At 42.5% G+C, this 136,579-nt stretch overlaps 2 protein-coding genes and 2 non-coding genes across 5 annotated transcripts; all 4 read left to right on the forward strand.

Moving 5' to 3' along the window:
• The first annotated feature begins 39,716 nt into the window (after window positions 1-39,716).
• Window positions 39,717-60,022, forward strand: LOC139408311 (ST8 alpha-N-acetyl-neuraminide alpha-2,8-sialyltransferase 4). 2 transcript variants are annotated; one of them, XR_011634275.1, is made up of 6 exons: window positions 39,717-39,975; window positions 46,683-46,808; window positions 49,683-49,940; window positions 51,648-51,941; window positions 55,643-56,503; window positions 58,473-60,022. XR_011634275.1 is itself a non-coding variant. In XM_071152038.1 (5 exons), exons 1-5 carry the CDS (start codon window positions 39,863-39,865, stop codon window positions 55,920-55,922), a joined length of 1,071 nt encoding a protein of 356 aa, XP_071008139.1. In that variant the 5' UTR covers window positions 39,735-39,862; the 3' UTR covers window positions 55,923-58,347. The 2 variants fall into 2 exon arrangements, 1 of the variants encoding a protein (XP_071008139.1); XM_071152038.1 differs by lacking the exon at window positions 58,473-60,022 and having other exon boundaries at window positions 39,735-39,975; window positions 55,643-58,347.
• A 13,876-nt stretch (window positions 60,023-73,898) lies between these two features.
• Window positions 73,899-121,166, forward strand: LOC139408312 (chromodomain helicase DNA binding protein 1). Its single transcript, XM_071152039.1, has 37 exons — window positions 73,899-74,251; window positions 75,852-75,987; window positions 82,257-82,440; window positions 82,816-82,923; window positions 83,107-83,159; window positions 83,269-83,415; window positions 83,980-84,254; window positions 85,014-85,239; window positions 85,419-85,519; window positions 85,726-85,904; window positions 86,460-86,584; window positions 86,986-87,202; window positions 88,659-88,748; window positions 89,347-89,537; window positions 90,455-90,643; window positions 93,148-93,310; window positions 94,198-94,350; window positions 94,825-94,896; window positions 95,125-95,274; window positions 97,190-97,338; window positions 98,583-98,679; window positions 99,111-99,206; window positions 99,538-99,714; window positions 99,989-100,149; window positions 100,370-100,411; window positions 100,508-100,641; window positions 101,259-101,397; window positions 102,507-102,657; window positions 112,814-112,936; window positions 114,638-114,775; window positions 115,206-115,457; window positions 116,237-116,365; window positions 116,471-116,649; window positions 118,318-118,417; window positions 118,595-118,646; window positions 118,843-119,083; window positions 119,336-121,166. Exons 2-37 carry the CDS (start codon window positions 75,935-75,937, stop codon window positions 119,700-119,702), a joined length of 5,403 nt encoding a protein of 1,800 aa, XP_071008140.1. The 5' UTR covers window positions 73,899-74,251; window positions 75,852-75,934; the 3' UTR covers window positions 119,703-121,166.
• Window positions 92,477-92,694, forward strand: LOC139410336 (small nucleolar RNA SNORA53). Its single transcript, XR_011634498.1, has one exon. It is a non-coding gene; the product is annotated as a small nucleolar RNA SNORA53 (small nucleolar RNA).
• LOC139410343 (small nucleolar RNA ACA64) lies at window positions 115,003-115,130 on the forward strand. Its single transcript, XR_011634504.1, has one exon. It is a non-coding gene; the product is annotated as a small nucleolar RNA ACA64 (small nucleolar RNA).
• Window positions 121,167-136,579: the final 15,413 nt, after the last annotated feature.

A 136,579-nucleotide genomic window follows, 5' to 3' on the forward strand; every position in this document is an offset into this window, starting at 1 on the left:
CTTTAAACAACACTTTTTATGGATATCTTTAAGAAATGGCTTTCTTCTTGCCACTCTTCCATAAAGGCCAGATTTGTGCAATATATGACTGATTGTTGTCCTATGGACAGAGTCTCCCACCTCAGCTGTAGATCTCTGCAGTTCATCCAGAGTGATCATGGGCCTCTTGGCTGCATCTCTGATCAGTCTTCTCCTTGTATGAGCTGAAAGTTTAGAGGGACGGCCAGGTCTTGGTAGATTTGCAGTGGTCTGATACTCCTTCCATTTCAATATTATCGCTTGCACAGTGCTCCTTGGGATGTTTAAAGCTTGGGAAATCTTTTTGTATCCAAATCCGGCTTTAAACTTCTTCACAACAGTATCTCGGACCTGCCTGGTGTGTTCCTTGTTCTTCATGATGCTCCTCACTGAACTTCTGGAGAGAGTTTGCTGCACTGAAAGTAAAGGGGCTGAATAATTTTGCACGCCCAATTTTTCAGTTTTTGATTTGTTAAAAAAGTTTGAAATATCCAATAAATGTCGTTCCACTTCATGATTGTGTCCCAATTGTTGTTGATTCTTCACAAAAAAATACAGTTTTATATATTTATGTTTGAAGCCTGAAATGTGGCAAAAGGTCGCAAAGTTCAAGGGGGCCGAATACTTTCGCAAGGCACTGTATATGTATCTATTGTAGGTCCTAGGATACAACAATGAATAATGTGGAACAAATAAAAACCATCAAAAGATATGTTACAACTTACAATGAACACCTTGTGAAACAGCTGTGAAAACCCAACTAGCAATATTTAAGATTTGAATCTATACATTTTGATAGTTTTTGGTACAGTTGTGTCATTAATTTAATTTCACAGATTTTTGTTGTATACTCATATGGCAATCATAGAATTCTGGTGTGTGGAATATAGAGGAGGTGGTTGCTGTGTGGGTGGGAGGTTCTGCCTGTCACTTGTTCTCAACAGGAAGCAAGTCTCTGGAAGGGGGACTTGAAGAGCGAGACTGCAAATTCCAGGCACTGCTGCTCTCTTTGCAGTGCTAGTATTTTTAGTTAATTTGTGTATCTCACATATTATGTGCCCAGTATGATAGAGCAAGAAAACTTTCTTAGCAGATAATGACAACATGACAATAACAGTAGCTGTAGATGATGTAATGAAAAGTTGGAGGGTAGTTGGAAATGGAGGACATCAGGTGGATCCACATCTGGGTGTTGGGCAGAACCCCTAGGTCCTGGAGAACAGGATCAGAGTTAACAGGTCCTGGAGAACAGGATCAGAGGTAAATGGAATAGGGTAGGGAAAAGAGATGTTACACTTTACTGGGAGTAAATTTGATTGATTAGTGCAGTGTTATAAATGGGAGATATGTACTTCTCAACACTTTTAGAAGGTATAGCCTACCTCAAGCTGGTCCCCCTGAGACTCAGAGCACAGCGAATCAGACTGATCCGAACTCACTGGTTCTGGTGGATGGGATACCTCCTGAGGGCCTCGGACAGACGATGGTCCTAAAGTCAATTGGAGAGGTACATTTTTATAAGCTCAGCATAACTACCATTTCTTGCTTTCTCAAATGTCAACCAAATGCTTAACATATACTACCGGTCAAATGTTTTAGAACACCTACTCATTCAAGGGTTTTTCTTTATTTTTACTATTTTCTACATTGTAGAATAATAGTGAAGACATCAAAACTATGAAATAACACATATGGAATCATGTTGTAACCAAAAAAGTGTCAAACAAATCAAAATATATTTTAGATTTGAGATTCTTCAAAGTAGCCACCCTTTCCCTTGATGACAGCTTTTCACACTCTTGGCATTCTCTCAACCAGCTTCACCTGGAATGCTTTTCCAACAGTCTTGAAGGAGTTCCCACATATGCTGAGCACTTTTTTGCTGCTTTTTCTTCACTCTGCGGTCCGACTCATCCCAAACCATCTCAATTGGGTTGAGGTCGGGTGATTGTGGAGGACAAGTCATCTGACGCAGCACTCCATCCCTCTCCTTCTTGGTCAAATAGCCTTTACACAGCCTGGAGGTGTGTTGGGTTATTGTCCTGTTGAAAAACAAATGTTAGTCCCACTAAGCCCAAACCAGATGGGATGGCATATCGCTGCAGAATTCTGTGGTAGCCATGCTGGTTAAGTGTGCCTTGAAATCTAAATAAATCACACACAGTGTCACCAGCAAAGCACCCCCACACCATAACACCTCAACCTCCATGCTTTACGGTGGGAAATACACATGCAGAGATCATCCGTTCACCCACACTGTGTCTCACAAAGACAGCGGTTGGAACAAAAAATCTAATGTAATGGTCTAATGTTCATTGCTCGTGTTTCTGGGCCCAACCAAGTCTTTTCTTCTTATTGGTGTCTTTTAGTGGTGTTTTCTTTGCAGCAATTCAACCACGAAGGCCTGATTCATGCAGTCTACTCTGAATGTTTGAGTTTATTTTATTTTTACAGGGACAGTGCACATTAATCAACGTTTCAGTAAAAGTGCCGGTTTTAGCCAGCCGGCTAATTTTCAACCGCAGTCCCTGGGCAGGTTATTAAAAACAATTACAGTATAGACAGTCATTGAGCAGTGAGCACACACAATAGGACACGCAAGACACAGCATACAGATAGAGCAACATCGGACAAGCAAGACGTAGCATACAGACAGAGCAACAGAACAAAAAGCAGCAAGACAAAATTCATAAAAGCAAAAGTGTTTCCACACCTCACAAGCTACAGACAACAGACAACATGGAAAGCGGCAATGCACAGCTCAGGATTATGTTGACAAATCTGATTGACCTTTAGCCATGTCTTCATGCATTTTGTGAAAGTGTGATATGTGGTGCAGTTATGTGTGTCTGATGGCAGTGTATTCCAGACATGGGAAGCTCTCACTGTCACGCCCTGACCTTAGTTATCTTTGTTTTCTTTATTATTTGGTTAGGTCAGGGTGTGACAAGGGTGGTTTATTTAGTTTTTGTATTGTCTAGGGGGTTTTGTATGTCATGTGGTTTTCTAGTCTAGGGGTTTTATAGTCTAGGGGTATTATGTCTATGGTTGCCTAGATTGGTTCTCAATCAGAGGCAGCTGTTTATCGTTGTCTCTGATTGGAAACCATATTTTGGTAGCCATATTCCTTGTTTATTTTGTGGGTTGTTATTCTATGTTTAGTTGCCTGTTCTGCACTAGTCATATTGCTTCACGGTTGGTTTAGTGTTCTCTCCTTTATTAAAGAGTTATGTTCGCTTACCACACGGCGCCTTGGTTTCCTCTTTATGACGACCGTGACACTCACAGAGAAAGCTGATTTACTAAAGGTGCTTTCCCTTACAGTCACCTCTCATGGCAGACTCTCATTGTTTTCTCTTTACATGCACATATATCACTGTATCATCTGCATACATTTGAACTTCAGACCCAGTACAGACAGAAGGCAGATCATTAATATACAGGCTGAACAGGAGGGGCCCCAGTATTGACCCTTGGGGCACGCCCACATCATAGCTAAGAGTGGGTGACAGCTCATTGCTCACTCTGACACACTGAGTTCTGCCTTCAAGGTATGATTTCATCCATCTCAAGGCATCAGGGGAAAAATTGAAGTTGGAAAATTTTGTGATGAGAATCTCATGGTTATTAACAGTATCAAAAGCCTTCCTTAGGTCCATGTTGAGATGTGTCTGTTACTTGAACTCCATGAAGCATTTATTTGGGCTGCAATTTCTGAGGCTGGTAACTCCAATGAACTTATCCTAACTCAGGGTCTTCCATTTCTGTGGCGGTACTCACGAGAGTCAGTTTCATCATAGCGTTTTATGGTTTTTGTGACTGCACTTCAAGAAACTTTCAAAGTTCTTGACATTTTCCGTATTGACTGACATTCATGTCTTAAAGTAATGATGGACTGTCGTTTCTCTTTGCTTATTTGAGCTGTTCTTGCCATAATATGGACTTGGTCTTTTACCAAATAGGGCTATTTTCTGTATACCCCTCTAAATCAAATAAAAAAATGTTTTATTAGTCACATGTGCCGAATACAACAGGTGTAGACCTTAAAGTGAAATGCTTACTTACGAGCCCCTAACCAACAGTGCAGTTTAAAAAAAATACGGATAAGAATAAGAGATAAATGTAACAAGTAATTAAAGAGCAGCAGTAAAAAATAACAATATATTCATGGGGGTGCCAGTACAGAGTCAATGCGCGGGGGAACCAGTTAGTTGAGGTAGTATGTACATGTAGGTAGAGTTATTAAAGTGACTATGGATAGATGACAACAGAGAGTGGCAGTGGTCTGAAAAGGGTAGGGGGGGGGCAATCTACAGTTGAAGTCGGAAGTTTACATACACCTTAGCCAAATACATTTAAACTCAGTTTTTCACAATTTCTGATGGTTCGGGTCCACAGAGGCTTTGTCGACAGCTGGAGACCATTTGAACGGTGAGCGCCAAGAGGGGGGCCGCCAGGGTGCTGTAATCCCGAATGAGACGGCGGTAGAAGTTTGCAAACCCAAGAAACCTTCGCAACTGCACCCTGGACGTTGGTTGAAGCCAATCCACCACTGCTTTCACTTTTCCAGGATCCATCTGAACGTTGCCCTCAGCAATGACATATCCCAGAAAGGTGATAGAAGATTGGTGGAGCTCACACTTCTCGGCTTTCACGAACAATTGGTTCTCCAGGAGGCGCTGAAGTACCTGTCTGACATGGAGTACATGTTCTTGGACAGATCCGGGGAAAAAACAGGATGTCGTCCAGGTAGACGAACACAAACCGGTTTAGCATGTCCCTAAAACACATTATTGACCAAAGCCTGGAAGACAGTTGGTGAGTCCAAATGGCATGACCTGGTACTCATAATGTCCACTGGCAGTGTTGAAGGCTGTCTTCCACTCATCCCCCTCTCATATCCGAACCAGGTGGTAGGCATTCTGAAGGTCCAACTTGGAAAACATGGAAGCCCCCTGGAGAGATTCAAACGCCAAGAAGAGGTAGGGGTAACAATTTTTGACAGTGATATTGTTAAGTCCCCGGTAGTCAATGCACAGGTGCAGAGTCTTGTCCTTCTTCTCTACAAAGAAAAACCCTGCGCCGGCAGGAGATGCAGAAGGACGGATGGCCCCAGTGGCCAGAGACTCCTCTATGTACTCCTCCATAGCTTTGGTCTCTGGTCCGTACAGAGAATACAACCGACCCCGAGGTGGTATAGTGCCTGGGAGAAGGTCAATGGCACAATCATAAGGACGGTGCGGGGGAAGGGAAGTAGCACGTGCCTTACTGAACACTTCCAGGAGGTCATGGTATTCAGTAGGAATAGCAGAGACATCCACAGTCTTGCTAACATCCTGAGGAGGACGACTTGGGGAAAGCTGTGCTGCTTGAAGGCAGTGGGAATGGCAAAAAGGACTACAACCCAGGATGGAGCTTGTGGTCCAGTCAATCACATGACTGTGTTTTTGTAGCCAGGAAAATCCCAACACAACCGGAACATGGGGAGATCCCCCTCCTGAGTCAAGGATGTACAATGAATCTCTGTGGCTAGACATATGGTGTTACCGTCCCAGCCCAAGTTCAGAAGCCTTGTACTCCTCCACACCTCCCTGTCTTCTTATCAGTCAGGAGAAGCCTTGAGATTAGGAAGTGCGTATGCTTGCGGCCTGCTGCAGTCCACTAGATTCAGACAGGCCCCCCCTTTGGGCTCCCGAGTGGCGCAGGGGTCTAAAGCACTGCATCTCAGTGCAATAGGCCCTTGGTTAAATTCCAGACTGTATCACATCCGGCTGTGATTGGGAGTCCCATAAGGCGGCGCACAATTGGCCCAGCGTCGTCCAGGTTTTTCCCGTGTAAGCCATCATTGTAAATAAGATTTTGTTCTTAACTGACTTGCCTAGTTAAATAAAGGTTAAATGTAAAACAAAGCAAAAAATACATTTGTACTTTGCCTCAGGCCACAAATATATTTGTACATACTGTAAATCGTTTAATCTAACCCATAACACATTAACCACATATTGACTTGAGGAAGGAAGAGAGAAAATTTCACACCACCCTTGATGAGAATGAGATTGGGGCAAGGACCACCTAGCTCCTACTGTCAATGTCCCAATTATGGTTAGCCCAAGCTACAATCTAGTGGGTTTTCTGATAACCTCCCTCTCGGAAGACACGAAAAGATAAGGTTTCCCTGGAAGGAACCCTCCCTGGATTCACTGGATTCTTACAAATATTGAATTAGTTTTAGAAACCACCTGCAGGATGAGCAGTGCACCCTCCCCTCACGTTGTGCTCTCCTCAAAGTTTTGGGGCAGCTCTGTGTCTCTGCTTCTCGCCTTTCTGAATCATAATTTGACCTATTGATAAATTATACAACCAAAATTTAGAATGACAGTTCTTAGTGCTTCACGTTTCACAAGTCTTTCACTCAAATTTAAGAACCTCAACTTAGCACACACCGACACTGGCAGAATGTACATTTACAGACAGGGGGAAATATGTATGGTATGTACTACTAACACCGATATACATTATATTAATCTTATTCCCAGAACCGTTGATTCCCATCCTCTACCTTTGCGAATGGCATGTTAACGACAGATCGGTATCTCAATGCATTTTAAGTCATAACTACCATAAATTTTGCAGTGTGCAGACGTTAGCTAAATAAAACTGTCTGGCTAGCTAACTGGTTAACTAGGCAGGCTGAGGTAAATAAATACATTAGTTAGCAAAGTCAATCTAAAAGTATCTTAAATTATTTCTTCCTATTTAACAATATTTTCTTATATAAAGACTAATATATGGTAAAGAAAGAGCTCTTTTTCCAGTCTTTTTGGTCCTCTGAAGCAGAAGGTAGTCAGCAGGTGGTCACTGTCAAAAACACCGTCCTTGGAGAGCAATTCTGAGGTAATAATTTTGCACGGACTGAGCGAGCGCTTATAAAGTGAACTAGAACTAGAACTGCCCGAGTCCTCCTTCCTTCGCGACCGCTACGAGGTAAAAATAGAGCCAAGCAACCAGCATATCAACGCTTTGGTTCATGACGTAATCCGGTCAGACAGCCCTTTTCGGCAGGGGAACACTATTTGGCATGACAGACCCCCTATGGGGCTGGTCCAAAGTAGTGCACTATACAGTGCCATGCGAAAGTATTCGGCCCACTTGAACTTTGCGACCTTTTGCCACTTTTCAGGCTTCAAACATAAAGATATAAAACTGTATTTTTTTGTGAAGAATCAAAAACAAGTGGGACACAATCATTAAGTGGAATGACATTTATTGGATATTTCAAACTTTTTTAACAAATCAAAAACTGAAAAATTGGGCGTGCAAAATTATTCAGCCCCCTTAAGTTAATACTTTGCAGCGCCACCTTTTGCTGCGATTACAGCTGTAAGTCGCTTGGGGTATGTCTCTATCAGTTTTGCACATCGAGAGACTGACATTTTTTCCCATTCCTCCTTGCAAAACAGCTCGAGCTCAGTGAGGTTGGATGGAGAGCATTTGTGAACAGCAGTTTTCAGTTCTTTCCACAGATTCTCGATTGGATTCAGGTCTGGACTTTGACTTGGCCATTCTAACACCTGGATATGTTTATTTTTGAACCACTCCATTGTAGATTTTGCTTTATGTTTTGGATCATTGTCTTGTTGGAAGACAAATCTCCGTCCCAGTCTCAGGTCTTTTGCAGACTCCATCAGGTTTTCTTCCAGAATGGTCCTGTATTTGGCTCCATCCATCTTCCCATCAATTTTAACCATCTTCCCTGTCCCTGCTGAAGAAAAGCAGGCCCAAACCATGATGCTGCCACCACCATGTTTGACAGTGGGGATGGTGTGTTCAGCTGTGTTGCTTTTACGCCAAACATAACGTTTTGCATTGTGGCCAAAAAGTTCCATTTTGGTTTCATCTGACCAGAGCACCTTCTTCCACATGTTTGGTGTGTCTCCCAGGTGGCTTGTGGCAAACTTTAAACGACACTTTTTATGGATATCTTTAAGAAATGGCTTTCTTCTTGCCAATCTTCCATAAAGGCCAGATTTGTGCAATATACGACTGATTGTTGTCCTATGGACAGAGTCTCCCACCTCAGCTGTAGATCTCTGCAGTTCATCCAGAGTGATCATGGGCCTCTTGGCTGCATCTCTGATCAGTCTTCTCCTTGTATGAGCTGAAAGTTTAGAGGGACGGCCAGGTCTTGGTAGATTTGCAGTGGTCTGATACTCCTTCCATTTCAATATTATCGCTTGCACAGTGCTCCTTGGGATGTTTAAAGCTTGGGAAATCTTTTTGTATCCAAATCCGGCTTTAAACTTCTTCACAACAGTATCTCGGACCTGCCTGGTGTGTTCCTTGTTCTTCATGACGCTCTCTGCGCTTTTAACGGACCTCTGAGACTATCACAGTGCAGGTGCATTTATACGGAGACTTGATTACACACAGGTGGATTGTATTTATCATCATTAGTCATTTAGGTCAACATTGAATCATTCAGAGATCCTCACTGAACTTCTGGAGAGAGTTTGCTGCACTGAAAGTAAAGGGGCTGAATAATTTTGCACGCCCAATTTTTCAGTTTTTGATTTGTTAAAAAGGTTTGAAATATCCAATAAATGTCGTTCCACTTCATGATTGTGTCCCACTTGTTGTTGATTCTTCACAAAAAAATACAGTTTTATATCTTTATGTTTGAAGCCTGAAATGTGGCAAAAGGTCGCAAAGTTCAAGGGGGCCGAATACTTTCGCAAGGCACTGTATAGGGAATAGGGTACCATTTGGAACATAGATAATGATTTAGTTGATGGATGGTCCTCAGTCATGGATCTGAAGGGAATGGATCATTGTTACTTTTTTCTCCCCTCTGAAAAGAAAAAACAGACAATGCAATAACATAAACAACAGGTAAGTATTAACATACAACTGACTGTGTGTTGTCAGAAAGTAACCACACTTCTCAGCGATGTGAGAAGGTAAGAGGTGGAAGGCCAAGGTTTTTTTTTCTGGATTCTTTAGCAAGAACTATAACATTTCAAAGACATTTCTGTCAAATAAAATGTTGGGAACCGTTTTTATAACATATTAATACCACACTGAACACTCACTTCTGACGTCTGACTTGGGTTGTGTTACTGAGCTGTTGCATCTCATTGCATGTGCTCTTATATCCCCATGACAACCATAGGCCTACTCAAGCCCCTTGATTTGAAAGGAATGTTATTATTCATTTCACCCCATCGTTCCCATTCAGAACTGTTCATGTATAATTTATCAAAGAGACTATTAATGTATACAGTTTAATGGTGTGTAGATCAGTATGCAATGAAAAACACTTACTGTGAAGCATTACTTATTTGAAAATGCACGGAAAATTCTCTTTGATTTAATTAAATAGAGACATCAACATTGAAGTACAAATGTTTTTATATAATAATATTTGTTGGTATTACACTATCTGGGTAAGTTCTGACTTGATATTCACATCAAACAGTCAGTTGTTCAATATTCTTTGCTTTGGTTATCAAATTATCTATTTTTAATCCTTTATTTAAGTCAAATTGAAATATAAAAAAATGTCATGATGCCTTCTAAGACCTTCCCTTCAAAGTACATTTTCCTGTCTAGGGTTACTGCAGTGTAAAGATTAAACTATAGTACAATATCTTTGTTGTGCAACAAAACCCATCAGGCCTTGCCACCATAGAAAAGGAATATCGCAGTTCATTTCCCAACAACATCACAGTAAGATATACAAACTGAATAGCGCCATTCATTTCCCAACATAATCACAGTAAGGTATACACATGGAAAGGAATGGGCTCTGAAGGAGAAACAACATTTCTCTCTTCCTCATTTCTCCGTCCACCATCCTTTCCCCTACGTCTTCTCTTCCACAAGGCTGTGTGTTTCTTACCCATCATGCATGTATGGATGGTTATTTTCCAGGCATATGAGGCTCTCTGTTTTTATTGCCTTCTGCCAGTCATGTGATCCTGGGAGAGAGAGGGTCAATTCCTCACAGGCTGCAGTGGTGATCGATTGTGGACCTCCAAGGGTTCATTACTGGCTGGCCTACATGTTTGCGCTCTGCTCTCTCTACAAAGCCTTGGTAGAGACAAGCATGCACACACTGTATTCACACACAATGTGAAATGGCTAGCTAGTTAGCGGGGTGTGCGCTAATAGCGTTTCAATCGGTGACGTAACTCGCTCTGAGACCTTGAAGTAGTTGTTCCCCTTGCTCTGTTCCCCTTGCTTTTGTGGAGCGATGGGTAACGATGCTTTAAGGGTGGCTGTTGTCTATGTGTGCAGGGGTCCCTCGTTCGAGCCCAGGTACTGGCGAGGAGAGGGACGGAAGCTATAGTGTTACATTGATGTTGTTCACCCGGATCACCGGTTGCTGCGGAAAAGGAGCAGGTAAAAAGGGGGGTGAGTGTAACTGATGTGAAATGGCTAGCTAGTTAGCGGGGTGCGCGCTAATAGTGTTTTAATCTGTGACGTCACTCGCTCTGAGACCTTGAAGCAGTTGTTCCCCTTGATCGGCCGCGGCCGTGGCTTTTATGGGGCGATGGATAACGATGCTTCGTGGGAGGCAGTTGTTGATATGTGCAGAGGTTCCTTAGTTTGAGCCCAGGTAGGGGCGAGGAGAGGGGCGGAAGCTATACTGTTACACTCAGATCCTTAAAAGGTTCTACAGCTGCAACATCGAGAGCATCCTGACTGAATGCATCACTGCCTGGTATGGCAACTGCTCGGGCTCCGATCGCAAGGCACTACAGAGGGTAGTTCGTACGGCCCAGTACATTGCTGGGGCCAAGCTTCTCTCCATCCAGCACCTCTATACCAGGCGGTGTCAGAGGAAGGCCCTACAAATTATCAAAGACTCCAGCCACCCTAGTCATAGACTGTTCTCTCTGCTACCGCATGGCAAGCGGTACACCTCTGCTGTTTTCAGTCAAGATCTCAGCGATCACTGCCTCATTGCCTGCATCCGTAATGGGTCTGCGACCAAACGACCACCCCTCATCACTGTCAAACGCTCCCTGAAACACTTCTGCGAGCAGGCCTTTCTAATCGACCTGGCCGGGGTATCCTGGAATGACATTGACCTCATCCCGTCAGTAGATGATGCCTGGCTATTCTTTAAAAGTGCCTTCCTCACCATCTTAAATAAGCATGCCCCTCTCAGAAAATGTAGAACTAGGAATAGATATAGTCCTTGGTTCACGCCATTGACCAGCACAAAAACATCCTGTGGCGTTTGAAAAGTATGCAACTTTTCAGGGAAATTAGGAACAAATATACACAGGCAGTTAGAAAAGCCTAGGCAAGCTTTTTCAAACAGAAATTTGCATCCTGTAGTACTAACTCAAAAAAGTTCTGGGACACTGTAAAGTCCATGGAGAATAAGAGCACCTCCTCCCAGCTGCCCACTGCTCTGAGGCTAGGAAACACTGTCACCACCGATAAATCCACTATAATTGAGAATTTCAATAAGCATTTCTCTACGGCTGGCCATGCTTTCCACATGGCTACCCCTACCCCGGTCAACTGCCCGGCACCCTCCACAGCAACCCGCCAAAGCCCCCAACCACCACTCCTTCACCCAAATCCAGATAGCCAATGTTCTGATAGAGCTACAAAATCTGGACCCCTACAAATCAGCTGGGCTAGACAATCTGGACCCTCTCTTTCTAAAATGATCTGCCAAAATTGTTGCAACCCCTATTACTAGCCTGTTCAACCTCTCTTTCGTATCGTCTGAGATTCACAAAGATTGGAAAGCTGCCGCGGTCATCCCCCTCTTCAAAGGGGGTGACACTCTAGACCCAAACTGCTACAGACCTATATCTATCCTACCCTGTCTTTCTAAGGTCTTCGAAAGCCAAGTTAACAAGCAGATTACTGACCATTTCGAATCCCACCATACCTTCTCCGCTATGCAATCTGGTTTCAGAGCTGGTCATGGGTGCACCTCAGCCACGCTCCTAAACGACATCATAACCGCCATCGATAAGAGACATTACTGCGCAGCCGTATTCATCGACCTGGCCAAGGGTTTCGACTCTGTCAATCACCACATTCTTATTGGCAGACTCGACAGCCTTGGTTTCTCAAATAATTGCCTCGCCTGGTTTAAATCAAATCAAATCAAATCAAATTTTATTTGTCACATACACATGGTTAGCAGATGTTTATGCGACTGTAGCGAAATGCTTGTGCTTCTAGTTCCGACAATGCAGTAATAACCAACAAGTAATCTAGCTAACAATTCCAAAACTACTACCTTATAGACACAAGTGTAAGGGGATAAAGAATATGTACATAAAGATATATGAATGAGTGATGGTACAGAGCGGCATAGGCAAGATACAGTAGATGGTATTGAGTGCAGTATATACATATGAGATGAGTATGAAAACAAAGTGGCATAGTTAAAGTGGCTAGTGATACATGTATTACATAAAGATGCAGTAGATGATATAGAGTACAGTATATACGTATACATATGAGATGAATAATGTAGGGTATGTAAACATTATATTAGGTCGCATTGTTTAAAGTGGCTTGTGATATATTTTACATAATTTTCCATCAATTCCCATTATTAAAGTGGCTGAAGTTGAGTCTGTGTGTTGGCAGCAGCCACTCAATATTAGTGGTGGCTGTTTAACAGTCTGATGGCCTTGAGATAGAAGCAGTTTTTCAGTCTCTCGGTCCCAGCTTTGATGCACTTGTACTGACCTCGACTTCTGGATGATAGCGGGGTGAACAGGCAGTGGCTCGGGTGGTTGTTGTCCTTGATGATCTTTATGGCCTTCCTGTGACATCGGGTGGTGTAGGTGTCCTGGAGGGCAGGTAGTTTGCCCCTGGTGATGCGTTGTGCAGACCTCACTACCCTCTGGAGAGCCTTACGGTTGTGGGCGGAGCAGTTGCCGTACCAGGTGGTGATACAGCCCGACAGGATGCTCTCGATTGTGCATCTGTAGAAGTTTGTGAGTGCTTTTGGTGACAAGCCGAATTTCTTCAGCCTCCTGAGGTTGAAGAGGCGCTGCTGCGCCTTCTTCACGATGCTGTCTGTGTGGGTGGACCAATTCAGTTTGTCTGTGATGTGTACTACCCTCTCCACTACTGTTCCATCGATGTGGATAGGGGGGTGTTCCCTCTGCTGTTTCCTGAAGTCCACAATCATCTCCTTAGTTTTGTTGACGTTGAGTGTGAGGTTATTTTCCTGACACCACACTCCAAAGGCCCTCACCTCCTCCCTGTAGGCCGTCTCGTCGTTGTTGGTAATCAAGCCTACCACTGTTGTGTCGTCCGCAAACTTGATGATTGAGTTGGAGGCGTGCGTGGCCACGCAGTCGTGGGTGAACAGGGAGTACAGGAGAGGGCTCAGAACGCACCCTTGTGGTGCCCCAGTGTTGAGGATGAGCGGGGTGGAGATGTTGTTGCCTACCCTCACCACCTGGGGGCGGCCCGTCAGGAAGTCCAGTACCCAGTTGCACAGGGCGGGGTCGAGACCCAGGGTCTCGAGCTTGATGACGAGCTTGGAGGGCACTATGGTGTTAAATGCCGAGCTGTAGTCGATGAACAGCATTCTCACATAGGTATTCCTCTTGTCCAGATGGGTTAGGGCAGTGTGCAGTGTGGTTGAGATTGCATCGTCTGTGGACCTATTTGGGCGGTAAGCAAATTGGAGTGGGTCTAGGGTGTCAGGTAGGGTGGAGGTGATATGGTCCTTGACTAGTCTCTCAAAGCACTTCATGATGACGGAAGTGAGTGCTACGGGGCGGTAGTCGTTTAGCTCAGTTACCTTAGCTTTCTTGGGAACAGGAACAATGGTGGCCCTCTTGAAGCATGTGGAAACAACAGACTGGGATAGGGATTGATTGAATATGTCCGTAACCACACCAGCCAGCTGGTCTGCGCATGCTCTGAGGGCGCGGCTGGGGATGCCGTCTGGGCCTGCAGCCTTGCGAGGGTTGACACGTTTAAATGTTTTCCTCACGTCGGCTGCAGTGAAGGAGAGTCCGCATGTTTTAGTTGCGATTTTGCAATTCGTTCCAGTCATAGGCAGCAGAGAACTGGAAGGAAAGATGACCAAAGGAGGAATTGGCTTTGGGGGTGACCAGTGAGATATACCTTCTGGAGCGCGTGCTACGAGTGGGTGCTGCTATGGTGACCAGTGAGCTAAGATAAGGTTGGGCTTTACCTAGCAGAGACTTGTAGATAACCTGTAGCCAGTGGGTTTGGCGACGAGTATGAAGCGAGGGCCAACCAACGAGAGCGTACAGGTCACAATGATGGGTAATGTATGGGGCTTTGGTGACAAAACGGATGGCACTGTGATAGACTGCATCCAGTTTGTTGAGTAGAGTGTTGAAGGCTATTTTACGGATGACATCACTGAAGTCGAGGATCGGTAGGATGGCCAGTTTTACGAGGGTATGTTTGGCAGCATTAGTGAAGGATGCTTTGTTGCGATATAGGAAGCCGATTCTAGATTTAATTTTGGAATGGAGATGCTTAATGTGAGTCTGGAAGGAGAGTTTACAGTCTAACCAGACACCTAGGTATTTGTAGTTGTCCACGTATTCTAAGTCAGAGCTGTCCAGAGTAGTGATGCTGGACGGGCGGGCAGTGATCGGTTGAATAGCATGCATTTAGTTTTACTTGCGTTTAAGAGCAGTTGGAGGCCACGGAAGGAGAGTTGTATGGCATTTTTATTTATTTTTTTATTTAATCTTTATTTAACCAGATGGGCTAGTTGAGAACAAGTTCTCATTTACATCTGCGACCTGGCCAAGATAAAGCATAGCAGTGTGAACAGACAACAACACAGAGTTACACATGGAGTAAACAATAAACAAGTCAATAACACAGTAGAAAAAAAGAAAAAAAAGAGTCTATATACATTGTGTTCAAAAGGCATGAGGAGGTAGGCGAATAATTATAATTTTGCAAATTAACACTGGAGTGATAAATGATCAGATGGTCATGTGCAGGTACTGGTGTGATACTGGTGTGCAAAAGAGCAGAAAAGTAAATAAATATAAACAGTATGGGGATGAGGTAGGTAAATTGGGTGGGCTATTTACCGATGGACTATGTACAACTGCAGCGATCGGTTAGCTGCTCAGATAGCAGATGTTTAAAGTTGGTGAGGGAGATAAAAGTCTCCAACTACAGCGATTTTTGCAATTCGTTCCAGTCACAGGCAGCAGAGAACTGGAAGGAAAGGGGGCCAAATGAGGTGTTGGCTTTAGGGATGATCAGTGAGATACACCTGCTGGAGCGCGTGCTACGGGTGGGTGTTGCCATCGTGACCAGTGAACTGAGATAAGGCGGAGCTTTACCTAGCATGGACTTGTAGATGACCTGGAGCCAGTGGGTCTGGCGACGAATATGTAGCGAGGGCCAGCCGACTAGAGCATACAGGTCGCAGTGGTGGGTGGTGTAAGGTGCTTTAGTAACAAAACGGATGGCACTGTGATAAACTGCATCCAGTTTGCTGAGTAGAGTATTGGAAGCTATTTTGTAGATGACATCACCGAAGTCAAGGATCGGTAGCTCGTCTGGAGGTTAGTTAACACAGTGTCCAAAGAGGGGCCAGGAGTACACAGAATGGTGTCGTATGCGTGGAGGTGTATCAGAGAATCACCAGCAGCAAGAGCAACATCATTGATGTATACAGAGAAGAGAGTCGGCCCAAGAATTGAACCCTGTGGCACCCCCATAGAGACTGCCAGAGGTCCGGACAACAGGCCCTCCAATTTGACACACTGAACTCTATCAGAAAAGTACTTGGTAAACCAGGCGAGACAATCATTTGAGAAACCAAGGCTGTCGAGTCTGCCAATAAGAATGTGGTGATTGACAGAGTCGAAAGCTTTGGCCAGGTCGATGAATACGGCTGCGCAGTAATGTCTCTTATCGATGGCGGTTATGATGTCGTTTAGGACCTTGAGCGTGGCTGAGGTGCACCCATGACCAGCTCTGAAACCAGATTGCATAGCGGAGAAGGTACGGTGGGTTTCGAAATGGTTGGTATTCTGTTTGTTAACTAGGCTTTCGAAGACCTTAGAAAGACAGGGTAGGATAGATAGGTCTGTAGCAGTTTGGGTCTAGAGTGTCACCCCCTTTGAAGAGGGGGATGACCGCAGCAGCTTTCCAATCTTTGGGAATCTCAGACGATACGAAAGAGAAGTTGAACAAGCTAGTAATAGAGGTTGCAACAATTTTGGCAGATCATTTTAGAAAGAGAGGGTTCAGATTGTCTAGCCCTGCTGATTTGTAGGGGTCCAGATTTTTCAGCTCTTTCAGAACATCAGCTATCTGGATTTGGGTGAAGGAGAAATGGTGGGGGCATTGGCGGGTTGCTGTGGAGGGTGCCGGGCAGTTGACCGGGGTAGGGGTAGCCAGGTGGAAAGCATGGCCAGCCATAGAGAAATGCTTTTTGAAATTCTCAATTATAGTGGATTTATCGCTGGTGACAGTGTTTCCTAGCCTCAGAGCAGTGGGCAGCTGGGAGGAGGTGCTCTTATTCTCCATGGACTTTACAGTGTCCCAGAACTTTTTTGAGTTAGTACTACAGGATGCAAATTTCTGTTTGAAAAAGCTTGCCTAGGCTTTTCTAACTGCCTGTGTATATTTGTTCCTAATTTCCCTGAAAAGTTGCATATCACGGGGGCTATTCAATGCTAATGCAGAACGCCACAGGATGTTTTTGTGCTGGTCAAGGGCAGACAGGTCTGGAGTGAACCAAGAACTATATCTATTCGTAGTTCTACATTTTTTGAATGGGGCATGCTTATTTAAGATGGAGATGAAGGTACTTTTAAAGAATATCCAGGCATCATCTACTGACGGGATGAGGTCAATGTCATTCCAGGATATCCCGGCCTGGTCGAATAGAAAGGCCTGCTTGCAGTTGTGTTTTAGGGAGCGTTTGACAGTGATGAGGGGTGGTCGTTTGGTCGCAGACCCATTACAGATGCAGGCAATGAGGCAGTGATCGCTGAGTCTTGATTGAAAACAGCAGAGGTGTATTTGGAGTGTGAGTTATATAGGATGACATCTATGAGGGTGCCCGTGTTTACGGATTTGGAGTTGTACCTGGTAGGTTCATTGATAATTTGTGTGAGATTGAGGGCATCAAGCTTAGATTGTAGGATGGCCGAGGTGTTAAGCATGTCCCAGCTTAGGTCACCTAGTAGAACGAGCTCAGAGGATAGATGGGGGGCAATCAATTCACATATGGTATCGAGGTCACAGCTGGGGGCAGAGGGAGGTCTATAGCAAGCGGCAACTGTGAGAAACTTTTTTCTGGAAAGTATAATTTTTAGAAGTAGAAGCTCGAATTGTTTGGGTACAGACTTGGATAGTAATACAGAACTCTGCAGGCTATCTTTGCAGTAGATTGCAACACCGCCCCTTTTGGCAGTTCTATCTTGGCGGAAAATGTTATAGTTAGCGATGGAGATTTCAGGGTTTTTAGTGGTTTTTCTAAGCCAGGATTCAGACATGGCTAAGACATCAGGGCTAAGACATCAGAGTGTGCTAAAGCAGTGAGTAAAACAAACTTAGGGAGTAGGCTTCTAATGTTAACATGCATGAAACAAAGGCTTTTACGGTTACAGAAGTCAACAAATGAGAGCACCTAGGGAGTGGGAGTGGGGCTAGGCACTGCAGGACCTGGATTAACTTCTACATCACCAGAGGAACAGAGGATAAGTAGGATAAGGGTAAATATACGAACTGGCCGTCTAGCATGTTCGGAACAGAGAGTAAAAGGAGCAGTTTTCTGGGCTCGATGGCATAGATTCAAGGCATAGTGTACAGACAAAGGTAAGGTAGGATGTGAGTACATTGGAGGTAAACCTAGGCATTGAGTAATGATGAGAGAGATATAGTCTCTAGAGATGTTTAAACCAGGTGATGTCATCGCATATGTAGGAGGTGGAACAACATGGTTGGTTAAGGCATATTGAGCAGGGCTAGAGGCTCTACAGTGAAATAAGACAGTAATCACTAGCCGGGACAGTAATGGACGAGGCATATTGATATTAGAGAGAGGCATGCGTAGCCAAGTGAACATATGGGCTCAGTGAGTGGTTGGGCTGTCTGGGGACACGGCGACTCAGACAGTTAGCAGGCCGATGCTAACAAGCTAACAGTTAGTAGGCCGGGGCTCAACAAGCTAGCAGTTAGCAGACCGTGGCTTGCCCAGTGCTCCAGTGGTGTTTGAAGACATGGCGGATTAACAACTTTAGTTGATTCTCCATATTTGATTTCTAGACAAAGTTTATCTGATCTTTGCTGTTTTCATTTTGCTCCACAATTTTGGTTTGCTTCCTGTCTCTAAGTTTGGTGTTGGTTTTAATTTTGTTTGACTGTTATTGGGCGAATTTAGTGGGCGAAATGGTGGGATTCTTTTAGGTCCCAGTTGTTGTTGCTAGTCAACTTTCAGTGGACACCTTCATGTGTCTTTCAGAACCTCTCCTAAAACCACACCTGTTCCACTTTGCCTGTTGTCAGTGACTCTTTGTTAGTTCCCCTTTCTGTTTGAGCAAGAATTTTTGGTTTTCTTGCTGGGGAATGTAACAAAATGGGGGCTCATCTGGGATCTTGTTTCCCATGAGTATGGTAGTCACTCTGATCACCTACTCTGAAGCTTTGCTGTGCCCAGATATTTGATTGTTCAAAATACACTTTTGTGGTAGAGTTTCTGTCACTGACAACCACCCTGAGGGGTTATAACATTGGTGGAATCAATTGGAAAGTTGCATAAACACACAGACTTATAAAATAAAACAAGTTATGGACTTTAAAGTTGGAAACATTTGTGGAAAAGCCTACATGGGAAATCGCTCCACACCTGGTCTTCTAGCAGAGAGACTAAGAAGTTTCACAGGTGTAAACATTTAGAAGCTCTGGAGCTATCATCCGCTTTTAATTCATCCTCAGAATGGCCTGCGGCACCTCAGCAGGGGCAGCAGCCAATCAGATTCCAGAACAGCAAAGGAGAGTGAGAGACATTTGACATGAGTATTTCAATCAGATGAAAATATAGGTCCAGCCTGGTCAGCCTAGGGTAACTAGGGAAATAATTGGCAATCTCACCATTGGGGAGGAGGGACACATCGGGGTCTAGATAGGAGACTAGTTTGATTGCAGGCTGGGAGATATCAGGCTGTTGTCATCAATCAATCCAGCGTTATTGAAATGCAGCAGTGGGAAGAGATTCTAGTTTCCATGTTTATTAACAGCTGTCATGGATGGATGGGCCCGATGACAAACAATTGAAAAGAGAAATGAGGCTGAATGAATGTTGAATGTATATGTGCATTGCTTGTTGATCAGAAAGCCAAGTTTTTCTGTTATCCCATGTCTGGGTTTCAGTTATTGACTTTCAGTTATTGATATAAAGGCTTTACGAATGCTTTATGTAAGCTATGTACCACCACTCTAAAATAAAGTGTTTTCGAACGGATTTTAGCAAGACACACCAGTAATATGTGACCAAAGAAATGAACAAAAACTGATGTACGTTGTTACGGTGCGTGAATGAGGACCCAAAAGCGAATTAACTTAAACAGAGCTTCTTTAATTACCAAACATAGGTAGGCTCAGACGGACCGGCAGATTCCGACAGGACAAGACAAGGTTACAGCAAACATGACGACAGTCTGGTTCAGGCATGAAACACAACAAACAAGAATCCGACAAGGACAGGAGCAGGAACAGAGAGAGATATAGGGACCTAATCAGAGGGAAAAAGGGAACAGGTGGGAAAAGGGGTGACGAGGTGGTTAGGAGGAGACAAGGCACAGCTGGGGGAAAGAGGAGGAGAAAAGGTAACCTAACAACGACCAGCAGAGGGAGACAGGATGAAGGGAAAGGACAGAGACAAGACACAACATGACAGTACATGACAGTACCCCCCCACTCACCGAGCGCCTCCTGGCGCACTCGAGGAGGAAACCTGGCGGCAACGGAGGAAATCCTCGATCAGCGCACGGTCCAGCACGTCCCGAGAGGGAACCCAACTCCTCTCCTCAGGACCGTACCCCTCCCAATCTACGAGGTACTGGTGACCACGGCCCCGAGGACGCATGTCCAAAATTCTACGGACCCTGTAGATGGGTGCGCCCTCGACAAGGATGGGGGGGGGGGGGGGGAAGACGAGCGGGGGCGCGAAGGACGGGCTTGATGCAGGAGACATGGAAGACCGGGTGGACGCGACGAAGGTATCGCGGAAGAAGAAGTCGAACTGCGACAGGATTAATGACCCGAGAAATACGGAACGGACCAATGAACCGCGGGGTCAACTTGCGAGAAGCCGTCTTAAGGGGAAGGTTCTGAGTGGAGAGCCAAACTCTCTGACCGCGACAATATCTAGGACTCTTAGTTCTACGCTTATTAGCAGCCCTCACAGTCTGCGTCCTATAACGGCAAAGTGCAGACCTGACCCTCTTCCAGGTGCGCTCGCAACGTTGGACAAAAGCCTGAGCGGAGGGGACGCTGGACTCGGCGAACTGAGATGAGAACAGCGGAGGCTGGTACCCGAGGCTACTCTGAAAAGGAGATAGCCCGGTCGCAGACGAAGGAAGCGAGTTGTGGGCGTATTCTGCCCAGGGGAGCTGTTCTGACCAAGACGCAGGGTTGCGAAAAGAAAGACTGCGTAAGATGCGACCAATAGTCTGATTGGCCCGTTCTGCTTGACCGTTAGACTGGGGGTGAAAGCCGGAAGAGAGACTGACGGAAGCCCCAATCAAACGGCAAAACTCCCTCCAAAATTGAGACGTGAATTGCGGACCTCTGTCCGAAACGACGTCTGACGGAAGGCCATGAATTCTGAAAACATTCTCGATGATGATTTGTGCCGTCTCTTTAGCAGAAGGAAGCTTAGCAAGGGGAATGAAATGAGCCGCCTTAGAGAACCTATCGACAACCGTAAGAATAACAGTCTTCCCCGCTGACGAAGGCAGTCCGGTGACAAAATCTAAGGCGATGTGAGACCACGGTCGAGAGGGAATAGGAAGCGGCCTGAGACGGCCGGCAGGAGGAGAGTTACCGGACTTAGTCTGCGCGCAGACCGAACAAGCAGCCACGAAACGACGCGTGTCATGCTCCCGGGTGGGCCACCAAAAACGCTGGCGAATGGAAGCAAGCGTACCCCGAACGCCAGGGTGGCCGGCTAACTTGGCAGAGTGAGCCCACTGAAGAACGGCCAGACGAGTAGGAACGGGAACGAAAAGAAGGTTCCTAGGACAAGCGCGCGGCGACGGAGTGTGAGTGAGCGCTTGCTTTACCTGCCTCTCAATTCCCCAGACAGTCAACCCGACAACACGCCCCTCAGGGAGAATCCCCTCGGGGTCAGTGGAGGCTACTGAAGAACTGAAGAGACGAGACAAAGCATCAGGCTTGGTGTTCTTAGAGCCCGGACGATAAGAAATCACGAACTCGAAACGAGCGAAAAACAGCGCCCAACGCGCCTGACGCGCATTAAGTCGTTTGGCAGAACGGATGTACTCAAGGTTCCTATGGTCAGTCCAAACGACAAAAGGAACGGTCGCCCCCTCCAACCACTGTCGCCATTCGCCTAGGGCTAACCGGATGGCGAGCAGTTCGCGGTTACCCACATCATAGTTACGTTCCGACGGCGACAGGCGATGAGAAAAATACGCGCATGGGTGGACCTTGTCGTCAGAGAGGGAGCGCTGAGAAAGAATGGCTCCCACGCCCACCTCTGACGCGTCAACCTCGACAACAAACTGTCTAGAGACGTCAGGTGTAACAAGGATAGGAGCGGATGTAAAACGATTCTTGAGGAGATCAAAAGCTCCCTGGGCGGAAACGGACCACTTAAAGCACGTCTTGACAGAAGTAAGGGCTGTGAGAGGAGCTGCCACCTGACCGAAATTACGGATGAAACGACGATAGAAGTTCGCGAAGCCGAGAAAGCGCTGCAGCTCGACGCGTGACTTAGGGACGGGCCAATCAATGACAGCTTGGACCTTAGCGGGATCCATCTTAATGCCTTCAGCGGAAATAACAGAACCGAGAAATGTGACGGAGGAGGCATGAAAAGTGCACTTCTCAGCCTTCACAAAAAGACAATTCTCTAAAAGGCGCTGGAGGACACGTCGAACGTGCTGAACATGAATCTGGAGTGACGGTGAAAAAATCAGGATATCGTCAAGGTAAACGAAAACAAAGATGTTCAGCATGTCTCTCAGGACATCATTGACTAATGCCTGAAAGACAGCTGGAGCGTTAGCGAGGCCGAAAGGAAGAACCCGGTATTCAAAGTGCCCTAACGGAGTGTTAAACGCCGTCTTCCACTCGTCCCCCTCCCTGATGCGCACGAGATGGTAAGCGTTACGAAGGTCCAACTTAGTGAAAAACCTGGCTCCCTGCAGGATCTCGAAGGCTGAAGACATAAGAGGAAGCGGATAACGATTCTTCACTGTTATGTCATTCAGCCCTCGATAATCTATGCAGGGGCGCAGAGACCCGTCCTTCTTCTTGACAAAAAAAAACCCCGCTCCGGCGGGAGAGGAGGAGGGGACTATGGTACCGGCGTCAAGAGCTACAGACAAATAATCTTCGAGAGCCTTACGTTCGGGAGCCGACAGAGAGTATAGTCTACCCCGGGGGGGGGTGGTTCCCGGAAGGAGATCAATACTACAATCATACGACCGGTGTGGAGGAAGAGAGGTGGCCCTGGACCGACTGAACACCGTGCGCAGATCGTGATATTCCTCCGGCACCCCTGTCAAATCACCAGGCTCCTCCTGTGAAGAAGAGACAGAGGAAACAGGAGGGATAGCAGACATTAAACATTTCACATGACAAGAGACGTTCCAGGAGAGGATAGAATTACTAGACCAATTAATGGAAGGATTATGACAAACTAGCCAGGGATGGCCCAAAACAACAGGTGTAAAAGGTGAACGAAAAATTAAAAAAGAAATGGTTTTCACTATGATTACCAGAAACAGTGAGGGTTAAAGGTAGCGTCTCACGCTGAATCCTGGGGAGAGGACTACCATCCAGGGCGAACAAGGCCGTGGGCTCCTTTAACTGTCTGAGAGGAATGTCATGTTCCCGAGCCCAGGTCTCGTCCATAAAACAGCCCTCCGCCCCAGAGTCTATTAAGGCACTGCAGGAAGCTGACGAACCGGTCCAGCGTAGATGGACCGACAAGGTAGTGCAGGATCTTGAAGGAGAGACAGGAGTAGTAGCGCTCACCAGTAGCCCTCCGCTTACTGACGAGCTCTGGCCTTTTACTGGACATGAAGTGACAAAATGACCAGCGGAACCGCAATAGAGACAGAGGCGGTTGGTGATTCTCCGTTCCCTCTCCTTAGTCGAGATGCGGATACCTCCCAGCTGCATGGGCTCAGCACCCGAGCCGGCAGAGGAAGATGGTAGTGATGCGGAGAGGGGGGCGACGGAGAGCGCGAGCTCCTTTCCACGAGCTCGGTGACGAAGATCAACCCGTCGCTCAATGCGAATAGCGAGTTCAATCAAGGAATCCACGCTGGAAGGAACCTCCCGGGAGAGAATCTCATCCTTTACCTCTGCGCGGAGACCCTCCAGAAGACGAGCGAGCAAGGCCGGCTCGTTCCAGCCACTGGAGACAGCAAGAGTGCGAAACTCAATAGAGTAGTCTGTTATGGATCGATTGCCTTGACATAGGGAAGACAGGGCCCTGGAAGCCTCCTCCCCAAAAACAGATCGATCAAAAACCCGTATCATCTCCTCCTTAAAGTCCTGATACTGGTTAGTACACTCAGCCCTTGCCTCCCAGATTGCCGTGCCCCACTCACGAGCCCGTCCAATAAGGAGAGATATGACGTAGGCGACACGAGCAGTGCTCCTGGAGTAAGTGTTGGGCTGGAGAGAAAACACAATATCACACTGGGTGAGGAACGAGCGGCATTCAGTGGGCTCCCCAGAGTAACACGGCGGGTTATTGATTCTGGGCTCCGGAGATTCGAAAGCCCTGGAAGTGGCCGGTGGATCGAGGCGGAGATGGTGAACCTGTTCTGTGAGGTTGGAGACTTGGGTGGCCAGGGTCTCAACGGCATGTCGAGCAGCAGACACTTCCTGCTCGTGTCTGCCTAGCATCGCTCCCTGGATCCCGACGGCTGAGTGGAGAGGATCCGAAGTCGCTGGGTACGTGATTGGTGGAGGCTTCTTTTTACCAAACATTAGGCTCAGACGGACCGGCTGTTACAGCAAAATCATTTTGGCACTTTATCAAAAGTTGAATATTGTACGAACTGAGAAGATTTCAGGTGGATGAAAATAATCTATTAATGTTGCTTTACTTGTAGGAATATGATAGCCGTAGTAATATTTTCTCTGTGTAAAATCAAGAACAGAAGTGAAATATGTCATAATGTCACCAATAACCAGCACAGATATAGTACTGTACTGTCTGGTATAAGTTAGTGTAACGGATGTGAAACGGCTAGCTTAGTTAGTGGTGGTGCGAGCTAAATAGCGTTTCAATCGGTGACGTCACCTGCTCTGAGACCTTGAAGTAGTAGTTCCCCTTGCCCTGCAAGGGCCGCGGCTTTTGTGGAGCGATGGGTAACGATGCTTCGTGGGTGACTGTTGTTGATGTGTGCCGAGGGTCCCTGGTTCGCGCCCGGGTATGGGCGAGGGGACGGTCTAAAGTTATACTGTTACATCAGCATAACTTATCATTGTGATTTTTTAAAATATTTTCTTGGATAGTTATGTATGCGCCAACCAACAACTCTATAGAACGATGACACTCTGACAGTGAGAATTCAGTAGGGAAATCTGTCACGGAGAGATTTACAGAGATTAAGGGCTTTAAATCGAACCCCTCAAGCGTTGTGTTGACTTGACAACAAAGATGATAGCTGTCATCAGTACCAAAAATTGCTTGTTGTTACAGTTTTGTTCTTCAAATCAAGCTGTCAGTGACAGAGAGAGAGAGAGAGACACCTCTGAAGTCCTGATCTGCTCGCTTTCTGAAAGACACAGAAGTCAGCAGCTGGGGTTTAATATCTTAGATTTCCAAGAACATGGTGCCGTTTATTTTCTGGAAGTTCACGATTTTTCTTACCGAATGCATCCAGTGTTATGGATGAGGACTAATGAAACATTCAAAGGTGGAAGTCTTGGGCAGAGCTGGCCGAGAATATATTTAAGATGAATGGATCACTGATTCTCCTCCCCTAGGGAGACAAAGCGTTGCGTTGGTATATTAGTGAACCGGAACCCAGCCCACAGCCATGTGGTGTATATTAAATCATGGTCTCAGTTGGTAGAGCATGGCGTTTGCATGGCCAGGGTTGTGGGTTAGATTCCTGGGGCCACCCATACGTAAAATATATGCACACACGATTGTAAGTAATATATAATAATATATTATTATATTTACAAAGCATGGTGAGAAGGATAAATCTACAACTTTACAATACAGAATCAATACACTATACAGTTGGCTATTCTATAAAACAGGGAGAGGGATAAGGTACTTATGGTAGTTGGACATTTTCTAGAGCGGATTACACAAGTCAAGGACACCGTGCTACTGTCAAGTGAGTTGTGGGTAAGAGAAACACTTCTAACAGAGAATGACAGCTCACTTCACTGTCCCCCAAAAAACAAGATGGGAGCCTGAAGAAGAACGGAACAACTTCCCCCTGATGTGCAATGGTGGGATGAGGGCTCCAATCAGGCGGATGAAGTGCTGCCTAACCTGTGGGGTTGGAGGTGGTGCTAAGACGGACAACTGCGTCACAAATGACATCCTATTCCCTACATAGACCACTATTGGTAAAAAGTAGTGCACTTTATAAGGAATAGGGTGTCATTAGGGATTGCTTCACAGTGTTTTGCATCCAATACTGTACTGTGTATGTACAGCTGCTGTTACCATACCAACTGATGTCAACAAACATGACGTGCAAAGTGGTGTTGCATCAGCAGAGAAGTGGGAGTCTTCGCCAGACCCTAGAGGTCCAGAGAAACAGAGATGTTGAACTGAGCCTTGTACTCACTGGTAACAGGTGCAAAAACAATACCGCTGAGTTGGTTCTAGTGAGAGACAGCAGGACTCTTCTGGAAGAGGGACACATTTATTTGTGTTTTATTCGGTAACCCCATGATGATATTCAATATTTGTTCTTCACATATTTTCTAGACTAGGGAACAGGTGCATTAGTACAAATGAAATGTAATTTAGCTTAATTTCACAATTTTTAACATGTTTTTTTTTTTTAAACATGCATTTTCCCAACACAGCAGCAATGTTGAACTTCTGGTCTGTTGACTAAGATAAAGCTGGTGTATCCAATCCCCCCCAAAAATGAAAGTAGAGGCACGACCCAGATGGTGGATGGTGGTTGTAATACCTGTTTACAATCACATTGACCAAGATACCCTCAACTTCTCAATTCTGCCTGGAAAAATACAACTATTCATCTTAAGGAAACATAGACATTACATTTATATTACCATTTGGAAAGAAAATCAACTAAAAAAACTATTTTACATGCAGTCCATGATGTGTCCCATAAGGCTGTGGACAAACATAAAGCACTAGGGAACAAGGTGCCATTTTGGACACAGACTGAAGTTGTCCTCCCCATTCTCCTCTAGTGTTGGCATGTGACGGACAGAGTGTCAGAGGAGTGATGAGTGGGGACTGAGTGCCCGGGAGTGACTCAAGCCTTTGATTGATTACAGTCAGAGAGGGCGAATTCTGGACAAAGAACTAAGAGTGAGGTAGAGGAAAAAGCATAAGCTGAACCTTAAGGTTGTCCGTCAGGCATATACACACTGTAGTTCTCCAGTTCTGAAATGAAACAGTGTTTACACTGAACTTTTGTAAATGGATGTTGATTAAACATGGCACGGGATTGAGCGTGCATTACAAATGATTCCCTATTCCCCCTTATACTGAAACTGTTTTGGATCAGGGCTCATGGAGCCAAAAGTAGTGCACTAAACAGGGACTAGGTGCGATACGCGATACATGACTATAACACTGTAATAACAACATTGTATCACGTGTTGTTCATGTTCATTTAGTAATCACTTTGTAATACAGTTCAGCGGTTTTACACAAGCGGATGGTGGAACAGTCCTGGCATCATTAGTTTTAACAACCACATCCTCTCAACGCCGTAGCAAATACTAAACACACCACAACATGGTAATACAATGTCAATAGAGCAAAGTGTACATAAAAAGGTGTGAGAGCAAATTGTTACAGTAGAAGGGTGTGTACGAGAGTCATCTAAACAACAATAAACGTTTTCCTTTTGTAGCTGCCATTATGCCATGCCTAGACCTACTGAAAAGGGTGATTGCTGTAGAAAAGGAATAATGATCTCACCTCTTACCTACTATTAATGTAGAGAATACATATAATACCACAACTTGTCTACTAGTCATCAACCAATCAAATTGATTTATAAAGCCCTTTTCTTTTTTTGAATATTTTTTTTTTTACATCCGCAGATGTCACAAAGTGCTTGTACAGAAACCCAGCCTAAAACCCCAAACAGTGACATCCTACTGTATGCAACCTGAGATCCACTGTACGGATTCATACGAATAGCTCTAGACCTGTCGAAAAAGACATTACCGAATGAAGGCAGAAAAGGCTACCCAAATGGAACCAAATGAGGAGAATAAATCACATTAGATAAACAGTGTGTCAGAAAAAAACATTGCCTAGAGCAACCCACTGTCAGAGTCCACATAATGAAGCATTTTAGGGTGTGCATTGAAACCGGAGGAGATAAAATGCGCTGCATCGTAATTACTTGGGTTACATAAACTCTGGGGGCGAGATTTGCAAGACACACAATTGTGCTCAGCTGGTTAAGAATTCAGGAAATGTGTGCCCTTTGACTGCCTTATGTTGTTGTTGTTTATCTATCTAGTCAGGGTAAATATAGTGTGTGGTTGGATATGATGAATTTAAAACTGTATTAGACTGGATCTTTGAGTGTGCCTCTCTTTGTCCTGACCTGTTCTTCTGTTTCACCCTCTCGTTTGGTCACTTAACTGGAATGGGGTCGATGAGGGCCTAATTAACTATACTGTACGTTTGAATTTGTACAAAGTAAAAGTTTGCACTAGTGATTTTGAGTAAGAGAATCATTATTAGATTGTAGTGAAATAAGGTAGAAAAATAATCAAAAGAAGAAAAATAACTTTACATTACAGGTTTATAAAGTCATTGATTATAACTTTACATTACAGGTTTATAAAGTCATTGATTATAACTTTACATTACGGGTTTATAAAGTCATTGATTATAACTTTACATTACAGGTTTATAAAGTCATTGATTATAACTTTACATTACGGGTTTATAAAGTCATTGATTATAACTTTACATTACGGGTTTATAAAGTCATTGATTATAACTTTACATTACGGGTTTATAAAGTCATTGATTATAACTTTACATTACGGGTTTATAAAGTTATTGATTATAACTTTACATTACGGGTTTATAAAGTCATTGATTATAACTTTACATTACGGGTTTATAAAGTCATTGATTAGAACGTTACATTACGGGTTTATAAAGTTATTGATTATAACTTTACATTACAGGTTTATAAAGTCATTGATTATAACTTTACATTACAGGTTTATAAAGTAATTGATTATAACTTTACATTACGGGTTTATAAAGTCATTGATTATAACTTTACATTACAGGTTTATAAAGTCATTGATTATAACTTTACATTACGGGTTTATAAAGTCATTGATTATAACTTTACATTACAGGTTTATAAAGTCATTGATTATAACTTTACATTACGGGTTTATAAAGTTATTGATTATAACTTTACATTACAGGTTTATAAAGTCATTGATTATAACTTTACATTACGGGTTTATAAAGTCATTGATTATAACTTTACATTACGGGTTTATAAAGTCATTGATTATAACTTTACATTACGGGTTTATAAAGTCATTGATTATAACTTTACATTACAGGTTTATAAAGTCATTGATTATAACGTTACATTACGGGTTTATAAAGCCAATTTATTTTTAGCTTTCATTCCTCCTTGAGAAGAACAGGTGCAGCCTTTAGTAAATGAGGATCAAAGTGTAGTGTGAGTACATCAATAACTAATCAAGATGGGAGCCAGGCTGCTCTTTTTTTTAACTTTCTGAACAAAGTCCTATAGGATGATCATACTGTAGTTCTGCTCTGGTGAATCACACCTGACCTGCACCTGTATGATAACCACTGAGACAACTCAAGATGCAACAAAGGACAACCCTGTGACAGAAAGAATAATTTTTTAACTGTTTTTTTTTTACAGAACACACAGCAGCAACATGCTGAATTGTGAGAACAATTTACATTGGAATATAAAAATTGGGCAATTCTAACTCAAACACAATAAGAACAGATGAAGCCAAGGAAAGATGAAAATAGAACAATAATATTCAAGATCAACAGCAGGCCAACCATGGCTGGGATGGCACTGCAAAGGAAACATCCAGTTCCAGTCTGGGTGTAGTGTAGGCCAGGGTTTCACAAACTATGTGGAGGAAATTCTTATTTTAACTAATAATGAGGAGAGGCAAAGTCAACAATCAATCTAGGTATTACTTTTATTAAAAATGTATTATAATAAGGAGGCTGGTCGCACCACCCACAAGTGAATGGGAGTGAAAGCACCCCGCACAAAGAGTACAGAAGCCTTATATAGTTAAGCTATCTTATGCAAGCATCTGCAAAACACGTGATCTTATGTATGTGTATGTGTGTACAGAAGGAGAGACAAAACTGGGTTACGGGGTACAGACTATAATGAAAAGGTTGTCTCAGTCTGTCGCAACTGACTGAGGACAACAAGTGCCAAAGTTACAGGATGTCACTCCAGACATCACTCCAGACATCACTCCAGACATCACTCACTCCAGACATCACTCACTCCAGACATCACTCCAGACATCACTCACTCCAGACATCACTCACTCCAGACATCACTCAGTCCAGACATCACTCCAGACATCACTCCAGTAGCTCAACGGTTCCCCCATGTTGAGCAAGCAAGCGCCTTTGACTGTCGGCCCAAATTGTATACAATGGCAAGAAAAAGTATGTGAACCCCTTTGAAATTACCTGGATTTCTGCATAAATTAGTTATAAAATTTGATCTGATCTTCATCTTAGTCACAACAATAGACAAACACAGTGTGCTTAAACTAATAACACACAAATTGTTGTATTTTTCTTGTCTATATTGAATACATCATTTAAACATTCACAGTGTAGGTTGGAAAAAGTATGTGAACCCCGAGGTTAATGACTTTTCCAAAAGCTAATTGGAGTCAGGAGTCAGCTAACCTGGAGTCTATTCAATGAGACGAGAATGGAGATGTTGGTTAGAGCTGCCCTGTCCCCTAAAAAACACTCACAAATTTGAGTTTGCTATTCGCAAGAAGCATTGCCTGATGTGAACCATGCCTCGAACAAAAGAGATCTCAGAAGACCTAAGATTAAGAAATGTTGGCTTGCATAAAGCTGGAAAGGGTTACAAAAGTATCTCTAAAAGCCTTGATGTTCATCAGTCCACGGTAAGACAAATTGTCTATAAATGGAGAAAGTTCAGCACTGCTGCTACTCTACCTAGGAGTGGCCGTCCTGCAAAGATGACTGCAAGAGCACAGCGCAGAATGCTCAATGAGGTTGAGAAGAATCCTAGTGTGTCAGCTAAAGACTTACAGAAATCTCTGGAACATGCTAACTTCTCTGTCGATGAGTCTACGATACTGTATGTAAAACACTAAACAAGAAGGGTGTTCATGGGAGGACACCCCGGAAGAAGCCACTGCTGTCCAAAAAAACATTGCTGCATTGTCTGAAGTTCGCAAAAGAGCACCTGGATGTTCCACAGCGCTTCTGGCAAAATATTCTGTGGACAGATTATACTAAAGTTGAGTTGTTAGGAAGGAACACACAACACTATGTATAGAGAAAAAAGGTAAAGCACACCAACATCAAAACCTCATCCCAACATACATGTATGGTGGATGGAGCATCATGGTTTGGGGCTGCTTTGATGCCTCAGGGCCTGGACAGCTTGCTATCATCGACGGAAAAATTAATTCCCAAGTTTATCAAGACATTTTGCAGGAGAATGTAAGGCTATCTGTCCGCCAATTGAAGCTCAACTGAAGTTGGGTGATGCAACAGGACAACAACCCCAAACACAGAAGTAAATCAACAACAGAATGGCTTCAACAGAAGAACATAAGCCTTCTGGAGTGGGCCAGTCAAAGTCCTGACCTTAACCTGATTTAAAATGCTCTGGCATGACCTCGAGAGCGGTTCACACCAGACATCTCAAGAATATTGCTGAACTGAAACAGAAAGATGAAAATGGTAAATATGAATGGTCCAAAATTCCTCCTGACCGTTGTCCAGGTCTGATCCGCAACTACAGAAAACATTTGGTGGAGTTTATTGCTGCCAAAGGAGGGTCAGCCAGTTATTAAATCCAAGCGTTCACATACTTTTTCCACCCTGCACTGTGAACGTTTACACGGTGTGTTCAGTAAAGACATGAACATGTATAATTGTTTGTGTGTTATTAGTTTGAGCAGACTGTGTTTGTCTACTGATGTTTGTCTAAATTATATGACCAATTTATGCAGAAATCCAGGTAATTCCAAAGGGTTCACATACTTTTTCTTGCCACTGCCTGTCCTACCCCTACAGAACCTTTCGACCAGAAACAGGCTCCAAACAGAACAACAGCTCTATCACTGGTGTGCAGAATATAACACCAGTTAAGCTAAGAGGAACCAGTTAGTTTCTGTCAACTCTTGGCTGAGGGCCCAAACATCATGGGGTCATTCTACACACACAGAGAACAGTTAGAACAGGCCTTTTATTAATACACACACAGTTTTCTATCTTATATGAGTTAGTTTCTTTAACAATCTCAATCCCAATGCCTAGGCTTAAAGAAGGATATTTTAGTACACAAGTGTTAGTAAGGTTTAACAGAAAATGCCCTCACAACTCTTAGAAAAAGGGTTCCAAAAGGGTGCTTCAGCTGAACACATTTTGGTTCCAGATTTAACCCTTTTTGGTTCCAGGTAGAACCCTTTTCCCATGTAGAATTCTCTGTGAAAAGGGTTCTACCTGGAACCAAAAAAGGGTCCTCCAAAGAGTTATCCTAATGGGGACAGCGAAGAACCCTTTTAGTTTTTTTTGTAAGAGTGTACCAGTTGATTATTGAGGAGCAGTCTGGTGTAAACTAACAGACGATCGTTGAGGAGTGGGTCTGGTGTAAACTAACAGACGATCGTTGAGGAGTGGGTCAGGTGTAAACAAACAGTGGCGGTAGGGATCAAGATTATATAAGAGATCTTGCGAAGGATCTTGAAAGACATTACCTGCATGTGTGTAGTGCTGGTAGGTCCAGTTTGCTGCATCTGAGTGGGAGGTGTAGTCTGTGCCAATACACCTTGGCACAGCACTTCTCTGGACTCTCTTGCCTAAGCCAGCATATTCCAATGATGGTCGGATGTAGGTGGTGAATACCGTTACCAGGTTCTCCTTGGGGATGTGGAAGTGTTTAAGGCATCGCTGGATGAACAGGCGTCGGCTGGCCTTTTCACCGATGTGCTCCACCTGTGTTGTCCATCTTCGATTGCCATGGATGAAGATTCCTAGGATCTACATTCTGGAGTTCTGTGTTGTTAGTTGAAAGGGGTGGTTGTTTGGGTGGTGACTTGATGGAGTGCACGTGGAGCACTTTGCACTTCAAAGGGTGCAGAACCATGTGTCTCCCCACTGACCATGTCTCCAGGTCAGACAGGTTTTCTTGAATGTTGGAAGGTAATGTTAGTGTTCTGGTTTCTAGTAAGGTAATCCACAAACGTCCATTCCTTGACTGCTGTTTGCCTGGCTGGACTGTTGATGTATGCAATAAAGATTAGCGGACCAAGCAGAGTTCCTTGAGGTATGCCACAAGATACATTATACTGACACTGTCAGACAGCACACCATGATAGATCAGCAGACCAAACAGAGTTCCTTGAGTTAGGCCACAATGTAAACTGACACAGCATGATTCCTCACCACCTGGGGTCTATTAGAGAGGAAGTTGCCTATCCATCTGGCGAGTGATGGTTGTAGCCCAAGGTCTAACATCCTGATGAGGGCGAGGTTGTGACAGACACGGTCAAAGGCTTTACTCAAGTCAGTGGTCCCCAGGGAGCAGATGGAACCATTCTTATCCCGCGACTTGAAGGGCTCGTTAGTTACCTAGATCTGCCAGACAATGTGTTGTTGATCGGCCTAGTAGACATCCCTACTGCTGGGTGTTAATCTGGGGTAGGATATCAGTCAGAGCCCATCCAGTGATCAAGCTCTAAGCTACTTTGCTCAGGTAGTGAGATATGCCATATTTCACTGATAGAGGGTGGCTTAATTTCTTGTTAAGGGGACCACTGTAAGCTATTTTAATTCACCAGGAACGATGCCCTCTTGTAAAGATAGATTAAGAATGTAAGTCAGTGGTCTGCTCAGTTCATATGCAAACTCTTTTATAAGTCTGCCTGGGATTTCATCTCGGCCCGCTTCCCTACGGGTTTTAACTAAGAAAGCCTGTTGGAGAACTGCTGGACAACAACAAGACCCAACACATTTATTGTACATTTGTTCTGATGAGTGTAGCAACCCAGTAATATAACAGCATGGAAACAAAATTAGGGATCGATCCTTTTCCAAATTTCACAACTTATCGCTATTAACAGTTCGGTGGACTCTGAACCCGCAAAACAGATTGATGTGTTTATCACTTGTAGTTACTTCCCTTCCAACAGCACACTGCAACGGCGGCTTCCCTTCCGATAGCACACCAACAACACCTACTTCCCTTCCGATAGCACACTGCAACAGCTGCTTCCCTTCAGACAGCACACTGCAACAGCGGCTTCCCTTCCGATAGCACACCAACAACAGAGGCTTCCCTTCCGATAGCACACTGCAACAGCTGCTTCCCTTCCGATAGCACACCAACAACAGCTGCTTCCCTTCCGATAGCACACCAACAACAGCGGCTTCCCTTCCGATAGCACACTGCAACAGCTGCTTCCCTTCCGATAGCACACCAACAACAGCGGCTTCCCTTCCGATAGCACACTGCAACAGCTGCTTCCCTTCAGACAGCACACCGCAACAGCGGCTTCCCTTCCGATAGCACACCAACAACAGAGGCTCCCCTTCCGATAGCACACTGCAACAGCTGCTTCCCTTCCGATAGCACACCAACAACAGCTGCTTCCCTTCCGATAGCACACCAACAACAGCGGCTTCCCTTCCGATAGCACACTGCAACAGCTGCTTCCCTTCCGATAGCACACCAACAACAGCGGCTTCCCTTCTGATAGCACACCACAACAGCGGCTTCCCTTCCGATAGCAAACCGCAACAGCTGCTTCGCATCCGATAGCACACCAACAACAGAGGCTTCCCTTCCGATAGCACACTGCAACAGCTGCTTCCCATCCGATAGCACACCAACAACAGCTGCTTCCCTTCTGATAGCACACCGCAACAGCTGCTTCCCTTCCGATAGCACACCAACAACAGAGGCTTCCCTTCCGATAGCACACCGCAACAGCTGCTTCCCATCCGATAGCACACCAACAACAGCTGCTTCCCTTCTGATAGCACACCGCAACAGCTGCTTCCCTTCCGATAGCAAACCGCAACAGCTGCTTCCCTTCCGATAGCACACCGCAACAGCTGCTTCCCTTCCGATAGCACACCACAACAGCTGCTTCCCTTCCGATAGCACACCGCAACAGCTGCTTCCATTCCGATAGCACACCACAACAGCTGCTTCCCTTCCAATAGCACACCACAACAGCTGCTTCCCTTCCGATAGCACACCACAACAGCTGCTTCCCTTCCGATAGCACACCACAACAGCTGCTTCCCTTCCGATAGCACACTGCAACAGTTGCTTTCCTTCCAGCTGCTTCCCTTCCGATAGCACACTGCAACAAATGCTTCCCTTCCGAAAGCACACCACAACAAATGCTTCCCTTCCGAAAGCACACCACAACAAATGCTTCCCTTCCGATAGCACACCACAACAAATGCTTCCCTTCCGATAGCACACCACAACAAATGCTTCCCTTCCGATAGCATAACACAACAGTTGCTTCCCTTGACCACGTGCTGTGATGCATAATGTTCCAGACAGCCTTATGCAGTCTCAGGTTTCATATTAGGAGGCTTGGGCGAGACGGCGATTCCTTTAAAAGGCTCCCTGAACGGTGCTGTATTTACTGTAATCTGAACACCTTCTCTAAAGTGCTTTCTACATGCACCACACACAGGTCTGCTATGGCTTTTTCTAAAAGGACTACAGTCTGCTCTACATTTGTCTCTCATGACTCAATTTGTTCCTGCTGAAAGCTTGACAAGTGCACTGAAGACCACTTTCCATGTAGGTTGTCTTAACCTAGTGTTTCTCAAATCTCTCCTCTAGTATCCCCAGCCAGCTCCAGTTCCACTTACTTGATGTATTCCAGTACAAGCATACTTGATTCACTGGTTCACTGATTCACTGATTCAATTGGTCAACTAATCATCAAGCTCTTGATCAGCTGATTCAGGTGTCAGCTCGGAAACACATAAAACATGTGGAACTGGCTGAGGGTAAGAGAAAGAGTTCTCAACGATGACATTCTATTCTAAAAACGTATCTCATGTACTCCTGGGACTGAACAGCCTTTCACCAAGTGTGAATTACTTCGGTGCGTAACGCGCCAGTACTTAATTCTCAACTATCCGTGTTTGTTCAATTACACACCTCCTGCAGTCCTCTTCCTGAATGTGAGAGTGGAACCAGTCGACTATTATTAGGTATTTATTTTTCTACCTTTCTCTGTTCTCTGCTCTCTCTCTCTGCCATCCATCAGTCCCCTCTCCCTAACTTGTTCTGTCCATCATCTCCTTAATTTAATTTAACAGCCCACCCGGGTCTGTAAGCAATTTGATTCTCTCTCTCCTGCTTTACATCCATCTCCTCTTTCTCTCCATTCATTGTTTCAGCTTTCAAAATCAATCTTCAGGAGCTTTCCTTAACCTCCCGTCCTTAACCTCCCGATGTGTACATCTCTTCTCCCAGATTCTGTTTTTCGCCAGGGCCTAAAAAAGCTGGACATCTTTTTTTTGTTGCTGTTGCTTGGAGCTGCAAGACATCTACAACCTTATAGCCATTTTATTTTCTAATCTGATTCCCCTGGCTCTCCTCAATCTCAAATGTTATTCTGTTTCCTCTGTCGCCTTCTGCTGCAACCTTTTATCTATGATCTATGTCTTGGATCACATCTGGCTCCTCTGCTCCCTAATATTTCCTGCCTACACAATTTGTTGATTTGCCTCGCCTACGCCATTTTGGCTCGAGTCCGGCAGTCCTGGGTTCAAAAACGATTTGAAATCTTTAAAATACTTTGAGCGTTTGCATTAGCCTGCCTAGAGTGCTTGGTGGGTGGGATTTGCAGTTTGGGATTTTTCTATTGATTCCATCGCAACAGGCAGGCTCAATCAAGCTCAGCTAAAGTATTTGAAATGATTTCAAATAGTATTTGAACCCAGGTCTGGAGTCCGGACGCTTTTTGTTCTTCACACTTTGTCTACTGTCAGGAAGCAGTGTTGCTCTTTTTTTGTCTATTTTTATTATGAATTATTATTTTTTACAGCTGCTGTGCATACCAAGCAGACACGTTTGATTTCTCTGTTTGATTAATATTCACTTGAATCTCAGATATTGTCTGAATATCTTTGAAATAAAAATGTTGTAGGAATGTGAATGCTAATGATATAAACGAGGAACGGTCTTCTCGGCCACATATTTATCATCTGACAATTTTTTTGTGTTGACCTGAAAAATAATTAGTGTGACTAATTTAGATTAATTTAGATTAATTGAAAAGCTGATGTTGCCAAACTCATCACAGAGAGACAATGGACATGTTCTATTTTACCCAATCAATTTTTAATCAGTTTGATGAGAATTTTAATCTGCACCTCTAATTAGTAAAGAGCTCAGTTAGAGGGAAAATCAGCAATCACATTAGGTCCATGGAAACAATTAAAAGACTTAGGGAGCTTCAACTCTTTCTGTCACCGGTATGAGTAAGGAGTAAACAGTCTCTCATGTTTATTTTCTTTCCCGTGGCAAATAATAGTGGAAAAGGATGTGAAATGCCAAAATGAATTAAGTATATATTCTGTCCATTCCATGCCACAAGGCTACACCTGGGCCAGTGTTCATAAAGTGTCTCGAGAAGTATTGATCCAGGATCAGATCTCTGATGTCCATGTAAAAATATGTCGTTCTATGGCAAGGCAGTTAACCCACTGTTCCCAGAGGCGCCGAAGACGTGGATGTCGATTAAGGCAGCACCCCGCACCTCTCTGATTCAGAGGGGATGGGTTAAATGCTGAAGACACATTTCAGTTAAATACATTCAGTTGGACAACTGACTAGCTGTCCACCTTTCCCTTTTCCCATGTAATCTTATTTATCGTGATCTAAAGGCAATACTGATTGTAGATCAGCACTGCTACTCTAAGACGCTCTGAGAGTAAGGGAGCAGATCGGAGTGGGATTTTGTATATTATATAGTTTTCACTTTCCAACAAGTATTTTTACCAAAAGATTTCAAATAAAGGGAATGTCACTTCAACTCACTCTTGGCTCTCTTCAAATTTAATCACCTGTCAATCTTTAATATATATATTTGTTTTATTTAACTATGCAAGTCAGTTTAGAACAAATTCTTATTTACAATGACGGCCTAGTCCGGCCAAACTCGGACGACGCTGGGCCAATTGTGTGCTGCCCTATGAGACTCCCAATCACGGCCGGTTGTGATGCAGCCTGGAATCGAACCGGGTTCTGTAGCGACACCTCTAGCACTGAGATGCAGTGCCTTAGACCGCTGTGCCACTCGGGAGCTCAATATAGTTTAACAGGCATAATTTTGAAGGGCTATAGAGCTAACAAAATATTGTTTTACAGTAACTATACTACCGGGGTATGATACTGAGAGGGTGATCTCACCCATATCCCCTATCCATAGATTTCACCGAATGTCATTTTGAATGACACTTGAGAATTTGATCGTGACGATCGCCGACCCAATTATATATAAAGCATATTTCATCATGTATTTTCATTCTTCGGAAATGTTGACATTTTTCCCTCAATTATTCTTAGAACTGTTCCAGTTGTATCATGGGCTTTCACCATGAAAGACCACCACTTTTTGTTTTATTTTATTACTTTTTCCAGTTTTTCTTGGCTCAGGGATACCTCCTGGTGCAGTATCGGGACCCCTCAGATTTCAAGCCCATTGTCTATCACTATCTATTTGTCTCTAATGAATATAATAAGCTTATCACTCTCTATTTGTCTCTAATGAATATAATAAGCTTATCGCTCTCTATTTGTCTCTAATGAATATAATAAGCTTATCACTCTCTATTTGTCTCTAATGAATATAATAAGCTTATCGCTCTCTATTTGTCTCTAATGAATATAATACGCTTATCACTCTCTATTTGTCAAGAATGAATAGAATAAACTTATCGCTCTCTATTTGTCAAGAATGAATAGAATAAACTTATCACTCTCTATTTGTCTCTAATGAATGGAATAAGCTTATCGCTCTCTATTTGTCTCTAATGAATAGAATAAACTTATCACTCTCTATTTGTCTCTAATGAATGGAATAAGCTTATCGCTCTCTATTTGTCAAGAATGAATGGAATAAGCTTATCACTCTCTTGGTTACTTGACCCTTTTTTATTCTCATCTTCTCACTTGCATCATTCTTGTCTCACTTCTCATCAGCAGGGTTGTCTCCCACCCAGGCCTTTTTCTGAACCTACTAGTTGATGTTCAGGGTCATTTCTGACTACCCAGTGTGTCCTTCAAGAGATCCAGAGTTATATTCTGACAGTTCAACATCTGATTGGTTGTTAATTTTTCTTAACCCTACATTTGATCATGCTAAGACTTCCTCCCAAGTGGTGTAGCCTACATCTCAGTACTAGGCCATAGGGCCCTCAAACTCAACTCTGAAAATAAGACATTTTAAGTGGTCATGCATGCTCATGAAGTCGGTAGGTAGCTTAGCGGTTAAGAGCATTGGGCCAATAAACGAAAGGTTGCTGGTTTGAATCCCTAAGTCGACTAAACGAAAAATATGTCGATGTGCACTTGGGCAAGAGGCACTTAAACCTCCTGTAAATTGCTCTGGATAAGAACGTCAGGTAAAATGTAAATATAATGAGTTATAACTGCATCCTAATGTTTCATACCCGCAGGATAAAGGTCAACTGTTACCATATTTGAACGGAAAATGGGGGCACATGCGCTGCAGACCTGGTCTTTGCGATAGGCAGACGGGCGGCCAGAGCTCCTCCGCCTACTCAGCGTCTACCGGTCTTTCTATCTGTTAAATGTTACGTCTGGCCAAGCACAGTGTGCTATAGATCTCTAACGTAACTTCAAAGTGAAAGTTCACGCCCTTCCCTATAACCATTGGTTTAGAGAACCAAGAATATTTGCATGGGCAAAACGGAGTGAGATGATTGGCTACGTTGCCTTTCCATCACGAAGATGGACTTCATACGATGGATATGGTGTAGTTGCTGTAAGTCATGGTAATGCGCGCAGCAGAAGGAGACAAGCGCTTCGAAAGGGGGACAAATCTAACCAATAAAGGGTTTTAAAGGGGGATCTATCGCTAAGGATTCTGTCATTCACTCTGCGAGATGCGTCTTTCACGGAAACGCTGGACTATTTGCACAATAAGCATCCTGGTGATCTTCTACAAGACGAAAGAAATAACTAGAAGTGAAGAACATCAGGAAGCTCAAGTCACTGGGTATGATACGTTCTTTTGCCATCGATATGGCCAATAGAATAGCTGGAACACGCTTGGGAACACAGGTATTACCATAAGGCGCGCTGCAGAGGTTTTCTACTTTGAGACTTGGTCAATGAATGCATCCTCGTGATACATTTTCGTTTTTAGGACTTTGTTTAGATGTATATTGGTAGATATGTGCCAGTGTCTTGCAATTGGACACCTCTGCCATTGTCCAGCCCGTAGCAATTGTATTGGGATGGACGCTTAATTCTCCTTTGTTTGATCTGAACCGGTGAGCACAATGTCAAAACGACACATTAGTGCAGATATTCAGTATTTTCTAGTTATTTAATTGGCTCGTATCATATTCACTGTGGTGTGTGAGTGGATTCTTCAGAGATTTTACACATTTCTCTTTGAATGCTACAGAGTCCATGAGGCATGCTGACGGACTGTCTCCTTCAGAGCCTCAGCCACACATTGGGACAAAATCTCATTATACAGATAAATATAGTTTTTTAGTTGATAGGATTTCACTTTGTTCAAATTACTGGAATGCAAACAAAATCAATCAAATCTTATGCGTTACAACATTGTGTGTGTGTGTGTGTGTGTGTGTGTGTGAACCCTCCAGACTCAACCACTAGTTTAAGGATACCATATTTGGGACTCTTAAGTACAGGTGAAGGTTGCCATGTACCTCAACTCCTTCACTGAGTTCAGCGCAGACCAGAGTTTATTTATTTTTAAAATGGACCTCTGACTCTTTCCAGTCACTATGCGTTGATACTTCAAAAATGTACATTCTTAAACTCTTACTGTGTACCTAGGTTTGTCCTTTGTTGTTACGTGTCTTTGTTTGCTGAAATCCATACTTTTTAATAAAACATTCATCAAATACAACCACGGACTGTTTCGTCATTGCTGTTCTTCTAAGAGGGCGACGAGGCGTGAATCCGCATGTACCCATTTGAATCTCAACAAGGAAACAGTCGGTGGTTGTGTCTGAGATGAGAAGGGTGTAATTACGGATCGCAATTAGGGGTGTTTTCTGAAATACTGTAGGCGTTACTTGATTTCAAATTGATGCTTGCCATTGGTCCTTGGCCGTTTCTTTTGCGTCGGTTCTTGACAACTGTAGCATTGTAGCTAATCATAACCCCTTTTCCTAACCTTAACCTCAGCCTCCTAACCAGCCACGTTAATTATCCTAACCTGCCACGTTAATTATTCTAACCTGCCACGTTAATTATACTAACCTGCTATGTCAACAAATCATCTGTGTCGAGAAACCATCAGTCTCATAACACCAGAACTGACCAATGGCAGGTATCAATGGGCGTTTCCTGACATCAGGGAACACCCACAACAAGAAAAACCTGAACCTGGTCTGTAATTACACCAAATTCCCTGCTTTTTGTACCACCATCAAAACACCAAATGAAGGATGATAGAGTTCCAGACACTTATAGAATCTATGCCAAGGAGCATTGAAGCTGTTCTGGTGGCCCACACCCTATTTAGACACTAGGTTGATGTTTCATTTATTTTGGCAGTTACCTGTAGCAAATTAAAGTTTATTGGTTGCGTACACAGATTTGCAGATGTTATCGCAGGTGCAGCGAAATTCTTGTGTTTCTAGCTCCAACAGTGCAGGAATAATACCTGGCAATACAAAACAATAGGCACATATTCCAAAAAGAAGGATGTCAGAGTCCGGAACATTATATAAAGTACAGCATATAATGGAATGTGTGTGTGTATGTACACTACCTTTCAAAAGTTTGGGGTCACTTAGAAATGTCCTTGTTTTTGAAAGAAAAGCTTATTTTTTTTGTCCATTTAAAATAACATCAAATTGATCAGAAATACAGTGTAGACATTGTTAATGTTGTAAATTACTATTGTAGCTGGAAACGGCAGATTTTTTTTTTGAATGGAATATCTACATAGGCGTACAGAGGCCCATTATCAGCAACCATCACTCCTGTGTTCCAATGGCACGTTGTATTAGCTAATCCAAGTTTATCATTTTAAAAGGCTAATTGATCATTAGAAAACCCTTTTGCTATTATGTTAGCACAGTTGAAAACTGTTGTCCTGATTTAAAGAAGCAATAAAACTGGCCTTCTTTAGACTAGTTGAGTATCTGGAGCATCAGCATTTGTGGGTTTCGATTACAGGCTCAAAATGGCCAGAAACAAGAAACTTTCTTCTGGAACTTGTCAGTCTATTCTTGTTCTGAGAAATGAAGGCTATTCCATGCGAGAAATTGCCAAGAAACTGAAGATCTCGTACAAGGCTGTGTACTACTCCCTTCACAGAACAGCGCAAACTGGCTCTAACTGGAATAGAAAGAGGAGTGGGAGGCCCCGGTGCACAACTGAACAAGAGGACAAGAACATTAGAGTGTCTAGTTTGAGAAACAGACAAATCACAAATCCTCAACTTGCAGCTTCATTAAATAATACCCGCAAAACACCAGTTTCAACATCAACAGTGAAGAGGCGACTCCGGGATGCTGGCCTTCTAGGCAGAGGTCCTCTGTCCAGTGTCTGTTCTTTTGCCCATCGTAATCTTTTCTTTTTATGGGCCAGTCTGAGATATGGCTTTTTCTTTGCAACTCTGCCTAGAAGGCCAGCATCCCGGAGTCGTCTCTTCACTGTTGACTTTGAGACTGGTGTTTTGCGGGTACTATTTAATGAAGCTGCCAGTTGAGGACTTGTGAGGCGTCTGTTTCTCAAACTAGACACTCTAATGTACTTGTCCTCTTGCTCAGTTGTGCACTGGGGCCTCCCACTCCTCTTTCTATTCTGGTTAGAGACAGTTTGCGCTGTTCTGTGAAGGGAGTAACTTGGATTAGCTAACACAACGTGCCATTAGAACATGGGAGTGATGGTTGCTGATAATGGGCCTCTACGCCTATGTAGATATTCCATAAAAAAATCTGCCGTTTCCAGCTACAATAGTCATTTACAACATTAACAATGTCTACACTTTATTTCTGATCAATTTTATGTTATTTTAATGGACAAAAAAGTGTTTTTCTTTCAAAAACAAGGACATTTCTAAATGACTCAACTTTTGAATGGTGGTATACATACTAACTTTTGAACAGTGCTGGAAGACCCAGCCACGACCCATCTTCAATGCTCTTACTGAGGGAAGGAGGTTGTTGGCCAAGATCTCGCGATACATGGCCCCATCCTCCCCTCAATACGGTGCAGTCGTCCTGTCCCCTTTGCAGAAAAGCATCCCCAAAAAATGATGTTTCCACCTCCATGCTTCATGGTTGGGATGGTTTTCTTGGGATTGTACTCATCCTTCTTCTTCCTCCAAACACGGCGAGTGGGGTTTAGACCAAAAAGCTATATTTTTGTCTCATCAGACCACACGACCTTCTCCCGTTCCTCCTCTGGACCATCTAGATGGTCATTGGCAAACTTCAGACGGGCCTGGACATGCGCTGGCTTGAGCAGGGGGACCTTGCGTGCGCTGCAGGATTTTATGACGGCATAGTGTGTTACTAATGGTTTTCTTTGAGACTGTGCTCCCAGCTCTCTTCAGGTCATTGACCAGGTCCTGCTGTGTAGTTCTGGGCTGATCCCTCACCTTCCTCATGATCATTGATGCCCCACGAGGTGAGATCTTGCATGGAGCCCCAGAACGAGGGTGATTGACCGTCATCTTGAACATCGTCCATTTTCTAATAATTGCGCCAACAGTTGTTGCCTTCTCACCAAGCTGCTTGCCTATTGTCCTGTAGCCCATCCCAGCCTTGTGCAGGTCTACAATTTTATCCCTGATGTCCTTACCCAGCCCTCTGGTCTTGGCCAATGTGGAGAGGTCTGTTTGATTGAGTGTGTGGACAGGTGTCTTTTATACAGGTAATGAGTTGAACCGGTGCAGTTAATAAAGGTAATGAGTGGAGAACAGGGGGCTTCTTAAAGAAAAACTAACAGGTCTGTGAGAGCCGGAATTCTTACTGGTTGGTAGGTGATCAAATACTTATGTCATGCAATAAAATGCAAATTAATTACTTAAAAATTATACAATGTGATTTTCTGGATTTTTGTTTTAGGTTCCGTCTCTCACAGTTGAAATGTACCTATGATAAAAATGACAGACCTCTACATGCTTTGTAAGTAGGAAACACTGCCGCTTTTGCAGGTTATCAAATACTTGTTCTCCCCACTGTATATGGTGTGTATGGAGAATATATGAATAGAAAAGGTGTGTACAGCAGTAGTTATATAGGATGAACCTTGACTTGTACATATAAAGTGGATAAAACAGTATGTAAACATTATTAAAGTGACCCGTGTTCAGTTACTCTATGTACATAGGGCAGAAGTCTCCACTGCAGCCACGTCGATGTGAATGGGGGCGTGCTCTCTCTGCGGTCTCCTGTAGTCCACGATCAGCTCCTTCGTTTTGTTGACGTTGATGGAGGGGTTATTTTCCTGGCACCACTCCGCCAGGGCTTACACCTCCCTGTAGGCTGTCTTGTTATTGCTGGTAATCAGGCCTACCACTGTTGTGTCTTCAGAAAACTTGATGAATGAGTTGGAGACGTGTTTAGCCACGGGTGAACAGGGAGTACAGGAGGGTGCTAAGCACGCACCTCTGTGGGTCCCCCCGTGTTGAGGATCAGCGTGGCAGAGGTGTTGTTGCCTACATTCACCGCTTGGGGTCTGCCCATCAGGAAGTCCAGGACCCAGTTCCACAGGGCGGGGCTCAGACCCAGGGCCCTGAGCTTAGTGATGAGCTTTGATGGCACTATGGTGTTGAAGGGTGAGCTATAGTAAATGAACATCATTCTTACATAGGTATTTCTCTTGTCCTTGTGGGATAGGGCAGTGCAATAGCGATTGCGTCGTCCGTGGATCTGTTGGGGTGGTATACAAATTGAAGTGGGTCTAGGATATCAGGTAAGGTAGAGGTGATATGGTCCTTAACTAGCCTCTCAAAGCACTTCATGATGACAGAAGTGAGTGCTATGGGGCGATAGTCATTTAGTTCAGTTACCTTAGCTTTCTTGGGTACAGGAACAATGGTGGACATCTTGAAGCAAGTGGGGACAGCAAACTGGCATAGGAAGAGATTGAATATGTCTGTAAACATTCTAGCCAGCTGGTCTGCGCTCTGAGGACGCAAAAAAAAAGGGTATTTACATCTTTACCGGGAACTGAAAATATGTGATTTCTTGTATGAACAGGCCTCAATGGGAGTGTTTCCCATTTATTCCCACTCAGTTAAAGTTAACGCTGAAGGGTTCATTTAAGCTTTATAAAAGAGAAGTGAGGTTTAAATTAGGTTTAAAGGTTAAGCCGTCTTGTCCAGAACGGCACACAATCGATCACCAGTCAGTAGGTAAGTAAGCCGTCTTGTCCAGAACGGCACACAATCGATCACCAGTCAGTAGGATGATACTATCAAAGAAAGGACGTGCTTTGTTTCAATTTTTATACGACTGGACTTAAGACAGGAAGGTTGTCTCTCTCTCTCTGTGTCTGTGTCTGTGTGTGTGTGTGTCTGTGTGTGTGTGTGCCAGTGCCACTGAGCAGTAGACTGTGAGCCTACGCAAGAGACCTGCGGTTCCCCTAAGCAGGAAGTGTCAAACGAAAACAACAACCCGTCTATCAACTGATGTTGTCATATCCGTTCATGAGAGTTAAGACTGTTCAAAATGTAATTAGTATTACAAGGATTTAGAAAAAATATAGATTATTGTCTCTTGAACCACCACTGCAGTTAGCTTGAAAGGTTACACATTTGAATATCCAAGCTGTTTTTGTTTTAAGCCAAACAATTACTTTAATCAGGTTGCAACAACAAATAGGAAGTGACTTCAGTGGTCGTTATGCGTGTGAACAACTAAGTCCCAACAGTAGGGTATTTCCCATTGTGTCCACTTATATCTCTTGAAAATCATAAGTTCACACACAACCGTGCCTCATTGATCCCAGGCAACCCTGGCAGATGCTGTGAGTCAGATGCTGTGAGTCATCTAAAATGTGAGAATGTCTGGGGCTCGAGGCTTTGTTCACTGGGGTAACCATGCATAGACATGTTAGGGTAGGGGAATGTACTGGGAGTAGCTCTTTCAGAAAAGTATAAGTATTCTTGTGAATGATGCTTCACTCTAATCACACGTACATACGTGTTAAAGATATTAGTACACTTGTTTTTGGAAGACTGAAAGCTGTCATGACTTCCTCTGTAGAGCACGTCTCTAAATATAAAGGAAGTTACATAAATAACCTTCCCGAAATCAACTGTCCTTGCCAAGAGTAGGTGTAGCCCAAGCAAGGACAATAGACCTTTATGAGAGACTGTACAGTGTGATGGATGAAAAACAATGGCAAATCGACAGTGGGTTCAAGGTGTCTCTTTCAGGAAACAACAGAGCTTTCATATTAAGGACAAAAGACTGGATGCACATGGAACTCGGGGTGTACCGCTGTACAAATCAAGCCCTCTTTTCTTAGTCCACTATCTCTCTAGGACCTTTTTCTGCCATTCCTTCCAGTGTAATTACCGGTGCAATCACCTCAATGAGAAATCGTATCACATTAAAACAAAGAACCTGAACACACGTGTGTGTGTGTGTGTGTGTGTGTGTGTGTGTGTGTCAAGGATCAAGTACTCATTCATGTGTGGGGACATTGGACAATAAAGTTGTTGTTTTTTTCTATTATTTTTTTTCATTTCTGCAACAGTGAACTCGGCACTTCAAGACTTATGGTCAATAGTTCGGAGAAAAGCAGCAGGAGTGGTGTGTCTTCCTTTTTTCAGCACTCGGTCGAAGGATGGCGGGTCAATTCGTCACTAGTTCTCATGATAAGGTGAGTCACCACTTGTCCAGTTATTGATATTGGATTAGAAGAGGCTTGAATTGACACAATGGAGGTCTTCTCTACACCACCAGCCCCAAGAGCACACATTGTCTGAGGATTACTAACCTCATCCACCACCATTGTACAACTGCACCCAGCAATATGGGATGCTTCCAAAACGGCACCCTATTCTGTACATAGTGCACTACATTTTTTTACCAGAGCCCTATATGCCCCTGGTCAAATGTAGTGCACTGTATAGGGAATAGGGTGCCATTTGGGATACAGTAGGTAACCACTGGAGACTATGAGGAGGATGAATCATTGTCAGGGTCAACATTAACTCAAGCTCATTGCTTTGGTGACACAGTTCAACCACAGTGTCAATGCATTCGTAGATCTAATTTGACTGCATTTAATGGCATAAGAATCTATACCGAAGGTCGTTCCTTTTCATTACTCTACACTCTTGTCAATAAGTCTATATTACTTATGTACTACTTCTGAAGAAGTCTGTGTGCTATTTCTATACACTATATAGTTATTATACTCTTACAACACTGTTGTATTATACAGTAACTTTGGGGAAGTTGTCATTGTAGAGGTTGTCTTCCTTTTTAGCCACCGACTGGGGTCAGTCGTGTCTGACTTGGCCCACCCAGTGGGGAGCCAAGTCCACCCAGTGGGGAGCCAAGTCCACCCCTTGGGGAGCCAAGTCCACCCAATCAGATTTGTTTTACTTGTCAATGTTCCAAACAGGACATTTTTTTGGGGGTATTTTTACCTAAACATGCAAACACCGTCAGATAGAATTTATAGCAAACAGTGCACTGGGGTTAGTTAGATTTGATGAAATATAACATCAAAGGTGAACTGGGATGACATTCACTCTGACGGGATGTGTTGCCAAAAATAACTAACTGAAAGCCACACCCCCAATAAGCTATGAATATGACTGCATTGAGGCATCTGTCACTGTGGTTCAATAGCTATATGCACCATGCCACTGCTTACTTAATTTGTTCATTTAGCTCATAGACAGCTCATAATCCAGTGCCTTTATCACAGCCAACACACTGTTATTTTAGCTTTCATTTTCTCTCAGCCTCATGGCAAAATGTGTAGAATAGCATGAGATTAGCTATGAAACTGAAACTTTGCCCTATTGCAAAATGTCTATAATTTAAGGAAGTTAGCTACAGGCCCACCCACCAGCTAATTTCTGGCTCCGCCACTGCGTATGCGCTTAATTTGCGGTGAGACAACTTTTCTTTTTATTGGGCAAATGTGCCTTCCATGCCTAAGAATAGCAGCCTGCCCCTCTGTCTCCGTGTCTAGGGAATCGTCGACGTAGGACTGCAATAGAACACATAGCCCTGGGAGACAGCGAAAAAGAGACATAAAACGGCAAAACTCTCATTACTGTATGACATAAGAGGCTTTTTGCCCATTTAGCCGAGCCTTTGTTCTGGGACTTATTTCCGTGCTTCTTTTTGTTCCCCCCATGCAGCATATTGTAATTACAAAGCCAATCAAGATATTGCTATTTGACTCGCTGTGAAAAATGTAGGCCATTTTTGCTCATTTATCATCTTGTTTTTTTTCTGACCCACCTAATGCTTCAAACTTTGCAGCAGGTTGACTGGAACACATTGCACCAGCATTTTAGGGTGCTTTATATACTGTGGTTTCTGTCTTTCTTTCTTCATCATCTTGCTTAGCGTTAGACATTTTTGAGACACCATACTGTTTGTCGCTGTTATGTTGGATACATGCTTACATCTGTCACAACAGGAGGCCTGTAATGAATCAAAACAGAGCATCCCCCCCATTAAGATTTCATAATTAACAACCAGAGAACTGTGACATATTTTCATCAAATATAGAGCAGAGGTGTGTGGCTGTCATCCCCCAACATCAGAAGAACTGAATCAATCACTGTCAACAGACAATGGAACTTTGCAGAGGTTGCAAAAACTGTCTAAACCCTTATCATGTGCTGAAGCCAACTCTTCTATCATTGCCATGTCATGTAGAAGAGCAGCACATACAGTAGACCTATGGGACAAGTCTATCATACAGTAGGCCTATGGGACAAGTCTATCATACAGTAGTCCTATGGGACAAGTCTATCATACAGTAGTCCTATGGGACAAGTCTATCATACAGTAGACCTATGGGACAAGTCTATCATACAGTAGTCCTATGGGACAAGTCTATCATACAGTAGTCCTATGGGACAAGTCTATCATAGTAGGCCTATGGGACAAGTCTATCATACAGTAGGCCTATGGGACAAGTCTATCATACAGTAGACCTATGGGACACGTCTATCATACAGTAGTCCTATGGGACAAGTCTATCATAGTAGACCTATGGGACACGTCTATCATACAGTAGTCCTATGGGACAAGTCTATCATACAGTAGACCTATGGGACAAGTCTATCATACAGTAGGCCCAAACCTCGACCAAAAAGCCCTTTCAATGGAGAAACCCATTAGGCCGGTTTCCGAGACACAGAATAACCCTGGTTCTGGACTAAAAAGGTTCTCCATTGTGAATGCTTTTCAGTCTGGTACTTCTCTTAATCTGTCTCTGGGAAATCAGGCATGGATAAAGGGGGGGACATCTGCCCTCTTTCTTTCTACATGTCCTTGTTCTGTATGTCGTGTTTTGTATTATTTGTTCTGCACCCAGAACTCTGGGTCTTGTTGTTCCTGTCTGCTCTTTTATGTTTACATAAGAATTGTATACTTGTCTCGTATACCTACCTATACACCACTCTTGTGTGTGTTCAATAAAAAATATTTGAAACAGGAAATCAGGCATGAATTAAGAGTTGACTCACTACAGTACACTTCTCTTCTGACTAACATGCAGGAAGGATGTCCTGCGTTTCCTGGATGCTGAGAGGGACGTTTCGGTTGTGAAGAGCAGTTTCAAACCAGGCGACACTATCCACTACGTCCTCGACAGACGCCGGACGCTCAACGTCTCCCACACGCTTCACAGCCTGCTACCGGACGTCTCTCCACTCAAAAACAAGCGCTTCAGAACGTGCGCGGTTGTGGGCAATTCCGGTGTGCTTCTCAACAGCGGATGTGGCAAAGAAATCGACAGCCATGACTTTGTGATACGGTACTGCTGCTGCCTTTTTTTTAAAGGATAGTTCACCTTTTAAGTTTGTTTTGTTCATAATCTTTATGTCAACGTTGAAGTTTCAAGCTCCACAAATTGATGATGCATTTTGAATCATATGATAGAATTCCTTTAAGGTTACCATGTCTGGTCTATGTTTTACCAAGATTAGGACCTCTTAACACAGACATTCTCTGACACTCTATTTGATTTTTTTATTTTTTTTATTTAACTAGGCAAGTCAGTTTAAGAACAAACTCTTATTTTCAATGACGGCCTCGGAATAGTGGGGTTAACTGCCTCATTCAGTGGCAGAACGACAGATTTGTACCTTGTCAGCTCGGGGATTTGGTTACAAGCCCAACACTCTAACCACTAGGCTACCCTGCCGCCTATGAGAGATTGGGCAAAAAAGCCATAATGCAGTTTCCCTCCGCTGTCATTAGCCTGTGGTTAACACCTCCAGAATGTATATATGTTCATAGAAAACACTCAAGGTAATGACAATATTAGCTGTCATTATCTGATGGATAGAAGTCACATATTGGATCAACACTTAAGGAGATTGGCTCTTAGCCAGAAGCTTGGTCAATTTATTCCCCCGTCTGCATTTAATGAGGGGTTCTTGGGTTTATGTGCCCATGCGGGCCACATTAAATTAAATCAGAAAAATAGCATCACTCTTCTCTTGTCTCGTGTTTGGTTTCGCCTCCAGCTTAGTGATGCTTACATAAAAAATGACTAGATGATACGAATTTAAATTACCTGAGTATTTATAACAGTTAGGTTCATATGTCATATTGCATGACATGACATCGATAAGAAGATTGTTATGTTGTGAATATTAAATAGACAAAGCCAGAAGCACATACTGTCAGTGTGGATCAAATATGCTACTTCTGAATAGTCTGACTCATGATACGATACCACAACCTGTTGTGTGAGAAAAGCACAGTAAAGAGGAAGGAAATACCTTCCACCAATATTTCCATTGTGCCATCATCCCAGTTCAGACATAATGATGTCGTCCCAAATGGAGCCCTATCCCTGACAGTGCCCTACCAAGCAAAAAAGACAGTACCGGTAACTGCTCAATTGGTCTAAAATGAGTTAATGTAATTTTTGCCACATTTAAATACATGCTTAATCATGTGGACAAGAATCCTGCCTCTATTGTGTTTTGGATAAAATGGGGGTCATGTTAGCAGTAACTGTATAAAGTTACTGTGAATCAAAGATAAATAAAAGCATTTTTTTTCTCAGTTCCACATTCTGAGCAGTTACTGTCTTTTTGCTTGGTAGGGTAGTAACAGTAGTGCACTACTTTCGACCAGGGCCCAAAGCTATTGTCTGCAGAGTATTGAGTGGTGTTGTATGTACAATCCTAGCCTCTCTAGAATATTACTCTTCATTCCTGGTTCTGGAAAGCTACAGGGTGTACACAAGGTTTTGTTTCAGCCCAGCACTAACACGCCTGATATAAATAATAATATAAATAAATAAATAAGGTTAGCGTGTAAGTGCAGGGCTGGGACAAAAACTAGAATTAACACTTAGCTTCTCCAGGACCCAGGAGTGAAGACTGAAGTTTGACCGCCCTTACAAAGAACAACATTTATTCCCCCTCTCTTTAAGCTTATTGGTATTGTGAAAGAGCCACGCTGTTCGAGGTTGTACCCTTTCTCAAATGACTCGTTGTTGATTTAGCTGTAACCTGCCGCCGCTGTCCGAGTTCGCCGAGGACGTTGGGCTGCGGTCCGACTTCACCACCATGAACCCCTCTGTCATCCAGAGGGCGTATGGCGGCCTGAAGAACGCCACGGACACGGAGAGGTTTGTCCAGCGCCTGCGGGGGCTCAACGACAGCGTTCTGTGGATCCCGGCCTTCATGGTGAAGGGAGGAGAGAGGCACGTGGAGAGTGTCAACGAGCTAATCGTCAAGAGGAAGCTGAGGGTGAGGACGGCCTACCCGTCACTGAGGCTCATCCACGTGGTGAGAGGGTGAGTTGAGTTTTGCCACACGTGTACTACACTACTGGTCAAAAGTTTTAGAACACTCCAGGGTTTTTCTTTATTTTTACTATTTTCTACATTGTAGAATAATAGTGAAGACATCAAAACTATGAAATAACACACATGGAATCATGTAGTAACCAAAAAACTTGTAGGTTTTCTAAAACATTTGACCGGTAGTGTATATGCATGCACACATTGACACACATTCTCACATACGGTATACACTACAGTATGTTCACACACACACACACATACCCAAACACACAGTCAGGTAGCTGTTTATAAAGAGATGTGGGCCATTAAATGCTTGCCTATTATACAATTGGTTGCATCTTACAGCTCAGTATAAAGTAAGCCATGCACACCCTATTCCCTGGTCAAAAGTAGTGCACTATGTAAGGAATAGGGGACCAGCCCTGGTCTAAAGTAGTGCACTATGTAAGGAATAGGGGACCAGCCCTGGTCTAAAGTAGTGCACTATGTAGGGAATAAGGGACTATATGGGAAGAACCCTAGAGGTCTGAGATCTGAGGTCTGGAGGGTTAATGCATTCTATCAATGTGTCATTAATTGCAAATTATGTTGGGAGAGAACCATTTTAAATTGCTGCCTGATCCCAGGTCTGTTTGTGCTGTATTACAAAAACACTTATGGTCACTGTCACACATGTTGTCATGACAGTTGGCAAGACGGCACAAACAGATTGTAGACCAGACTAGACTGAAGTACTGCCTCTCTAAATCTTTAACATTACACCTAGAGAAAGACCAGTGATGTCATTCTCTGTTTGTTTTTATCTCATTGGAACCCACATTTTTCCAAAGGGAAATATGAATGAATTTCAATCTGGTGTTCAAATCTCCATGAATCTGGTGTCCAAATCCCCATGAATCTGGTGTCCAAATCACCATGATACTGGTGTCCTAAACCCCATGAATCTGGTGTCCAAATCACCATGATACTGGTGTCCTAAACCCCATGAATCTGGTGTCCAAATCCCCATGAATCTGGTGTTCAAATCCCCATGATACTGGTGTCCTAAACCCCATGAATCTGGTGTCCAAATCACCATGATACTGGTGTCCTAAACCCCATGAATCTGGTGTCCAAATCACCATGATACTGGTGTCCTAAACCCCATGAATCTGGTGTCCAAATCACCATGATACTGGTGTCCTAAACCCCATGAATCTGGCCATACTGCCTAGAAAGGGAGGCTACGTCCCAAATGTCACCTTATTCCCTATATAGTGCACTACTTTTGACCAGGGGCCATTGGGGTGACTACATAGCAACTGCCCACCAATGCTGACATCCAGCATCAAAGGGGGTGTAGAGCTAGGAGGAGCTACCTGCAGTGACCTCTAAAGGGAGCGTGGAGCTAGGAGCTAGCTACCTGGGGTGACCTCTAAAGGGGGCGTGGAGCTAGGAGCTAGCTACCTGGGGTGACCTCTAAAGGGGGCGTGGAGCTAGGAGCTAGCTACCTGGGGTGACCTCTAAAGGGGGCGTGGAGCTAGGAGCTAGCTACCTGGGGTGACCTCTAAAGGGGGCGTGGAGCTAGGAGCTAGCTACCTGGGGTGACCTCTAAAGGGGGCGTGGAGCTAGGAGCTAGTTACCTGTGGTGAGTCGTGTTGGTGTGTGCCACTTCACGCAGCATGGTATAGTGATCGGCGGGTTGCCCGGTTACATCTCCCCATGCCACAATCAGCATGCCATTCCACATGCCTTCTCGGCAGGCTACATTTTCATCTGTGCTCATGTCTTCATACGCAGATAGATTGCTAGGTATAAGACAATGTCAAATAGAATTGGCTTCAATTCAATTCCAATTTAGAACTCTGCGAGCCGTGGAGGAAAGGATAGAGGCAGTGAAAGAAGTGATGAGAAAAACGTCTTTGAATGGAAAAAGTGTGTGAGACCTTATTATGGAAAAACGTCTTTGAAAGGAGAAAGTGTGTGAGACCTTATTATGAAAAAAAGTATTTGGAAGGAGAACGTGTGTGAGACCTTATTTTGAAACATTGTTATTATCATGAACATACGGCTTATGAGCTCGAGCTTCTCCGTAGGAGTTAAAGAGAGGGTCATTGTGACGCTTGTCATTTCCCCCCAGGACAAATTCACAGCAATGTATTAATTGTCCAATTGACTGGCTGATTAGTTAATTGTTTTGTGGGTTGATCATTAGACGTGCAGAGTTCCCCCAGGGGCACGGGTTGTGACTGTCTGATTTTATGGGCACATTCGATGTCCTTGTGAGTTGCCATAGCAGCCAAGCACTGTGTTCTTTCTGTTCTGTCTATCTGCTGCCCTGCCTCGGTGCTAAATATAGTTTGGTTGAAGGAGGGACATGGCTAACAGGTCCATGGGACAGACCAATCTAAGTAGTCTTCATTTGAAGGCCCAACCTGTTGTAGGTACAGCCATTTTTGATTGTTTAAACTAATGACATATATACTATGTGTATATACACTGAGTGATTCTAGAAGAATATTACTTATGGATTTTTATAGTTCAATTGTGTCTATCATGACACAAAACAATAAGGTTATTTTTCTCAATTGTCTATGTAAACAAATAATGTGTATAGCTTCAAAATGTGGTTTAAACTATCATGTTGACCTCATGGACTGTCCGTTACATTTCTCAAGCCGCATCTCCCAGTTTTATAGCAAACCAAGTCTATAGCAGACTGCCGTTGACTGAAAAATAAAGATTGTGTAAAACAAATATATACGTTTAGGATGGCACTGGCCTTTATAATTACCATTATCGGTGATCATTTGGGTGGGATCAAGTGTTAGCCACTCAGATAGCACACAAACCTCAACGTAGGTACGACGTGTACAGGATACATCAGGAATATGTTGTTTTGACATCTTTTTAACATTGGCAAGAGTATTGACGATGTATTTCAAATGTCTACGTTCTAAAATCTATTATAATATCTCTGTGATGTCTTTCCAATGTGCAAACGCTCTCCACATTACGTATGTCAGCTGAGCCAGACGTGTACATGTTTACTGGGCACTGACACACTGCAAATAATATTGTTATCCTGTATACTTCAGGCTCAATATTCAGTTAACTGGACAGTGCATTGTGTTATTGTAAAAATATCAAATGCAGAGGCAAATAATAATCTAGGTAAGTCGGTTTATTTGGTCTATAGTAATAAGGATTTGGATTTGTTTCCCCAGCATGAGAACGTGCTATTTTTTTTCATCCAATCCAAATGATCATTCTCCTCGACACACACATTTGTCTTGGGAATTGAAAACTGTCGGTTGTTCTTTAATTCATCAGTCGTTGGGAGTCTCTCCCCCCAAATTTCCCTTTTCTGTTTCGAATCCATTGATGTGTTGAAGCCTCCGAGGATGCAGCCCATAAGCCTTCGGCGTGAATATAACTTGGAGTACGGAGGAGCTGTCATTCCATTCAATTAGTAGTCTGAGCTGTTATTCTATCACAAAACAACATTGCCGCCAGCATTATTTAGGCTACTACAGAGAATTGGGGCCATTTTGAGTGTTTTAGGGAATACGTACCTGACACTCTGCTGTTGTATGGTGGATTACTAGAGATAATAGCAGTGAGATGTTTGTAGCCATCTGTATCAGTGATGAAATCATGTTTACTGTAAGTCTGAGCGAGGCTTAGTAAAACAATCTGATCTTGTTTTCCAGGTACTGGCTGACAAACAAGATCAATATCAAACGGCCCAGCACCGGATTGTTGATGTACACTTTGGCCACGCGCTTCTGCGACGAGATTCACCTGTATGGATTCTGGCCCTTTCCGCGGGACGCAAATGGAAATATGGTGAAGTACCATTACTACGACATGCTCAAGTATCGATACTTCTCCAACGCAGGCCCTCACAGGATGCCACTTGAGTTCAAAACGCTGAAAATGCTGCACAGCAAAGGAGCTCTGAAGTTGACGACTTCGAAGTGTGAATCTTAAAGTGCTCTTCCTCGACAGAGTGCCAGTTCGTGACATACACTGACACTTTGTTTGCGTTGCTAGAAAGCACACCAGGTTGTAAGACTGCTGAGTTGATTATGAATAATTGCAAAAGTAGTAAGTAAAAGTGAGCGTGCCTTTTTTTAAACTAACGATGTAAAGGTACAAAACAAAGAATGTAATTGAAAAATGATTAGTCTATCTAAATGTCAGGTTTGGCATTGTAAGCATCATGGCTGAGAAATCAGGAAATCAAACCTTTGGATGGAGCATCAGAGACAACCAGATTGATTACAATTCCATGGATTTCTACATTGGTCATGACAGTAGTTGTCTAGTAGACAAAGCACAAAGACCAACTGCTAAAAGCAGCGATGGACGTGGTGTGTTAGCGATCACCTGCTGGGTGTCGACCAATGGTGGGGATTCATCATGCGGAATCGTCAGAAAATGACAGTCCAAGGGGATATTCTGGTCAGAGGCAATAGGACGGCCCCCAGCAAACATTAACCCCATTGGCCCCATGTGGGTATTCGATGGGCTAGCCCACAACAAGTCCAACACAGGCTACCCCACACCAAGCCCACATCAGCTCAACACAGGCCAGCCCAACGCAGGGCTTTCCCACACCAGCCCAACGCAGGACTAGCCCATACCAGTCTACCTGATCTTGGACACTGCCAATGAGCAAGTTTTAAAATAACAACTTAAATGAGTGACATGAGAAACTTGTGTTTCTGATGTCATGTAGCAAGTTCCCTAAATACCTTTTTAAGGCTTGAAAATTATCAAATGTATGCATTTGAGTTGAATTGTAATAAATATATAATACATAAATAAATGAACATTTAAATAATAGAATAAACTGATAAATTGGCATAGGACCAATACCATGAGCTCATAATGGGCAGCTGATCCAAAGGGAATGCTTATTTCAGGCTAAGTGAGGGTTGCCTTCACCAGATGTGGTCTGCCCGTAATGGGCCACACTGGGCCAATGCCTTGGGAGCCAGCAAAGGTGTATCGGCCCAATGTGGGCAGCCAACATGGGGCCAATATTTTTGCCCACATCATGCCAACGTCATGGCGTGTTTTGTCAGTAGGAAAAAGCAGAGAATACAGGTTATGCTCAGTAAATTAGATTTGGGGATATAAAAAATAAAAAAAAGAATGTGCCCAGAGAAGTTGATTCCAAAGATCCCATGCCAATTTATTTGCCCTCACTACAAAACAAAGTTATGTTCTTCACAACTGAACTTTCTAGGAATTAGAAGCCTCAGGGCAAAATTATTTTTATATTTGTCTAGATGTCAGATTAATTTATACATTTCAAATATGTATGCTGTTTCTAAGTGATTCATCTCATGTTATCTGAACACACCTTTTGTAAACTTGCATGTTAAAGGGGAATGGAAACGTACCTCGAGTTAGGCCTTTTTAGACAATTGTTATTCATTTGTATGCATTATTGGACTGTATACAACAGGTGGGTCTAATCCTGAATGCTGATTGATTGAAACCGCATTCCAGTCGGTGTCTTTTCCACAAATTATCACCGGCTAAATCTATGACGTTAAAATGCCTATTTATTCTGTTCCATCTGACTGCGCAATCCACTGTCTCATCAGCCCAGCCAGGCAATTTCTAAACTTGATCTCCACTATAAAAAGCATCTAGACATTGTCTCACATTTCTTGTAGACTAACATTTAGTTTTCAACAAAGGCCATTTGTATAAACCTCGCTGTCTGTGTCTTTGACATTTGCAACATTGTTTCAGTATTCATATTCGATCTCCAGCTGTCCAAAAGTAATGAACGTGTCGGGAGTCGGTTCAAGAAAGACAGGCAGCGTTTCTCAGCCAGTCGATATCTTGAATCAGCTGGCATAATTTTCATGGATTTATATACAAAGAAATGTAAATTGAAAAAAGGTCAAACGAAAGGAAGTGCAGCTAGTTTGCAGTCTTTCCAGCTTCTGTTTGAAGTGATTGTGTTAGCTGTGTTGTTGGCTAGCTCCTCTGAACAACAGTGTCTTGACAAGTGAGCACATTTTCTGTGCCAGGTGAAATCGCGCCTCATTTGCTCATTGTTATGGATGTATCCAAATAAATGTCACTAGAAAACAGTTAAACAAATGCAATTGCTGCTACTTTGCTGTTATTCTGGCTGCACTGTTTGACGTGACTGTAAGTTAGCCGTAGTTGGCTAGCTAGCAAGCAAGGGATAAGAACATTACCAGCCAGTATGGCAATGGAACATTTAGAACGATTGTCCATAGATAGAGAACAAAAAGACTGAACGACTGGGTCGCGTCTCTGGCAACCGATAGAACGAACAACCAGCCGGCCTGTGTAGCAACCCCTAGATTTGTGTCGGGACTATATCTTGTAAAAGGATGAAATAGTATGAATAAATCAATCAAAATAATGTTTTTAATGAAAATATGTTAAATAATTATTTGAATATGTTGGTAACCCGTTGTATAAAAGTGATAATGCCCTCGAAGCCGGTGTTTGGAGGATATATTGAAGAAGTCTCGGGCGTAACAGCACCCGTGCCAATATATCCTCCAAACACTGGCTTCTCTGACATTGTCACTTAAGCAAAGTATTGCACCTTGGTGGATTGTGAGGTTACAATGCGGTGGCTGAGCCTCTACAGAGGACCCCCGGGGGAGTATAAATAGCCACTGACTGATTCATCTGATCCAGTTCATTAAACGTTACCATTCCCCTTTAAACAGCTGAATGTAAACACAGCCTAATACCATTGGAATTAATTGGTCTATGTAGCCACTGCAAATCTAAAAATGTAAAAGAAAAAAAGCTGACAGGAAAGATGTGGAGGTATGGAATGTTATGTTACACTATGAATTACTCATTAGCAATCAGATCTTTCTGTGATTGTTCTTAGTAACAGGATTGTTCTTAGTAACAGGATTCAACATCAGTCTGTTTCACTGTTGAATCTCTTTCATATCTCACACAGAAGTACCTCTTAGATATTTGATATATTTGAACTGCTGCATGCTCATGCTATCCTGTAGTAACTTCAACTTCCTGTATTTACATAATGTCAAGACAACTACCCTTTTCCAGTTTCTTTAATAGGCTTGAATGTAAATGCATTTATCTCACAATATGGATGATGTCATGCAACTGCTAACGAATGTTCAAAAAGATCTGCCTCGAGGAGACATTGTATGCTCAAGGAATTCTTAATGACATTTTCTTTACATACCAATTTAAATGTTTTGTTTTGTTTTGTTTTTTACTCTCAGTATTAAGAAAGTCCAGTTGCTTACAGCTAAAAGATTGTATGTATCTAAGGGGCCTATATATGAAAGTCTGGGACCGTGTTCATAAATCTTCCCACAGAAGTCGTGCTAGTCTGGGACCATGTCCTCTCTGTCCATGTAATGTTATTCTGATATAAAAGGAAAAACTGATCCTAGATCAGCACTCCTACTCTGAGCTGCTTTATGAATAGAGGCCCTGGACACCAGTGGAGACTGGAGCCCATCCTCCTAACTTCTCCTTCCACCAGCCTCCACTGTAAGACACCAACTTCTGGTATATGGTGGCATAAATGATGTAAAATGTCCAAAAACGTTGCTTTGTAATGAATAATACTGGTGTAATTGGGTATGTGGCAGGTCATTTGTAAATGATCCACTGTCAATGACAATGACCTAGATAGAATATGGAAATGTACATACATGGTAACATTGAATAAGGAAAACAATGAATGTTACTATATATATGGTAGGCTAACCATTATAACGAGACATAAGGTTGAATAACTTTCTTCAATACTGCCACAAGCCTTTGAAATGACTGAAATTGTTACGCCTCGTTTGCTTTGTTACACCATGTGTCTGTTTTTGACTGTTCATAACTCTGTAATTTATACAATTCTTGTTTGATGTTTAATATGTAACACCTGTAGTTTGAGTCAATCCGATCAGGTGCTGAATGTCGTGGTAGATTTTCATCCTTTTTGGTAAAATTTGATACCATTTTGTTTTACAGCTTCTTTTTTATGTCAGTTTTCTATGTTTGTGAAAATGCGTTTTAGAAAAGTTAATAAACTTGTAAATTGAAGTAATCATTTGATAGGTTAATTATTCATGGATGTTTAATCATCCATATAGGGCCCTGTGTTTTGGCCTATCATGTCACATGACCTAGATTTTAAACTTTATTTTAATCCTTTTCAAGAAATTAGAATTACACCAAGAATGAAAGCAATTGACTGAGGATGGTGCTAGACCACTTGACATAAAAAGAAAAGAGGACAGTTTGATGAAAAAGCTTTAAATAAAGGTTACAATTCAGGTCAAGTGACATGATTGTCCAAATCACAAGGCCATAATAGCAAATGCCTTATACACAAAGATGATAGCCACAGTCTCTAACATTACCAGTGTAACCCAGTGTATGTGGGCGTTGCCCTGCCTCTGCCCAGAGACCGGCACAGTTCAAGTCCCTGTTGCAGCTCCCTTTCTCCTGCTACACTGATGGCAGTGGTGGGCTCACTCCAGTGGTCTCACGTGGAGTTGGGAAAGCGTGCTCTCTCTCTCTCTCTACGCTTTTGTGGCTTGGTGAGGATGCTGCTTGAGAGAAAGAGAATACTGTAACACTGCATTTGTCAGCATTACACTGTCTGTCCTAAGGCCTGTGCTTTTGTGGCAGTCTGTTTGACGCTCGTCTATGCACGGTAGGAGCCACAGTTTGATCCCCCGTTGCAGCTCTGCCTTTCTCAATTACACCAGTAATTTCTATTAGTCAAAATTACACCCAGATTGTAACCAATTAGTTTTAAGGCAATAGCCTAATAACCTGCAACATATTACCTGATTATTAAACAAAAATATAATGTAGATTCTAATTATAAAAAAAAAAAATAGGCCCTAATGTAATGTTGGTTTTTATGGAATGTAATTCCTAGAGCACTAAGCCTACCATTAGAAATCAATGGGATGTAGGCTACACTTCCTTCAATGTTGTTTAGCCTACCTTTGTTGGTGGTCCACTCTTTGATGGTAAGAACATTATAGAGTATATAATTGACTCATTAAGATAAATGAATATTTCACATACTCAGGAGGAAGAAGTAGGTACATGCACAGTGATCAGGTGCAATGTCCTTGAAGGCGCAGACTTAGTGATTTGGAGGCCCCAGGTAGAGGCCAGTATTTTTAATGGGTTATATAGTAAAGATGTCATTTAACTTTACAAATGTATTACCTTTTAATGTGCCATGAACACGACCAATCATTATGTTTTTATCTGATTGTCAAACAAATCACTTAAAAAAGTAGGTTACCTTCGCATATTCATCCAACAATAATTGCAGCATCTGAACAGTGCACTGTGCACCTGCCAACTTTCCTTGTGGCTGAAACTATCTCACCAGAGAAAGCATCTGAGCGAACGAAACAGCTCCCCTCTGTCTTACTATATGTAGATAATGTATCTGATGCTGTCTGGCCAAAAAGACTATGACATGCCATACTCTTTTTGGCCAGACAGCATCAGGCACATGGGCTACACATGTCCTCTGTCTCCACGACGTTGGCAGTATTAAAAACAGTATTGTATTCCCATAGAGCCTAAGGGTCCGGGGCTGGGTTTCTACTAAGCTAGCCTCGTCGAGAACCAGGCATCCCTAATACGGTAAACCTGGGGAAGTTAATGGCAGAAAAATAGCTTGATATCAAATCAAAGTTTATTTGTCACTTGTGATGACTACAACAGGTGTAGTCAGGTGTACAACATGTTTACTTACAGGCTCTAACGAACAGTGCAATTTCTAAGTTAAAAAAAAGTTATTAGGTGAACAATAGATAAGTAAAGAAATAAAAACAGTAAAAAAGACAGTGAAAAATAACAGTAGCGAGGCCATATACAGGCTATAACAGTAGCGAGGCTATATACAGGCTATAACAATAGTGAGGCTATTTACAGGCTATAACAGTAGCAAGGCTATATACAGGCTATAATAGTAGCGAAGCTATATACAGGCACTGGTTAGTCAGGGTGATTGAGAGGGTATGTACATGTAGGTATGGTTAAAGTGACAATGCATATACACTGCTCAAAAAAATAAAGGGAACACTTAAACAACACAATGTAACTCCAAGTCAATCACACTGTGAAATCAAACTGTCCACTTAGGAAGCAACACTGATTGACAATAAATTTCACATGCTGTTGTGCAAATGGAATAGACAACAGGTGGAAATTATAGGCAATTAGCAAGACACCCTCAATAAAGGAGTGGTTCTGCATGTGGTGACCACAGACCACTTCTCAGTTCCTATGCTTCCTGGCTGATGTTTTGGTCTCTTTTGAATGCTGGCGGTGCTTTCACTCTAGTGGTAGCATGAGACGGAGTCTACAACCCACACAAGTGGCTCAGGTAGTGCAGCTCATCCAGGATGGCACATCAATGCGAGCTGTGGCAAGAAGTTTTGCTGTGCCTGTCAGCGTAGTGTCCAGAGCATGGAGGCGCTACCAGGAGACAGGCCAGTACATCAGGAGACGTGGAGGAGGCCGTAGGAGGGCAACAACCCAGCAGCAGGAGGAGCAGGAGGAGCACTGCCAGAGCCCTGAAAAATGACCTCCAGCAGGCCACAAATGTGCATGTGTCTGCTCAAACGGTCAGAAACAGACTCCATGAGGGTGGTATGAGGGCCCGACGTCCACAGGTGGGGGTTGTGCTTACAGCCTAACACCGTGCAGGACGTTTGGCCTTTGCCAGAGAACACCAAAGTTGGCAAATTCGCCACTGGCGCCCTGTGCTCTTCACAGATGAAAGCAGGTTCACACTGAACACGTGACAGACGTGACAGAGTCTGGAGACGCCGTGGAGAACGTTCTGCTGCCTGCAACATCCTCCAGCGTGACCGGTTTGGCGGTGGGTCAGTCATGGTGTGGGGTGGCATTTCTTTGGGGGGCCGCACAGCCCTCCATGTGCTCGCCAGAGGTAGCCTGACTGCCATTAGGTACCGAGATGAGATCCTCAGACCCCTTGTGAGACCATACACTGGTGCGGTTGGCCCTGGGTTTCTCCTAATGCAAGACAATGCTAGACCTCATGTGGCTGAGGGTGTCAGCAGTTCCTGCAAGAGGAAGGCATTGATGCTATGGACTGGCCCGCCCGTTCCCCAGACCTGAATCCAATTGAGCACATCTGGGACATCATGTCTCGCTCCATCCACCAACGCCACGTTGCACCACAGACTGTCCAGGAGTTGGCTTTAGTCCAGGTCTGGGAGGAGATCCCTCAGGAGACCATACGCCACCTAATCAGGAGCATGCCCAGGCGATGTAGGGAGGTCATACAGGCACGTGGAGGCCACACACACTACTGAGCCTCATTTTGACTTGTTTTTAAGAACATTACATCAAAGTTGGATCAGCCTGTAGTGTGGTTTTCCACTTTAATTTTGAGTGTAACTCCAAATCCAGACCTCCATGGGTTGATAAATTTGATTTCCATTGATCATTTTTGTGTGATTTTGTTGTCAGCACATTCAACTATGTAAAGAAAAAATTATTTAATAATAATATTTCATTCCTTCAGATCTAGGATGTGTTATTTTAGTGTTCCCTTTATTTTTTAGAGCACTGTATGATAAAGAGAGAGTAGCAGTAGCTTAAAAGAAGGGTAGGCGGGTGGCGGGACACCGGTTGGTAGGGCTAATTGAGGTAGTATGCACATGGATGTATAGTTAAAGTGACTATGCATATATGATAAACCGAGAGTAGCAGCATAAAAGAGGGGTTGGGTTGGAGGGCCTTTAGGGCCTTCCTCTGACACCGACTGGTGTAGAGGTCCTGGATGGCAGGCAGCTTAGCTCCAGTGATGTACTGGGCCGTACGCACTATCCTCTGTAGTGCCTTTCAGTCGGAGGCCGAGCAGTTGCCATAACAGGCAACCAGTCAGTCAGAGGCTCTCGATGGTGCAGCTGTAGAACCTTTTCCTGTAGTCCACAATCATCTCCTTAGTCTTGGTTACGTTGAGGGATATGTTGTTATTCTGGCACCACCCGGCCAGGTCTCTAACCTCCTCCAACGTCTCGTTGTTGTCGGTGATCAGACCTACCACTGTTGTGTCGTCTGCAAACTTTTTTTATTTATTTTACCTTTATTTAACCAGGTAGGCAAGTTGAGAACAAGTTCTCATTTACAATTGCGACCTGACCAAGATAAAGCAAAGCAGTTCGACAGATACAACGACACAGAGTTACACATGGAGTAAAACAAACATACAGTCAATAATACAGTATAAACAAGTCTATATACAATGTGAGCAAATGAGGTGAGAAGGGAGGTAAAGGCAAAAAAGGCCATGGTGGCAAGGTAAATACAATATAGCAAGTAAAACACTGGAATGGTAGTTTTGCAATGGAAGAATGTGCAAAGTAGAAATAAAAATAATGGGGTGCAAAGGAGCAAAATAAATAAATAAATTAAATACAGTTGGGAAAGAGGTAGTTGTTTGGGCTAAATTATAGGTGGGCTATGTACAGGTGCAGTAATCTGTGAGCTGCTCTGACAGTTGGTGCTTAAAGCTAGTGAGGGAGATAAGTGTTTCCAGTTTCAGAGATTTTTGTAGTTCGTTCCAATCATTGGCAGCAGAGAACTGGAAAGAGAGGCGGCCAAAGAAAGAATTGGTTTTGGGGGTGACTAGAGAGATATACCTGCTGGAGCGTGTGCTACAGGTGGGAGATGCTATGGTGACCAGCGAGCTGAGATAAGGGGGGACTTTACCTAGCAGGGTCTTGTAGATGACATGGAGCCAGTGGGTTTGGCGACGAGTATGAAGCGAGTGCCAGCCAACGAGAGCGTACAGGTCGCAATGGTGGGTAGTATATGGGGCTTTGGTGACAAAACGGATTGCACTGTGATAGACTGCATCCAATTTGTTGAGTAGGGTATTGGAGGCTATTTTGTAAATGACATCGCCAAAGTCGAGGATTGGTAGGATGGTCAGTTTTACAAGGGTATGTTTGGCAGCATGAGTGAAGGATGCTTTGTTGCGAAATAGGAAGCCAATTCTAGATTTAACTTTGGATTGGAGATGTTTGATATGGGTCTGGAAGGAGAGTTTACAGTCTAACCAGACACCTAAGTATTTGTAGTTGTCCACGTATTCTAAGTCAGAGCCGTCCAGAGTAGTGATGTTGGACAGGCGGGTAGGTGCAGGTAGCGATCGGTTGAAGAGCATGCATTTAGTTTTACTTGTATTTAAGAGCAATTGGAGGCCACGGAAGGAGAGTTGTATGGCATTGAAGCTTGCCTGGAGGGTTGTTAACACAGTGTCCAAAGAAGGGCCGGAAGTATACAGAATGGTGTCGTCTGCGTAGAGGTGGATAAGAGACTCACCAGCAGCAAGAGCGACCTCATTGATGTATACAGAGAAGAGAGTCGGTCCAAGAATTGAACCCTGTGGCACCCCCATAGAGACTGCCAGAGGTCCGGACAACAGACCCTCCGATTTGACACACTGAACTCTATCAGAGAAGTAGTTGGTGAACCAGGCGAGGCAATCATTTGAGAAACCAAGGCTGTTGAGTCTGCCGATGAGGATGTGGTGATTGACAGAGTCGAAAGCCTTGGCCAGATCAATGAATACGGCTGCACAGTAATGTTTCTTATCGATGGCGGTTAAGATATCGTTTAGGACCTTGAGCGTGGCTGAGGTGCACCCATGACCAGCTCTGAAACCAGATTGCATAGCAGAGAAGGTATGGTGAGATTCGAAATGGTCAGTAATCTGTTTGTTGACTTGGCTTTCGAAGACCTTAGAAAGGCATGGTAGGATAGATATAGGTCTGTAGCAGTTTGGGTCAAGAGTGTCCCCCCCTTTGAAGAGGGGGATGACTGCAGCTGCTTTCCAATCTTTGGGAATCTCAGACGACACAAAAGAGAGGTTGAACAGGCTAGTAATAGGGGTGGCAACAATTTCGGCAGATAATTTTAGAAAGAAAGGGTCCAGATTGTCTAGCCCGGCTGATTTGTAGGGGTCCAGATTTTGCAGCTCTTTCAGAACATCAGCTGAATGGATTTGGGAGAAGGAGAAATGGGGAAGGCTTGGGCGAGTTGCTGTTGGGGGTGCAGTGCTGTTGACAGGGGTAGGAGTAGCCAGGTGGAAAGCATGGCCAGCCGTAGAAAAATGCTTATTGAAATTCTCAATTATGGTGGATTTATCAGTGGTGACAGTGTTTCTTATCTTCAGTGCAGTGGGCAGCTGGGAGGAGGTGTTCTTATTCTCCATGGACTTTACAGTGTCAACTTAATGATGGTGTTGGAGTCGTGCCTGGCCATGCAGTCGTGGGTGATCGGGGAATACAGGAGGGGACTGAGCACGCACCCCTGAGGGGCTCCAGTGTTGAGGATCAGAGTGGCAGATCTGTTGCTACCTACCCTCACCACCTGGGGGGCGGCCCATCAGGAAGTCCAGGATCCAGTTGCAGAGGGAGGTGTTTAGTCCCAGGATCCTTAGCTTAGTGATGAGCTTTGAGGGTACTATGGTGTTGAACGCTGAGCTGTAGTCAATGAATAGCCTTCTCACATAAGTGTTCCTTTTGTCCAGGTGGCAAAAGGTAGTGTGGAGTGCAATGGAGATTGCATCATCTGTGGATCTGTTTGTGCGGTAAGCAAATTGGAGTGGGTCTAGGGTTTCTGGGATAATGGTGTTGATGTGAGCCATTACCAATCATTCAAAGCACTTCATGGCTACGGACGTGAGTGCTACCGGTCTTTAGTCATTTAGGCAGGTTGCCTTAATAGGGGTGGAGACCACTTGTAAATCAGTGACGACTTGCTACACGTCAAACCAATCAAATGCCTGGTTTGGGCGGAGCTCCAATAGGGCTTTCTAGATTAGTGTCGTGGGTGCAACAGTGCGTGACTATTCTTTTTAGATCTGGGTAAGGGTACCAAAACATTTCTGCATCGTTGAAGGTCCCCAAGAACACAGTGGCCTCCATGATTTTTAAATGTAAGAGGTTTGGAACCACCAAGGCTCTTCCTAGAGCTGGCTGCCTTGCCAAACTGAGCAATGGCGGGAGAAGGGCCTGGTCAGGGAGGTGGCCAAGAACCTGATGGTCACTCTGACAGAGCTCTAGAGTTCCTCTGTGGAGATGGAAGAAACTTCCAGAAGGACAACCATCTCTACAGCACTCCACCAATCAGGCCTTTATGGTAGCCTGTCCAGATGGAAGCCCCTCCTCAGTAAAAGGCACATCTGGAGGAAACCTGGCACCATCCTTACGGAGCTGGTGGTGGCATCATCATGCTGTGGGGATGTTTTTCAGCGGCAGGGACTGGGAGACTAGTCAGGATCGAGCCAAAGATGAACGGAGCAAAATACAGAGAGATCCTTGATGAAAACCTACTCCAAAGTGCTCAGGACCTCAGACTGGGGGCGAGGTTCACCTTCCAACAGGACAACGACCCAAGGCATACAGCCAAGACAACGCAAGGCTGGCTTCGGGACAAGTCTCTGAATGTCCTTGAGTGGCCCAGCAAGAGCTTGGACTTCAACCCGATCGAACATCTCTGGAGAGACCTGAAAATAGCTGTGCAGGAAGAGGATCTGCAGAGAAGAATGGGAGAAACTCCACAAATACAGGTGTGCCAAGCTTGTAGCGTCATACCCAAGAAGACTCAATGCTGTAATCCCTGCCAAAGGTGGGTCAACAAAGTACTGAGTAAAGGGTCTGAATATTTACGTAAATGTGATATTTCCATTTTTTTATTGTAATAAATTTGCAAAAATTATTTGTCATTATGGGGTATTGTGTGTAGATTGATGAGGAAAAATTACAATTTCATAAATTTATAATAGGGGTCAGAATACTTTCCAAAGGCACTATATACAGTACCATTCAAAAGTTTGGACACACCTACCCATTCAAGGGTTTTTCTTTATTTGTACTATTTTCTACATTGTAGAATAATAGTGAAGACATCAAAACCATGAAATAACACATATGGAATCATGTAGTAACCAAAAAAGTGTTAAATAACTCAAAATATATTTTATATTGAGATTCTTCAAAGTAGCCACCCTTTGCCTTGATGACAGCTTTCTACACTCTTGGCATTCTCTCAACCAGCGTCATGAGGTAGTCAGTCACCTGGAATGCACCTGGAATGCATTTCAATGAACAATTACTTTGAGCCAATCAGTTGTGTTGTGACACGGTAGGGTTAGTATAGAGAGATAGCCCTTTTTGGTAAAAGACCAAGTCCATATTATGGCAAGAACAACTCAAATAAGTATAGAGAAATGACAGTCCATCATTACTTTAAGACATGAAGGTCAGTCAATCTGGAAAATGTCAAGAACTTTTAAAGTTTATTCAAGTATAGTCGCAAAAACATCAAGCTCTATGATAAAACTGGCTCTCATGTGGACCACCACAGGAAAGGATGACCTCTGCTGCAGAGGACAAGTTCATTAGAGTTACCAGCCTCAGAAATTGCAGCCCAAATAAATGCTTCACAGAGTTCATGTAAAAGACACATCTTAACACCAACTGTTCAGATGAGATTGTGTGAATCAAACCTTCATTGTCGAATTGCTGCAAAGAACCACTACTAAAGGACACCAATAAGAAGAGGAGACTTGCTTGTGCCAAGAAACACGAGCAATGGACATTAGACTGTTGGAAATCTGTCCTTTGGTCTGATGAGTCCAAATTTGAGATTTTTGCTTCTAACGGCCTTTTCTTTGTGAGACGCAGAGTAGGTGAACAGATGATCTCTGCATCTGTGGTTCCCACCCTGAAGCATGGAGGAGATGGTGTGGGAGTGCTTTGCTGGTGACAGTGTTAGTGATTTATTTAGAATTCAAGTCACACTTAACCAGCATGGCTACCACAGCATTCTGCAGTGATACGCCATCCCATCTGGTTTGCGCTTAATGGGACTATCATTTGTTTTTCAACACCTCCAGGCTGTGTAAGGGCTATTTGACCAAGAAGGAGAGTGATGGAGTGCTGCATGAGATGACCTCAACACAATTGAGATTGTTTGGGATGAGTTGGACCACAGAGTGAAGGAAAAGCAGCCAAAAAGTGCTCAGCATATGTGGAAACTCCTTCAAGACTGTTGGAAAAGCATTCCAGGTGAAGCTGGTTGAGAGAATGCCAAGAGTGTGCAAAGAGGTCATCAATGCAAAGGGTGGCTACTTTGAGAATCTAAAACCTAAAATGTATTTTGGTTACTACATGATTGCACATGTGCTATTTCATAGTTTTGTTTTTACTATGTAGAAAATAGTAAAAAATAAAGAACAACCCTTGAATGAGTAGGTTTGTCCAAACTTTTGACTGGTACTGTATATAAAAACATTATTTGATATAACATTTAATTTGGACTTCTATTTGCCCATAGGAACACATTGAATAACAGATTCATACATGGGAAAACAGTCAAACATTTAATCAAAAGGTAGATAGATATAAGACAGCTCACGTTACCTTCAGACCAGTCCTGTGACACTGGTATGGGGCTGTAGAGCAAAACGGAGAACACTGTGTCCATGAGAGTCTCATCTTTCCATAGAGGGGTCATATTAGTTTGAAGGCCAAGATGCCAGTGGTGTAAAGTACCCTAAGTAAAAAATACTTGAAAGTACTACTTGAGTAGTGTTTTGGGGTATCTGTACTTTACTATTTCTATTTTTGACAACTTTGATACTTAAGTATATTTTAGCAATTACATTTACTTTTGATAATTAAGTATATTTAAAACCAAATACTGTTAGACTTTTACGCAAGTAGGATTTTACTGGGTGACTTTCACTTATAATTGAGTCATTTTCTATTAAGGTATCTTTACTTTTACTCAAGTAGGACTATTGGGTACTTGTTCCACCACTGTCGGACGCTACAGAAGTTTTCGTGATAAATCAGATTTTCGAGACGTATCCTGGTCTGCCAAACACCGTTGTAGCTCTGCCACGATCCATCGCAGATGCGAAAGGCCAACATTGAAGGCAATGGTGGATTGAGACGCATGCAGAAAAATAGATATATTTTACAGACAGATTTTGATGGGGATTTTTTAAATGTATATATTGTATTTATTATGCCTCAAGCGGAGAAAGAGTTGTAATATGTTGTATTAATTTTTTTAATGTATTTTTGCTCAGCTTATGAGGCTGTGAGGCCAAGACAAAGAATTGTAATATGTTGTATTTATTTATTTTTGCTCAGCTCATGAGACCGTGAGGCCATGATAAAGAATTGTAATATGTTGTATTTATTTATTTATTTTTGCCGTGAGGCCAAAGGCCTAATGTTGAGTCGTGCGCGCGCGGCTTCACTAGGGGGTTTCAACGGTTGCTGGCCTCGCGCTCATCACCTGGACCGCAACGCCAACGGATGAACCTGTTAATTGCTCTACTAACTAGCAATTTTTTAGTGTGAAAAAATAACAAGAAGGTGTGAATACAAAGTGCCCAATTCCAACAAATGTCCCGCCAGCAAGTGAGTCGAGCCACACAGCTAATATTTATGGTTGTGAAAAATATATATATTTTCGCGTCACCTTTGTTAGAAAGCAGTGTATATATATCGACTGATGTAACATTAGAAACGAACTTATTATTAACGTTAAATTAGCTAATGTTACTGTAGTTAACGTTAGCTGGGCCTGGGCTGTTTGTGATTTTTAGTTTTTTTTCTGTTGACGTTGACACATTCATCACATATTTTCATACAGTTGGATAAAATATTGGTCTCTATGTGTTATCAGATAGCAAGCTAACATTACAGACCGTTTTCAATTTAATAACAGACAGGCCTTTCTTAAACACAGTCATCCTCATGACAGCTGATTTCTCTCCCAGCAGTTTTCAGTGACAGTTTTATCCTGTAGCTACAGTAGCTACTGTTACCTGTCCTATGTTTGGTGTCAGTGTGAGATCAGTTTTATTGCAATAATAATCTATTATCATACCAGTCTCCAATATTTTGTTTTCAAACATAATGCAGTCTTCTGATTCTTCCCTTCAGGTGCTGTTGTGGATTTCCCTCTCTTCCAGGAGTGAACAGATTGTTCTGCATAGTCTCAGCCGTCCACTGTGAATATTAAGCGAGAAGAGTTCTGACCTCTTTCAGTGAGACATTGTGATGGAATGATAACAAATCTGACTGACTCTTCGCCGCTGTGTTTTTAAATATTTATTTTCCAATTCTGCCTCTCAACCACTACAACTCCTTTACCCTTTCACCATCTGTCTCCTTGTTTTCATCTATTCTCTCCATCTCACTCTCCTCTGTCCCATTGGACTGTAATTGTCACCATGAAGCTACTTCTGTCTTCAGGCCTGTGTGGCATGACCCCTTACCAGGGCTCCATAGTAGGAGGACTCTATTTTTTGATGGTGGGCGTCATGCAAATGGTCTTTGAGTTTGGCCATCTGCGCACAGCCAAGGAAAGCACAAACAACACCACAGGCTCCCAGCTTCTGCCCCAGGTGTGCTTTGGTTACTACTACTCTCTGCTTATCCTGGGTGGCATCACCCTACTGCTGACCCTGTGCATGCTCGGAGCAGTTTGGGCCCACCAGCATGTGGGCATCCTGGGCTTTGCAGTCTGGCTGACGCTGTACGACGTGATTCTGTTGGTGGTCACTTGCCTGCTCCAGAGGCAGATGCAGGCACTGGGCTTGGAGCTGAGTGTACTGGAGTGGTACGGCGTGATATGCAGGGTCATGGGAGACCCCTTCTGGCTGGCCCTCGTAATCACACACGGTTTGGAAGTGCAGATTGAGAGGCATCGGCTTGGGACACGACAACGCAAAGGCGGGATTCCAAAGGAGGGGACGCAGCTCAAACTGAAATTTAAGGCCTTTGACAGTAGTGTTTGAAATGGAGACCCTAATAGACACCGGTATGTGAACATGACCAACTGACTTGTTACAGTGCTTCCAGATGCTGGTTTATATTTCAGTCTTAATTAACGCCATTTATTATTTTTGTTTCTCACAGGTCTCTTCAGATACGAAAATAAAAACGTTTTTGGATTTTTACTTACACGCAGAAAGTATAATATGAGTATTTTTAACGTTGTTTTTTTTGTTTTACTTTGATGTTCTCTGTGTTACGTATGTATCCTCCAAATCTAAAATTATACCGTTTTTTCATTGCAATAATGCGTCTGTTCAGTCATTAATGTTTACTGTCTACTTTTTGTTTTGATTACATAATGATTACACAGTAATAAGAATTTGTAGCTTCTTCTAGCGTAAAATAATAATTGAACATATGGTCCACTGGTCAAGTGAATATATGTTTATGGTATTTTATCACCCAAATGTGTTAAAGGTACTGTGTTCAGAAACCTAAGCAGACAGTTTTGGAAATTCAACAACATCTCTGCATACTTCCCTTTGAAAAGAGAACTGCTTTATTCATAAAAGCATTAGCTTCATGTTGATGTATTTGCATTACCAAAATGTAGCATTAAAACTCAACTTAATGTCTTGGAGGCCATTGTAGCACTGAGCTGCTTTGTGTGTGGGGCTTAACTCCCTGGTTCAATCAACCTACATCTGTGTACACTTAAAATATGGAAACTCTAGTCAATGCCAAAGTTCAGTGAATGTATTACCAATTCCCCAAAAGTACCAGACCTACCTGTTACTCCATATTGATGACTTGAACATGAAAGTAATTCAAAACTAAATGGACTTTCTAAAGATTCCCCCAGAGGGCAATACACAAAAGCCGCTACAGACATCCAACTAAAGGGGAGTTGAGGGAGCACTAAGAAATCTAGGTCATGTCACGTGACCTGTTGTCTGAATAACAATAGTGGATGGAGGCCCCAAGATAATATGCCCCACAGTTGTGCTGATCATCTTTGTTCGTTCATTTTCCTCTATCGTTTTAGTTACCGCCAGACCTAAATTAGGTTTGACAGCCATTGGGCCTAGCCTTTTAGTCCTTTACGTCCGTATAGAAGCACACCAGTTGTATTACCACTAGTGATGGGAGGGGGGGGGGGGGGGGGGGTTCAATACAGTTACATATCGTGATATTATTTTTGACGATATATCGTAATCGCTTTGACAATATCCCAAGACTAATTTTGCACTAGTTGGTACCTAGACCAAAACTCCAGTATTTTTCCTTCATAGCTTGTTCTCCATCTTCTTTTTAAATAGGGAGTCAATTTGTTTTCAGCACTTTTATTTCCATGACTGATCAAAACTTGTTTTATCATGGCACTCTTTTGTCCCTCTGCAGCTGACATGGTGAGCAATATGTTTGGACCATGGAATCGCAATAAAATCACTGTATTGAATCGCAATACATATAGACTCGTGAGAATCACAAAACATATCGTATCTGCACCGAAGTATCATGATAATATCGTAACGTGAGGTCCCTGGCAACCCCCCCCCCCCTAATAACCACCACAGTTGAATTTTTACCACCTATCTCATGTTACTCTGCTAGATATCCCTGACCATAACCTGTTGAAATCGGCACTCATTTAAATTCCATAACCATTCAATATGTAGAACATTTTACTTTGTGCTGTTAAATTGTTAGTTTGCATTTGTCATTTTTATTGAGATTCAGGAGGCTTGATTTACCAAATAATATATTTATCCTCTGGCAGAGGGAGTTCTAGAAACAGTTACATCATCTACATAAAAAATGTGGTGATGAGGACCATTATAAGAGATGTAGAGGGTAATTTTAAGTATTTGTCCAAATAGATAAATTGGGATTAAATTATTTGAAGCAGGTTAATGCTTGGTTGAAGCAAGCATTGCAGTGAAGGGTGTCAAAACTCACGTGGACTACTAGCTACCTCTGTTTTATAATTACAACTATATTTCACATAATAGGTCGACGACTACCATCACCTTTCGTCTGTTGTAGTTTGCAGTTGTAAGAGACTGCAAAAAACATCGTCGTTACGTCACTACCCGGGGTTTCCACACTCAACATCGCTAATGTTACAGAGTGAACTCGACGGCGTCATGGCGGAGACCGGCTGTAGTAGGACCCGCAGCTGAAATGTTATCTACAATCGCTGTCAATTAAATCATATATTGTTTCGAATTCAAAACGGAAAATTAAAAGTGAAACATATTTTTACACTTCTGGAGGAAGAAATCAAGAAACTTGGCTCGAATTCTAGTAAGATCCGTTGGGGCTGCTCACCCCGGCCCGGGAGCTAGCTAGCTGTCTTTAGCTGCTAGTTCGCTAGCCAAAGAAAATAAGAAAAAAGGACCACTGAAGTCGGACGGCAGAATCAGACTGGCAGTTCGCCGTAGCTTCAAGGTAGCCTAAAATACTAAACAAACCCCGATTTGATTTTTTTGGGGGGGCATTTATATGGTGTTATTGCTTAGTTTAGTTAAATAACTCCATAGTAAGCAAGGAGCCTGTCACCTAGCTAGATTTTTTTGGGAAGTAAGCGACCTGATAAACACTCTTGTTAGCTATTAGCAACGAGGGAGCTAGCTTGGGAGTGCGGGAAAAGGGTGATTATAAAACGTGATGAGTATGTGAATGTGTTTGAGGTCATGGGATTTTGCATATATTAATTAGAGCACTGTTAGAAACAATGGTACAATCACAATTGGCTACAAGTTTTATGTAAAAAACCTACCTAACACTTTCCCCATGACCTGGTTTGTTAGATTAGCTAACTTGTCAGCTAAGCTACAGTACCTAGCTAGTTTGTTTGCTAAAATGTGACTGTTAAGCTAGCTAGTAAGCTAACTAGGTCATTCAGATGTCCACATATGAAAAAATAAAGGATAACTGGGTAAATAATTGCCACAAGTGGAAAATATTTTGTTAAACGTCCATAACTTACTATTGTTAGCTAAATATTGTTTCACGTGGCTTAAGGTTAGTTGCTTTTTCCTCTTTCAAGGCCAGTGTGCTAGCTAGTTAGTGGTCTTGAGTTCAGTTTACTGTTTAGCTAGAACATCAGCTAGCAACTAGCTAGGTTAGCAAACAACTTTTCAGAGCTAGAGGGGAAAAAATGTGGATTTAAATGTAGTACGCTTATAGACGGATTGCTATATATTAGTTTATAGCTGGGCAGTTAGCATCAGTGTAATTCCGCCAAAAGCTAGCAGCTGAAATGATGCGCTTAATGCTAAACATCTCAGAAATAAATCTGTCTTCTGCACACAGCCAGAGCTTGGTTTGCCATTGCTAGTTTTCTGGCTTGCTGCGCAACTCTGTTTTGTCGATGTATGCGAGAGTAGAATACTGTAGGCGTGGTACTATCTTGCTTCGGGCCTCCTGCGAAAGAGATCTGGAGTGCGGCGCATTGTCCAGGACAGTGCGCGAAACTCACATGCTGTGCAGGCCTCACAACAGGCCTGTGCGGTCGGAAAAGCGCTGGCTTGGTAACTTACCGCTATCGTTTGCATTCAGACGTAGGAAGCTAGCTAATGTGACAGGGATGAAAACAAACCAGCAGGCTTTGTGTGTTAGCTAATTTGCTCTATAGTTCAATGTAGCTAGCTACTAACTAGCTAACGTCATATAAGGCTAAACAAGTTTAGAATAGCTAGATGGCTATAAACAACACACCGGGTTTATAGAATACTGTTTTATTGTAGCTATCTTACATGGGAAGCAGTGCAGGGCAAACAGTCACTAGGAAGCAGTCAAACCATAATCAGGTAACGTTTATATTAATATAAGGATAAAACAATGAATGTGTTTGTTTAGCAAATTACTTGTTTCTCAGTTTGTACAAGGTTATGAATCTAGAACAGTCACGGTTGTGAACCTAAAACACATGCAGCTATTAAAAGTTAGACTATTGACAAAATGCCTATCTCGTTTAAATACACTGAATGTACATACTTCAAAATTGTATTTTATTTTTTATTTTTTGTGGCTTTTGATTTTACAGGTGAACTGCATCCAACACGTAAACCAGGGCAGCTTGGATTATAACATTTTCTCAGAAGCTCATATATCTGGGACTCTTAAGAGATGGCTGGAAGAAGTGAAGACGAGGGTGTGAGCAACAGCAGTGGAGAGTCAAGGTAATGTGTCTCCATCTGTTTGGGGAATATGACAGTGATGTGACCAACTGGTCCAGGGTGTATTCATTAGTGCAAACCATAGCTAAACAATTTGCAATGGAAACAAAAGTTTCTTATTGGACACGTTCAGGTAGATCCGAGTCCCAGTCCCATTTCAGCCCGCTTGCTTCTGTTTGGTTCCTAGAGAATAGAGAACATCCCTTGTTTGATCTTCATTGAGGACAAACTTTTACATTGGAGCTTGCTAACTGATGATTATGTGTTTGCGCTTTTATTATGTATATATATATATATATATATATATATATATATATATATATATATATATATATATATATATATAATCACAACAATTTCAAAGATTTTACTGAGTTACAGTTCAAATAAGGAAATCAAGAAATTAGGTTCCATTCTATGGATTTCACATGACTGGGCACGGGTGCAGCCATGGGTGGGCCTGGGAGGGCATAAGATCTTTTATTTCAGCTCACGAAACATGGGAGCAACACTACATGTTGCGTTTTATATTTTTGTCCTGTATATATACTGGATGCAAAGTGTGTGTGTGTGTGTGTGTGGACTAGCCGATATGTTGATGACAAGTTAGCGACAAAACAATCACTCTACTGGATGCTCCAAGTGAATAAGCAAGTTGTTTTGTATCCTTGTTGAAATGAACATAAAATGAGACCACTATGTGCTTATAGATAATACCTGGAAGTTGGCAAACCATAGTTGTGTTGTTTGTCATTTTTAATGCTGGCACTATATTACATTTTAAACCATTGTTTGACCAGGCAAGTCAATTAAGAACAATTTCTTATTTATAATGAGGGCAAATGCCTCCTGTGGGGACGGGGGCTGGGTTAAAAACAATGCAAGACAAATCGTATAACACAGATAAGATATTGGCAAAAGCACAAATACAACAGCAAACAGTTTGTGTGTGTGACGTAAAACAACATGCTTCCTTATGACATAGATTTTGAGTCGTCATGCTTTTCTTGTTTCACATCGTCAGTGTCAATCCATTGGCTACCACTGTCTTCTAATGAATGTTTTTCTGTTTTGTTGTGATATCTCACACCCTGATGTTTGAGTTTCACTGCACAACGCAGTCACTAAAGCCAAAGTAATGAAGAAATATTTGATAGGATTTATATACACTACTGAACAAAAATAAACGCAACATGTAAAGTGTTGGTCCCATTTTTCATGAGCTGAAAAAAAAGGTCCCAGGAATGTTCCATACGCTCAGAAATATTATTTCTCTCAAATGTTGTGCACAAATGAGTTTACATCCCTGTTAGTGAGAATTTCTCCTTTGCCAAGATTATCCATCCACCTGACAGGCGTGGCATATCAAGAAGCTATTTAAACAGCTTGATCATTACGCAGGTGCACCTTGTGCTGGGGACGAGGCCATTCTAAAATGAGCAGTTTTGACATAACACAATGCTGCAGATGTCTCAAGTTTTGAGGGAGCGTGCAATTGGCATGGTGACTGCAAGAATGTCCACCAGTGCTGTTGACAGATAATTTTAACGTTCATTTCTCTACCATAAGCCGCCTCCAATGTTTTAGAGAATTTGGCAATACGTCCAACCGACCTCACAACCGCACACCATGTGTATGGTGTCGTATGATGGGGATCTGGTATGGCATAAGCTACGAACTCAATTGCATTTTATTGATGTCAATTTGAATGCACTAATATACCGTGACGAGATCCTGAGGCCCATTGTCGTGCCGTTCATCTGATGCAGTCACCTCATGTTTCAGCATGATAATGCACAGCCCAATGTCGCAAGGATCTGTACAGAATTCCTGGAAGCTGAAAATGTCCCGGTTCTTCCATGGTCTTCATACTCACCAGACATGGGATGCTCTGGATCAACGTGTATGACCGCGTGTTCCAGTTTCCGCCAATATCCACGGCATTTAATCATGGCAAGGTGACTGGGAATATGGCAGAATGCAAACAGTGTAGTTATTCCCTCTGCAAGGCAATCAAACAGGCAAAGTGTAGTCGCAATTCAACGGATCAGACACGAGACATATGTGGCATGGTCAACAGATAATCACGGACTACAAAAGGAAAACCAGCCATGACGCGGACACCGTCTTGCTTCCGGACAAGCTAAACACCTTCGCCCGCTTTGAGGATAACACCGTGCCACCGACGCGGCCTGGTATCAAGGGCTGTGGCCTCTCCTCCTCCGTGGCCAACGTGAGTAAGACATTTTAAGCACGTTAACCCTCGCAAGGCTGCCGCCCAAGCTGCATCCTTAGCATGCACAGACTAGCTGGCTGGTGTGTTTACGGACATATTCAATCTCACCCTATCTCAGTCAGCTGTCCCTACATGCTTCAAGATGGTCAACATTGTTCCTTTACCCAAGAAAGCAAAGGGAACTGAACTAAATGACTATCGCCCTGTAGCACTCACTTCTGTCGTCATGAAGTGCTTTGAGAGACTACTCAAGGATCATACATCACCTCTACCCTTGTCTGTCACCCTAGACCCACTTCAATTTGCTTGCTGCGCCAATAGGTCCACGGACAATGCAATCACCATCACACTGCCCTATCCCATCTGGAGAAGAGGAATACCTGTGTAAGAATGCTGTTCATAGCTCAGCATTCAACTCCGAGCTCAACATTAAGCTTGAGGCCCTGGGTCTGAACCCCTGTGAAACTTGGTCCTGAACTTCCTGACAGCCGCCCCTAGGTGCTGAAGGTAGGAAACAACACCTCCACTTCGCAGATCCTCAACACGTGGGTCCAACAAGGGTGTGTGCTCAGCCCCCTCTACTCCCGGTTCACCCATGACTGTGTGACCAAGAACGCCACCAACTCAATCATCAAGTTTGCAGACGACACAACAGTAGTAGGCTTGATTACCAACAATGACAAGACAGCCTACATTGAGGAGGTAAGGGCTCTTGGAGTGGTGCCAGGAAAATAACCTCTCACTCAACATCGTCAAAACAAAGGAGATGATTGTGGACTTCAGGAAACAGCAGAGGGAACACCCCACTATCCACATCGACGGGACCGCAGTGGAGAAGGTGGAAAGTTTTAAGTTCCTCGGCATACACATCACTGACAAACTGAAATAGTCCACCCACACAGACAGTGTGGTGAAGGCGCAATAGTGCCTGTTCAACCTCAGGAGGCTGAAGAAATGTGTCTTGGCACCTAAAACCCTCACAAACTTTTACAGGTGCACAATTGAGAGCATCCTGTCGGGCTATATCACTGACTGGTACGACAACTGCACCGCCTGCAACCGCAGGGCTTTCCACAGGGTGGTGTGGTCTGTTCAACGCATCACCAGGGGCATACTACCTGTCCTCCAGGACACCAGGACACGATGTTACAGGAAGGCCAAAAAGATCATCAAGGACATAAATCACCTGAGCCACTACCTGTTCACCCTGCTATCATCCAGAAGGCATGCTCAGTACAGGTGCATCAAAGCTGGGACTGAGGGACTGAAAAACAGCTTCTATCTCAAGGCCATCGGACTGCTATAGCGGTCGACTGATTTAATTGTTATGGCCGATTTCAAGTTTTCTTAACAATCGGTAATTGGCATTTTTGGAGGCCGATTACATTGCAATCCACAAGGAGACCGCGTGCAGGCTGATCACCTGTTACACGAGTGCAGCAAGGAGCCAAGGTAAGTTGCTAGCTAGCATTAAACTTATCTCATAAAAAAACAATCAATCTTAACATAATCACTAGTTAACTACACTTGGTTGATATTACTAGGTGAACTAGCTTGTCCTGCGTTGCATATAATCATTGCGGTGCCTGTTAATTTATCATCGAATCACAGCCTACTTCGCCAAACGGGTGATGATTTAACAAAAGCTAATTCGGGGAAAAAAGCACAATCGTTGCACCAATGTACCTAACCATGAACATCAATGCCTTTCTTTAAATCAACACACAAGTGTGTATATATATGTTTTAACTTGTATATTTAGTTAAAATAAATGCATGTTAGCAGGCAATATTAACTAAGGAAATTGTGTTGCTTCTCTTGCGTTCAGTGCAAGCAGAGTCAGGGTATATGCAGCAGTTTGGGCTGCCTGGCTTGTGAACTGTGTGAAGATAATTTCTTCCTAACAAAGACCATAATTAAGTTGCCAGAATTTTACATAATTATGACATAACTTTGAAGGTTGTGCAATGTAACAGCAATATTTAGACTTAGGGTTGCCGCCCATTCAGTAAAATATGGAATGGTTCCATATTTCCCTGAAAGAATAAACGTGTTGTTTCCGATCGTTTCCGGATTTGACCATATTAATGAACTAAGGCTTGTATTTCTGTGTGTTTATTATATTATAATTAAGTCTATGATTTGTTAGAGCAGTCTGACTGAGCGGAGGTAGACAGCAGCAGGCCCGTAAACATTAATTCAAACAGCACTTTCCTGCGTTTGCCAGCAGCACTTCGCAATGCTTGAAGCACAGATCTGTTTATGACTTCAAGCCTATCGACTCCCGAGATTTGGCTGGCAATACTATAGAGTCTATAAGAACATCCAATAGTCAAAGGTATATTAAATAGTCCTATGATAACTACAACCTAAAACTTCATAACTGGGAATATTGAAGACTCATGTTAAAAGGAACCACCAGCTTTTATATGTTCTCATGTTCTGAGCAAGGAACTTAAACGGTAGCTTTTTTTACATGGCACATATTGCACTTTTACTTTCTTCTCCAACACTGTGTGTTTGCATTATTTAATATATATATATATATATATATATATATATATATATATATATATATATATATATAAAAATCAGCTTTTTTTTGGTCCTCCAATAATTGGTATTGGTGTTGAAAAATCATAATCGGTTGACCCCTAGACTGTTAATTAGCCATCGCTAGCACATTAGAGGATGTTGCCTGTGTACATTGTCTTGAAATCACTGGCCACTTTAATAATGGAATACTAGCCACTTTAATAATGTTTACATATCTTGCTTTACTCATCTCTTATGTATATACTGTTTTCTATACTATTCTACTGTATCTTAGTCTGCCACTCTGACATTGCTCATCCATATATATATATATATATATATATATATATATATATATATATATATATATATATATATATATATATATATATATATATATATATATTATTAATTACATTCCTTTACTTAGATTTGTGTGTATTGGGTATATGTTGTGAAATTGTTAGTCTATTTTTTTAAAAATTGAACCTTAAATTAAATTGGCAAGTCGGTTAAGAACAAATTCTTATTTACAATGACGGCCTGCCCTGGCCAAACCCGGACAACACTGGGCCAAAAGGTTGGATAGTACTGCACTGTCGGAGTTATAAACACGCATTTCACTACACCCGCAATAACATCTGCTAAACACGTGTATGTGACCAATAAAATTGGATTTGACTTCACACGGTCATTGAAGAGGAGTGGGGTAACATTCCACAGGTCACAATCAACAGCCTGATCAACTATGTGAAGATGTGTCGCGCTTCATGGGGCAAATGGTGGTCAAATGTAAAAAAAAAAAAATGTTTTACATATCTGACCAACAGATGCATATCTGTATTCCCAGTCATGTGAAATCCATAGATTAATGCCAAATTAATTTATTTCAATTGACTGATTTTCTTATTTGAACTGTAACTCAGTGAAATCTTTGAAATTGTTGCATTTATATTTTTGTTCAGCACAGTATTGTTTTTGTTTACCAAAATATGGCATAGTGGTTTATTTACATGTTCATGTAGATAGTACAGATATGTTGTGCATCACCATTAACATGTTATTTAGCTTGTACCTAAGTCCTTACCATACTCAAGTTTAGCCGTGCTGTTTGAAGAGCTGGAGCACCACATATGCTTTCTGTTGTTGTTTTGAGGCAGAGTGAGATATGCACATTCGCACGCAGGAGGGAATGTGTGCTCACAACTGACTCATCTAAAATGAAACCTTTTTAGACATGGCTCTAGGATTTCCTAAGAGTTCTGTGTGTTTAGTTATCAGTGCTAGACTTGGGCAGGAACACACCTAGATTTTTCTACTGCTTAAGTACGGGCACCTCTTAGAAGGCACACATAAAAAAAACATTGCAGAGTTCTGGCACCTAAATGTAAATGGTACCGGCATCCAAAATGACTACAGAGTCCAGACACCTATTTCAGTCCACTTCAAATATAGGTTATTGTGTTGATCTTAGTCTAAGAAATCATTTGTTTGCTTGCAGCAACTCGGACGATGAGTCCGGGTCGGGCTCTGGATCGGGCTCCAGCTCTAGTTCCAGTTCCAGTAGCAGCTCAGGAAGCGGCTCAGGAAGCGGCTCAGACTCCGGCAGCCAGTCCGATTCCGACTCTGGGAAATCCAAGGAGAAGAACGAACCAGAAAACAAAGCCAAGATCGACGGAGCCGAGGTAGGAACACCGACATTCAGCTAAAACTACGTGAAATGTAATTTTGAGATTGATTCACTGTTGTTAGCACACCATGATCTTGTCAGGTTGAAGTGAAAGAGTAGAGGTTGGATAGTTCAAACAAGATAAGAGATCTAATCAAAAGATAATGAGTTCTGGGGCTGTATGTGTCAAGCATCTCAGAGTAAAAGAGCTGATTCAGTATCAAGTCTCTGCTTACCATGTCACATTATTCATTGCAATCTAAAAGGCTGCATTGAACCTAAATCAGACCATTGATACATACGACCCTGGTCAACAGCCCCATTTTGTACAACTGTTGTCCACGGGGGAACTGTACTTGACTTGTAGCTGACGCTCCTATCTTTATCTCAGTTCTGGAAGTCCAACCCCAGTATCCTAGCAGTTCAAAGGTCAGCTATGCTCAGGAAACAGCAACTCCAGCAGCAGCAGCAACAACAGAGCTCTTCAAACAGTGGATCGGTGGGTGGCGTTATTAATCATTCTAATTCCATCGTTATTATAGCCTGGTGTTTGGTGGTAGTTAGTTCTGTCATTCGTTGATTTGGTGATATATGTTATAACTTACAACATTACACCCAGGTAGGCTAGAAAATGTTATTTGGAACTTATTTTCTAATCTGTTTTCCATTTGATGTTTTTTAGGATTCGTCGAGCAGTGAGGATTCGGATGACGACTCGAGTGGAAAGAGAAGAAAGTGAGTTGTACTCCCTGACACCGTTCAGCAGTGATATCAAACACACTTACTGTGGGCTATACTGTGGGCTATTCTGTGGGCTATACTGTTGGTATAATGCTCCCTCTAGATCGGGTTCAGGATCGTCCTCCGGGTCTGGATCGGGTTCTGGAAGTGGTTCCGGTTCTGACTCGTCAGCACAGGAACAGGAGCACAGTGAAGAGTCGGATGATTACGAGCCGAGTCACAAAGTCAAAAGCAGGAAGCTTCCAACCAAGTACGTTTTTTTTCCTCCCTCGAAAGCTGTTGTATGCCAACAGATTACCATTTATCTCATCGAGACTCCTAATTTTTGCCCTTTCACTGTGGAAATAGTTCATTTTCAAAGTTTATACCTATTAGGTCCATTGATCCCATAGATCAGTTTGATTTTAGCCCCAGTATCAGCATGGTAACAGTTTCTGGATCCAAACCAATCCTTTTAGAATGGATGCTCAGCCACCACAATTCATCAATTGACGGTCAATGCACTCTGGCTATAAATATGTGCTGTATTGTTGAGGCAGCTAGCACGTAAGCAGTTCACTGCACCTTTTACACCTGCTGTAATCTGTGTATGTGATAAATATAATTTGATTTGAAGATCAAATGACCTTTAAGGGTCAAGGAGAGGAAACACCCTTTCAGTCATTGACTAGAACTCTCACAGAATGACATTTATGCTCATATGTTGGGTCCATATGTTGCAGCACCACTGTCTGGTACTTTGCAACTCTCCTGTTCTCAAAGCAGTTGTCCAGAACTCACCGTAACGTGTCTGGTCTGCTCTCTCTCCCTTCAGGGCCAACGCCAGAAACGGCAAGAAGAGCAATGTGCAGAGGAAAAAACCCTCTGCGGGCTCATCCTCGGACGACGATTACGACGGCAAGAAGTCGTCGTCGAACCAGGGGCCCAGGCGCCAGGCCACGCAGAACGTCAGCTACAAGGAGGACGAGGAGCAGAAGACTGACTCTGACGACCTGGTGGAGGTGTGCGGGGAGGATGTGCCTCCGCCGGACGAGGATGAGTTTGAGACCCTGGAGCGCGTGATGGAGACGCGGATAGGGAGGAGAGGAGGTAAAGGGGAAAAAACAGAAGTCAGTGTACCCATTCAACTAAGTTGATAGTTGCCATGACGCCCTGGTAGCAACCTAGACTGAGGTCTTGTATGTTTTTACATATTTAGTTAATTAGTGTTCTTTTCATTGTTTTGTATCTTTTTTTTATTGAGATTTTGTTGCATGTATCTGGTGTTTTTGAGCCACGGATTTGCAGATTGACTAACCGGTCAACTCTTTGTCTTGGCTGGCTAGGTAGAACATGTTTTTGTTTAGAAAATGCATCTGAACAGAGTACCTCAGAGTACCTGAGTACCTGCTTTTAAAAAATTTCACCTGGCTGCCTGTAGCGTGAGAGGAACGGGAGAAAGTGGTGAGGCAGAGTGCTCGTAGTGAGGATGACCGGCTACTACTCTGAGCTTTGTGTGGTGAGCTTTCTGGCGCCCAGAGCTGCTGAGGCATCCCTCAAGTGGGTGCATCAGAGTAGAAGAGAAGTCCAGTGACTATAAGACTCAGGCTGGTACCCAGACTTGCCCTGTGCCAGATCATCCGAGTCATTTACTATCCTCTGACCTGCTCCCTACGCTGACACCATGAACTAACCCTCTCCACCTGCAGAGGATGCAGCTTTCAAAGACATGGTCTCTTTTAGTTGACCTGACCTGGCATGATATATTGCTTGCTTGTTTGTTAGTTAGTTAGTTTTTCGGTTTGAGATTTTTAATAAATTATTATTATTTCCATACTAAACACCAGTTGTTATTTTTTCCCCCCACAGCGACTGGAGGCACCACCACAGTGTACGCAGTGGAGGCGGACGGAGACCCCAACGCCAACTTCAACCCCAACAAGGAGGCGGGCGAGCAGCAGTACCTGTTCAAGTGGAAAGGCTGGTCCCATATCCACAACACCTGGGAGACGGAGGAGACGCTGAAGCTGCAGAACGTCAAGGGCATGAAGAAACTAGACAACTTCAAGAAGAAGGAATCGGACAAGAAGAAATGGTAAGATAATTAATCCGTGAGGGGAAATTGGTTTGTCAATCAGTCAAAAAGATAAACTATCAATAATAACAAATATTACAAAACAGATGTGTACATTTCAATTGTAATGTGGCCTTGGCTATTGGTTGGAAGAGGTGTTTTTGAGTTCTGGGTTTTTTCACTATGTTTTCCTTCTCCAGGATAAAATGTTCTTCACCAGAGGATGTGGAATACTTCAACTGTCAACAGGAACTCATGGACGACTTACACTCACAATATCAGCTGGTGGAGAGGATAATTGGTGAGATGTCCTACTGCCGAGGCGTTCCTTCCATTGTTTATGGTTTGGGGCTGGGACATAGGATTGAGATGTATAGGGCAAACTACACTACTTTATGCAGAGTCAGTCTTGTGGTAGTTCTATAAATAACATTCTTAAAGTATTGCCTAAACATTTTTTGTTTTGATCTGGAATTGTAACGTGTATTCTGTTTTAATGTCACCCAGGGCATTCAAATCAGAAGTCGGCGGCCGGTTTTCCGGACTACCTGTGCAAGTGGCAGGGCCTGTCGTACTCCGAGTGCAGCTGGGAGGACGGAGCCCTCATCTCCAGAAAGTACCAGAAGAGCATAGATGACTATATGCGCAGAAACCAGTCCAAGACCATTCCCTCCAGAGACTGCAAGGTAAAGAGTAGGGTGATATTGCCCCTAGACCAGGTATAGGCGACTAGATTCAGTCGGAGCGGATGTTCGGGGGCTGGAACATAAACTATAATCATTTCTACACTGCAAATTGACCACCTCTAAGCCCCAAAATAAATTGTACTTCGAAGAAAACAATTTCATACACAGGAGATAATCATATATATATTTATATATATGTTGGTCTGTTCTTGAGTACAATTTCCCTTTCCTGGTTGTTTGTCTTTTATTTAACGTAACCCATTTCCTCCACTTAAAGCCCCTCGTGGTCTGTCCTTTCGTAACACATTGGATTGGAGAGGGGAAGTCTTTTTCTGTTTCCTCTCCATTCCCTTTAAAAACTGAGGACCTGGCAAGGACCCAGTTGTAGAGACTTGGGATCGTTTTAGGAACCGGGCCGTAGTTTGAGTAGTTGACTTAGAGCGGTCATCCCTTTTTTTTTTTGGAATGACAGAGAACTGGCGGACTCCGTTGCAATGACTTGTTTTAATTTTGAACTTCAAACTCACTCACGCTCTCTCCTGTCTCCCCCGTCAGGTGTTGAAACAGAGGCCGAGATTTATTCCCATGAAGAAACAGCCGTCCTATATCGGTGGAGAAGGACTGCAGCTCCGAGACTACCAGTTAGACAGCTTGAACTGGATGGCTCACTCATGGTGCAAGTACGTCATAGTCTTCTTGAGCTTCCGTTGTTGTTGTCACCATGGTTGTTGTATTCCAATTTTTTGCAGAATAATTTGTCAATTTTTTTTTTTTTTTTTTTTTTTTTTTGGGCTCAACTCAGCATTTGGGTGTTCCGTAATTCATATTAAATATCACTGTTCGAAGCCCAGGCATCCTGAATTTGATTTCGATTTTTATCTTTTCACCATCTGAAACCAGACAATAAAATCACTTAGATTAACTTTACTGAAGATAAAAAATACCTTAAAAAAAATAAAATAAGGACCAATACATTTTTTTGTATAATTCTTAAATAAAAAATAACAAAAATATTATATATAGTTTGCATAATCCTGTCGGTGCTCCTAACACTTTTCTCACCATCCTCTTCTCTTCCCAGGGGGAACAGTTGCATCCTGGCAGATGAGATGGGCCTGGGAAAAACCATCCAGACCATCTCCTTCCTCAACTACCAGTTCCATGAACACCAGCTGTACGGACCATTCCTGCTGGTGGTGCCCCTGTCCACACTCGTCTCCTGGCAGAGAGAGATCCAACTGTGGGCCCCGCTCATGAACGTGGTGGTCTACCTGGGTGACATTAGCAGCCGGGGCATGGTAGGCTACAGCCGTAGTGATGGATATGATGGATGACATGGTAGTTATGGGTATGATGGATGGAATGGTAGTTATGGATATGATGGATGGAATGGTAGTTATGGATATGATGGATGACTTTGTAGTTATGGATATGATGGATGGCATGGTAGTTATGGGTATGATGGATGATATGGTAGTTATGGATACGATGGATGACATGGTAGTTATGGATACGATGGATGACATGGTAGTTATGGATACGATGGATGACATGGTAGTTATGGATATGATGGATGACATGGTAGTTATGGATACGATGGATGACATGGTAGTTATGGATGACATGGTAGTTATGGATACGATGGATGACATGGTAGTTATGGATACGATGGATGACATGGTAGTTATGGATATGATGGATGACATGGTAGTTATGGATACGATGGATGACATGGTAGTTATGGATACGATGGATGACATGGTAGTTATGGATACGATGGATGACATGATAATTATGGATATGATGGATGACATGGTAGGCTACAGCAGTAGTGATGGATATTCTAAGAATATTTTGAAGATAAATACACAACGGACAGGATGAGAGGACTAGAGTACCAATGGGCAGTAGCGAATTGAAAATCTGAGTTGGGTTTCAGTTCAACATATGTTCAGAATCTATGGAATGTCACTCCTGAACTCAGGGCAACATGTGCCACGTTTTCATTGGTCTGTACATTGAGTTGGGGGCAGGATACTTGTTATTTGGCAATTGGGTAAGTTGTACTGCACGGACTTCTGATTGGTCAAACCCAGGCTATGGTGGGGGGGGGGGTTATAAATAGCATCCTGTTCCTTTGTTCGGGGGGGGGGGGGGGGAGCAGCTGAGGACAGGGGACTGAACATCTACCTCCCAAGCATAACATATTGATTTAACCTTCTCAAATAAACCTATTTTTTTCCTCTGATTTGCATTGGAGTTTGTGTTATTGAGAATAGCATACATTTCTAACAATATGATAGATGACATGATAGGCTACATCGTCAGTGATGGATATGATGGGGGTATACAATAATATTCCCCATTTAGATTATGATTCAGAACAGATGAGAGGGTTTTTCAAACTGCTGATATTGCATAGGGTCTCTTGAGTGGTGCAGCGGTCTAAGACCACTTTAATAAATTAATTAATTAAACCGTATCACAACCAGCCGTGATTGGGGGTCCCATAGGGCGGCACACAATTGGCCCAGCGTTGTCCGGTTTAGGGTTTGGCCGGGGTGGGCCGTCATTGTAAATAAGAAGTTGTTATTAACTGACTTGATTAGTAAAATAAAGGCTAAATAATAGGGGTTTCTGGTACTTGATATTTGAGGAGTGTTTTACTATGAAGTATACTATTTAAAGATTGAGACACCTTTTCTTGAGTTGAGGCTGCGTTTAATTATGAATTCTTCCTTTGTTACTTTTTAGATCAGAACACATGAATGGATGCACGTTCAGAACAAGAGACTCAAGTTTAACATCCTGCTAACAACATATGAAATTCTCCTAAAAGATAAGGTAAGATCATGTTTCTTAGATCTTTGTGAGTTGAAAGATTTTTCAAGAGCAAAAAAAGTCATTAATCAATTAATTATTTACACAATAATACCTGAGCTAAACTGCACACAGAGGACAAAACTTGTATCCATGAGTTCATCTGATTTTATTAAGGGCATGGTAGTAGACTCTGGGTCAGTAGCTAAAGGGCCTCATCGTCAGTAGATCAAGTGCTTCTTTGCCAAAATCATGAAGTATCCCTTTTATTAATTTATTTGTATTTTTTTTAACCTTATTTAACTAGGCAAGTCAGTTAAGAACAAATTCTTATTTTCAATGACGGCCTAGGAACAGTGGATTAATTGCCTGTTCAAGGTCTGAACGACAGATTTGTACCTTGTCAGCTCGGGGATTTGAACTTGCAACCTTCCGGTTACTAGTCCAACGCTCTAACCACTAGGCTACCCTGCCACCCCGTAGTCATTTAGCTTTTGCCCAAGTGATTTACTTGTCAACATTAACATGGAAGACCCAACCCTGGTGTGGCCATCACCATGTGCTAACCCAGTGAGCCATTGGCACCACATTGTATAACTGCCACTTTGTGTCCACTATGCAGGGATTCCTGGGGAACGTGCCATGGGCCTTCATCGGCGTGGATGAGGCCCACCGGCTGAAGAACGACGACTCGCTCCTTTATAAGACCATGATGGACTTCAAGTCCAACCACCGGCTGCTCATCACCGGCACGCCGCTGCAGAACTCACTCAAAGAGCTCTGGTCCCTGCTGCACTTCATCATGCCCGAAAAGTAGGTCACCTAGCCGGTGTGTATGTGGCGGGGGGGGGGGTGTTGACTGTCCTATTTTGATTGAATTGTGTGTGTGTGAGAAGACTAGCTGTCCTATATGAGTTAACGGCTGCAAATCTGATGGTGCTCTTTTAGTAGAGTTAGATCAAAGCTGAATGTCTCTGAAAATATATCACACTGATCACAGTATTCTACATAACAGAACCGTGTTTATAATAGCATAGTATAACGTTACTGGAAAACGACAACACAGCATTTTTATTTCATGTGGCCAAAACTCAACTGCAAACTGCACTTAGCAAAATACACTGGTATGCTATGCTACAGTTTTAACACCATCTGCTCTAAAATGAGTTCACTGGCAATCATTCCAAGCAACACTGTAGGCTCCTTCCAAGCAACACTGTAGGCTCCTTCCAAGCAACACTGTAGGCTCCTTCCAAGCAACACTGTAGGCTCCTTCCAAGCAACACTGTAGGCTCCTTCCAAGCAACACTGTAGGCTCCTTCCAAGCAACACTGTAGGCTCCTTCCAAGCAACACCGTAGGCTCCTTCCAAGCAACACTGTAGGCTCCTTCCAAGCAACACTGTCCAGCGCCCCTGGAGCAATTGGGATTAAGTGCCTTGCACTTACGGTCACATCGACAGATTTGGCACCTTTTGGGCTCTGTGATTCGAACCAGTGACCTTTCGGTTACTGGCCCAGCCCTCTGTGTAAAGACTAACTGTTCTATATAAGTTAATTGTGTGTATCAGAGAACTGTGTCCTCTATAATATTATGGAGTGACTTGGAATCAAGGTACCAAGCTGGTTGAAATATGTTCTGTTTCATTGTCCTTGTTCTGGGGCTTTTGGTCCTCAGTATTGCTGATGTCTGGCCTTCTGCCCATGTTTGTGTGTATGTCTGTGTTTTCAGGTTCCACTCCTGGGAGATATTTGAGGAGGAACATGGGAAGGGTAGGGACTCTGGCTACACCAGTCTACACAAGGAGCTGGAGCCCTTCCTGCTGCGTAGAGTCAAGAAGGATGTGGAGAAGTCTCTTCCTGCTAAAGTGGAGCAGATCCTCAGAGTGGAGATGAGCGCCATTCAGAAACAGTACTACAAGTAAGAGCAGACAAATACTACTCATTCAGAAACAGTACTACAAGTAAGAGCAGACAAATACTACTCATTCAGAAACAGTCTACAAGTAAGAGCAGACAAATACTACTCATTCAGAAACAGTACTACAAGTAAGAGCAGACAAATACTACTCATTCAGAAACAGTACTACAAGTAAGAGCAGACGAATACTACTCATTCAGAAACAGTACTACAAGTAAGAGCAGACAAATACTACTCATTCAGAAACAGTACTACAAGTAAGAGCAGACGAATACTACTCATTCAGAAACAGTACTACAAGTAAGAGCAGACGAATACTACTCATTCAGAAACAGTACTACAAGTAAGAGCAGACAAATACTACTCATTCAGAAACAGTACTAGAACTAAGAACAGATAAATACTACTCATTCAGAAACCGTACTATAAGTCAGAACAGATACTACTAGGGTTGGGCACAGTTAAGCAAATATCTGAATATATTCGTGAACTTGAGTGGGTAAAATTGAGAATCAAAATGTAGGCCTATTTTAACAAAAAAAAGCTGTAAATTAAATTACTACTTATTCAGAAACGGTACTACAAGTAAGAACAGATGGATATTAGAGTTTGTGATTTGAACAAAATTCCAAATTGGGCAAATATATATATTTTTTGCGATTACGATATATCATTCTTGGGAGAGATGCTAGAGCTGGGCGATGTGGACCAAAAGACATACTGTGACTAATGGAACTATTTTGTTGGATAACAACATACATTTTACTTTACACTAGACCATATTTTTTCTTCTGTGTAAAATAACATAATTTAGATGGTAGACTGATTTTTTAAAAACTATTTCATCCAACATATCCAGGAAGCATGATTTGATATTTTTTAAGTGCAACTTGTCAAAATGGGATGATCCGATGTTATTTGTCTCTTGAGAGAATTTCCAGACATCTTTGTGCACATTGTCCTACAGGCTATATTATTCACCACATGAGGAAGTGGGAACTCAAAACACTTTGCTGGATTGCTAACTCTAAATGTGATATTGTTGCTAGATAGCCATGTAGGCTAATTGATTAATTTATTAGTAAATGTAGGCTAATGTCCTACACTAGGGCTAGGTTACTTGATGTAGGCCTGTTCACTGCAAATGGAGCGCTGCGCTCCCTGGCCACACCTACTCCGGTTGTAAAGTTGTCACAAACTCAATATTTAAAGGTGAGACCCAAGCTGTGACTCTCCTCTCTGTAACTACAACAGTAGCGTCTTTGAAAACTGTATTTTTCCCCGCAATTTTTGGGAATGGTCATACTCTTCTGATTTGCTTCTCTCCCTCCTCCGTGCGCACAGTGGAAGTCGGTAGCCGATAGCGAAACGGGGGGACAGGCGGACACTTTCATAGCAGGAATCAACATGATGTACAGGCTATTACTGTTGACCAAATAATGGTTCTAGAACAATCTACAGGAACGTTGTGTAGAAAAACCACAAAGTTATCGACATAAAGCAAAATGCTTGGGTAAGAGGAAGGAGACGTCGTCGTCTGTAAGTTTTGGTTTATCGTTCCACTAGATAGTACTCATTCTGAACAGAACTACAAGTAACGTCATAACTCAACTCTCTGCATCGTTGCCCTCTGCCATATCCTGCAATGCAAATTACCAGAAGCATGAAACCAATAGAAACTAACATGGGAGCAGACTAGGTCGATGTTTATGCACATCAAGGACATGTCCAGTAATTCAGTTCCACAGCTTAGACCCAGTTGGCCTCATTTAACACAATATATTGATCAATTACATCAAAGGAATCTCTGGTATAACATTTTAGGAAGATTTGAACACTTAGATCCACCTCTGGAGGGTGTGCCTGTACTGGTGGTGTTGTCTCCGAGTGCTGCAGCTTCAGCCCAGAGGCTCTCAGCAGCTTTCTGGCTGTGCAGTCGGAGGTGTTTTAGTCATTGGTGTTGTAGGGCAGTCTTACCTGCCTCCCCAGCCCTCCTTCTGTACTGGCAACTCTGTTATCAACCATTGCAGCTTGGCTGGGGGGTGGACAACACACCCCCTTGTAGTTCCACTGGGACTTTGGGGGCTTCATCAGGAGTGTGCAATATTCCAAAAGATATCAAAGATGTACTTCACCTTTTATATTAAAAAAACAGTCAGTCACCTCACCTCAATAACTTGTAAACAGGCATATGGCTCCATAACATAGAGGGGCTGTTTCCCGGACAGAAATGAAGCCTTATCTTGGACTAATTTGCACTTTTAAACTGGACCTAGGAAAATTGAACTTCTCCAACATAGTATAAAATAGTCTAGGTATTTAAGTGCGGGTATAAACTAAACCTAGGATGTAGGTGTAACTTCATGTTTCCTGTTTCCTGCTCCTTTTCCAAACGAGTTAATCCAGAAATGAATACAAATTGTATTAGATACATTACAAATGGTAGTAATCACGCTGTATTGGGGTATTTTTTTTAACTACTAAGCCTGTGTTGGGTCAAACAGGTGGATTTTGACGAGGAACTACAAGGCCCTGAGTAAAGGTACCAAAGGTAGCACGTCTGGCTTCCTTAACATCATGATGGAGCTGAAGAAGTGCTGCAACCACTGCTATCTCATCAAGCCCCCGGAGGACAGCGAGTTCTACAACAAACAGGAGGCCTTACAGGTGAGTGGGGGTGGAAGTAAATGTAAATTTTACTCACTCAATTGTCAAACCTTGGCATTAAGGCATTCTGGGGGGGCGGGAGCACGTCCACTGACTTGAAGCCTAAATTGAGTTTTAAACGTGGGAAAGTAGCTGCATTTCAGTCTTGGGTTTTGAAAAATTATATTTTGCTAGCATATTCATTACTTAAAAACTGCTGGACATTCCATTAACACTACGTCACGTTTTCCTAACAACACTAGCAACGCAGGGAGCAGGCCAGCCCTGCAAGTGTGTGTGTGTGGGGAGGGGGGTTGCCTAGCAGCACGTGCCTCTGAGGGAGTTGACATCTGCATTATGCGATTTGAAAATATATATATTTTTAATAATCTGTTCAGGCTGAACAGCTAGCACGACAGCTAAAATGGCTTTGAAAAAATATGATTTCAGCTAATAGGGACAAAAATCTAACAAAATATCTACATTCACTAATCATAAACTATTTTCATATTATAGAAATGTAGGCACATTTGTGGACTATTTTTTACATTGCCTTAAATAGTGAAAACTGTGTAAACATCAACCCTAAAAAAAATGCTGAATGTGTGTGTTTCAGCCACAAGCCACTCATCAGCGTTAGTTGACATGTTTTGGTTGTTACACTGGTGCTACTCTTAGTTACACCACTCTTTTATAAGTTTGCTCACGGAATGTGGTGAAGTTAGAGGCCTATGTTTAGTTACTGTTGGCCTCTTTAATAAGGTGATGCTGGGTTTTGTCCAATATCCATATATCAGGATACTTATTATTAACATTGAATTCTTTCCAGAGTTCGCATGGACGCACACTAATCTCTCCCCCTGCCCCCCTCGCCCTTTCCCCCTGCCCCTGCCCCTCTCTCCCTGCAGCACCTAATCCGGAGCAGTGGGAAGCTGGTGCTGCTGGACAAGCTGCTGCTGCGTCTGCGGGAGCGTGGCCACCGTGTGCTCATCTTCTCCCAAATGGTCCGGATGCTGGACATCCTGGCCGAGTACCTGAAGAGCCGCCAGTTCCTCTTCCAGGTCAGCAGCTCTCTGGCTCCTTATGTACAGATCTAGGATCAGCTTCTCCTCTCCTAATCCTAAACTTAACCCATTAGCGAGAGAAATTGTAAACTGACCCAAGATCAGTGTTTAAGGGTGACTTCACCACATTCCTATCCCCTTCCCATATACTGGTGTATCGTAGATCTCCAGGAAGAAGTTTGGGCTTTAAGGAATTTGTAGGTTGAATACTCCCTAAAGAAGTCTGTTCAACATTTACATTTTTTTAGCAAATCTTGTATTGGCTTAAGGCACAATGGCTTACTAAAAATGGTAAATAGGGTGCTTTCCTAGTCAGGATTCAGCTCAGTGGTTATCTAAGCAAAGTACCTAGAAGGTCCTAAAGTTACCATACTTAAACCCCTAAAGATAAGCGAAATACAAAAACATTTAAACGTTGAAATACATTGAGAGTTTGCTGGGACAAGGACTAAATGTGTCTTATCTTTGTAGAGATTGGACGGCTCCATCAAGGGAGAGATGAGGAAACAGGCACTGGACCATTTCAACGCTGAGGGCTCTGAGGTAAGTGTGGAATGAATGCACCATAATATCTACTACTACGCTAACAGCCAGGGTTGGGGACAAATCAGATTACTTCCTGAATCGACTGAGTTGAAAACCCCAACCTTGCTAATTTTACTCGATAGTTTTACTCAATAATTCACTGATGGGGCGAATATATAATTGGAAATCTACTGTAATGAACCATCTTACACCACACGTTATTACATCTCACTTCCTCCCATCCAGGATTTCTGCTTCTTGTTGTCAACGCGGGCGGGCGGTCTGGGCATCAACCTGGCGTCGGCCGACACGGTGGTCATCTTTGACTCTGACTGGAACCCACAGAATGACCTGCAGGCCCAGGCCAGAGCCCACAGGATTGGCCAGAAGAGACAGGTATGCAACCAATTACTTTGTGAAGTTGACTTGCGGTCAAGTTCAACGTCAAGTTTTTGTTACCCAATGACAAAGCGGTTAAGAAACCAAAATAGAGTTGATTAATACAGGTTTTTAGAGCTATGTGCTATTGGTCATTGGTCTCTCTTACCATCTATCTGTATAGTGATGTGTAGTGTAGAGGTCTGTATGGAGGGCTGTTTGTATTAGAGGTCGACCGATTATGATTTTAACACAGATTCCGATTTATTGGAGGACCAAAAAAAACTGATACCGATTTATTGGAGGACCAAAAAAAACTGGTACCGATTTATTGGAGGACCAAAAAAAGCTGATATCGATTAAATTGGCTGATAAAAAAAAGATGTCTGTGTGTAATAATGACAATTACACCAATACTGAATAAACACTTATTTTAACTTAAACTAAATTGATTGTATTAATGTATTATAATAAGTTCCTTGCTCAGAACATATGAAAGCTGGTGGTTCAATTTTCCCAGTTCTTCAATATTCCCACTTAAGAAGTTTTAGGTTGTAGTTATAGGAATTATAGGACTATTTCTCTCGATACCGTTTGTATTTCATATACCTTTGGATGTTCTTATAGGCATTATAGTATTGCCAGCCTAATCTCGGGGGTTGATGGGCTTGAAGTCATGAACAGCTCTGTGCTTCAAGCATTGCGAAGAGCTGCTGGCAAACGCAGGAAAGTGCTGTTTGAATGAATGCTTTACGAGTCTGCTGCTGTCTACCACGGCTCAGTCAGACTGCTCTATCAAATCATAGACTTAATTATAATATAATAAACACACAGAAACACGAGCCTTGTCATTAATATGGTCAAATCCGGAAACGATCATTTCGAAAACAAAACATTTATTATTTCAGTGAAATACAGAACCGTTCCATATTTTATCTAACGGGTGGCATCCCTACGTCGTAAGTATTGCTAGGTTGTGTTACATTGCACAACCTTCAATGTTATGCCATAATTATGTCAAATTCTTTCAAATTAATTACGGTCCTCACACAGTTCGCAACGAGCCAGGCGGCCCAAACTGCTGCATATACCCTGACACTGCTTGCACTGAACGCAAGAGAAGTGACACAATTTCCCTAGTTAATATCGCCTGCTAACATGCATTTATTTTAACTAAATATGCAGGTTTAAAAAATATACTTGTGTGTTGATTTAAAGAAAGGCATGGATGTTTATGGTTAGGTACATTGGTGCAACGATTGTGCTTTTTTCCCCTCTAATGCGCCTTTGTTAATTCATCACCCGTTTGGCGAAGTAGGCTGTGATTCGATGATAAATTAATTATTTTCAACGCAGGACAAGCTATTTAACCTAGTAATATCATCAATCATGTGTAATTTGATGTTTTTTTTACAAGATAAGTTTAATGCTAGCTAGCAACTTACCTTGGCTCCTTGCTGCTCTCGCGTAACAGGTGGTCAGCCTGCTGCGAAGTTTCCTCGTGGATTGCAATGTAATTGGCCATAATTGGCGTCAAAAAATGCCGATTAACAATTATGAAAACTTGAAATCGGCCCTGCCGATTAATCGGCCGACATGTAGTGTATATTGATGTATACAGGGCTCATTTGTAAAAGAGACCTTGGTCTCAGCATGACTCACTGTGAAAATAAAATAATTATAATAGAAAACAGGCCGTTGTTCGCACAACACGCATTGTCAAGTTCTATTGATACCCAATGACCGCAGGCACTAGACCAAGATACATTGTCATATGAGTCCATGTTGTATTGAATAGTTTTGTAAAGCTATTGCTGTTAATCTCCTCTGATTTTGTCATTCACCCTATATCCTGAACAAACATGCTTTCCCCATCTATAATAAAGCATTACGTAGTTGTGGACATCCAACATGAAACCTGTATGTCTCCCAGGTGAACATCTACCGCCTGGTGACTAAGAGCTCGGTGGAGGAGGAGATCATTGAGCGGGCCAAGAAGAAGATGGTGCTGGACCATCTAGTCATCCAGAGGATGGACACCACGGGCAAGACGGTCCTCCACACCGGCACCGCCCCCTCCAGGTACACAAATACACACTGAAAACACACTCACATCTCTAGGTGCTTACACACAGGCAAGAGCCCACAAACTCACGCGAGAACACATGCAAGAGCCCACAAACTCACGCGAGAACACATGCAAGAGCCCACAAACTCACGCGAGAACACAGGCAAGAGCCCACAAACTCACGCGAGAACACATGCAAGAGCCCACAAACTCACGCGAGAACACATGCAAGAGCCCACAAACTCACGCGAGAACACATGCAAGAGCCCACAAACTCACGCGAGAACACATGCAAGCCCACAAACTCACGCGAGAACACATGCAAACTCACGCGAGAACACATGCAAGAGCTCACGCGAGAACACATGCAAGAGCCCACAAACTCACGCGAGAACACATGCAAGAGCCCACAAACTCACGCGAGAACACAGGCAAGAGCCCACAAACTCACGCGAGAACACAGGCAAGAACCCACAAACTCACGCGAGAACACAGGCAAGAGCCCACAAACTCACGCGAGAACACAGGCAAGAGCCCACAAACTCACGCAAGAACACATGCAAGCGCACTTACTCTTTACACATTTTTTTATTTTTTAGTTATTTAGCAGACTCTTTTATCCAGAGCGACTTACAGGAGCAATTGGGGTTAAGTGCCTTGCTCAAGGGAACGTCAACATAAATTTCACATAGTCGGCTTGGGGATTCAAACCGGCGACCTCTCGGTTACTGGCCCAACGCTCTTAACCACTAGGCTACATGCTGCTTTATACGCACATAGCCAGTTACACCTTACACTCTCAACTACATCAACAAAACGCATACTTCCTCAGTGTGCTTAGTCTCTTACAAACACACACCCTATAGCTACCCTCTAGATGCTTACTCACAAACACCCACCCTATAGCTACCCTTTTTTTTAAACATTTATTTTACCTTTTATTTAACTAGGCAAGTCAGTTCTCATTTTCAATGACGGCCTAGGAACAGCGGGTTAACTGCCTGTTCAGGGGCAGAACGACAGATTTGAACCTTGTCAGCTCGGGGATATGAACTTGCAACCTTTCGGTTACTAGTCCAACACTAGGCTACCCTGCCCTATAGCTACCCTCTAGATCCTTACTCACAAATACACACCCTATAGCTACCATCTAGATGCTTACTCACAAATAAACACCATCCTTCTGAGGTGTTCATGGTCATGCACACACCCCTGCAAGGTTTTTTGGGTTCTCATTTGGAACTTCCATCACTTGCAGTGCCACTCCGTTCAACAAGGAGGAGCTGTCGGCCATTTTGAAGTTTGGTGCCGAGGAGCTGTTCAAGGAGCAGGAGGGGGAGGAGCAGGAGCCTCAGGTTTGTCACTCACCTCATCACTATCACGATACTATGTTACACATTTTTTTGTGACAAAAAAGGACACAAAGCAGACTAAACTAGACTAAAAACCTGCTTAATTTAAAATAGTTATATAATGGGGGAGGGGTAAATAAATGTGACTGGATGGAAAAATAAGGCTGTTTGTTTTCAACAAGATATGAATTCTGCTTCATGTTTTGTTTACTTGCCATGATACTGATATCCTGACAACCCTAATCCTTATCATTGTAGGTCCAAACTGTGGTACTTTGCAGTTCCTATTAATCTTTCATGTTGCATTTGTTCTGATGTAGACCTATATTGTCCCTGTGTGTCTGATGTTGGTTGACAAATTCAGGTTCCCCTCTGTGGATCGGTGAAGTTAATCCGTTTTTCATAAACTGACTTTTCGGGTTTCACTTTGGCAGGATATGGACATCGACGATATCCTGAAGAGAGCCGAGACCAGAGAGAATGACCCCGGCCCCTCCACTGTTGGAGAGGAGCTGCTCTCACAGTTCAAGGTATTTATCAAGTTCATCGCAAGTAAAGGCTTTAAAAAATTTAAAAAAACACTAATGGAAAGAAAGGCACTAGTAAGAATGAAAATAAGTACAATAGTGTTTTAAAATTCTGTAAACGTAAAGGGCACAATTTCTGGACATCGATTAAGTTTAGTCCTGGACCAAAAAATATTTATGAATATTCTCCATTTACCATGCTATTTCTAGTCCAGGACTAGGCTAAATCGGTGTCCGGGAAACGGGCCCTAATAAGAGTAAAACAAATAAAATGATAAGTCAATCCGCTGAGCCTCTGTGACCTCTCGACCTAACTTTGACCCCTCCCTGCCAGGTGGCCAACTTCTCCATGATGGAGGAGGAGGAGATCGTCATGGATTCTGAGCGCCACCATCGGGGCTGGGATGACATCATCCCTGAGGAGCAGCGGCGGCGGATGGAGGAGGAGGAGAGGCAGAAAGAGCTGGAGGAGATCTACCTGCTGCCCCGCATGAGGAACTGTGCCAAACAGGTTAGCTTGGGGGCACTCCCTCCTCTCTCACACGCACACACAGCAGTACTCTCCAATGCAGAGTTTGGGTTTATCAATGAATCATAACAGGAATGCCAGATTTTTTTCTAAATGCTTCTGTCTTAGAATTGTAATAGACTGGTAGCTTTCTTTGTCTTCTGAACTAATATGTTGTGCCGTACAGTTCCGTCCCTGTCAGTGGAGGATGTGCAACGGGTTCCATTGGAATGGTTCTCATTCTAATAATACATTGTTGTTTGATATGTGGTTCCAGGTCAACTTTAACGGCAGTGAGAGCCGGCGTAGTAGAAACAGACGGTATTCCGGCTCCGACAGCGACTCCGTCTCGGATCGCAAGAGGCCCAAGAAACGAGGACGACCTCGGACCATTCCACGAGAAAACATCAAGGGCTTCAGCGATGCTGAGATACGAAGGTAAGCACTACACATGAGATGCATCCCAAATGGCACCCGATTCCCTTAATAGCACTATAGGGATTTGGGGAACATTTTGGGATACACGTGATGTTGTTAAATGTCTTCTATCCTGTGGGAAAAGTCCCCCCCCCCCACACAATACCTTTTGGGGATGTAGAAAATGCACTCACTTCCATTACCTCGACTTCGCCTCACAACTTTCTCTTTTCCTACATAGATTTATCAAGAGCTACAAAAAGTTTGGTGGACCACTTGAAAGGTAACTGCAGGCAAAAACTACAAAATGTGGTTTCACTTATTTGACAACTTTTGTCAACATGCTATTTGACCAACCAAAAAAATCAACCTCTTTCAGACTGGATGCTATTGCCCGTGATGCCGAACTAGTGGACAAGTCTGAACATGACCTGAAGCGTCTGGCGGAGACGGTTCACAACGGCTGTCTGAAGACTCTCAGGGAGAACCCCTGTGGACCAGAGAAGACGTCAGGTACTTCAGTGTTTGACTTGTACTGAAATAGGTGCCGATACTCATTTTGGGTGTTTTATATTTAGGTGCAGCAGCTCCACAATACATTTGAGCTAATATTCTATAAAAGGAACAGGGGCTCAAACAGTTTAGAATTTGAGGTGCTGGTACTCAGCTCCGGTTAGCACCTGCCCAAGTCGAACACTGGGTACTTTCCACTGTCTTGTCTTTTGTCTGTCTGTCTCTATCCATCCTTCCCTCCCAATATATTCATCTCTCTTTCCAGTCCATCTCTACCATCCTTCCATCCCAATATATTCATCTCTTTCCAGTCCATCTCTATCCATCCTTCCATCCCAATATATTCATCTCTTTCCAGTCCATCTCTATCCATCCTTCCATCCCAATATATTCATCTCTTTCCAGTCCATCTCTATCCATCCTTCCATCCCAATATATTCATCTCTTTCCAGTCCATCTCTATCCATCCTTCCATCCCAATATATTCATCTCTCTTTCCAGTCCATCTCTATCCATCCATCTCTCTCCTGCTAATCCAAACAATGTCAAAATCCACTGTTAAGTTGCTCAATAAGTGTCTGTCACTGGTTTTAAACCTCTCTCTGCCTCACCACCAGGAGGCAGAAGAGGGAAAGTGAAAGGCCCTACGTTCAGGATCTCGGGAGTCCAGGTGAACGCCAAGCTGGTGATCTCCCACGAGGAGGAGCTGGCGCCGCTCCACAAAGCCATTCCTGCCGACCCCGATGAGAGGAAGAGGTCTGTCTACATTCGGTCTCATACCTCAAACTTGGGTTACGTCCCAAATGGCTCCCTTAATTCCCTATTTAGTGCACTACTTTTGACCAGGGTCCATTTGGAACAAAGCCATGCTGCTTTTACTCAACTCCTCCATCACACAACAGTTAATTGTTTCAAGTTTTACACTCGCATAGCAGCCAATACAAACGGAAATCCCTTGGCATAACAAATAGCATAGGCCCATCTAAATCCACACCGTGTATTAAATGGCATAGGCCCATCTAAATCCACACCGTGTATTAAATAGCATAGGCCCATCTAAATCCACACCATGTATTAAATAGCATAGGCCCATCTAAATCCACACCGTGTATTAAATAGCATAGGCCCATCTAAATCCACACCGTGTATTAAATAGCATAGGCCCATCTAAATCCACACCATGCATAGGCCCATCTAAATCCACACCATGCATAGGCCCATCTAAATCCACACCATGTATTAAATAGCATAGGCCCATCTAAATCCACACCATGTATTATATAGCATAGGCCAGGGGTCTTCAACATTTTCTTGCCCAGGGACCCACTTCCTGGCAAACTGGTGACCCAGGAACCCCCATCATACATTAGCAAAAAAATAGCCTATTGACTGTTTTTTTCCCAAAGCGTTCTATATTTCAGGTTCTCCAGTGAGTCTAATTGGCTTCAATTAGTATAATTTGCTCAATATTAGGAGTTGACGTCATTAGAAATAACATTCTCCTCTTTTCTAATGCAGGTATGTAATAAAATAAAAATAATTAAAGGTGGTTTATTCTGTTGCTAACTATATTCATGAACATTTCAATACAAATAAGAAATCTTGTTTTATATTTTTGCGGACCCCCTGCAGTACCTAGGTGTCTGCGAATCCCCGGTTGAAAACCCCTGGCACAGGCCTATCTAAATCCACAACATTTATTTATTCATTAAAGGGCAGACATGACTTTCACAATGTTTTAAGAACTATGAAACCAGTCTGTACTTACAATGTAAATATGATTGTTGCATACCTAGTTTTAGGACCAATTCATATAAAATGAAACTTTCTACTCTTACTGAATCCAAACCCTTCTCTTTTCTTAGGTACACAATTCCATGCCACTCCAAGGCAGCACACTTTGACATTGATTGGGGCAAGGAGGACGACTCTAGCCTGCTCATAGGAATCTACGAGTATGGTTACGGCAGCTGGGAAATGATTAAAATGGACCCTGACCTCAACCTGACACACAAGGTGAGTCTGAATAAATTACATGTATGTGCACCACAGTTTTTAATATTACTCTAAAAACTACCACTACTACTACTATAACAACTACTACTACTACTACTACTACTACTACTACCACTACTAACATCACTACTGCTACCACCACTACTACTACTACTACTACTACTACTACTACTACTACTACTACTACTACCACTACTACTACCATCACTACTACTACTACTACTACTACTACCACTACTACTACTACCACTACTACTACTACCACTACTACTACCATCACTACTACTACTACTACTACTACTACTACTACCTACTACTACTACTACCACTACTACTACCATCACTACTACTACTACTACTACCACTACTACTACCATCACTACTACTACTACTACTACTACTCACTACTACTACCACTACTACTACCACTACTACTACTACCACTACTACTACTACTACTACTACTACTACTACTACTATCACTACTACTACCATCTACTACTACTACCATACCACACTACTACTACCACTACTACTACTACTACTACTACTACCACTACTACTACCATCACTACTACTACTACTACTACTACTACCATCACTACTACTACTACCACTACTACTACTACTACCACTACTACTACTACCACTACTACTACCATCACTACTACTATACCTACTACCACAACTACTACTACCATCACTACTACTACTACCACTACTACTACTACTACCATCACTACTACTACTACTACTACTACCATCACTACTACTACCACTACTACTACCATCACTACTACTACTACTACTACCATCACTACTACTACTACTACTACTACTATTACTACTACTACTACCATCACTACAACTACTACTACTACCATCACTACAACTACTACTACTACCATCACTACTACTACTACTACTACTACTACTACTACTACTACTACTACCACTACTACTACCATCACTACTACTACTACTACCATCACTACTACTACTACTACCACTACTACTACCATCACTACTACTACTACTACCACTACCACTACTACTACCATCACTACTACTACCATCACTACTACTACTACTACCATCACTACTACTACCATCACTACTACTACTACTACCATCACTACTACTACTACTACCATCACTACAACTACTACTACTACCATCACTACTACTACTACTACCACTACTACTACTACCACTACTACTACCACCACTACTACTACCACCACTACTACTACTACCACTACTACTACTACCACTACTACTACTACCATCACTACTACCATCACTACTACCACTACTACTACTACCACTACTACTACTACTACTACTACTACTACTACTACTACTACTACCACTACTACTACTACCACTACTACTACCATCACTACTACCACTACTACTACTACCACTACTACTACTACCACTACTACTACCATCACTACTACTACTACTACTACTACTACTACCATCACTACTACTACTACCACTACTACTACCATCACTACTACTACCATCACTACTACCACTACTACTACCATCACTACTACTACTACTACTACTACTACCACTACTACTACCATCACTACTACTACCATCACTACTACTACCATCACTACTACTACCATCACTACTACTACCATCACTACTACTACTACCACTACTACTACCATCACTACTACTACCACTACTACTACCACTACTACCACTACTACTACCATCACTACTACTACTACCACTACTACTACCATCACTACTACTACCATCACTACTACTACCACTACTACTACCACTACTACTACTACTACTACTACCACTACTACTATACCTACTACCACTACTACTACTACTACTACTACTACAACTACTACTACCATCACTACTACTACTACCACAACTACCACTACTACTACTACCACTACTACTACCATCACTACTACTACTACTACCACTACTACTACCATCACTACCATCACTACTACTACTACTACTACTACTACCATCACTACTACTACTACCACAACTACTACTACTACCATCACTACTACTACTACCACTACTACTACTACTACCACTACTACTACTACCACTACTACTACCATCACTACTACTATACCTACTACCACAACTACTACTACCATCACTACTACTACTACCACTACTACTACTACCACTACTACTACTACCACTACTACTACCACCATCACTACTACTACCACTACTACTACCATCACTACTACTACTACTACTACCATCACTACTACTACTACTACTACTACTACTACTACTACTACTACTACTACTACTACTACTACTACTACCATCACTACAACTACTACTACTACCATCACTACTACTACTACTACTACTACTACTACTACTACTACTACTACCACTACTACTACCATCACTACTACTACTACCACTACTACTACCATCACTACTACTACTACTACCATCACTACTCTACTACTACCACTACTACTACCATCACTACTACTACTACTACCACTACCACTACTACTACCATCACTACTACTACCATCACTACTACTACCATCACTACTACTACTACTACCATCACTACTACTACCATCACTACTACTACTACTACTACTACCATCACTACTACTACTACTACCACTACCATCACTACTACTACCATCACTACTACTACTACCACTACTACTACCATCACTACTACTACCACTACTACTACCACTACTACTACTACCACTACTACTACTACCACTACTACTATACCTACTACCACTACTACTACTACTACTACTACAACTACTACTACCATCACTACTACTACTACCACAACTACCACTACTACTACTACCACTACTACTACCATCACTACTACTACTACTACCACTACTACTACCATCACTACCATCACTACTACTACTACTACTACTACCATCACTACTACTACCACAACTACTACTACTACCATCACTACTACTACTACTACCACTACTACTACTACTACCACTACTACTACTACCACTACTACTACCATCACTACTACTATACCTACTACCACAACTACTACTACCATCACTACTACTACTACCACTACTACTACTACCACTACTACTACTACCACTACTACTACCACCATCACTACTACTACCACTACTACTACCATCACTACTACTACTACTACTACCATCACTACTACTACTACTACTACTACTACTACTACTACCATCACTACAACTACTACTACTACCATCACTACTACTACTACTACTACTACCACTACTACTACCATCACTACTACTACTACCACTACTACTACCATCACTACTACTACTACTACCATCACTACTCTACTACTACCACTACTACTACCATCACTACTACTACTACTACCACTACCACTACTACTACCATCACTACTACTACCATCACTACTACTACCATCACTACTACTACTACTACCATCACTACTACTACTACTACCATCACTACAACTACTACTACTACCATCACTACTACTACCACTACTACTACTACCACTACTACTACCACCACTACTACTACCACCACTACTACTACTACCACTACTACTACTACCACTACTACTACTACCATCACTACTACCATCACTACTACCACTACTACTACTACCACTACTACTACTACCACTACTACTACCACTACTACTACCACTACTACTACTACTACCACTACTACTACTACCACCACTACTACTACCACCACTACTACTACTACTACCACTACCACTACTACTACCATCACTACTACTACCATCACTACTACTACTACTACCATCACTACTACTACCATCACTACTACTACTACTACCATCACTACTACTACTACCATCACTACAACTACTACTACTACCATCACTACTACTACTACTACCACTACTACTACTACCACTACTACTACCACCACTACTACTACCACCACTACTACTACCACCACTACTACTACTACCACTACTACTACTACTACTACTACTACTACCACTACTACTACCATCACTACTACTACTACCACTACTACTACCATCACTACTACTACTACTACCATCACTACTCTACTACTACCACTACTACTACCATCACTACTACTACTACTACCACTACCACTACTACTACCATCACTACTACTACCATCACTACTACTACCATCACTACTACTACTACTACCATCACTACTACTACTACTACCATCACTACAACTACTACTACTACTACCACTACTACTACTACCACTACTACTACCACCACTACTACTACCACCACTACTACTACTACCACTACTACTACTACCACTACTACTACTACCACTACTACTACTACCACTACTACTACTACCATCACTACTACCATCACTACTACCACTACTACTACTACCACTACTACTACTACCACTACTACTACCACTACTACTACCACTACTACTACTACTACCACTACTACTACTACCACCACTACTACTACCACCACTACTACTACCACCACTACTACTACTACTACCACTACCACTACTACTACCACCACTACTACTACCACCACTACTACTACCACCACTACTACTACTACCACTACTACTACTACTACTACTACTACTACCACTACTACTACCATCACTACTACTACTACCACTACTACTACCATCACTACTACTACTACTACCATCACTACTCTACTACTACCACTACTACTACCATCACTACTACTACTACTACCACTACCACTACTACTACCATCACTACTACTACCATCACTACTACTACCATCACTACTACTACTACTACCATCACTACTACTACTACTACCATCACTACAACTACTACTACTACCATCACTACAACTACTACTACTACCATCACTACTACTACTACTACCACTACTACTACCACCACTACTACTACCACCACTACTACTACTACCACTACTACTACTACCACTACTACTACTACCACTACTACTACTACCACTACTACTACTACCATCACTACTACCACTACTACTACTACCACTACTACTACTACCACTACTACTACCACTACTACTACCACTACTACTACTACTACCACTACTACTACTACTACCACCACTACTACTACCACCACTACTACTACCACCACTACTACTACTACTACCACTACCACTACTACTACCATCACTACTACTACCATCACTACTACTACCATCACTACTACTACTACTACCACTACTACTACTACCACTACTACTACTACCATCACTACTACCATCACTACTACCACTACTACTACTACCACTACTACTACTACCACTACTACTACCACTACTACTACCACTACTACTACTACTACCACTACTACTACTACTACCACTACTACTACTACCACCACTACTACTACCACCACTACTACTACCACCACTACTACTACTACTACCACTACCACTACTACTACCATCACTACTACTACCATCACTACTACTACCATCACTACTACTACTACTACCATCACTACTACTACCATCACTACTACTACTACTACCATCACTACAACTACTACTACTACCATCACTACTACTACTACTACCACTACTACTACTACCACTACTACTACCACCACTACTACTACCACCACTACTACTACTACCACTACTACTACTACCACTACTACTACTACCATCACTACTACCATCACTACTACCACTACTACTACTACCACTACTACTACTACCACTACTACTACCACTACTACTACCACTACTACTACTACTACCACTACTACTACTACCACCACTACTACTACCACCACTACTACTACCACCACTACTACTACTACTACCACTACCACTACTACTACCATCACTACTACTACCATCACTACTACTACCATCACTACTACTACTACTACCATCACTACTACTACCATCACTACTACTACTACTACCATCACTACTACTACTACTACCATCACTACAACTACTACTACTACCATCACTACTACTACTACTACCACTACTACTACTACCACTACTACTACCACCACTACTACTACCACCACTACTACTACCACCACTACTACTACCACCACTACTACTACTACTACCACTACTACTACCACTACTACTACTACCACTACTACTACTACCACTACTACTACTACTACCACTACTACTACCACTACTACTACCACTACTACTACTACTACCACTACTACTACTACCACCACTACTACTACCACCACTACTACTACCACCACTACTACTACTACCACTACTACTACCACCACTACTACTACCATCACTACTACCACTACTACTACTACCACTACTACTACTACTACTACTACTACCACTACCACTGCTACTACCATCACTACTACTACCATCACTACTACTACTACTACTACTACCATCACTACTACTACTACTACCATCACTACTACTACCATCACTACTACTACTTCTACTACCATCACTACTACTACCACCACTACTACTACCATCACTACTACCACTACTACTACCATCACTACTACTACTACTACTACCATCACTACTACTACTACTACCATCACTACTACTACCACTACTACTACCACCACTACTACTACCATCACTACTACCACTACTACTACCATCACTACTACTACTACTACTACCATCACTACTACTACTACTACTACCACCACTACTACTACCACCACTACTACTACCACCACTACTACTACTACTACTACCACTACTACTACTACTACCACTACTACTACTACCACTACTACTACTACCATCACTACTACCATCACTACTACCACTACTACTACTACCACTACTACTACTACCACTACTACTACCACTACTACTACCACTACTACTACTACTACCACTACTACTACTACCACCACTACTACTACCACCACTACTACTACCACCACTACTACTACTACTACTACTACTACTACCATCACTACTACTACCATCACTACTACTACCATCACTACTACTACTACTACCATCACTACTACTACCATCACTACTACTTCTACTACCATCACTACAACTACTACTACTACCACTACTACTACCACTACTACTACTACCACTACTACTACCACCACTACTACTACCACCACTACTACTACCACCACTACTACTACCACACTACTACTACTACTACCACTACTACTACCACTACTACTACTACTACTACTACTACCACTACTACTACTACTACCACTACTACTACCACTACTACTACCACTACTACTGCTACTACCACTACTACTACTACCACCACTACTACTACCACCACTACTACTACCACCACTACTACTACCACCACTACTACTACTACCACTACTACTACCACCACTACTACTACCATCACTACTACCACTACTACTACTACCACTACTACTACTACTACTACTACTACTACCACTACCACTGCTACTACCATCACTACTACTACCATCACTACTACTACTACTACTACTACCATCACTACTACTACTACTACCATCACTACTACTACCATCACTACTACTACTACTACCAACACTACTACTACCACCACTACTACTACTACTACTACTACTACTACCATCACTACTACTACTACTACTACCATCACTACTACTACTACTACCATCACTACTACTACCACTACTACTACCACCACTACTACTACCATCACTACTACCACTACTACTACCATCACTACTACTACTACTACTACCATCACTACTACTACTACTACTACCACCACTACTACTACCACCACTACTACTACCACCACTACTACTACTACTACTACCACTACTACTACTACTACCACTACTACTACTACCACTACTACTACCACCACTACTACTACCATCACTACTACTACTACCACTACTACTACTACCACTACTACTACCACCACTACTACTACCATCACTACTACTACCATCACTACTACTACTACCACTACTACTACTACCACTACTACTACCACTACTACTACCACTACTACTACTACCACTACTACTACTACCACTACTACTACTACTACCACTACTACTACTACCACTACTACTACCACTACTACTACCATCACTACTACTACCATCACTACTACCACTACTACTACTACCACTACTACTACTACCACTACTACTACCACTACTACTACCACCACTACTACTACCATCACTACCACCACTACTACTACCATCACTACTACTACTACTACTACCATCACTACTACTACTACTACCATCACTACTACCACCACTACTACTACCACCACTACTACCACTACTACTACCATCACTACTACTACTACCACTACTACTACTACCACTACTACTACCACCACTACTACTACCATCACTACTACTACTACTACCATCACTACTACTACTACCACTACTACTACTACCACTACTACTACCACCACTACTACTACTACCACTACTACTACCACTACTACTACCACTACTACTACCACTACTACTACCACCACTACTACTACCATCACTACTACCACTACTACTACTACCACTACTACTACTACCACTACTACTACTACCACTACTACTACCATCACTACTACTACCATCACTACTACCACTACTACCACTACTACCACTACCACTACTACTTCCACTACTACTACCACTACTACTACCACTACTACTACCATCACTAGTACCACTACTACTACTACTACTACTACTACCACTACTACTACTACCACTACTACTACCACTACTACTACTACTACTACTACTACTACTACCACTACTACTACCACTACTACTACCATCACTACTGCTACCACTACTACTACTACTACTACTACTACTACTACTACCACTACTACTACTACCACTACTACTACCATCTACTACTACTACTACTACTACCACTACTACTACCATCACTACTACCACCACTACTACTACCATCACTACTACTACTACACTACTACTACTACTACTACTACTACCACTACTACTACCATCACTACTACTACTACTATTACTACCACTACTACCACCATCACTACTACTACTACTACCACCACTACTACTACTACTACTACTACTACTACTACTACTACCACTACTACTACCATCACTACTACCACTACTACTACCATCACTACTACCACCACTACTACTACCACTACCACTACCACTACTACCACTACTACTACTACTACTACCATCACTACTACTACCACTACTACTACTACTACTACTACTACCACTACTACTACTACCACTACTACTACTACTACCATCACTACTACTACTACTACTACCATCACTACTACTACTACTACTACTACTACCACTACTACTACTACTACTACTACCTACTACCACTACTACTACTACTACTACTACTACCATCACTACTACTACTACTACCATCACTACTACTACTACTACTACTACTACTACTACTACTACTACTACTACTACTACTACTACTACTACTCACTACTACTACTACTACTACCATCACTACTACCACTACTACTATTACTACCATCACTACTACTACTACTACTACTACTACTACTACCATCACTACTACTACTACTACTACTACTACTACTACTACCATCACTACTACCACTACTACTACTACTACCATCACTACTACCACTACTACTACTACTACTACCATCACTACTACCACTACTACTACTACTACTACTACTACCATCACTACTACTACTACTACTACCATCACTACTACCACTACTACTACTACTACTACTACTACTACTACTACCACTACTACCACTACTACTACTACTACCATCACTACTACCACTACTACTACTACTACCTACTACTACTACTACTACTACTACTACTACTACTACTACTACTACTACTACTACTACCACTACTACTACTACCACACTACTACTACTACTACTACTACTACATCACTACTACTACTACTACTACCATCACTACTACTACTACTACTACTACTACTACTACTACTACTACTACTACTACTACTACTACTACTACCACTACTACTACTACTACTACTACTACCATCACTACTACTACTAGGTAAGAGCTTTTGTGTTATAGTTGTATTCATTTACCCATCTGTTCCTTTGTGTGAACCAGCTCCTACCAGACGACCCTGACAAGAAGCCGCAGGCCAAGCAACTGCAGACGAGAGCAGACTATCTTATCAAATTACTGAGCAAGGACCTGGCCAAAAAGGAAGCACAGAGGCAAGCAGGGACGGTATGTGTCCATAACTGGCTGGATCACACTCTTCACACACTATTATGTTGCCACGCCCACTTGACCCAATTCCTGATCGAACTTAATTGTATTCCTTCTCCCACCCCATTCACGAACAAGAAAATATGAATTACTTTTGTCAAAACTATTTAAATAATGTGCCAAAAAAAATAAAAGTTGTGTTAGTTCTTTGTAGAGGAAAATAATTGAAAAAAATGTATGCTTGTTTAAACTTAGTATAAGCACTCGGAAGCCCTCGTTCGTTAGCATTCTCATAGCTTTTGACTGGCGTCATTAGCTAGTTAGCATATTAGACTGTGTCAAATGGTCGTAATCCATACAGACTGTATCCCTTTTTTTAATCAAAGTTCAATGCATAAAATGGTAAATGTTAGACACAACATGCCGAGAACATTTTATGGAGATAACATTAGGATAATTGCTAGCTGTTGTGCCACAAAGCTAACGACGCCAGTCAAAGCCAAAGAGAATGCTAACTAATGTGGGCTTCCGGAGTGCTTATACTGCATAAAAACAAACTTGTTCAATATTTTCCTCAACATAGAACAAACATACCTTTCATGTTATGTGCACGGTATTTAAGTTTTGGCAACATTTTATTTAATTTTTAACAATATTTTGCTTGTTTGTGAATGGACCCGGAAAGGAGGAAAACAATTGCAACAAATTGGATGTGCCCTTGTTGTTGCCAGGCGTGAATACATAGTCTGTGTGCTTTAGTACATCTCCTTTTCCATTGGCAGTTCCTCTGCAATAAGATGATGAATTCCTCTGTCTGCATTCCTAGCTATATGCAGGTGAGGAGTTGTGTAGTGTTTCATTTAGTCTCAAATTTACACTTTAAGAAGTCCACAGTTCAAGTTAGTCTGGGATTCTCAAAACAAAGCGGCTGGGGGATGAAAGCGAGGGAATTGAAGCTTTTTAAATTCATTGACTATGCTCAAGATACAATAACTGACAGTCCAGTCCAACGAGCTGCACGATACAAGACTGCGGTCTCCAACGGAGTACCTGCGCTTATGCTCTGGTGCCCTTCACTCTGCAGCAATGTGATAGCTGCAAGACAAACAGTGGAGAAGTGTAGCCTTGTGCTTCACGTTCTTAGTTGTTGCGGAAGTCGGACAATATTCTGTTTTAACTTTGTGCATCGCTGACTATCAAGTCCAAAAATGTATGTACCAATCCCAGACCAGCTTTAAGGAATGTTGTTGATCTCGTGGGTGCTGCCATTTGATCAGAGCAGAGCAGAGACCTCTTTTGGTCTCTTTGTCATGTCTGGTCTGTATGACAGTGTCAGTTCCTCCTAATAACGTGAAGAGTTGAGTGGTTTTAGTTGGTGTCAAAAACAAGAAGTTAGTCATGACAAACTGTCTGCAGTTTTATCAACAACGTGTCAAGTGTCTCTGAAAAGGCTATGGTGGGAAAAAATATATATTATATAAATAGTATTACATATTTTATATATGTATGGACCAATGATTGAGCTGGCTTTGGCCATCAGAGAATCCAAATCCAAGTGTGGCAAATATAATCACCAGGAGGATGATTAATCACTCATTTTAAACATCCAATTGTGACATTGACAAGTCCAAAACCCAGCACACATTCTATTTCAAGGGCCCATGTGTTTTTTCAATTTGTTGTAAAGAATGATTAAGTCCCTTTTTGTTGTTGTTGTAGGCCAATTGGAGGAAGAGGAAACCGAGGAGTAAGAAGACCAAAGCTGTGAAGCCAGCCAAGGTGGACGAAGTGGTGAAGAGTCCGTCCTCTACGCCCCACTCAGACAAGTCCTCCGAGGACGAGATTGAGGAGGAAAAGGTATGTGGAATGATCAGCTTCCTCTCCCCCAATCCTAACCTTAGCCATTAGTGGGGAAAATGCCAAACTGAACCGAGATCAGCATCTAGGGGCAACTTTACCCTATTGCAATTATGATCGGAGACTCCTTATGGCTGTGGATAGTAGACAAGGGATCCCTTAATTAAATAACGAGTAACAGATCAAATTAACCCCAGTAATCAGTCAGCTAAACTCAATGTAAGGGCCCAGTCTGAAAATAACCTCGGATATATCAGTTGTCCAGGGAGAGAGAACTGGGCCGACAGTACTGTGGTACGTTAAGCTTATTGCCTGCTCTGTATAGCAGTGTGATTAAACCCATGTGCCCACAAGCATACGCATAGAATTCAGTTAAGGTAATCTTGCATCGAGGCTGTCAAGCTATTCTAACCATCTCTCCACCTCCCAGGAGGTGGTCCCGGTAAAGCTGCCACCCAGAAGGGGTCGAACGGAGCGCGTGGTGGTGAAGGAGGAGCCTGAGCCAGAGGAGGAGCCTGAGCCAGAGGAGGAGAAGGAGCCCAAAGAAAGGGAGATGAAGAAAGAGGTTAAAAAGGAGAAGAAAGAAGAGAGCCGCGAGGTGAAAGAGAAGGACCTGAAAGAGAAGAAGGAAACCAAGCCCGTGGATCCAGTACATGAACAGGAAGAGGTCACAGGGGAGAAGGTAAGATAGTTTTGACTAGATGGGATACAGCTTCTGTAAGATTAGATTGTTTGTAGCGGGTTAGGAAAATTGATTTAAGGTTTGGAAGGGGTTTGGGCTTAGATAAGATGCATTTGATGTTCATTTGACAGTGTTTCCCCTAGGTTTTTTTTGTCAGTGGCGGTGGCTAGGGGGGGTAGTGGGCGTGGCCAATTTTTAAAATGTTGACGCCCTACTCTTGACTGCATAGACACTGTTGCTGTTTAAAGCAAATGTCCTGCAATTCTACACGTGTTGTCATAGCCTTTGACATGTTTGCTATCTGAGTGACTCAAACATATTATAATAAAAATCAATGTCACATTTATGTACATTTTTGATTCTCCCTGACTCTCTAGTTTTTATTTTGGTGATTTGTTAATTCTCAAAGATGTTCTTATTTAAAATATATATATAACTCCATTATCTTTTCTACTTACTTTATCTGGTTTTGGTCATTTTAAGTTAAAAAAAAAAAAATATATATAGACATGACCAGGTAAGACTTCACCACATTGTGAATAGTTGGAAGGGACTGAAAAACTTGAAGTGCAGTTCGTTGCACTGCAAATATGATAAATGTATTAGCACTAAAGTCAAGGTTGGTCACTTGTCTTTTTTCCGTGTGTGGTGTTAACACATTTTTGTGCCCTATTAGTCATTTATTGTGTTAAGCATGTAGGATCTTTGGTGTCTTATTTACAAGGTTTATAATGTCTCTGCGTAGCATCTTATTAATTGTGACTGTTTTTTTCCTGCAGCCGAGCGAGGTGAAGACTGAGGTACGAGAGAAGGTGAAGAAAACTTGTGACACTCCGGTCCACATCACAGCAGGGGGAGAGAACATCTCGGAGGAGTCGGAGGAACTGGACCAGAAGACCTTCAGTGTGGTAAGTCACACACAAGTCTGCTCAGTGAGTCGGGACGGTAACAAAATACTGTCTTACCAATTTTGGCCCTCCATTAACCGTGTATATCCTGTCTGTGTCCCTCAGTGTAAGGAGAGGATGCGACCGGTCAAGGCGGCCCTGAAGCAGCTGGACCGTCCGGAGAAGGGCCTGTCGGAACGCGAGCAGCTGGAGCACACGCGCCAGTGCCTCATCAAGATCGGAGACCACATCACCGAGTGTCTGAAGGAGTACTCCAACCCCGAGCAGATCAAACAGTGGAGAAAGTAATGCGCCTGATATTTTTTCACATTCAGCATTTTATTACAATCAATTTGCTGATTTTAAGATCAAGCTCTCTGAAATACGTGGTACTGTTATTTACCCGTGGTATATTTAAGCAATAAGGCACGAGGGGGTGTGGTATGTGGCTGTTCCTGGATACAGCCCTTAGCCGTGGTATATTTAAGCAATAAGGCACGAGGGGGTGTGGTATGTGACTGTTCCTGGATACAGCCCTTAGCCGTGGTATGTTTAAGCAATAAGGCACGAGGGGGTGTGGTATGTGGCTGTTCCTGGATACAGCCCTTAGCCGTGGTATATTTAAGCAATAAGGCACGAGGGGGTGTGGTATGTGGCTGTTCCTGGATACAGCCCTTAGCCGTGGTATATTTAAGCAATAAGGCACGAGGGGGTGTGGTATGTGGCTGTTCCTGGATACAGCCCTTAGCCGTGGTATGTTTAAGCAATACGGCACGAGGGGGTGTGGTATGTGACTGTTCCTGGATACAGCCCTTAGCCGTGGTATGTTTAAGCAATAAGGCACGAGGGGGTGTGGTATGTGACTGTTCCTGGATACAGCCCTTAGCCGTGGTATGTTTAAGCAATAAGGCACGAGGGGGTGTGGTATGTGACTGTTCCTGGATACAGCCCTTAGCCGTGGTATATTTAAGCAATAAGGCACGAGGGGGTGTGGTATGTGGGCTGTTCCTGGATACAGCCCTTAGCCGTGGTATATTTGCCATATACCACAAACCCGAGGTGCCTTATTGCTATTTTAAACTGGTTACCAACGTAATTTGAGCAGTAAAAATACATGCTCCGTCATACCCGCAGTATACAGTCTGATATACCATGTCTGTCAGCCAATCAGCATTCAGGGCAACAACCACCCAGTTTATAATGTCTGATATACCATGATTGTTGAATACTCGTTCTGATTGGCTTGAAGGGCTTTCTAGAGGGTGCATTATTTCCCTATGACACACAGTATATTTACACGGTACAATTCAATGGCTGTAGTTCATTCTTACATGTTTCAGCTGCTTTTGAACACAAAAGTCGAATTGAAAACATTATTGGCAATGTGGAATTTGATTTGGCAAACTAGGACTGATTTGGTCTGTTTGGTTACCAAGGCAACTCCTGTAGCTGTCTAGTGAACTTGTTAGCTACTTCAGTGGATGTTGAACACTTTTCTACCTGCAAATGAACACATTTCAGAGGTAATTGTGTTAAATTATAGCCAAAAAGGGATAATTAACTTGGGGCTCTATGCGTTCTAGCGTGTTGTGGAACAAACCTTCCACGTTGTGCATTATTTTCCAGAAAACGCATAGCCCCTCGTTGATTATCCTTTACAGATTCACACAGGCTGGAATACTTTTTTATAAATACAAACAACATTGAAGATCATCCCATCCTTGGGGAGATAGGACAGGCATGGCCTTGGCAAACTGACAGAATGTTAATTTCCTGATTTAGAAGTTTTGTAACGTTTCATAATACTGGGGTTATGGAAACAGAGCTCAGGGCATGTGGATTTATGTCCTTTACCAATCCAACTGAGCTGGTTATGTACCTTTGACTGCATTCATACCGTTACTTTGTTATGGGGCTCGTTGTATCAATGACCAGTGTTGACTTAAATCACTTTTTCCCCCCCTTATCTCCAGAAACCTGTGGATATTTGTTTCAAAATTTACAGAATTTGATGCAAGAAAATTGCATAAACTGTATAAGCACGCAATCAAGAAAAGACAAGAGAACGCTCAGGTATGTATAAGCCCTGATGAAAGAGTTGCTGTTCCAGCATGTCGGGGATATGAAAATACAATTCAATCACTTCATAAAGGCTTAACTGGGCAATAAAGTGATACAAATATAGATTGCATTTCTTATCTTTCCAAATAAAATTTGAATGGCAGCGTTTTATGATGATCTGTTTTACAGGCAGCAGATGGGATCACTAGCACTGTAAATACCCATGGCTTTAAACATGCAGGTATGAACTCTCACCATTTTAGTCTGTTTGTTCACCATCTTGGACTAGTTTCTCTTTTTTGGGGGGGGGGGTCGTCATCTTAATGACCACGTTAAATGAAGGATACATAAAACAAATATTAATGAACAATGAGAAAAGCAAGTGTGTGTGTGTGGCCTTATTAATCCCGGTTCTTCTTCCCGTCCTCTTGGCCTAGACATCGAGAGGCTGAAGGACAACTCTCACCACGACGACAGCAGCAGGGACAGCTACAGCTCTGAAAGGCATCACTCGGCGTCGCGCTACCATGAGGACCGCGACAGCCGGGACAGGCACACCTCCGACCCCTACAGCAGGATGTCGGGGAGCGGGGGGGACTCCAGGAAGAGACCCTACTCGGCCTTCAGCAACGGCAAAGACCACAGAGACCACTACAGGTCAGACCGGCAGGACAGCAGGTAAGACCAACTATATACTCTTAAAGGCTCTCCCCTTTTTTTGGTAAATGGTTCTTTTCAAGTTGGTGCCAATTCAGGGCATTTTCATTATTGTTCTACTGATTAGGTTTTGGGGCGTTATTTCTAGAATCTAGTGCAACTCGATGCTTAATAAATTGGTCCCATTGTGGATCAAACATTTCTGTAACTAATAATTTCTGTATATTAGTTTTCTGTGCTGGTCAGTCTTGCTCACGGTGTCCTCTTCATCAGATACTACAGCGACAGTAAGCACAGGAAGGTGGACGAGCACCGGTCAGGCCGAGACGGACGGATGGACAGCAAGGAGCGCTCCCACTCAGACCACCGCTCCCATTCCGAACACCACTCGGGCTCCGACTACTCATCGGGCCACCACAAGTCGTCATCGCGAGGTGACTCCTACCGCTACCACGCAGACTGGCAGATGGACCAACGGGCATCGGCCAGCGGTCCCCGTTCGCCGCGTGACCAACGCTCGCCACGCGACCAGCGCTCGCCCTACGATGGACGCTCGCCGTTAGGCCACCGGTCGCCCTTCGAGTACTCGTCAGACCACAAGAGCACGCCAGAGCAGATCTGGAGCAGCCGCAAGACATAACCGCCAGCGTCGGCCTGGGCTGGAGGAGCTAGCCTAGCGGGGAGAGTATCAGCCATAGACATGCGTTGAACACAGGAAATGCCTTATGGGGACTGTGGAAGTAAACAAAGCTGTACTACGCACTGTATCTGTGGTGTCCTATCTCCAACGGTGGACCACGTCCCAGGAACGATGGCGGTGGGAGCGGGTTGGCAGACAAATTGCATATTTTTGTATTTAAGAGTTAAAAGCTGTGCCATCGGTGTCGCAGCATAGTTTCTTTTATTATTTTTATAAAATGGACGCCTTTTTCTACTCCAACGGACACAAATACCCTCGAGTGCTGTCTCACCAACCCACGACACTGGATCCTGCTATTGACTGTTTGTCTCTCTCACGTTTTAATGTGGTTTTCACGTTTATTTAAAGAAGTGTTTAAATCAAGAAGAAAAGTAACGTTTATGTATTTCTCTCATAATCATGCTAAGAGTGGATGTAAGGGTCTCGTCAAAAAGCAGTCTGAATGACTTGGGCTCACCTTCCAAAGTACCTCGTTTACAGTGTTTCTAGTGACCACCTTGACGATCTGTTTTTTTTCTTTTTTGCATCATGCTTTAATTATTTAATTTCTGCCTCCGCTGTAAAATAACCAGGATTTTTTTTGTGAGCAATTTAAAATGTCCCTTTTCACGAATTATACTACTGTAAATTATTGTAAAATAGTAAATCAATGGGCTTTTTTCTTCTCAGGCTCTTTTGGGTTTGTTATTACAACTCTTACCTTTCCCCATCAACTCAGGCTTTTTTGTCCGTTTTAAATGTCAGTTTCGTACAACACTTAACTTTAATGATAAATGCTATTCAGAATAACTTTGGTAAACGGGGAAATATTCTATTAGTTCATTATTCCCCTAGAGCAGGGGTACTCAACTCTTAGCCTACCTAGGTCCAGAGCCTGCTGGCTTTCTGTTCTACCTGATAATTAATTGCACCCACCTGGTGTCCCAGGTCTAAATCAGTCCCTGATTAGAGGAGAAGAATGAAAAAAAGCAGTGAACTAGCTTGGAGGTCCAGAGTTGAGTTTGAGGGCTCTAGAGCAACTTCTTCGTTTATTTGTTTCTTTTGTGAATTCTGTTGTGAATACATGTTGGAATAGACGAGTTGAAAGCTCAAGTTTTACTCAAACATGTCGTGGAAAACCAGGAGGGGTCTATCAAATACAATACGCCTGTAAGATCTCAAATAAACTAGTCTTTTTACAGAAATCATTTTTTTCTTTTTTTTAACATAGGCAATAATGTCAAATCTTCTATGCAGCCAAGTGTATTTCTGGTGAACAGCCGGAGTGAAGCTGCTGTTACAGTTCAGTTGTACATAGATTTTTTTCTCTATATTTCAAAATGAATTTACACTGAAAATGCATGGATTTTTAAGATCATTGTTTTATATAGTTTATAAAGTCATTAAACTCAATCACTGTACTCACTTGTAATCTGGAATGGTCTTCGTGTTGGTGCAGATGTCACAATACTGGAATTCTGGATTATGTCCTGTAACAGTGGTCCCCAGTTTTTTACAATGGATTAAACTATGACCCAGAATCCATCTTTCCCTCAACCGATTTAAGAGACAATATACCAGGACAGCATAAAATCTGTGGTTATGCTATCATTAGCTACAGGAGGCATGCCTGTAAGTTTTAAATAGATCATTCACCCAAATAACAAATTGCTTTTTTGGTAACTTACTATGAGAAAATACAATCCACAAATTGGTTGTTTACCTAGCTACTGTCACCAACAGTTAACTTTTAGCATTTTCTAACTGATAAACAATAAGAGGTCAAAGTACCTGATATTAGCATGTTTCAATTTCATGCACAGGAGGTTGGTGGCACCTTAATTGGCGAGAACGGCATGGCTTCCAGATGTTTGATGGCATTCCATTTGCTCCGTTCCGGCCATTGAGCCGTTCTCCCCTCTGCAGACTCCACTGTGTTGTCCTCCCATCCTGTTAAATGGATTACAGTGCGTTCGGAAAGTATTCAAACCTCTTCACTTCCATATTATGTTACGGCCTTAATCTAAAACGGATTACATTTTTTCCCCTCATCACACACAATACCCTATAACGACAAAGCAAAAACAGGTTTTTAGAATGTTGCATATGTATTAAAAATGTAAAAAACATACCTTATTAGTATTCAGACCCTTTGGAGTTAACCTGTGGTGAATTCAATTGATTGGACATGATTTGGAAAGGCACACACCTGTCTATATAAGGTCCCACAATTGTTGGTGCATGTGCGGGCAAAAACCAAGGCATTGGGATGAAGGAATTGTCCGTAGAGCTCCGAGACAGAATTGTGTCGAGGCACGGATCTGGGGAAGGGTACAAACATTTCTGCAGCATTGAAGGTCCCCAAGAACACAGTGGCCTCCATCATTCTTAAATGGAAGAATTTTGGAACCACCAAGACTCTTCCTAGAGCTGGCTGCCCGGCCAAACTGAGCAATCGGAGAAGGGCCTTGTTCAGGTAGGTGACCAAGAACCCCGATGGTCACTGACAGAGCTCCAGAATTCCTTTGTGGAGATGGGAGAAACTTCCAGAAAGACGAACATCTCTGCAGCCCTCCACCAATCAGGCCTTTATGGTAGAGTGGCCAGAAGGAAGACACTCTTCAGTAAAAGGTACATGACAGCCCACAGAGTTTGCCAAAAGGCACCTAAAGGACTTTGACCATGAGAAACAAGATTCTTTGGTCTGATGAAACCAAAACCAAACCAACTCTTTGGCCTGAATATCAAGCATCACGGTCTACGGTGAAGCATGGTGGTGGCAGCATCATGCTGTGAGGGTGTTTTTCAGAGGCAGGGACTGGGAGACTTCTCAGGATTGAGGGAAAGATGAACGGCGCAAAGTAGAGAGATCCTTGATGAAAACCTGCTCAGGACCTCAGACTGGGGCGAAGGTTGACCTTCCAACAGGACAACGACCCTAAATGCACAGCCAAGACAACGCAGGAGCGGCTTCGGGACAAGTGTCTTAATGTCCTTGAGTGGCCCAGCCAGGGCCCAAACTGCTTTAACAAAACAGTGACTCACTCAATATGGAAGGTGTCAGATGAAGCAGATTCTAAGCTACAGGACTGTTTAGCTAGCATAGACTGGAATATGTTCCGGGATTTGTCCGATGGCATTGAGGAGTTTACCACAGCCGTCACCGGCTTCATTAATAAGTGCATCAACGTTCTCCCCACAGTGACTGTACGTACATATCCCAACCAGAAGCCGTGGATTACAGGCAACTGAGCAAAAGGCTAGAGCTGCCTTTTTCAAGGAGCGGGACACTAATCCGGACGCTTAAGAAATCCTGCTTCGACCTCTGACGAGCCATCAAATAGACAAAGCGTCAACACAGGACTAAGATAAAATCCTAGAAATGATAGCTTTGATGCTCTTCGGATGTGGAAGGGCTTGCAAACTATCACTGATTACAAAGGGAAACCCAGCTGCGAGTTTACCAGACTAGCTAAATGCCTTCTATGCCTGCTTCGAGGCAAGCAGCACTGAACCATGCATGAGTGCATTAGCTGTTCCGGACTGTGATCATGCTCACCATAGCCAATATAAGACCTTTTAAACAGGTTAACATTCACAAGGCACCAAGGACAACCAGATTATCAGGAAGCGTACTCCGAGCATGCACTGACCAGCTGGAAAGTGTCTTCACTGACATTTGAAACCTCTCCCTGACCCTGTCTGTAATACCTACATGTTTCAAGCAGACCACCATAGTCCCTGTGCCCAAGAACGCCAAGGTAATCTGTCGAAACTGAACAAAAATATAAACACAACATGTAAAATGTTGGTCCCATGTTTCATGAGCTGAAAACAAAGATCCCAGAAATGTTTCATATGCACAAAAAAGCTTATTTCTCTAAAATGTTGTGCACAACTGTTTATATCCCTGCTAGTGAGCATTTCTCCTTTGAGAAGATAATCCATCCACCTGGCAGGTGTAGCATATCAAGAAGTTGATTACACAGGTGCACCTTGTGCTGGGGACAATAAAAGGTCACACAACACAATGCCACAGATGTCAAGTTTTTAGGGAGTTCAATTTTCATTCTGGCTGCAGGAATGTCCACCAGAGCTGTTGGCAGAGAATGTAATGTTAATTTCTCTACCATAAGCCTGGGTCCTGGACTTTCTGACAGGCTGCCAACAGGTGGTGATGTTAGGCAACAACACATCCACCATGCTGAGCCTCAACACGGAGACCCCTGAGGGGTGTGTGCTTACTCCCCTCCTATACTCCCTGTTCACCCACAACTGCGTGGCCACGCACAATTCCAACACCATCATCAAGTAGCTGACAACACGACGGTGGTAGGCCTGATCCGATGAGACAGCCTGAAGGGAGGTCAGTGACCAGGCATTGTGGTGCCATGACAACAACCTCAACATCAGCAAGACAAAGGAGCTGATCGTGGACTACAGGAAACACGCCCCCATTCACAGCGAAGGGGCTGTAGTGGAGTGAGAGTTCCTGTCCACATCACTAAGGATCGATCATGGTTCACACACACCAACAGTCTTGACGACAACACCTCTTACCACGCTGAAACGATCATGGGCCCTCAGATCCTCAAAAAATTCTAAAGCTGCAAGATGCATCAAGTCTGGAAACAACAGGATCCTGAACAGCTTCTACCCCCAAGCCATAAGACTGCTAAATAGTTAACCCTGACTATCAAATCAAATCAAGCTTTATTTATACAGCACATTTCAGACATGGAATGCAACGTAATGTGCTTCACAGGAAACAATAATAATAAAAACAATGGAAATAAAAACATATTTACTGCTCAACAACCATAAGAGGATAAACATAAAAATAACAAAAACTGAACGACTAAAAGGAAAAGCAAAGCTAAGAAGGTCTGTTTTAAGATCTATTTGAAATATGTCTACAGTTTTGTCCCCCCCCCCCCCCCCCCCCCCAGGTTCTCTGGCAGGCTGTTCCAGAGGCTGGAGGCATAGTAACTAAAGGCTGCTTCTCCATGCCTCTTGGTCCTAGGCTTTGGGATAGTTAAAAGGCCAGTGCCTGAGGAATCTACTGGGTACATAACTTAAAAGCATGTCTGACATGTATTGGGGTCCACAATCGAGAAAGGATTTAAAAACCAATAGAAGAATCTTCAAATGAATTGTAAAACTCCAGAAAGCCAGTGCAGACCTTAAAACCAGAGTAATGTGTGCTCTCTGTCTGGTCTTGGTCAGTACTCGTGCTGCAGCATTCTGCTTTGCACTTGACTAATGGCGTTCTTGGATAGACCAGATGGGAGAGCATCAAAGTAGTCAAGCCTGCTTGTAATAAAAGCATGGACGAGTCTCTCTGTATCAGCCTGAGAGAGAAACGGCCGCACCTTGGCAATGTTCCTCAGGTGGTAAAAAGCTCTATTGGTCACATTCCTAATGTGTGATTCAAAATTGAGTTCAGATTCTAAAATAACAGCTAGGTTTTTTACCTGGTGTTTTATCTTTATTGCCCGTGAATTCAAATGTGCCGTCAGATTTTTTTGTGTGCTTTGGCTCCAACAATAAGTACCTCTGCATTAACCCTTTAAAATTAAGCAGCATTTCTTTTTGACTCATCATATACGCTACTATTTATCTCTCCTGTTGCCTAGTCACTTTACCCCTAGTTATATGCATTCAGAAAGTATTCAGACCCCTTGACTTTTTCCACATTTTATGTTACAGCTTTATTCTAAAATGTATTAAATTCCTCGTCAATCTACACACAATACCCCATAATGACAAAGCAAAAACAGGTTTATATTTATATTTTTTATTTTATTTACATAGAGTACCAGTCAACAGTTTGGAAACACCTACTCATTCAAGGGTTTTTTTTTTTTTTTTACTATTTTCTACATTCTAAAATAATAGTGAAGACATCGAAACTATGAAATAACACATACGGAATCAGGTAGTAACCAAAAAAGTGTATATTTTTTATTTTAAATTATTCAAAGTAGCCCCCCTTTGCCTTGATGACAGCTTTGCACACTCTTGGCATTCTCTCAACCAGCTTCACCGGGAATGTTTTCCAACAGTCTTGAAGGAGTTCCCACATATGCTGAGCACGTGGCTGCTTTTCCTTCACTCTGCGGTCCAACTCATCCCAAACCATATCAATTGGGTTGAGGTCGGGTGATTGTGGAGGCCAGGTCATCTGATGTAGCACTCCATCACTCTCCTTGGTCAAATAGCCCTTGCCCTGCCTGGTGGTGTGTTGGTTCACTGTCCTGTTGAAAAACAAATGATAGTCCCACTAAGCTCAAAACAGATGGGTATCGCTGCAGAATGATGTGGTAGCCATGCTGGTTAAGTGTGCCTTGAATTCTAAATAAATCACAGACAGTGTCACCATCAAAGCACCCCTCACACCTCCTCCTCCATGCTTCACGGTGGGAACCACACATACAGAGATCATACGTTCACCAGCTCTGCGTATCACTTAGACTCAGCGGTTGGAACCAAAGGACAGATTTCCACCGGTCTAATGTCCATTGCTCGTGTTTCTTGGCCTAAGCTAATATCTTCTTCTTATTGGTGTCCTTTAGTAGTGGTCTCTTGGCAGCAATTTGACCATGAAGGCCTGATTCACGCAGTCTCCTCTGAACAGTTGATGTTGAGTTGTGTCTGTTACTTAAACTCTGTGAAGCATTTATTTGGGCTGCAATTTATGAGGCTGGTAACTCTAATGAACTTATCCTCTGCAGCAGAGGTAACTCTGGGTCCTTTCCTGTGGTGGTCCTCATGAGAACTAGTTTCATCATAGCGCTTTATGGTTTTTGCGACTGCACTTGAAGAAACTTTCAGTTCTTTAAATTTTCCAGATTGACTGACCTTCATGTCTTAAAGTCACGATGGACTGTCGTTTCTCTTTGCTTATTTGAGCTGTTCTTGCCATAATATGGACTTGGTCTTTTACCAAATAGGGCTATCTTCTGTATACCACCCCTACCTTGTCACAACACAACTGATTGGCTCAAACGCATTATTAAGAAGGAAATAAATTGCGGAGTGTACAAAGCAGTCAAGGCAAAGGGTGACTACTTTGAAGAATCTCAAGTATAAAATATATTTTGATTTAAACACTATTTTTGGTTACTACATAGTTTAAATGTCTTCACTATTATTCTACAATGTAAAAATTAAGAAAAATCTTGGAATGAGGTGTGTCCAACTGATACTGTATGTAAATGTGATATTTCAGCTTTTTATTTTTTATACATTTGCCCCAAAAAACCTTTTGCTTTGTCATTATGGGGTATTGTGTGTAGGTTGATGGAGGGGGATGAATCCGTTTTAGAATAATGCTGTAATGTGGAAAAAGTCAAGGGGTCTGAATACTTTCCAAATGTACTGTACATTACAGATGGATTCAATTGTAATTGTTTTTGCTAACGATCTAAACAAAATACTGTGTCATGGTGTCAGAAAAATTATATTTGTAAAACAATTAAGAAAAATAAAACACTAATTTACATTAGCATTCAACCCTGAGTCAATAGATTTTAGAATCACCTTTGGCAATGATTACAGCTGTGAGTCTTTCTGAGAAAGTGTCTAAGAGCTTTCCACACCTGGATTGTGCAACATTTGCCCATTATTATTTTTTTAATTATTCAAGCTCTGTCAAGTTGGTTGTTGATCATTGCTAGACAAACATTTTCAGGTCTTGCCATAGATTTTCAAGCAGATTTCAGTCAAAACTGTAACTCGGTCACTCAGGAACATTCACTGTCTTCTTGGTAATCAACTCCAGTGTAGATTTGGCCTTGTTTAAGGTTATTGTCCTGCTGAAAGGTGAATTCATCTCCCAGTGTCTGGTGGAAAGCAGACTGAACCAGGTTTTCCGCTAGGATTTTGCCTGTGCTTAGCTCCATTCTGTTTCCTTCTTATCCTGAAAAATGCCCATCATTAACGATTACAAGCATACCCATAACATGATGCAACCACCACTATGCTTGAAAATTTGCAGTATTACTTTGCCTTGCTGCACACATGATGCATATTTTGGAATATGTTTTATTCTGTACAGGCTTCTTTCTTTTCACTCTGTCCACTAGGTTAGTATTGTGGAGTAACTACAATGCTGTTGATCCATCCTCAGTTTTCTATCACAGCTATTAAACTCTGTAACAGTTTTAAAGTCACCATTGTCCTCATGGTGAAATCCCTGAGCGGTTTCCTTCCTCTCCGGCAACTGAGTAAGGAAGGACGCTTGTATCTTTGTAGTGACGGTGTATTGATACACCATCCAAATTGTAATTAATAACTTCACCATGCTCAAAGGGATATTCAATGTCAGCAATTTATATGACTTATTAAGAAAATCTTTACTCCAGAACTTATTTAGGCTTTCCAGAACATTGGTGTTGAATACTTATTGACTCAAGACATTTCAGCTTTTAATTTTGTATTAATTTATAAAAATGTCCACTTTGACATTGGGGTATTGTGTGTAGGACAGTGACAGACAATTAACATTTAATCCTTGAAAACAATTCAGGCTGTACCACAATAAAAGATGGAAAAAGTTGAGTGGTGTGATACTTTCTGAAGACACTGTACCTACCTCAATTACCTCGTACCCCTGCACATGGGCTCTGTACTGGTGCCTGTGTATTTAGGCAAGTTATCGTTACTCATTGTGTATTTATTTTTACTTTTATTATTATGTGTTATAACTTTTCTATTTTCTTTCTCTCTACATTGTTGGGAAGGGCCTGCAAGGAAGCATTTCACTGTTAGTCTACACCTGTTCATTACGAAGCATTTTGATAGAAATGTAAAAGTCATTTCCGATTGAGCCAACATATGCAGCGTTTACTGTGAATGCAGCCTCCACTAAAGCGAGAACACTTCCCTAAAATGTAAATCACGCTGTAAAGATCCATTTCTGCGACGCCGATTGAACAGAACCCTTTTAATCTGTGGTCCGGAAGCGGCTCATCAATGTGTGAACTGTTTTTTTGGAACGAGGGACGACGTGCTAGGATAGAGCCGCTATTCAATGGAAACATGACACACCCAGGATGTTTTGACACAGGTGGAGTAGCTCAGATCAAATGTAATATAACTTTACACTATGGAGCATTATGAACACGGAACATTGCCCTCCCACTGTTATTGTATTTGTTGTTTTTGTAGAACAGGGTGCCTGCCACCACTTAGCATGGATCTCTTGTCCACAGATATAGCCAGGCCTAGTCTGTTGAATGGCATATGGTCATTTTCATACAGTACATTCTATATGGACAAGAATGACGCAACTTTTATACAAGCATCTCTCCATCACAGTATGAGACCAATAAAAACACAAGTGTGCGGACAGAAATTCCAGCGACATTGAACATCTATAGAAATGACTGATGCATAAATCTGTATGTATAAAATACTGACATGAAAATGTAAAAAGGCTTGTAAATATATACTTACCATCTACATGTGTATTTTATACAGACATTAAAACATATATAATGCCATTAAATAGCAAAGTCCTGAAGCTTGCTGTTTGCAGCCAGTGAACCTGTGTAGCAAGCCTGTCCTGATCTCTAGGCTCCTGGTCCATATACATGTTGTAGTCATTTTTGGCACAACCGTTGGATAACCTTACACACAAATCTATGGTCAGGATGTCTCCTCTTCCAGGTGTTCCACCAGGTAAGGGTCCTCTTTTTTTAGGGCCTGGTAGAGCTGTTCCTGGGCACGAGGTCCCTTCCTCATAATCATGTCCAGAAGGGCCTCGTTCCTCTGGATCCGTGAACTTACGTTGTCAATCTTCTCAGCGCTCCACATCGTTCAGTACGTTACAGTCCTGAAGCTTGAGGAGTGTGGGCTGCAATTCCCCCATATGTTCCTCCAGTTTCACTCTGTGTTTTGTTATGAAGTCCCCTCCTGAGAGAGTAAGGGGATTGGCAGGAGGGGCTACAGGGCGAGGGCTGGACACTGAGAGAGGGGAAAACACTATCTGTAAAATACAGTTTGGGATGATTAAATCAAGATGTATGCTAAACATCAAAGATAAATTATGACCTCAAGTCAATATTATTTTTACTACACAGGAGCAGCACTACGAATCAGATTTCTTTAATTCCATAATGTCTTTGTTTATCATTGTAATATCATTAAATTGTGATGTTTAAAATGGTAAATCTCAGTGGAATATCAAGTTACCTGTAGAGATGATTTCTGTTGGTGAAACTGCGAATGAGAAAAGAAGACCGTCTGATTAACGGTGATATAAGACTGCGTCCATTATAACCAAAACTTATGATGTAAAGATGTACTAATTCAATAACAACAACTGCAATACTTGTACAGCAACTTTGTGTTACCTGGAAGCCAGACAAGTCTATCCCACACAGACTCTGCACCATCATTTTCTTTCATGAGAAGATCAACTTGTTCAACAACAGTTTGTAAGAACAACTGAAATGTTGGGATGTAGTTTTCATAGGATTCAAAATCCACAAACGCTGCATCCTGGTGTAAAATACAGTTTGTCAGTGATATAATTTTAATGTGCAAATACATTCTCATATCAGATCCAATCACCTTTGGTCTTATTTGATGTTCATCTGTAAGATCAGTGGAGAGGGTGTATTCTTTGGGATTAGTTGGCAGTGAACGTTAGTTTCAATGTAGGTTTCTTGGTCTCCATTCCTTCTCTTTCACTCCTCCTGTACCTTTGAATGTTTTCATAAAATTACATTTTGTTATCCAATGTTTAAACTATAACACATTATCCAAGTATTAATGTTACCAAAATATGCAAATTCCAGCCGAAGTATTGTTTGACGTCTCTAATCTATTTTACCTACCTCCCTGATCATAACATTTCTGGGAAGCAACAACACATCAAGGATGGACCTCTTCTTAGGAACAACTGGGAGATTGTAGAATAACAAGATAAGTGCACGTATAGGGACAGTGGGCGAGTCATCTTCCCTGACCATGCCATAAGCAGAGAATCCATTGATGTTTAATATGAAGGTGTTTTTCGGTTATTTGAACGTCACGGATAAAACTCCAAACTGTCATCCATCACATGGGCTATAGACAGGAAGTCACATTCACCCTCTGGGAAAGAAAAAGAACACGTGGAGCTTATTTCTCTGACTTGATTAGCAATGATGAGTAATGATAACAGCTAAATGATAAGATATCAAACAATTATTACAATAGGCTCATTCGGAATGACAGTGGTCTTGAAGCACTATGTCTTTCATGAAATCGTCACTCACTAGAATGAAGCTCACAGTGTGGGAGTTGTAGTTGACAGATAGACCCTTTAAGGCACGTGAATTTGAACAGGGGTCCCGCAGGCCTCTTGCCTCTCTGTGCTAGAAGCCTCCTGTCCCAGGGGACTGTCCAATAGAGCACTTCCCCCTCCCCATCCATCCCAAACCCAAGACCGGTTACACCACTTGGGAACAGACCTGCACTGGGGCACTTGAACCTGTTTAGAGCATATGACAATGACGTGGCATCATGATATGTTCATTTTACATTCTTTAAAAAAAGTATACATTTCAACAAGTTATCCTCTCATATAAATGGAAAAGAAGAACAAGTTACCGGTATGCTCCCCTGCTCTCCTCATATATCTCTGTTACCAAGTTATCAGGAGATGTCTAAACTGTAAAAACAATACCAGTAGATATTGAACCCATAGATAAAATATATGTATTATAACTTCTCTCTTTCTTTCTTGTCAGTGAGGATCTTATATTACCTGGAGAGGGTCAGTCATACGCACGGCTTGGTCGACCTTTCCTAATACGTTCCTTAATAATTGGTCCTTGGTATCAGTTAAGCTTTGAGACAGATTAACTTCGATACGTTCCTCGATCTCCTCTTCCTTTGATCGTTCGCTAAGATAAAGGACGACAGATAAGATCCTACCTGGTTAAATAAAGGTGAAATAAAAATAAATAAGAACCTGCACTTACCTCTGCTGTTCTCTCTTTAATTCATCTGCAATATTATGCAGATTCATCTCCCTCAGGATCGTCAGTGTTATCTTCACAGCTCCCTCAGGGCTGAAGATCTGCATCATCTTATCAACTGTGACCTCTAAATTGGCGTACCTTAGCTGGCTGTCTGGGATTGGAGGAAAGCCGGGCAGCCGGCTGCCAGATAGGAAAAACGTACATTTACTCCACATTTCTATGCTCAGTTTCATCAGTGACCTGCAGCAGATCTGTAACAGTCAGCGTTGTGGGTCCATTTATAAAAAATAAAAAAATAAAACAGAACAATTAAAAATCTCTCACGTGGAGAGCACTCCAAAGAGCAAAGCCTAAATGCCAAGACTAAATGTCTTGGGATGGGGGGAAATATGGACAGCAGGCAGTGAGCCAGGTGACTCAAAAATCTCTTAAACTCTTCTGCGTTTAGCATCTCTAGAGTAGTGAGGAGAAGATCTGGAACAAATGGCATTGTGGGGCACATTTCAGTGGCTTTGCTGCTCAACCGCTTTTTTGTCCAAGGCACTCAAAGAACTGCTAATCAAGCTGATGTATTCTCCTTTGTCACAGGAAACTCTGCTAGACGAGGATGGTGTTCTGACGTTTAATGAGAGACTGCGTTTCAGCATCCCTTTTAGTTGAGTTTGATATTGGGGTGATCAAGAAAGAGAGTGAAAACAGGTTATCGTTTTGCAGTAGATGTTTTCTTACTGAATAATCAGTGTTGAACTATTGTAGAGTTTAATTCCAAAACTCTAGATGTCCATTTTCAGAAATGTTGTTAAATTAGCTTTTATTGTTAAAAGAAATTATGAAAGAAATTGGTGTGTTCTTTTCACTATGTAATCATTGCATTGGGTTGTTCAATGACAGATTAAACAAATACATGTCTATCACTTGATGATTTCATTTCAGATAGACAAATAATCATGTTATTTAGCTAAATGCTACATATCTGCCTCACTCAGATAAATAAGTAGTTCTGCTGGGTTTTACACAGTCAAATGCAACAAATAACTAAACATTTTATAAAGAAATGTACAAATGATACATTGTGACACACAAATATTAATTAAATAATTCAAAACATTTACATTTTAGTCACTTAGCAGATGCTCTTATCCAGAGCGAATTACAGTAAGTGCATTTATCTGAAGATAGCTATGTGAGACAACCACATCACAGTCAAATATACAGGATACAAACATTCCACAATGGATATAGTGTTTTGCAACAACAACAAAAAAATGTTTTCGCACACATCTAAAATCTCAATTAAAAATCTGAGAACAGTAATACTTTACACACACACGAAGACACCCATATGCAATCATTTCTGATGAAAAAAAATACATGTAATTGTGGATATAGCGTTTTGGAAATAAAGTTAAATTATTTGTCATACTTTTTCAGCAGTTGAAAATGAAACTGAATGACAGACATAATTGTATGTTAACATAGATCTCATGCACTTCACCTGCTCTCTCAGGAAGTGGCGGTAATGTCTATGACATCACAGGTCTCATATTCTTCATCTTCTCCTTCAGGAATGGTTATGTGCCGTGGAGCTGAAGTGGCGGTAATGTCTATGACATCACAGGTCTTCTCCTTCAGGAATGATTATGTGAGGTTGTGGTGACCCCCAAACTAGATCATCATAGCACACGACGACATATTCTTCACCTGCACCTTCTTCAATGTCATCATAGGTCTCCTGGTCTCCACTTGCTCCAGGGGAAGTCAGTAAGCCTTTAGAGCATGGAATAACTTGTCTGTAGTTTATCTTTAACTTTTTTTGCAAGACCAAACTGTTTTAAATTCCTCAGTATCCTTAGTGTGATCTTCACAGCGTCCTCAGGGCCGAAGCTCTGCACCATCTCATCCACTGTGTCCTGCCTGTCAGGGTCATCCATCTGGCTCTCTGGGATGGGGGGAAATATGGGCAGACTGAAATTGCTCCAGGTTTCCTCCTCTCTCAGTCAACTCCTCCAGAGTGGCCAGCAGCAGTAGCTCCTTAGCAAGCAGCATTATGGTTCCCTAAAACATCCAAACAGGTGAATTGTCTATGACATGTAAACTAGAAACGGATATAATTTGAGCAAAGAACATGAACACGTCCGTATACTAGAATCTTTCAACTTGTCTCAATATCAAATTTCATCATTAAACAGATTAATTTGGGAACTGCCAACACACACTCACATTTTGCATACAGTATATTACAGTCTATTTTAGTCATAGCAGACACTCTTATCCAGAGTGACTTATTAAGATAGCTACAGATGTAGGATCTTAATTTGACCAGTTTCTCACAGCAGGAAAATAATCCTGCAGCAACATGAAATGTGAATGATGGTGTGGAGTGTAATTCATTTACATTTGTGTAGGGGTTGATCCGTTTCATATTAGGGCAAATCAAGTGGAACATGTAAAGTGAAAATGACAAACAGAAGCTTAAACCTTGAATCCACTAAGTTCACCTTTCCTGCAACAATTAAGATCCTACATCTGTAGGGGAGACAGTCCTAGTAAGTAAAATGTTCCTCTATAAAGAAGTTATCAGCAGCTCTAGTAGGAATAGACAAGTGCATTTTTTTTTTTTTTGCTCTGCACTTTTAAAAGGTCCAGTATGTAGCTTTGAGGGCGACCGGCCAAATGTTATAGATCTATCATTCTCATTGAAAGCAAGTCTGATATGCAGTAGATCCATTCTATGTGCACAATTTCTATGCATCACATCCTTAAAGGCCCACCTCAGAGGAAGTTGCCGCACCTATTTCGGAGAAGGGGCTAGCTGCATCCCAATATGGTGACCTGAGTATGGGCGAGTGGGTGTATCAAAAGTGGGCGTGTGGAAAAAAGTGGGTGTGTCAAAAGGAAAGAAGTGGGTGTGTGAACAAGAGTGGGTGTGTCAAAAGGAAAGGAGTGGGTGTGTCAAAAGGAAGGTAGTGGGTGTGTCAAAAGGAAAGTAGTGGGAGTGTGGAAAAGAGTGGGTGTTTCAAAAGGAAAGGAGTGGGTGTGTCAAAAGGAAAGTAGTGGGAGTGTGCAAAAGAGTGGGTGTTTCAAAAGGAAAGGAGTGGGTGTGTCAAAAGGAAAGTAGTGGGTGTGTCAAAAGGAAAGTAGTGGGTGTGTCAAAAGGAAAGTGGTGGGAGTGTGGAAAAGAGTGGGTGTTTCAAAAGGAAAGGAGTGGGTGTGTCAAAAGGAAAGTAGTGGGTGTGTCAAAAGGAAAGTAGTGGGAGTGTGGAAAAGAGTGGGTGTGTCAAAAGGAAAGTAGTGGGTGTGTCAAAAGGAAGTAGTGGGAGTGGAAAAGAGTGGGTGTGTCAAAAGGAAAGTAGTGGGAGTGGGTGGGTGTCAAAAGGAAAGGAGTGGGTGGAAAGGAGTGGGTGTGTCAAAAGGAAAGTAGTGGGAGTGTGGAAAAGAGTGGGTGTGTCAAAAGCATTCTGCTTTTACGGTTTTGATTTAGCAGTTTTTTTCCTCTTCCATTTCTTACCATGCAATACCATACATTGAGCTACCATACTGATGTTTTTAAGCCAGAGGATGAGTCTGAGTCGTATTTCACTGTTAGTTTTACACAAATAATTGTACATTTTACGTTATAAAACTGATGATTGTTTATCTTTGACTTAAGTATTGATGACAGGTGTTCTGTTGCTTCATGCGTTGTATGCGTGTGATCAAGTATGACTTTCAATCAGATATTGGCTACTTCCCATGCAGTTGCCGGACAGTAGCACTTGTCAAGCAGCAGAAAAGGGCACTGTGTCCTGGTGTTGTTGCCGTTCATGCCCTCCCCATTGAATAGTAGACTGTACAGTGCATTCGGAAAGTATTCAGACCCCTTGACTTTTTCCACATTTTGTTACGTTACTGACTTATTCAAAAATGGATTCAACATTTTTTTCCCCTCACCAATCTACACACAATACCCCATAATGACAAAGCGAAAACAGATTTTTAGATTTTTTTTTCTAATTTATTACAAATTAAAAAACATGCTATTGCTATGACACCTGAAATTGAGCTCAGCTGCATCCTGTTTCCATTGATCATCCTTGCGATGTTTCTACAACTTAATTGGTGTCCACCTGTAGTAAATTCAATTGATTGGACATGATTTGGAAAGGGACGCACCTGTCTATATAAGGTCCCACAGTTGACAGTGCATGTCAGAGCAAAAACCAAGCCACGAGGTCGAAGGAATTGTCTGTAGAGCTCAGAGACAGGATTGTGTCAAGGCACAGATCTGGGGAAGGGTACCAAAACATGTCTGCATCATTGAAGGTCCCCAAGAATACAGTGGCCTCCTTCTTAAATGTAAGACGTTTGGAACCACCAAGACTCTTCCTAGAGCTAGACAAGTATTCAGATCATTTAGTCGGTACTCAATTTAATTTAGGCTCCAATCAAGTTGTAGAAACATCAAGAATGATCAATGGAAACAGGATGCACCTGAGCTCAATTTTGAGTCTGATAGCAAAGGGTCTGAATACTTATGTAAATAAGGTATTTCTGTTTTTTTATTTTTAATAAATGTGCAAACATTTCTAAAAACCCTGTTTTTGCTTTGTTTGTCATTATGAGGTATTGTATGTAGATTGATGAGGGGGAAAAAAGTAATTTAATAGATTTTAGAATAAGTCTAACGTGACAAAATGTGGAAAAAGTTGAGGGGTCTGAATACTTTCCGAGTGCGCTGTATGTATCAAGGTGACATCTAGATGGTTATCAATATTAGTTATTTATTGTGTAAGCTGGTTTCCTACTTGAAATAAATGTGAGATACATTTTTTTTCTCCCACATTAGCTACCGATGGCGACACGACCTTGATACCCAGTAGGACG

Source organism: Oncorhynchus clarkii, chromosome 5 (assembly GCF_045791955.1).
Source record: "Oncorhynchus clarkii lewisi isolate Uvic-CL-2024 chromosome 5, UVic_Ocla_1.0, whole genome shotgun sequence".
NCBI lineage: Eukaryota > Metazoa > Chordata > Actinopteri > Salmoniformes > Salmonidae > Oncorhynchus > Oncorhynchus clarkii.

Excerpts from the sequence above, each read along its gene's own strand:
- LOC139408312 (XM_071152039.1), top strand. The coding sequence starts at position 75,935 with ATGGCTGGAAGAAGTGAAGACGAGGGTGTGAGCAACAGCAGTGGAGAG. Across the intron at positions 94,897-95,124 it reads TCAACGCTGAGGGCTCTGAG|GATTTCTGCTTCTTGTTGTC; the intron begins GTAAGTGTGGAA and ends CCTCCCATCCAG. Across the intron at positions 99,207-99,537 it reads AGCTGCTCTCACAGTTCAAG|GTGGCCAACTTCTCCATGAT; the intron begins GTATTTATCAAG and ends CCTCCCTGCCAG.
- LOC139408311 (XM_071152038.1), top strand. The coding sequence starts at position 39,863 with ATGCGTCTTTCACGGAAACGCTGGACTATTTGCACAATAAGCATCCTG. Across the intron at positions 39,976-46,682 it reads CAGGAAGCTCAAGTCACTGG|TGAACTCGGCACTTCAAGAC; the intron begins GTATGATACGTT and ends TTTCTGCAACAG. Across the intron at positions 49,941-51,647 it reads AGCCATGACTTTGTGATACG|CTGTAACCTGCCGCCGCTGT; the intron begins GTACTGCTGCTG and ends TTGTTGATTTAG.